The 128,556-nt window shown below is 42.0% G+C and overlaps 8 protein-coding genes across 14 annotated transcripts; 2 read left to right on the plus strand and 6 right to left on the minus strand.

The window, feature by feature from the left end:
- Positions 1-952: 952 nt before the first annotated feature.
- Positions 953-6,376, minus strand: LOC128754666 (BUB3-interacting and GLEBS motif-containing protein ZNF207-like). Of its 3 annotated transcripts, XM_053857465.1 has the most exons (12): positions 6,219-6,376; positions 5,765-5,891; positions 5,553-5,691; positions 5,107-5,286; positions 4,937-5,012; positions 4,787-4,848; positions 4,518-4,654; positions 4,247-4,315; positions 2,940-3,179; positions 2,246-2,402; positions 1,506-1,682; positions 953-1,256 (listed from the first exon to the last, which is right to left on the minus strand). In XM_053857465.1, exons 1-11 carry the CDS (start codon positions 6,257-6,259, stop codon positions 1,531-1,533), a joined length of 1,380 nt encoding a protein of 459 aa, XP_053713440.1. In that variant the 5' UTR covers positions 6,260-6,376; the 3' UTR covers positions 953-1,256; positions 1,506-1,530. The 3 variants fall into 3 exon arrangements, with proteins under 3 accessions (XP_053713440.1, XP_053713439.1, XP_053713441.1); XM_053857464.1 differs by having other exon boundaries at positions 953-1,682; XM_053857466.1 differs by lacking the exon at positions 4,247-4,315 and having other exon boundaries at positions 953-1,682.
- A 536-nt stretch (positions 6,377-6,912) lies between these two features.
- LOC128754904 (rhomboid-related protein 3-like) lies at positions 6,913-43,694 on the minus strand. Of its 3 annotated transcripts, XM_053857873.1 has the most exons (9): positions 43,100-43,691; positions 41,633-41,656; positions 16,038-16,196; positions 13,404-13,628; positions 13,021-13,169; positions 11,957-12,069; positions 9,491-9,591; positions 9,282-9,342; positions 6,913-8,139 (listed from the first exon to the last, which is right to left on the minus strand). In XM_053857873.1, the coding sequence occupies exons 1-9, from the start codon at positions 43,217-43,219 to the stop codon at positions 7,868-7,870; spliced, it is 1,224 nt and encodes a 407-aa protein (XP_053713848.1). In that variant the 5' UTR covers positions 43,220-43,691; the 3' UTR covers positions 6,913-7,867. The 3 variants fall into 3 exon arrangements, with proteins under 3 accessions (XP_053713848.1, XP_053713849.1, XP_053713850.1); XM_053857874.1 differs by lacking the exon at positions 41,633-41,656 and having other exon boundaries at positions 43,100-43,694; XM_053857875.1 differs by lacking the exons at positions 41,633-41,656; positions 43,100-43,691 and adding an exon at positions 17,473-17,613.
- Positions 43,695-47,394: 3,700 nt separating this feature from the next.
- LOC128754646 (mitochondrial Rho GTPase 1-A-like) lies at positions 47,395-55,749 on the minus strand. 2 transcript variants are annotated; one of them, XM_053857413.1, is made up of 20 exons: positions 55,442-55,749; positions 54,470-54,528; positions 54,190-54,271; positions 54,065-54,108; positions 53,936-53,989; positions 53,765-53,817; positions 53,360-53,468; positions 52,446-52,547; positions 52,225-52,323; positions 52,027-52,135; positions 51,839-51,959; positions 50,743-50,827; positions 50,378-50,523; positions 50,206-50,306; positions 49,895-50,025; positions 49,711-49,794; positions 49,137-49,259; positions 48,875-49,077; positions 48,234-48,356; positions 47,395-47,959 (listed from the first exon to the last, which is right to left on the minus strand). In XM_053857413.1, exons 1-20 carry the CDS (start codon positions 55,476-55,478, stop codon positions 47,842-47,844), a joined length of 1,983 nt encoding a protein of 660 aa, XP_053713388.1. In that variant the 5' UTR covers positions 55,479-55,749; the 3' UTR covers positions 47,395-47,841. The 2 variants fall into 2 exon arrangements, with proteins under 2 accessions (XP_053713388.1, XP_053713389.1); XM_053857414.1 differs by lacking the exon at positions 48,234-48,356.
- Positions 55,750-56,281: 532 nt separating this feature from the next.
- Positions 56,282-60,826, minus strand: LOC128754871 (arf-GAP with dual PH domain-containing protein 2-like). The gene is made up of 11 exons (XM_053857819.1): positions 60,739-60,826; positions 60,111-60,241; positions 59,719-59,810; positions 59,322-59,410; positions 59,134-59,247; positions 58,911-59,056; positions 57,704-57,787; positions 57,540-57,602; positions 57,370-57,447; positions 57,080-57,308; positions 56,282-56,857 (listed from the first exon to the last, which is right to left on the minus strand). The coding sequence occupies exons 1-11, from the start codon at positions 60,824-60,826 to the stop codon at positions 56,829-56,831; spliced, it is 1,143 nt and encodes a 380-aa protein (XP_053713794.1). The 3' UTR covers positions 56,282-56,828.
- An 849-nt stretch (positions 60,827-61,675) lies between these two features.
- On the plus strand, positions 61,676-62,742 carry LOC128754872 (transcription elongation factor, mitochondrial-like). Its single transcript, XM_053857820.1, has 2 exons — positions 61,676-61,807; positions 62,102-62,742. Exons 1-2 carry the CDS (start codon positions 61,765-61,767, stop codon positions 62,659-62,661), a joined length of 603 nt encoding a protein of 200 aa, XP_053713795.1. The 5' UTR covers positions 61,676-61,764; the 3' UTR covers positions 62,662-62,742.
- Positions 62,743-63,420: 678 nt separating this feature from the next.
- On the minus strand, positions 63,421-70,776 carry LOC128753567 (ATPase family AAA domain-containing protein 5-like). The gene is made up of 14 exons (XM_053855349.1): positions 70,140-70,776; positions 69,795-70,073; positions 69,639-69,735; positions 69,336-69,409; positions 69,107-69,255; positions 67,981-68,146; positions 67,623-67,876; positions 67,458-67,551; positions 67,318-67,382; positions 66,620-66,758; positions 65,297-65,418; positions 64,631-65,223; positions 64,413-64,574; positions 63,421-63,562 (listed from the first exon to the last, which is right to left on the minus strand). Exons 1-14 carry the CDS (start codon positions 70,441-70,443, stop codon positions 63,421-63,423), a joined length of 2,640 nt encoding a protein of 879 aa, XP_053711324.1. The 5' UTR covers positions 70,444-70,776.
- A 468-nt stretch (positions 70,777-71,244) lies between these two features.
- LOC128754503 (polycomb protein suz12-B-like) lies at positions 71,245-79,810 on the minus strand. Its single transcript, XM_053857169.1, has 17 exons — positions 79,551-79,810; positions 79,177-79,321; positions 78,345-78,391; positions 78,191-78,255; positions 78,032-78,100; positions 77,584-77,633; positions 77,420-77,505; positions 77,106-77,337; positions 76,744-76,849; positions 76,554-76,659; positions 76,297-76,474; positions 76,108-76,196; positions 75,873-76,016; positions 75,589-75,746; positions 75,309-75,507; positions 75,116-75,195; positions 71,245-72,790 (listed from the first exon to the last, which is right to left on the minus strand). Exons 1-17 carry the CDS (start codon positions 79,563-79,565, stop codon positions 72,478-72,480), a joined length of 2,082 nt encoding a protein of 693 aa, XP_053713144.1. The 5' UTR covers positions 79,566-79,810; the 3' UTR covers positions 71,245-72,477.
- Positions 78,082-91,203, plus strand: LOC128754504 (U3 small nucleolar RNA-associated protein 6 homolog). 2 transcript variants are annotated; one of them, XM_053857170.1, is made up of 20 exons: positions 78,082-78,304; positions 81,010-81,163; positions 81,557-81,641; positions 81,709-81,750; positions 81,829-81,921; positions 82,820-82,867; positions 82,953-83,016; positions 83,091-83,209; positions 83,327-83,404; positions 83,473-83,554; positions 83,628-83,709; positions 85,224-85,402; positions 86,082-86,161; positions 86,257-86,334; positions 87,580-87,759; positions 88,407-88,487; positions 89,179-89,288; positions 89,386-89,452; positions 90,358-90,430; positions 90,570-91,203. In XM_053857170.1, exons 2-20 carry the CDS (start codon positions 81,072-81,074, stop codon positions 90,722-90,724), a joined length of 1,788 nt encoding a protein of 595 aa, XP_053713145.1. In that variant the 5' UTR covers positions 78,082-78,304; positions 81,010-81,071; the 3' UTR covers positions 90,725-91,203. The 2 variants fall into 2 exon arrangements, with proteins under 2 accessions (XP_053713145.1, XP_053713146.1); XM_053857171.1 differs by having other exon boundaries at positions 78,099-78,229.
- The last annotated feature ends 37,353 nt before the right edge of the window (positions 91,204-128,556 follow it).

The following is a 128,556-nucleotide window of genomic DNA, read 5'->3' on the forward strand; positions in this document are numbered from 1 at the left end:
CAAAAAAACATTTTGCGTTGTTTTTTCAATAGGTTAGGTCTGCAGCACCGAGACCCTGCCTCAGGGCCCAAGCTTGCCATCTCACTGGGTCTTGAACCCATGTTCTCCCACACACAGATGATCATAGCCATCAGAACTCTGACCATCAATTTCTTTTGTTTGTATGCCTTTATTGAACCACAAAACATCCCACACCACAGCTTGAAGTGAAGGATGGGCCCCATGAAATGACATGCTCAAGCCAGAGTGGCGATATAGCATCTCTCCATCACTTTGGTCAGCTGTCTCCTCCCGTTTCCTCACACAGGAAAACAGACAGCAACCATCTAAAAGGAACCACCTGTCAGACTGGACCTATTCTTCAGCGTTGTATGGATGTTGGCAATGAAAAGCTAAAGTAAGTAGGTGCAGAGAGCGAAGGCAACATGCTCTTCTGGAGAGACAAACCTCATGAGGCAGGAACTCTGAGGTTCAGGGTCATCAATTTTAACAAACAACTCAACAGTGGTTGATGAATATGTTCATCATGAGTGTAGCTGAATGACTACATTGCTACACAAGTGGAGAGGCGGATGTCAACAGTCATGGACCTAAGCTTCCCGCTGCCCCTGATGATACTTGAACATGTCGCTGTGTAGTAGACCCGAGTTCGACGTCTGATCACTCAACAATTCCAGAGCACAGTATCTGGCCACCTGAGCTGTAAGCTCAGCTTTAGCTTGGGAACTAGAACAGCAAGAGCAGCAGATGTTGCTTGCCACCAATGTTAAGGTCATGAAGTGCAGGCTAAAATCAGATGCTGCACTCCAAGATTACAATGTTCTGTAAATAAAGGCACAAACCACTTCTATTCAAGACAGTGGGTGAGACGTGATGAATGAGATGCCAGGAAATGCAAAGTGGGTACAAACCTTCATCACTCACCTTCAAACACCCCAGGAAAAACCAGCAGTGGATTTCAAGATGGATTTTATTACAACAGATTCATAAAACATTACAAAGGATGCACACAGTAACCTGTCTGAGTGGAAATCTTCAAACAAACTTGATAGAAGCGTAAACTGAGTGACTTGTAGCAAATGCAGCACGACTAAGCTGGAATCATCTCAGAGACCCTCACCAACCAAGGTTGGGGACGCAAGTCCAACAGCACCTAAACATGCTGTGAGGGGCTCAATCGAGCAGAGAAAGGATCAAAAGTTTACAAGATGAACTTGCCTTTGTAAGGGGTTGGAACGTTCATGTAACTCCAGGAGCTTCAAAAGAAACATAATTTCAACACATTTACAGAAACCTGAGTGGAACCTATGGGGGGAAAAAAATTACATCCGCACACGTAAGCAAGAAAAACAGCTTCAAGAACTTGTGTGGTGTTGTCCAAAAATGTCCATGTGTTTTAATGAATATTTACTCTCCATCGCCACTGGTCTTAGCTCTGGTCTGCCATTAGCTAGCAGCTAGCATTCAATTAGCACAAGGATGAGAGAAAGGTGTTAACCTCAAACCTAATATGATGGCTGCGATGCTGGCTCAGTAGCGTCCGGCAGGAGACATAACAGGCGGCCTCATGCCCATAGGGGGTCCTCCCTGGAATGGAGGGACCATAGGAGGACCCTGTCCAAAAGGAGGCATCCCTCCCGGCATGTAGCCAGGCATGCCTTGTGGAGGAGCACCGAACTGGCCTGCAGAGGGAACGCAATTCAGAAGTCAGTGGAAAAACTACAACGCCATGATATTGGTTTAGCAGACGCGCTGCGCCACTGAGTGTGGGTCGATCGCAACAGTGATCAATAAACCAGGAGACTCCACAATAGCAGCAGTTTCACTGTCTGGGTTCCACCTGCCACAGGGCTTTGAGAATGGGAGAGAGCACCCGAGTTGGTCAAACTTTATTGATGCAGGGGAAACAGTGGAGTGGTTCAGACAAAGCTCAAGTAGATCTTGAGAGAGAAGCATTGCTACTTTCAGATATTACTGCGACTGTCTTCCTTCAGATTTTATTTTGAGGATGTATGAGATGCTGTGAGGAGCACGGATCCTTGTGTCTCCTTATGACAGATGTACAGAAGACATTGGGTTAATATCTCCAAGGTCAACCACTGTAATGTGAGGGAAATACTTTTTGGGAGACAATGGTCAAGACGGGCCCTTGACAGCACAGCAGGAAACACGTCACGTTACAATACATTCGTTTTTTTAATCTAAACGTCCCGAGTTCAAATCCTACATGAACGTAGTGTCTTACCATGCATCTGATGCCTCATGCCTGGCTGCTGTGTGGGCAAGCCTGGCTGTGGAGCCATCATTGTGCCCACAGCCGCCACAGGGGGGGCAGCTACGTGGGCCTGGCCCAGTCTGGGGACCAGACGTTGGTACCGAGGGAGTTGTGCTCGCATTTCTTCCTGTTGACAAGGACACAACAGTTCTTGGTAAGATGTGGAGATCACCACACGACAAGTCAATTGCATTTCACCACGATTACTTAGAGAACAGAACAAGTTTGTTCGGCAACAGAGAATTAGATTTCAACCCTTTGGGCGCCAAAGTCACAAAACTGACAGGTAGCGCCGCTGCTTTTATACTAGTCCAGCGGCAAATACGGAGCCAGGCGTGGCTACCATTTTACACATGTAACGTCTGAGTACTTTGGACAGCAGGTCTATATTGCAGTTTGATAAACATCTGTAAAAGTTATGCAATACAATGGCTGCTGCCAGGTGACACAATAAACCGATTACATGAGTGAGTTCACTCAAACCAGTTTCAAGCTACAGCCGTTTGAAATGGCAATAAAGTTAAAGATTTCATTGAAAACACTCTGGCACCCAAAGGGTAAAGCAGGCCTGAAGTTGAATATATAACCATAAAAACTGCAGATTAGTACTCCTCAGTCATTACTTACTGTGAAAATGGCAAAATAAAAAGGCAGAGCAACTTACCAGTGAGATATCCTCATCAGGGTGGATCAACTTACTAGTTGCACTCGTGGTGGTGAGGGTGGCAGGTTTACTGGTCACTGTGGCCGGGGGCTTAGCCACAGTACTGCTAGAGGGGTTAGAAGAAGCGGAAGAAGAGACAGAGGGCTGGGTGTACGCAGGGAATGTCGCTTTGGGTGCATCAGAGGCAGCAGGGGTGGTGAAGGAGTTTGTAGCTGCAGCTCCGGCGGTGCTCTGCTGGGCCTATACAAACACAAATCCAGAACACAGTTACAAAGTGCGATGGCTAAAGTATGAAGAAATAACCTGATAGAAACATAGTTTAACACACCCTATTCGCACTGGATTACATCTATGCTTAGCATCGTGTTGGCATGCAAATATTCCTGTGCGAAACTGCTGACGGGACACAATGACCACCTGCTGGATATGGTGGGAGTCCCGCCTTGGATGGAAAAAGATGATTTGTCCAGGTATTGGGTCTTATAGAGAATGAAAATCGGTAATGTGCAAATTTGGCTGCAAATTGCACTTATTTCTGCCAAAACAGACAAGCGGTAAAGTAATGATAAAGCTATGTGAATGGAGACCTTTGCTTTTCAGTAATCTCCCGCCAGTTTCTCTGTAAATACTTGAAGATCATGATAGTTGTACTAGAAGTTTCATCGCTTTCTGCAGTGCTGAAAATAAAATACCAGCGAGACGTGAATCAGCATGTGTCCAGGGACAGAGGTAAGACACAACCTTTGCCGTGGTCACTGTTCTGTTTACCTTACACAGGTATGTCTGGGGATTAACGTGAATCTACTTTGCTGTCAAATTGCCTAAAAACTGACCAGTGCAAATAGGGATCAATTTACCAAACACTTAACGCCACTTGGAAAAGTAAATTGAGGGTACAGCACAACGGCAAACTGGAATAACATGGTAGAAAAGAACCATTGAGCTTTACACCGCCACAGAAAAGAGTCAGTTGAGCATTGTTTATGCAAACGTGGTGCAAGAAGCCATCTAAAAAGCATGATTTGAGTTAGAAAATCATGAAAGGAAATAAAACATGCCTCTTTTAAAATATTTTAAGAGGATTGCCTATGACATCAATCATCTTCGCCTACTTCATTATATTCTTCTTACCATCATGCATAGAAAAATGTTTGCAGAAAGCCAATATGGTACACGAAGATGGTTGCCTCTTGCTAGCACACGTAAATTAACAATTGCAAGGACACGCAGTCGCTAACAGAGACAAAATGAGTTGAATTCTGAGCAACATGCAGCTGCCACAGTCAACGCCCAGCCTGTATGCATACTTGTGATGTGTTAAGAAAGTCAGCAGGTGGGGAGGAAACCTCTGCTGTGTTTTTACCACCAGCGCCCATCTGCAGCATGGTCAGAGGAAATGTAAGAATATTAAAACTGAGAACCTTGAGAAAAGGAAGCATGTTAATTTACAAATTCCGGTTCTAACCGTTTTAGGACACAACATTAGATAGCAAAAGCTTACATGTAAAACTGGGGCTGCAACAGTTTTTGGGACAAAAAAAGTATGATAATGCATATTCAACTCCTTATGTCACATACCTGTACTGCACTTGGGAACAGAGGTTTTGTGACTGCAGGCTGAGCTGCAGGTGCTGCTGGCCGGGGTATCGCTGCTGCAGCAGTAACTGGTGCCATATGGGGCATCCCTGGCCGCGGGGCCATGTGAGGCGGCATACCTGTGTTTAGAACAGTCAGCTCAAATAGAAGTCCAAAACATCTCACCACATTTAACCTAAATCAAGAACTTGACAAAATAAAACATGATCATTTAGGAAAAAAAATAAAAGAATCTAAAAAGCACCACTCACCCGGAGGTATGCCGGGCATTCCAGGCATCATGGGAGGCATCATGCCACCCATTGGCATCATTCTAGAAAGAGGAGCGTTGCAATTACATTTTGTAAATAGTAGTTTGCCTTTTAAGGTTACACCAGATAGATCACTGCACCAAAACCTACCCTGGTGGCATCCCATGCATGCCAGGTGGCATGCCATGCATCATGGGAGGAACTCCTGGCATCATTGGAGGCATACCTGTAGCAATAAATCAGCTTAGTAATGAACTATGAACATCAATACGTGACTGTGAATAAAGCTAAAAACTTTTAAAACAGGTCACACTGAATACCTTGATAGCCAACGTGAGGCATTCCGGGTGTGCCAGCCACAGGAGGCATTCCAGGTTGAGTCATTGGAGCAGCATATCCGGTCTGCGGGGGCACTCCAGGCGTCTGCTGAGCTGACGGCCCCGCTTCGTCATCGTCGTCGTCTTCATCAGAGTCATCTTGATTCTTTTTCTTTTGACTCTCTGGAATGCAAAATGTAAATTACTGGTTGCCAACTCCATTTATTTTGTATATTAACTATATTAATATCTATTCAGCTGTCTCAGGAAGATTTCCAAATCATCCTTATCACCAAAGATTATGACCTTTAAACCAATTACCACCGTTCAATAACATACAGAGGAGTGAATAAGACTCATGTTGACGCATGCCAGTGAGTTTGAATAACATTTCTTTAGCAACATTTAAAAGTTAAATGTTAAGGGAGACACCATCAATGCACACCAACCTTGTGACTTTTGTTCTATTGTACGCCTCCTTTCTTGCATGTCTTTTTCAGGGATCCCCTCCATGCCATAGATCTCTAACTCGATGTCTGTTCTCCCAGGGATTGCATTTGGAACACTGTCAATAGTCTCTTTATGCACCTGAAAACAGTAGTACAATGATGAAGCGTAATGCTGCAAACAGAAACCCAGGCTGTGCAAACTTCCAATTTACCTGCATGCAGTGAATAGCTAGGCCTGGACCAGTGTACAGCTTTTTGTGGCAAATGTGACATTTAAAATGTTTTGCTTTCTGGTGCTGAATGAGGATCTTCTCGTCGTCGAAATCTCGATTACAGTACCTGCACAGAGACGTTAAGGAACGTGGGGAAAACGAAGTTCCGCGCTAGAATAGCATCGTGTTCTGGAGGCTCGGATAGCTCGGACCACAACTCTTTAAAGTCAAAACAGCAACAGAATAACTCTATAAAGAGACCATGAACCCTGAAACCCGAACACGCATATTACTAGCAACGAGGGGTGGAAACACAATCGACAAACGACTCGGTTTACGCGAGTTTTAACGCAGCATGAGTCAACTGCTAAGCTAACGGTAGCCGCTAAGCCAAGCACGGGCCTACTGGTTATTGTTCGTGAGCTCTCGAAGTTCAATGGACCGAAAAGGATACCAACACCAGGGTTTCAGCTGCTTCTTCTTCTTTCGACCCATGTTTACCTAATAAAAGTGAAAAAGCAAGTCCCAGATGTCTAGATTCTTATTATCTGTATGACAACAGCATGCTTCAGAGCCGCCGAAAATGGCGCTTTGTCTGAGACAGTAGCGGAACCGAACTGAACGGGAAGTGCAACAAGCTACGTCATCACGTAGCCCAACGCGTACCGGGCTTGAAATACAATTGAATCATATTCTATTTTGTATTATTATACCCTTTTGGATTATTTAAACTGTTATAAAATTATTATTATAACATTCAAGGAAACCGTGTAGTAAAATGTGTAAATAATATCTACATAAAAATGTGCCAATGTGTTCTCATGAAATGAAACAGTATGTACGTTTTTGCGCTGTTTTTCTTTCTCATTGTATCTCACCGTACTCAATCTTTGCATCCTAATTGTTTCCCATTTACATTACTGCAGCTGTTTAACCATAATATTTCAACCACTCTCACCCAGTGCTGCGCTCGCCGTGTTGGTCTATTGAATGTCCACTGGATGGAGACAGCACACCAAAAATATCTCTCTCCACGTCGACGTTAGTTCATTACAAAGCACTTCAAAACTGCATCCGACTTTCCTCAAACACACAGAGGGCCCAACACAGCAACACAACACAAGCCGCTTCTGTATAAAAATGTTTAATCCTCTCCAATATGTACATATCAAATCTACAAAATATCCACAAGGTTAAAATATTTGCAGTCATCAACTCCAAAGCACAGCAGAACATCCTTTTTAAATATGATACAGACAAGCGATATCATTACAAAGCAGACTGAACCACACAAAACACATAAAATAACATCAACTTCAAAAAAAAGAAAAATATTTTAAATACTTTGTTAGGGTTGTGCGGCGCAGTTATCAGCGTAACAGTACACTCTAGTCACTGGTGTTACTTTCTACCCAAGTTTAACCACTAATTTTGTTTTTTGTTTTTCTATTTTGTTAAGCATGACCTGTGTGCTGCTTCATTTTTGTAATTCAAAAACATATACTGCACGTTATAATCCTTATGTGCTCCATTTCTCTTCCTAGAACTAGCAGGCAGCACCAGGACACCTGTCAACACTGATTCCCTGGTGCTTAAAGCAATGTTTTGGCAACATGAATGAAAGCTTTGGAGCCTAAATGGCACTTGTGCTAGTTCTTCAATCACTGCTACACTCTGCACAACAAAGATGGGGTTCAATAGTCAATACTTTGCGCCAACAATGACCCTCTTTTGTTGTAAATACTTGATGCAGGGTAAGTCACTGACTCCCAGGCAATGCTACTCAAATGAAACACCAACTTATAGTTCATGAAAACAAATGTTAACTAAGCTTTTCCTGCTCTCACTCCAAACTAGAGGTAAGTGTGAACATACTTTCATCTGGATCAAGTCTCCATTTAATAGGCACCGTTGGGTTTGAGAAGGAGGCAGAAGCTAAGGGCTTTACTTGCTGCTCTTAGGTGAAGTCCGAGGCTTGTTGTCTGCTGCCATCAATAAATACGTCATTTCATGATGAAAAAAAGAACTGGTGCGGAGATGTCTTGAGCGAGATGATGCACCATGGAAAGAGGCGGTCAAAGGTTGGCGATAATATCCGGCACATCACGGTGGTGGAGGCAGTCGCACGTCCAGCAGACTATAAGCAAAGACGTTCCAGAAGACAGCGCAGAGCACAAACAGTGTATAGACGCAGAAAAAGATCCAGAACAAGGACTGCTCCTGAAGTCGCTGCTCATAATTCTGCAGCACCACCACACCCAGAGTCAGGCCGACCATCACCCCGCCCAGGTGGGCCACAAAGCTGGGGTTGGGACACGGGGGAAAGGCTGGTGGGTAGAAGCGGAGCCACACCGCTCGACCAAACTCCACGCTCACTGTTGGAGGGAGGGGAGAAGACACATAATACGGATCAGAATTAAGGACATGACCCATTAGGAAAGCATAATCTCCATTATATTTCATTCAAAAAAGTGAAGGACAAGGACTGCTATTTTTAAAGGTGGTGACTCGAGCAGATAAAAGCCTTTTATTTATATTTCCCGCTTCTATTTTTACAAATCTTCTTCTCAATGTCTCACCTCCGTTGATCAACAGAGCAAATATACTGTATTGCCTCCAAAACATGATTGAAAAAAAAAAAACACTCACCGATTACTGTCACATTCTTTAAGAAAACCCAACTAGAAAAAAAGTATCTGTAACAGTCGATCACCATAATTAATTTATAACAAATAATAAATTATTTTCTTAGAACTGAAAATGTGTACCAGTTAGATCATTTTCCCCTTAAGGCTTTATTTAAATAGAATGTCATTTGTTTATTGGTGATCATTTTAATGGTAAGAATTTATATTGTGAATATTTAAATTAATTTTAACGAATACACAATTTTATTACGTTATGCAATCTTGCTCCACTCTCTAACACCAGTTTTTTTAAAACTCTCATTCATTTTAAACATTACAATTCTTGCAAGTAAAGTCACTTCAGTCAGTTTGACTTGAGCTGCCTCCTCATGTGATTAAGGTCTTTAATTTTTGAGTGCCCTTTTTTCAGTGGCTCATTTATTTTACTGTCAATATATGCACATTCCTTGAATGTATGCAGTGTAATTAGAGAGTGACTGTTTTTACTTCTTAAATTTATTTTTGCTTTTATTTCCACCTACTGTCTGATTCAGTTCACTTAAATTTAACTTTTTATGATATTGCTATTTCCAATGCTAGAATGACATAATTACATCAAGTAAATAAATACACAGTGAAAGTCACAGCGTGGGTGCAAAATAAGATTAAGTCAGATTACTCCTGGCGCAACTCATATGACCCAGAACAAACACCAAGCAAGTATTTTCAGCCATGGTCCTGAAATGTATCTGCAGTTGGGTAAACAATAGAGGACCCCTTAACTTACTCAACATTTGGTTATACAACATGTGTTCAAGGAGAACATTCAAAGACCCTCACCCAAACAAAAGCATTTCACTTCCATTAAAGTCTGAATGAACTTTACTTACTGCAAACCAGAGCCATGGCCATCCGGAATAACTTAAACTGGCACTTCATCCCCGACCAGTTCTGTAGGAAAAAGGGGAGGAAATGATGGATGAGTACACAAGTAGTGAGAATGTTTTATTATGATTGTTGTTGTTGTTTTTAATGATTAAAAGGCAGCTTTGATGGTGTGACAGTGCTCTGTTATGAAGTGGTAATGCATGAGACATACCATAACTACGTTGGCCAAGTGTGCTGAGACAAGTGCGTACACTCCACCGGAGGAACCAACCACAGGCGCCGTCATATCAGTCACAGACACAGCCAAGGATCCTGTATTGATCAGAGAGGTCGTATCAAGTGTGTTATCTTTGCACAGATTTCTCTGTCCTCAGGTAGCCTCCATCTAATGTAAAACAAAAAAAATCTTGATTTTACTGAAAGGTTACCAATATATTCGACATCTAGATCCAGAGTTTTTCTTATTATCCTCATCTAATGTTGTCAGTTCAGTGCTGCTAAGGAACAATCCACAGAGCTGAGGACAGGTGGGTGTGGTGGTGGAGTAAGGACTACAGACTGTTGCTCATGGCCGTGTGCCTTCAGTGAGTGTATTCTCATCAATTTCCTGCCGTCCCTATAAGGACCACGCGCACGTCCTGCTCTTCAAGTGTCACTGTGTGTTTTCAAATATAACATATTGTTCCTCCAACATTTCTTTATAGTGTCCAACCATTTTTGGTTAAAATGTTGCATTAAAGATGAAGCTTTAGTTTGGACATTCATACATCTATCAATGAAGGGAACCATTCCAACAGAATATCCCAAGCATGTGAAAGAAAATACAATATTTCTTACAATAATTAAACCCTCTCTAAAATATTTCACCAGAAGCAATCTCACTCAACAGATTGAAGGACACTCAACGTTGCTCTCAGTGTTGTGTTTACTGTCTTGCAGCACTTGGAGGAGACCTAATGGCTGTTGCAAGAAGCCCCCATTGACGTTTCCTTTTCTTGTATTGCAAATGATTCCGTTTCTGAACATCTTCTGACCTCACTTCCTGCAAACAGCCTGAGCAGGCGTTACAAACTTCATCCCTGGTATATGCTTTATTAGACGGACCTGAAACGGCAACTACACACAAAGAAAAACTGCTTTATTTACACAGTTGGAACTCACTGTTTGCTGTGAACAATGGAGGATATATCCGTATTTAAGTCACATTTTTGTTCTTTTTGTGGACCAGCTGGCTGACAACGGGCCTTTCAAACACTTCCAAAATCCCATGAATTTGGGAACATGGGCGTTACATCACTCCAACCAACAAAAGCAAACTAAAATAACTCCAGCATTAGACTAATTTTAGATGTTTAAGCTTGCGTGACGACGGTCGGCTGCCATCGATGCAGAGCCAAATTTGCGGCAGCCAGCCTTATGTCTCCCACCAGCTGGACAACCCCACCAGAAGGAGCCCTTTTATCAACCACACCAGTGACACAGGCGCCTGTGAAATAAAGAAAATCTATACTGATATGCTGTGCAATATTAAGTCCAGCAGTTCAGAACACACGGAAGAATGAAATCAGGACCTCCACCATGGTTCAGGAGCTGCGGATGCCACTTGCTTTCTTTATTATTGAATTGACATAACCAGATTATGTCACTCTGCTGCCACAGTGGTGGTCTGTGTGGATGATTTAATAGCAAATGTGTTTCAGATTTTCTGCTGCCAACAAAAGCCTGTTGTTTTTTTTTCATCAGCGTCCTGGAACATCTATAACATTCGTCCGACTGAGACTCGGGGTCCACTTGCGGTTCCACCATCCCTTTTGTTGCACTCGTCCAGTCCATTATCACAAGTCAGCTGACAGAATACTACAGTGGGCTTTTGGCCTGAGAGGTCATTGACCTTTCATTGGCTCATTGCTTGACCTCTGCACTTTGTGTTGACCCATGTCTGGTCCAGCTGAGTTCATCTCTGCTCATGGTGTCTGTTATCTTTTGTTCTCTCACACTTGCCTGTAAGTGTGTGCATGGACAACCCCGACAGAGGCCTGGTTTCACAACGGATGTTGATGTTTTCTTATCAGAAACACTGGCCAGCAATTAAAAGCCGTTCTGAGCATTATGACAACAACAAAAAAGTCATTCTTATTAGCGAAACACCCAGGTGCAGCCAGACAGCAGCCCTGTAATTTGAGGTAGATCAGAAGGGAAATGATTCAAGTAAGATTTCGGTCACAGCCTTTATTATCCCGGCTGATTCACTTCCAACCAAATGTTAGCCACATGCTCCCATCCAATTTCTCTGAGGAATAATAACATTTGTGAATACATCACGCTCCCGTTCCCTGCTTTCACTCCATCACGTCCCTCAATTTTGTCCCTCTCAGTCCTGCTCTCATGTCGCGTGAGTGTGTCTCTGTCATTGAAGCACAATTTCAGATGATGCCCTCTGCCCTGGTCCATTGTGCAGAAGAAAGGGGGGGCTGCTTTGACGGGGTACGGCACGACCCCCACTCGTGCATCTAATGTCTAGTCACAGTATAGAGACCAGACCATCTGTCCGGAAAACACAGCCACTCGCAGACACACGTGATTTAGTCCTGTGACAGGAACCTGATAGGATGTTGGATGTTAAAACCAAACTAACCGCATGTTCTTGTGTGTTAGCAATGACTCTGTGTGTGCTCACCTGCCAGCACGCCACACACATAGATAAGTCCGATCCTCAGGGCGCCGTGGACCATCTCTAGAGGGACCCCCACCAGCAGCTGCATGGCCATGTTCAGACTGAGATGTTCGATTCTGACAAAGACATTCACTGGTTTCAAACTTAAAAATTACAGTCCTTGCTATGATAACTAACATTTACACACCTGTTCTCCACGCTCTTACACATTGTAATTTTTTTACATGTCCGCTCTAATATGACCCCCTTGAGTCATTGAACTGTAGTCTCCATCAAGTTTTATTTTTTCTTTTCTTAGTCAAACATTTTCAACCACTCTGCGATTGACACCTATGACCGAGACCATGGGTGAGCAAAGTGTGGCTGGGGGCCACATGCCGCCCTTTGCCTGTTACTTATGTGGCCCGCAAAACTACAAAAGACATGTTAGATTTTTCATCACTCATTTCTTTTGAAATTCTAATTAAAAACGCATTGAAAACTTTTCTCTCCCCTTTAAATTGGATTCCCCCAATTGGTGACGATCATTTTTCACAATATTTTTGTCCCTTTTCTTTTTTTCATTTCATGAAAAAGCGCCTATGTCATATTTTTCAGCCTAAATTAAAACATTTACTTCTTAAAAACCTCTTACAATATTTATAATTTATGCTGAGAATCTTTTAACAAATTGTATGTCAAATACAAATAAAATAAATTAATAAATAAATACAATAATAAAAATGGTACATATACATGTACTATGTATATATACATATATATAGTATAGTGCATATATATATATATATATATATATATATATATATATATATATATATATATATATATATATATATATATATATATATATATATGTACTGTGCAAAATCTTTGTTACATTCTCACACTCGTCTCTCTGGCCCTTCAAGGAAATGAATTTCCCCTCTCTCTTCCTAAACATCTCCAGTTGTAACAGCCCCATACGAAGGCGATAAAGTGAAAAAGAAAAAGAAAATTTGGCTAAAAACTATTTAATTTAATGATTGAGACGAATAGATCTAAGGCAAACATGAGCAGACTATACTCACCCCGTGTGCATGAAGATGTAGGTGAAATATCTCCAAGCTTGTGCTCGTAGCTGCGGGTGGTACGGAAGTGGACTTTTCAGGAACGAAGGACTGGATACTTGGAGAACCAGGCGCTCCAACTTAAAGCCATAATACATGAACACAGCCACCTGTGGCAGCAGGAGAACGTCATTGTTTAGGAAGAGGATTTCATTGAAATACTTTCTATGTGATGGCAGAATCCGCAACTCTGCCAACCTGAATAAAATGTTATGAGAAGAAAAAAAAAAAAAGCCTAACCTTTTCAAGTTAAGTTTTCAAATAATCCATAAATTTCAGGGTTCTACTTTTAAATATTCTTTTCTCACTACTACAATAATGCCCTCTAGTTCTCTTTGCTGTACCTCCACGATGGTGATGATGAAGATGAGCCAGGGGGGTGGGCAGTAGTTGTAGCTGTCGAAGTACCACTTGCGGTCCACCTCGCGGGGGAGCGTTTCATAGGCCACGTGCCGGACCAGGCGCTGAGATAGTCCTAAACCGACCTCATCATTGAGACTGCAGCCTTTCAGCTGCCTGCTCCCCTGCAGAATGGCTCTCCGAAAACTGTTGGAGCGTTTGTTACTCATCTGGGGAGGGAAGGTTGACAGTATCAGCAGATCAACAGAGGTATGGATTGCTGATTATACACCGTATTCCAGGGTAGTGTAAGGAGGTAATGGTTTAAAGGGACTCAGTGTTGGGCCCTCATGCCAAGGACAAGGCCACACATACGCAGCTCCTCGCTCCACTTCCCCCTGTGGTCCCAAATGCCTCCATCATCACCTAGCAACCTGTGGCCAGCATGCTATCATTAGAGCTGTGAAAGGAAATAGCTTTTTTTTTCTGCAAAAAAAGAGTTGCCCGAGAGGGAGTTTCATTTTGTTGCTGTATCAATTGGACGTCTTTGTATCAAAGGTCATCTCATTAGATGAGAATTCTTCATATACAGTATATTTTATATACTATTCTGAATTATTGCAGGTTTTGATAGCTTACTCAGCAAGTTATAGCGGTTTTTACACTTGTGACAATTGGCCTCTGGTTACCAGGGACACCCTCACAGGTCACCCATTCAATTTCTGGCTGGGGAATTCAACTGCAAAATAAAATTGAATGCAGTTTCATCTGTCTCATTCAGTCTTGATCGCATATAGCAAATACATATCCAAAAAGGTGAGAGCACAGGCCAATATTTGATTCAGACATGAAACATTTTCTCTAGCTGTAACCTGAGTAGAGACAGTGAGGGAGGTGTGGACATATAAACTAACGTAAAAAGCTTCGATATCAGTATCAGAATCAGAATCAAATTTATTGCCATGGTCAGTGGGGATCCCACCAACTAGGAAAGTGCTTTGCAATAAAGTGCTGTCATAAAATAAAATAAAAAATATCACGGCAGAGAGGACACACATGCCTCTGTTGAAAATCAAATTCCAAAAACACATTAATATCAGAATAAGCTCAAATCATCAGGGCAGGATTAAAAAATTGGAGCACAGCTGCACATATTTGATCCCACATGAACATATGGGATAATAGAGGCTGAATGCTAATGGATGCTACTCTGAATTTCCTGTTGGAGCCGATGAGAAGGGTCTATATTTAAATAGTGTGCAACTCTAGCCCGGGAGAAAATGAGACAGTATTATGGGTAAATAGTCGCAGAGGCTTGCAGAGAGCTCTGATGCGTTCACTGTCGATGTGTTGTGGAGACGATTAGAGACAATCGTGGTGATGGAGTGGGTGCAGTTCAAAGTAATGGGGTTGTAAATTAACTCACCACAATTGTGTTTTACATGGCTTTGTGAGAACAGTGATACAAATGATCCAACCCATCAGTCAACCCTGTTTTGTTAGGCTTATCTGAGGCTGAGTCTCCAGGAACCTCCAGTTTTTCCAGCTGCTCTGGTCTCAAAATGGACTAAAGTCAATCCATTCAGAATGAAGAATTTGTGATCAGCCCTTGTTATTTTATTTTATTTTATTTATTTTATTCTGATTGTGAAAATGGAACAGGTGGGACATGCTCAGATCAGATCACCAGGAAGGTATTCAGGCAGTCTGTCCCAAGCTCACCTTTACTGACTTCCCTCTACACAGAGGAGCTGCAGTTCTATGCTGAATCTCTGACGGATGACTTAGCTACGGGCTGCAGCCAGACCCGACTGCAATCTCTCTTCCAGATACTTGTGCTCATAACTACAGTGAGTTGAGGAATGGTTCAGCACCATTTGCTCCCTTTGTTAATTCACTAAAAAATAGACAGACGTTGAAGAACAACCACAGCATAAGTGAATAGGCTTCCGGTCATAATGGTTTAAACCATCCCATCCATCCTGGAGTTTAAGGTTTTGATTTCCACATTTCGATGTTCAAAATTCTCTTCATCCGATGGTCACTGTCTCAACAACATGTAAAGGATAGTGGACATAGATGACACAGAAAATAGAGAACACTGCATCTGCTGGTGATGCTGGAGTGAGACCTTGGACAGCAGTCGACAGGAAAGTAGGACAAGGTGGCGGGTCAGTCCATCACAATGTCATAGGGTGTGTGTGATCCTGGCAGCACTGGCAAGTCTTAAAAGGAACTTTTTACCGTGTGAGATAAAATGGTATTTTTATTTAATTAGATATTTATTTTGCATATTTGCAGAAGCAGTTGTGCTCCATAATTTTATTTGGAAATTAAATTAATTACATTGAAATGATTTTTTTTATTTAAAAAAAACTTTTTTTTGTTCTGCAATGAGAATATCATTGCTACAAATGATGGCTCTCAATCTCCTGTTTAACATTTGATCTCATCATTATATATTATTTAAAATAATAGTTTAAATATTTGAATATCTCCAGCTAAAACCGGTTCCACTCAAGAAAGTTTGTGGCGCTTCATGATCTGCATTTGTCAACACTTGAAACTACAAAACAAGTAAAAAGTATTAAAAATATATAAAGACATGACATAGCAGTGGGTGTGATCAAAAAGCTCACCAGGTTCACAAAGTCCTGGTAACAGATCTTTCCATCAGCATTACCATCAGCCAGGGCCAACAGAACCTCTAGTTTGTGAGGGTCAATCTCAGATCCGTGGGTCGCCAACAGGTCCCTGAAGCGCTCAGTACTGATGAAGCCTGAGTTGTCAAGGTCATACTGCAGTTGAAAACACACAGACATCAGGATTAAAACCAGTGTTTGGGGGGAAAACACGAGAAAGACAGATCGTAATTGAGCAGTTTCCTGAGAAGTTGATTCCCTTTTCTTAACAGGGAAGGGACACATTATGACCTACATCATTGTTTCCTGCTCCTTATAAGACAAGTCCAGCAGAAACCTTCACAATACGAAAAGGACTTTCAAAACTCTCTTTATTACAAAACAAGAGAGGCAGAAAGTGACTCTTTGACTTCCCAAGCTTCCCGTTTGCACATATTCATAAATGATCTTTTACCTGACCCCAGTCTGCTGAGTTTGAAGTGTTATATTTTCATCGATGTGTTGCTGATTGTGACAGCAGTTTTTCTTTATTAATTCACATTTAGTACTACTTTTTGCTTTTCATTTCAGCATCAGCAAAAATTTGAGATTACGTTTTGCCTCATGTGAATTTAACCACAGTTCCATCATCCTTTTCCTCCATCTTTCAGTGTCACAAGTCATGGAAAAAGCGGGAAGAGGCTCTTATGTGTATTGGTTTGTGATGGAGGAAAACCAAGACATTCATGACTCAAGCCCAGTTAGCTGACTCAATGAAGCCCAAACACGCTGCCTTCTAGCACAGCTCTTTTTCCCGCCAGGATAGAGAAATTCAGCACTGGTCAGCTCATGCAAATCACTCATAAATCGACCTACAAGTGTTGTGTCACTGTTCAAGCATTAAAGTTAAGGGCTAAAATTTAGCAACAGAGATTCCTCACACAGTTTCTTCTTCATGATTTACGACCGTCTTGTTAAGAAGGCCGAAATATTGTGATGACAAATACTTTTATTTTGTTGGACTTGAATCCCAGAAGTATTCAATTTACAATAGAAACCTCTGAGCCACCAAAACAAAAAATAACAGGAGGATATTTCACACCACAAGCTTTGATCTTGCTGTCTCTGGAGTTCTCCGTGACTGACCTCCCTTCCTCACAAAGTAACAGATAAAACACTCTCTGTGATGATTCATATTACGAACAAGCACTTGAGTTGTTAATGTCACATACAATCATTTCAGGTAAACATTTACACACTGACACACTTAGCGTCTAATGCAGTTGGCAACCTTTGACCTCCAAGTCCTTGTTATGATAAGAAGAGATGATAGTGTGTTGACAGAATCAGCCTTGGCAACAGGGACCCGACAACAACCAGCATCACCAACAACTACGTTCACAACATACCACAACATGAGCATGAACACATACTGAAGCAAAAATAAACCGACCTTAGCTTGGATTAAATCAGCCAGTTTCTGTCGAGGACATTTTCTCATGATGAAGTTTGGACAGCTGACTTAGTAGCCGACAACGATGTAATATTCCTGTGTGTGTGTGTGTGGGCGCAGCGTCCCTATTGTCATATCGTGTCCTACTGTGTCCCTGACTGTGCAGGGTTATTTCCAACCAGGGCGAGAGGATTACAGTCCATTCCTAGACCCTCCCTACACCCCCCTATTTTCCCTCTCACACACAAACCCCGAGACAGCCCCCCTCTCATTCTGCCCCAAACAAAAACACTCTCACCCAGCATTCATGGCTCCATTGCACTTTCCCTCATCGCCCCTCCTGAATCAAAACACTTGACGTGTACATGTTGTCTTCTCGCCCTGCGACCCAGGTGGATGTAAAGTAGCCTCCTCTAAACTTTCATTTGTTTCAACAGAGACTTCACCGTTGAGTGAACACGGGGTGAAGTCGACAGACGGGCGGAAAGGGGGGCACACACCCTTAACAGTGAGTCATCTTACTGCTCACTGCAGCTCATCCGTGGTCACTCTCTCGATAGCAAAGGGTTTCGGCCCTCAACCTTGGGGAGACATTGTTTTTACTTTAATTGTTTATTTGGTTGAGATATAAGACAAGAAAATATTCTGTTTCCTAATGGAGAAAAACCAAGTAAACTATGTTGCTATTTTGACTGTGGTGGCAGCCGAGTCCTGAGTCAGAGAGAGCATTGCTTCCAAACAATTCATGGCTAGTTCTATATAAAGAGTGTTGAAATAATCGCCTTAATTGTGTTTAAAAAACGTTTTCACCTTTCATTCATGTATTTCTCAGCTATGCTGGCGAGGCGTATTCTAGAAGCAGAGAAGAGAGTTTATGTAAATCCCTGGATTAAAATGAGCATACACACATGCTCAAAACAAATCCTCAGAAAGTCGTAATTCCACAAAAATAATCAGAACCAATGAGCTTGCGCTGCTTCTCTGACAGAGCAGGGGTGAAGAGGAGGGAGGGGGGCACAGATCGGACACAACTTCTTGTCTTCAGCCTAATTTTCATAAAGATGAATATTTAAAGGGACTGTCGACGGGGAGGTCGGTAAAGGTCAGCAGGTTTGCGGCTCATTGAAACAGGAATTGAGGAATAATTTGGACTGTGGCCACGAGCCTGAACAAAACAGCTTCTTTATATTTCCCTGCAGGGAACAGTGCTATACATTAAATAAGCATAACTGCTTTGTTGTTGCACAGCGACAGGACAAAAATACTTATTTATCTCAAATTATTACGGTCGTGCAGTCGCAGCTGTTGCTCGAGGGCTGTTGCACAGGCTTCTGCTTTGCTCTCTATTATGTCCTGAATTCAATTTTCATATGCTTTATTTTGAAAACCTCCCACTAACAGATCATGGTTTCTTCAGTCTGTTCAGTGAGAAAACGATTATCGAGGAATAGACGGATCAAATCGGCGTCTTGACAGTGGAGCAGACCGGTGGTTTGTGTGTACGCAAATGCAAACAAGATTACTTGCACCAGACAGAGACATTTGACTGCGAGTGTCTGGTTTGCTGTGTTCCAGACTGAGAAACCACCTCAGTAATCATCAGTTTACCGAACCACACTAAGGAACTCTGTTGCGACCAGAAAATGTCATGGCACAGTGTGGTGTTTTAAGTGTATAAACGCAAGTGTAAACCATCTCAGATGCTTCTGCATCACACGGAGGCAGTGACAAAACATTAAATCCTGGTGATGTCAAGATCAAATGCATAAATAAAATGTGATAATTTATGCTTATTTATGATAAATAAAGACAGAAGCTGCAGTGGAATTTAAATGTCAATCATTTTGCCAACACGGAGGCTGAGGCTCGTGTCAAAATATTGCATGTGACAGCGCTGTGTGTGACGAAGTGTGTGCGTAACCTTAGAAACGGGGGTGTTATCAAGCGCATTAATCATTATGTATGTGCATCAAAACAGACCGTTTTAGCTGTTGAATGACAGCCTAAATATGATGGACTTAACTTTAGTCTCCATCCACCAGTTGGCTTTGCTTTTCTACCCACGCTCAAGTCGTGGGGGCAGCAGGGAAGCCAAAGAGGGCCTGACTCCAGTCTCTTCCCAGGACAGTATATAACCTCTCACATTGGACCTGGGCCGCACCTGTGGAAGGGTCCTGAATACAAATCTAAGAATACAATATAAGTGGAAAGCTGTTTCAGCTCTTTCTCCAACCAGGGGATACCGATACAGAGTCATAGCTTCTTCATCTGGGATGCCTCTCATCCCAAACCTGGAAAGCACATAGCAGACTTTTCCAACTGAGAGCCATGAACCAACGGTGTTATTAAATAGCATGTAACAGCAGATGCTAAGCAACAAACTGTTAGCTTGGGGACTATTTTACTGTAATGCTGAAGGATATATAGGTTCCTCAGAGGGAACCAGGGAATTCCCCTCACTATAAAGCAGTTTCCTAGAAAGCCATCTTCCCAAGTCGCCCAGCTAATCACAGTCGGCTCATGAAGATTCACAGACCGTCGTCCCCTCACACTCAAATGTTCTGCGCTGACCTTCTGACGCCTGCAAACGTTTCAGACCTTGACACCAGCGGGGTGTGACTCTCCATCCGCTGTGTTTCTATTTCAGTCTCCGACATTCATCACAATATCTGGCCCCGCTGAGAGTGAACATTATCAGGTCTGCTGGACACTCTTTGATTCTGGGGCTTATCTTCTGGGCCTGCTGGCGTTGCTCAGACATGGCCTCATTTAGGGAGACTAGTTCAAGCTGAGAGGCGACAGGCTGTCACAGGAGAGGGAATCGTCAACCTAATGGAGATGTAGCTGGTGTGTATGTGGAACTCTGGTCCATACTTTGATGAGCAAGAAAACAGGATTTCTTCATTTTAGTAAGTACTGTCAGAGCAAAATGATATGTTTCTGTTGTTATTTGTGAGAACCACTTTAAACTTCAAACCGCTGTGGCACAAGTGGCAATGATCTGAACTTGAAGTAACCGGAAGAGTGAGAATGATCTTTTGCTCAAATATGAGACTCAAGAATTTCTTCAGATATCTGTTTTTCATTTCTGCCATGCACATCTGCTGAAAACGGTGGAAAGCAATGTAGCACATATGCCAGGCACAGTGCATGTACACATAGCTGGTGCGCTAACATTAGCATTGGATCACAACAAATCGGTTGCACGATGAGACGCTGGTCTATACTGACAAAGTGGTTCAGCTTTTATTACAAGTCAACACTGAACTACAAGAGGCCACAAGTACGTTTTCCTTGTGGTTTTAGCAGCTCTGTGGTCACCTGCTTTGTGATCCATCCACACCAAAGGGAGAAATCACCATGAATTTCAATTACAGAAGTTCTTCTCTCATGTCCAAAACACATGTTTGCGATCGTTCGCTGCCCACAATAATGACAGAGTGGCTGAAGATTTTGCGTGAATATTAACAATAAGCTGAGCAGTTCTTCCCAAATGGACATTACCCTGTAGTACTCTGGTACACAGCCCCTTAGATTGCACATCCGAAAATGTGACACCCTCGACCTGCAGCTGTAGTATATTCATACAGACATAACAACAGTTACTGTGTTGAACTGTGCTATTAATATAGACTATAACATTTTTTTAAATTGACATTTAAGATGAGTTTGTCAGGTGGGGGATTTTAAGTACTTGTGGCTCAACTCTCCAGGGCAATGGAGAGTGTGAGGAAGAGGTGAAGAAGCGGATGCAGGCAGGATGGAATCATTGGAGAAAAGTGTCCGGTGTGATGTGTGACAAAAGGGTGTTGGCAAGGATGAAAGGGAAAGTGTACAAAAGGGTGGTGAGGCCAGCAATGTTGTATGGTTTGGAAACAGTGGCACTGGGGAAAAGACAGGAGGCAGAGCTGGAGGTAGCAGAGATGAAGATGCTGAGCTTCTCTCTGGGAGTGAGCAGGATGGGTAGGATCAGGAAGCAGTAGATCAGAGGGACAAGCACATGTGGTCAGGTGTTTAGGAGACAAAGTCAGAGAGGCTAGATGGAGATGGTTTGGACATGTACAGAGGAGAGAGAGCCAGTACATTGGTAGGAAGATGTTGAGGTTGGAACTGCCAGGCAGAAGGTAGAGAGGAAGGCCAAAGAGGAGGTTTATGGAGGTGGTGAAGGAGGACATGAGGTTTGTAGGTTTGAGAGAAGAGGAAGCAGAGGACAGAGTGAGATGGAGGACGCTGGGATAGGCTCCTGCACTTCCCGCAACCCTGGGGAGGACTAAGCTCTGGTTAACGGAAGATTGATGGACAGATGGATGAATGGATGGACGGACGAATGGATGGATGGACGGATGGAAGGATGGATGGATGGATGGATGGATGGATGGTTTGATTGATGGATGGAAAATAATAACACCCTCCCACAAGCCACGCATTTCCACCCACATTGCAGCAGTAGATGGCAGTAGCGTCCTGGAACGTGCTCACAGAATACCTGGGCCAATACTGTCAACAAAATTCCAACAGTTCCAATGAAAAAGACATGAATGAAGGCATGAAAACAGAATTAGAAATTAAATCACATTTAAGGGCAGTGTTTGGACATGCAGGAGTCTAGTCACAAGACAGCCTGACACAAGTCTCATCGCCTCTGTCACGACTAACAGTGAGCTCACAGATGCAGGGTCACCACGGCACTGGCACAAACCGGGCAGTACTCAGTAGCCTGTGGGTTTATTCTTTGTCCTCTGACACAGAGATCTCTGTGTCGTCCAGACAAATGAGGCACTGTTTTGAAGAGATGAATTAGATGCAAGAATTCTGTCAAAAATGCAACAGGGTTTGATCACATTTCTGAGGCCACGTTATTGTGACCAACTCTGAACTTCAGTAGGACTCCGAAGACCTGCTTATATAACCCATCCAGTCTCAGAGAGAATCTATAAAAGCAGACCAGCATCCTCCAGCAGGTCTGCGATCGTGTCATGTGAGTCGCAGGAGCAGGTAGGTGCGATCAGACCATCGATTACCCGACGTCACCCCTTCGCCGGGGAACAATCGTTCAAGCAAAGGTCGGCCGGCTGGCTCGCCATGCACGTCACGCTCCACGCACACACCAAGGAAGTGGACAGAGACATGACTAATACTGCAGCCGGACTTCGTAAGAGCAAACCAAAATGTCAGAGGAGTGGCTCCCACTATTAAAGTCACACTCGCAGGCAAGCTTCCAGGCAGACTGGGCAATAAGAAACCCGCAGGCCATTTGATGGCTCCAAAGGCGACCAAAGTTAAAACAGACAGTGTTTTATTTGACGCGGCAATTTGTATTTTTCCAAAATGAGTTTAATGTTACATGTATAATATGATGATATTACATCACTTTTGCACCTCCATTTACATCCCAGCTCTCACTGAGTGGATAGTTTTTCGCTCCCATGATTTCCTTAAGGTGCATTCACCCAATGATGTACAAGGTTTGAACGAGACGTCTGATGTTTTTATTAGAACCCAAACGGCAGACAGCTGGAAAAAATGAAGCAGCTGGCACAGAGGCTTTTCAAACAAAGCAATTAGGCGACAACATGAGGCAGCATACATCAACAAGCTGACGGAGAGCATCACTGGTCCCAGCGCAACACTCCATTCAAACTCCACTTTCATTCACCAGTCGCTTTTCTCACCCACTCGGCTTCCTCGCCCTCATTACTCACGTTTGAATGTGAGCAGTGTTTTTCTGGTCAACGGCTGAGGAGCCAAGTGCGGCACAGACGCGCCACTTGAACTTGTTATCGCCCTGCTATGTTGCGAACGAGAGCCAGCTGGTGAACAGACTGGATCCACTTTCAGGTGGCAGAGCCACAAGACAAACCGGGGTCGCCGTGAAAACAAGATTCCATTTTGGTATCCAAGAGGTTAAGTCATCAACACAGGAAATGCATCCCGAACACAGTAATGTCCGTTTGACAACAGTACACAAAGTAATGTGGTATAAAGTCAGCATGTAAGTCTGTTTTTCACATGTGTCCAGCATCAAGCAATAACAAATGCCATTCAGAAAACTGAAACTGAGCATGTTGGACTGCTGCTTTAACCACATTTAAAAACAATATATGAGGTTACACTTAAGATTAGGGAACATATGTTATCATGAATGAACAGCTTATTAATTTGTGTATTCGCAGCATATTGACTGTTGCCTGACTGTGTCATGTCCACTGTTTTGTCTTTGTCTGTTCTGTGTTGTTTCATGCTTTTATTTTGGTTACTCCCGATTGTTCCTGTGTCTCCTCTTCCTTCTTCCCCTCCAGCTTTTTGAGCAGCACAGCTGGTGTGCATTTGATGATCAAGCCTCCCTTGACACCAGCTTGTGCCGCCAGATGGTTGCTTCGCGTTCCTTCAAGGGCTGAACGATCAAATGCATTTGCGATTGTACCGCAATATGATAAAACGTGATTTTCTAACCGTAAGGCTGCGATTTGACTGGTCACGTGACTTTCATGTTGGTGGCGCAGCGCAACGGTGAGCTTTAGCCATTGAGCTGTAAATTACGGCTTTAGCCTATGAAGGTAAAATGGGTGCAAAAGTGGCACATACCCGTAACACAAGACTCGTATCCACGCGTAACTGCACATTTGCATCCGTAAACCCCGTCGCACGTGCGTGTAAAAAGAAGATTTACATTCATACAAACACGAAAAGTAATTTCGCCTCCATTTTCTAAGTGCACAGATACAAGTGGATAAACACGAGCTCTTGAAACGGCAATTGTGACACATTGCTAAGTTTTGCACCTCAACCACCGCCAAAACGGTTGCATAAGCTCCACGTACTCGTAGAACACGATCCATATGCGCGTGCAGTCTTTTGCACTTCTTCTCGCACCTGTAAATAAAACTGATGCGCACTCGTAGAAGTGGCGGCAATACGTGCCTGTTACTCCATGCGCGTTCCCGGTAGTCACGTGACGTCTATTGTCCAATTGGCTTTTTTTATTACTAATTATGGGCTGTTTATGTTCAGACAGTGCTTAAAAAGTGCAATCTACGTTTACATGAAGAGCTGGACGTGTTAGAGTGGTAAAGCCACATATTGGTTTGCATTATTGTTGTAATATGCACTTTAGTTTGTGTGACTTATCAGTTTAGTAAGTCTACAGTTGAAACTGAAGTAGACAAATAAACCATCTTTCATTTTAATTCATGCTTCATTTGCCTTTATCTTTACATAAGAATAGCCTATAAGGAAGAACAATTATATATACTGAATGATATATGGTTTATTATAATACAGATTGATTTATGAGTTGTGTTTGCTGTAAAAAACATGAGAAGAGGACCTTGAAAAATTATCGCACATTTAATCGCAATCGCAGTATTGAGAGAAAAATTCGATTATTTTCCAAAATCGTTCAGCCCTAGTTCCTTCACGGTAAACTCTTCCAAGACTTACATTCTCTTGTTTCATTCCCAAGAATTTTCTTAATCCTGTGCGTGCTTGTATCCCATTTCAGCTGCTTTCATAGTTCCTCGTTCTTCCTCACTCCGTTCCTGTTTTGCTTTTCTCCTCTACTCTACCCGCGTGTGAGCGTTTTGCATGTCTCCCTTTTCATTTCCCATCGACGTAGTTATATCCTTGTGTGTGTGTTTTCCACCACTGAGCGCTTTTCGTTTGTTGGGCCTCATGAGCTTATCTCCGAGTGCGTTTGTGTTCTCCTCTGTATTTAGGCTTGATTCTAATCTGCCTTCTTTCTGGTTCAGATTCTTCCCCAGCCCTTACGTGTAGTTCCCGATCCGTGTTCTGGTTGTGGCGCCTTTTGTTCTCCTTACGTGTCTGTATATTGTCTCGTCTTTATTCATTACATTCGTAAATTACTCTTGTCTCCGTGCCTTCTGTCGACCAGCAAAGCTTGCACTTGGGTCCAACCTTGAGTAGCCATAACAGACTGTAGTTTACCTAGGAATTGTTCCCAAAACTTCACTCTACACAACACCACAATTGATGATTATTAACAATAAATAAGCCTTATATTGACAACCTTAGTCCTTTCTTCAAGCACAAAATGATTTTAAGGCATTAATACATTTCTAATACTGTGAGGACAGATTTATAGAACTTTATATTAATAATTATAATACAATTTTCATGAAATATATTAGACATTCCCTTGTATATTTTCTACCAGTGTTGGAGGTGTTAATCTAAGAAAACTGAGATTTGTTGATCAAACCTTGAAGTGCGACTGGAGAGAAAATGTAGCCCTTCTTTGGCCACTTGGTTCTATTGCTGCCTTAACCAGGTTCCTAGAGAAGGCTATGCAAAGGCATGACATTCTGGCAACTGCTGGAGGACATGGGTGACTCGCTGGAGGCTAGTTAAGTACAATGTGACATCACAAAGCCTCTTGCTCACAAGATTTCTGATCGAGTTGCAACTCTATATAGTACCGCATCATGTCTTATCTGCATCATGGAGAGGAAGAAATCTATATCTGAGACACATGCATGACTCAAAAAAGCCGGGTCACAAGGACAGGTCTTGTTTAAACTCACATAATACTTGTTAAGGATGAAATATCTGGTTGAGAAATGGAAAGTATCGACACTAGGACTCCCAGCGTGGGCACCTCCTAACCTCGGCGAGTTCATCTGGGTGTGGAGCCACCGGATGATCTCGGATCTGACACCCACTCACGGATACACATGTGCACATGATCGTGACCATCTAAAATTAGCATGGGCAATCACTGTTTCCTTGCCGACTGGACGGTAACCTGGCAACGTTTGTCGGTGTGCGAGCGTCCTCACACACACACACACACACACACAAGATCTGTAGATTTGTTTCTGAGTGTCAGCTATTATTTTAAATCCCTTGACATCAGATCTGCTTGCAGAGCTGAACATGAGCATATAGACTCTCTCTCTCACACACACACATATTGGTATCTCTATTTCTGTGAGGACATCTCATTGCCATAATGCTTTCCCCAGCCTCTCACCCTTCCAAAAACACATGGCTCACCTTAAACCAGGACCTGAACCAAACTTACACCCAATTATAATGACCCAGTTATTTTGACGTTATCACCCTCAAAACCCTATGTGGACCGGCCAAAATGTCCTCACAAGATCAGTGTCTTCTCAAAGATTGGTCCACACAAGAAAATTAATACATACACAAACATCATCTTTGTGGGAACCGCTCATTGCCATAATGCTTTCCCCAGCCGCTCACCCTAAACCTAACCATCCAAAACAAATGGCCAAACTTAACCAGTCCACCAACAACCAAATCTAAACCTTGTTATTGTGACCTTGTTTTTATAAAGTTTTCATCCTTAAGTTAATGCATAACCTTGTGGGGACTGGTTAAAGGGACCCCGTAAATGCATAAGGTCCCCACAACAACCAAATCTAAACCTTGTTGTAGTGACCTTGTTCTTATAAAGTTTTCATCCTTAAGTTAATGCATAACCTTGTGGGGACTGGTTAAAGGGACCCCGTAAATGCATAAGGTCCCCACAACAACCAAATCTAAACCTTGTTATAGTGACCTTGTTCTTATAAAGTTTTCATCCTTAAGTTAATGCATAACCTTGTGGGGACTGGTTAAAGGGACCCCGTAAATGCATAAGGTCCCCACAACATCCAAATCTAAACCTTGTTATAATGACCTTGTTCTTATAAAGTTTTCATCCTTAAGTTAATGCATAACCTTGTGGGGACTGGTTAAAGGGACCCCGTAAATGCATAAGGTCCCCACAACAACCAAATCTAAACCTTGTTATAGTGACCTTGTTCTTATAAAGTTTTCATCCTTAAGTTAATGCATAACCTTGTGGGGACTGGTTAAAGGGACCCCGTAAATGCATAAGGTCCCCACAACAACCAAATCTAAACCTTGTTATAGTGACCTTGTTCTTATAAAGTTTTCATCCTTAAGTTAATGCATAACCTTGTGGGGACTGGTTAAAGGGACCCCGTAAATGCATAAGGTCCCCACAATGGGGGATTTTCCCGCAAATTGGAACGCACTAGGATAGATGCGTAAACACACACACACACACAAGTCCACAATGTTTTGTACACTCAGAAACATTGAGACTTTTTTGCCAGTACATTAGGCATGAAAGAGTTGTTCTAATGTTGGCGCATTATTTTCTCGATGTCAAAGGATATGATACATTCTGAAAAGTTTGCATCCATGTTTGAGTTTTTCCAGTCAATAGGTGTGATATTAGGGCTGGGCAATAAATCATTTAATAATCGAAGTTTGATATGGGCGATATTCAATGACTGTACCCGCTCTCTCACACTGCTGTAGTCACTTCCTCTTGTCTCTTGATAGAGAACACACAGTGAGAAAAGTAAACATCATTGTGTCTGCTTGCATGTATGGATGGGGTGAAAGAAGTATTATCCACCGTTTATAGTCGAGCCAACGTAGTCCTCTGCCAGCAAGGTTTTCAGCGTCAGAGCATCACAGGAGCAGATGCTCTTGGGAACACTTCAGTTTTGCTCTTCATGCCCTGTTTTATTTACTTTGTTCCATAACAAAGGGAGAATATGATCTTTTCAAGTGAAGAAGTTTGCACTTTAGCTCATATTCCAAAATAAGTTACTTCGTCTTCGTAGTTTTACCACAAAATCAAAATGAATTTTTGATGACTTGACTGAAATGACTTTTCAGTGGGAAAAAAAATGGAATTTCATTTTTAGTCAAAATCATGCGCACTTACTCACCAGCTAAATTCTATATTTAACACAATTTATCACAAATTTAGGACTATTTCTACTTAGGGAATTCTGCAAAATGGTTTAATGAATCACATATCAGACGATTCATTTTCCAAGACAAGAAAATATTTTATGTTTCACTGCAAATGAAATATTCATTGCAGCAAAAGTGCTAACTGCAGTACACATTTGCCCCTTTAAAAGACATTTCCAGAGCCAGTACTAGTTGTGACTGCAGTAGTCATTCGCACACTTCGGTTTACTTAAAAAGTTAGTGTTAATAATTTTGATAAACTGGTGTGGAACATAAGTTACATTTTAATTTACATAATTCAATACACACAATATAAAACCATATTTTATTTTTAAAAATCTAAAAATAAATCAATCAAAAACCTCACTTTAGCTATTAGCTTTGTAAGTGAGTAAAACACTTCAGTGTTTTGTTTTTTTAAATTTTTTTATTAACCCCCAGACTGTAAAATTGCACCAGATGAGAAATTACAGATTGAAGACTTCAGAAATTGAGGAAAAACCCAGTGGTCAATGGGAGTGAGGGGGTGAGACAGATGATGCAGCGTCTCCTGGGTGTCTCAAGGAAAGCGTGGTGATCTCAGCAGACAGCACAGCGGGCTTCAGCATCTCCAGCATATGTTCAAACAAACAAGTTACCCCCTGTTGGTAGGTGTGAAAGCGCCCAGAGACAACACTCCAACATACCAAACAGTACTTCAATCCAATTGACAAGAACGCGCTCCAGGAAAACTGCAAGTGCTGCTTTAATTGTTAATCTGACACTGCAACCTGAAGTCAGGCGCAAACATACAGACCAAGATCTGATGGAGTCACAGACAGGGCACGCTCAGGTCAGCGATGACAGACAGAGATCGATGATCTTTGACCCCCGAACCTCCCATTTACAGCGAGGTGAGAACCCCTCATTACGGTCGGACCACACCCCAAAACTAAAGCTCCTTCAGAGGCGCTCCTCAAAGAAGATAAAGGGGCGACAAAAAGAAGGACATTAGTTCAAGCGCCTGTCCTCTGGCTGTCAGTGTGCCCCATTCAGTCAGTGCTTCAGCTTCAGACCTGACCCCGGGTCAACCCCCACCAACCCCACCATCTAAACCACGCCACATTGATGGCAGCAGCTCCATTCACTGCAGAGATTTATGATCATTAATAGCAGGCAAATGGACCCGAGGCAGCCCCTCCTGTCTCACTTCCTGCAAATCTCAACAGATGAAAATAGGGTAAATGGAGATTGGGACAGACCAGAGAGAAAGAGCGGTGAAGGGGGGTGGGCTGTCACAAACATTTTCAAGGTTGCCATCTGCCTGTCAGCGGTCGGCAGGAACCCCTCCATTAGAAGAGTGTTTCAGAAATGGATAGCACAAACATTCTCTCACGCTGCAACTTCACTTCCTGTGATCAACCTTAAACACAAGGGTACAAGGGTCTGCTGATCGTCGGCGGCGGTAACAATCCTCCTTCAGTTCCCGTTACCTCATAATCCTGTTGCAGTAATCCTTGGAGGTCAGCGAACAAGAAAACAATAACCACCTCCTCAAGATGTTTCAGTGTTAAAGAAATGGTGAGGGAAACCACCTTGTAAACTTCACTGGTTATAATGAATAAATGTGTCAGGTATGATCTGGTCGCAACATATTGAGAGATTCATTCATTCACGGGTTATTTATGATATGTTCTGTTTTATAATGTTTGCCATGGAAATGAGAAGATCATAAAACAACTGATGCATGTGCTGGTGGAACTTGTCTGGGTTTGGGCCATGCCAAGCATGGAGTACCATAATGGCAGTCACATGAGCGCAAAGTTTCTGTTTACTGTTTTTGTTGTGGATGTCAAATGGTGTCAGCGGTGAAGGGTTCAGAACTTGTCATACAGACATTTGTTCAATTTAAATTCAAGTTGAGATGTGTTTTTGTCCTGGGTGACCTGAGTCTGTCAAAAAAGAGGACGCTGCCAGGAATGTGTATCCCATGTCAAACTTTTAAATGTCGCTTCTGTCTTTGTGAGAAAACATTGAAACGTTTTTTATGAGTTGTTATTTAAATTTGTCTTTCAGCTCTGAACTAAATCAGATGATCCATGTGGTGTTCCCAGCAAAAAGGTAGTAACTGAAGAGAAACTGTGTCAATGCTTCTCTCAAGCCAGTGTCTCAATCTCAAGGCCAGACCCGAGACCACATTGTCAAGGTCTTGGTCTGGAATCGACTGCATTTAAGCTGGTTTCGACCATGATGGACTGCGGTATATTTGACAGGAACAGAGTGGCAATTTATGTTTCAAAGTCCAGGGTTTTTTCACCAGGATTTTCTGAATCTGAGGCGGAACTCCACTTCATGAGAACTAAATCTCTCTCCTATCAGCAGCGGTCCGTCTCTTCATACAGCACTTTAGACATTATGATGTTTCATTCAGGATTTTTCCGTTAAAAACATGCCAAAAACCATCATGTTCACGTCCGCCTTCATGATGCGTTATGTGTTATCAGTGTGGATCAATCCTGCGGGTTTTCTCGTCATAAACGGAGCACGTACACATCAAGCAGTTTGCTATTGTCTGGACAAGACACGCGTGTAAATAACTTTCATGAATGTCACTACATTCTTTTCCTGACTTGGATAACTGGAACACGCCGTTGGTCAACACCACTTCAAGCACTTCACTGGTCAGCACTTAGACACACCAGCTGTGGGCTGCTGGCAAACCGAGACATAGAATCTGCCATGAAACATGACATGCAGAAAACATCCACAAACAGAAAAAAAAAATCAACATCAGGTGATGAATCATTTTGTAATAAAACATTCTCTCTCTCCCCACGGTGCCAGACTTGGCAGCGGTGCCGTGAAAGACGAAACGGTGTGGACAGGAGAGGGACAGAGATCTGGGTGAAAGCTAAGACCTGCTCACCTTGGGCATCTGCTGAGTCAGCTGATATCGGCCTACCAAGTTACCATGACAAAAATAATTATGGGCAGTCTCTGCAAAAACACCGTGAAGAAGGATGATAAAGAAGGCCGACATATACAAGCTTGTTTCCATGGAAAGTGCCACGAATTGTCATCAACACGCAGCACTGTTTGCCGTGCCTCCGCAAATTCTCCAAGGAGCGGGGCAGAAAAAAAAGGAGGGAGTCTTTCACGGATAGATGAGAACATTCCGAGACTAGGTGAAGTGAAAAAGCGATCCCGAAGACGTATTTGGACCTTGAGAATGCAGCACACAAACAGCCCTGATTATAGTTGTCGGCTCTCATTCCTGGCTGCTTTCAAAATGCCATCTGTCTCAATAAAGAGGAAAATTCTTCTAAATAAAGAACAGCTCGAATAAAGGATGTGAACAGAACATTTGATAATGGGCCGCGCACACACATTCCTGTGTCACTGACTGTACTGCAGCCTGGCAGGTGGACTGCTGACACGGATACAATAGCCTTGTGTTTGCTGTGTCCAAGTGTGTGTGTCGTCAGCATGAACAGAAAACTTCTTCTGTACTCTCACCATCACGCAGCGGTCAGGGCCAGTGCGCCACTGTCAACAGCTCAGTAACTGGAAACCGGAGGGAAGGTAGTCTCAGTCAGAGGAGTGAGCTCACAGCTGCTGAGAACTGAGAGACTAGACGCTGGAGAACGTTAAACACAGCTTTTGTAAGGCGGAGCTCTTAAACGTGGCTGAAAAACAAACAGGCTGCTGGAATAAAAGGTGTCGCCATGACGATGAGCAGAAATTGTCAGACAAAATCTTAACTAAAGCCAACAAAACCTCTTAAACAAGACTGTCAAGGACACGCCCACTGACCTGTGAGTCCACGTCCAGTTGGTCTAGCCTCTCACTTGGAGAGAAACCATTAGGTTGCTCATCCACTGTCATGATGTCTTGTGTGGTAAATACTATATTGTTTTATCAAATGTTAATGTATAAGACAATGATGGCAAAAATAGATTTGGATTTTCCCAGTCTCTGTTACTGGCAACTAAACACACTGCAGAGGAAACCTTTACTGCCAACAGCAGAGGTGGCCTGGCTTGTTTCATAAAGCGTCATATTGGGGGGGATATACAACAGAGCCAGTGGATATATCTGAAATGTAAGCTAGCAATTTAGTTCCATTCCATTTCACGTCATCAAAAAGTGTCACAGTGTTTTGGAACTGGTGTCGCTGGGTAGTCGCTCTACTTTGTGGCAAGGTCGTTCGACTGACAGGAGTTTGTCAAACAGAGCTGATCTTTGGGAAGTTTAACAATCTTTTGTTGACATAATGTAATGATATTTTTTGACAGAAGCTAATGGTTGTGTGAAACTTGATTTGAGTCACAAATATTCAGTAAAAAATATCCATTGGAAACTTTGCAAGACACTGAATGCTGGGGAAAAAAGTCAGCGCAAGAAAGCTTGACGGAAGAAAACCTAAGAATAAATGATGAAAAGAAAGACAAGAAATAAGCAACATGTCCTTGAAGTGATTCATAAGAGAGTGCATCCTCGATCAACGTCATCCTCTCTGGGAGACAAAAGTCAAGGCGCTAACATTGGAAAAGGTCTGAGGTTTTATTGAAGCCTCAACAATGAGAGAAGCAATAATGAGATGCTTCACAAGCCAAGGCTGAGCGCTCACATGAGGGGAATGAAAGTAGTGAATCCACAGACGAGTCGCATGATGGATGCATCCAGGTTCCAAGCCTCAGTCTCAGGATGCTAACTTCATTCATACACAGAAACCAGAATGACATTCTTACAAGGCCACCTGCAAATTGAATTAACAAGGGAAGGTGGATTTCTATGGCAACAGCTGGTGAACTACAGCAGGAAACTCTGGCCTCAGACAATTCAATCTGGTTTGGTCAGAAGGTGGACATCCATCAGGAAATGCCACTTTTTAAATTCTTGCCCTTAAGACCCAGAACAATGACACATCAATCCATTTGTCAGCTTGGACACCTGATACCGTGGACCATAAAAAGAACCTGTGGGATGGAACATGCGGATAATAAGAATAGGTGACGCTTATACTACCATAAATAAACTACTTGTTCACATGTGTATTAACAACATATTAGCCTGTAATTCATCACAATGCAGTATTGATTTGCGTGTTGTTACGCCTGACCATATTTGGCCCTGGAATGGTCACAGAAAGTTCACTCTAAACAACACTATAACTACTGATAATTTAAAGTTAATAAGATAGCATTTAGGTATATAATAGTTAATATACAATGCCCAATCTAAAGTGCGGCCAAACAGATTTGACTTTATGCGCACTTGACGTGTATGAAATAAAGGATCCATAAAAAAAAGTGATAATTAAAATTTAAATAATACAAATAAAAGCATTTATTTAACTGAAAAGTAAATGTGTTAAAACAATAACTATTGTGTCAAGGATTTATGACGATTTATCATGCAGTTATTAGTGCAGAGTTCATTTTCCATTCACACAGGGTCTGCTATATTAAGTGTACACACTGAATGAACGTAAGCACAAACACTTTACATGCATTTGTGTATAATAAAAATGACAGATGAAGAGAAAGGAGAATGGGTAGAAGAGTAAGGTGATGGCACCAGTGAAAGGTTGCCATCACAAGTTCCCACTGTCATCTTTATGAAAGGTAGAAAGAAGACAGGTGTAAAGTAAAGTGTTGGACATCAAAAGTTTGGAGAAAAGCATACCAGGTTGAAAACAACGCTTCAGCTCAGAGACCATATACAAGTGGAGAAGAGGAAAGTCATTGACACCAGTAAAAAGAGAGTCTGATGCCAGTCAAGGATGAACTGGCACATTTTCTTTCAGCCTATCACAGATAAACAGCAGCTATTTTTACCGCTGCATAAAAGCAGGGACTGTTTTCGCACTCTGCCAACTGGAACTGAGCCTTTCTGTAAGGAAATCTATTTAGGCCCGAGGCGAGGCTCGGCGAGGAGCGGAGATGAGCTCTGATTAAATATTTGGAAGGAAATATTAGAGGTGTTTTATCAACATATCACCCAGGTGATTTCTCATTACCGCTGGGAACAGTTCAGGTACTCCATCAAAGCACGCTGGTTAGTTAGTAGAGGGGGAGAGAGGGCTGACTTCTGAAGCCTTTCAGCCTTGTGTGAAACTTCACATTCATATAAAGGTACTGTTTACACTGCAACTCTTGGTTCTTTTTCCGAGGAGCTTGTGCATTATATCTGTGCGTGTGTGGAATTGATGACTTTAAATTCTCCTTGTGTGTGTGTGTGTTTAAGCATATCTGTTCTAGAGAGGTCCAGTTTTGGAGAAAACACCCTATTGTGGGACCCTTAGGTGTATGTTGTGGTCCTTTTGCCAGACCCCACAAGCCTCAATTTGAGGATGAAGACATCAAAATGACTGGGGTCTACGTTTGGTTTAGAGCTCTGGTTAAGGTAAGCCATTTGTTTTGAATGGTTAGGTTTATAAGAGTGGTACTCACAGAGATAGAGATAATACGTGCTGCAGAAAGGCAACTCCAGCTTCCAACTCTAGTGTGAGCTTCTTAAACCATATTTGCCTGCCCGCTCAACAGGACCATGATGCTGAACAGCTACTGCTGCGCTAGATCCAACAGCAGAACCAGAACTATCCTCTACAGACTTGTCACCTTAGCACACAGATTGGCTTGATCATATTGCTCAACATCACACAATCAATAATTCCAGGGCCATTCGTGGCTCCTAGCCAAATTCATATATTATATAAATTGAGAGGATCATTTGGTGTGTACATTATACAAAAAGGCAGATGCGCTTGTCAGAGTGATGACATGCAAAAATTGTGGAAGTAATGCTTTTTTCCTTTACAACTGACAATAAATAAAATAAAATAATAATAATAATAATAAAACAGATAAAAATACAATTGCAAAAAATATATATATCAACCCCAAAACAACCCCTGCCGGTCTATCCATCATGAAAGTTAACACCTGTACCCTTTCCTCACTCAGTAATATCTAAAGGGTCTTAAACAGTTCCATAAAGGCGTCTCATATTTCACGGAAGGTTTTCTGGGATTTAGTTTCAGAATATCGGATTTTCTCCATTTTGAGGCAAGACATGATGTCTCTGAGCCATTGGGTGTGTGTAGGTAGCGGACTTTGTGTTATCTTTATAGGAAAAATTTATGAGAGGGAAGCAAAAATTTCAGTCCAGAAAGTGTTCAACAATGGACACGTCCAAAACATATGTCCTAAGGTGCCTTCCATGGTCCTGCATTTATTACAGAGTGGACTAGTTTCCGGATGTATAGGTTAAACCTTGACTTTGGACATGTGGGCTCGGTGCACAACTTTAAACTGAATTAAACTGTGGTCTGCACAAAACAATGTTTTATTTACCAATTTTAAAACGGAGTTCCGAATGTTTTCATTTAAGGAAATGTCTAGATCCTCTTCCGAGCTTCCATTCGTAGTTCAGAAAGGCCAGCATATACAGGGGTTGAACAAAATAATGGCAACACCTGAAAGCTTTTTTTGCTTTATTTTATTGTGAAATGATTCCTTTTTTAGTTGGGTTCATTGACAGAATCTCATCCAATAGTTTCCTTTCTTTCACTGTGTGAGACAGGTTAACTGCACATTTGTTTTCCTTCTTGAAGCACAGACGTGCTCTTGTCATTCCTTCAACAAAGTTCACTCTTAAAATACTTTTAATTGTACTTACTTGAGAGCCAACACTCGTTCATTATTCTAGATCTCAGACAAACGTGTGGCTCTCACTCTGCGAAAGACAATTATGCCGCTGAAGCTCTGGTGCTCTCTGCTCTGTAAATGAGGGGAGAACTGACAGGGCGTAGAGAGCGCAGCCTCACAGGCATCAGTAAATACAGCTGAGGGGTCCCACATGGTTTATCCCTCAAGCACAAGTTACCTGCGTGGTGGAGCGTTGACTTTTAAGTGTTTTTCAGAGAAAGTGAGACGGTGTGATCCTGTGAGCTGTGGAGAATAATGAGGTACGAAGCCACTGACAGACGACTGTGAACGACTTCTGTTGAATTATTGCAGAACCAACAAGGAACACACTCAGCGCTGTGACAGATGAAGTCATAGTTTCTTTCATGATTTCTGATCCATCTGACGCAAGGCTGCGGAAGAAGATTCCTAAACGGGCCACATGCATATGTTAGAAAGTTTTTATGATTTATTTTTTTTATTTTCTGTGCAAAGATGGAATGACGGAAGGCATTGTGTTACAACATTCAGAAATATGAATGCAAAATACAGAGTCAAGAAGGTATAAAGGTATAAATCTAAGCCCAAATTGATGATAACATCTGCACAAATAGACGTTGTCTGGCAGAAGACAATTTATTTTTTAATTGTTATTCTTATTCAAATTAAATTAAGAAATATGATGGAATAGTAGTGGACTATGCCACTACTGTTTTAGGCAAACACTATACTCAGAAATAACTAATATGAAAAGATAAGATGAAATAACGTTTAATAAACACTTAAATATGACAAAAATAGTAGAGTATAAGATTAATGTTCAGCTTGAACATTGATTAAGGATTTTCACAAAACTCTTAATGGCTTTTACTTATAATACTGGACTTATCCAGCAACCAAAGTGCTTTTCACAAAGTCACCCATTCACACACACAAGGAAGCGACACAGCGTCTTAACCATCACAAGCAAACAACCAAGGACGCAGCGAGGCAGGGGCAAAACACAATAAGCAAAAAATACAATCATAAACAAAATACAAAATAGTGAAACATTTACACCGGCACTGTCAAAGTTATTTGGGTTTCAGCTTCTGGGCTTCCAATGTACTCAATGAGTACTCTTTCGAACAGATACAAAAGGTGTGAAGGCTGAATAACAACAGGCAAAGGGCCACAGAAATGTACTTTCTCCCTGGTTGTGCGTCCGGGAATGCTACCGCCACCTACTGGGCCTCATCTGGATTTAACTTTCAGTTAAATGCAGAGATTGTTGATGTATTTTCTGTATGTATTTTAATGATAAATCTGGGCTGACAACTCCGATACTGGCGGAAATATGGAAAAGTGGACGACCAGGAACTCTCACGTATTGGGGAGAGCTTCTGCTATAAAACAATGAGTGGTGAACAATCACCAGGAAAGTATGCGCTGTGTTCAAAATAACCATGTGAAAGTGTTTAATCGCTAAGCTGGTAGCGCGCCCGCGGCGAACGAGAACAGCCTCGGAACACACACGCGGATCAAAGATCCAGTCAGACCTGTAAGTTATCAACTCGTCTCACCATCTTAGTCACACCAGCGACAAACGCAATCTTCACATTCATCAGAGCAAACGCTTCCTCATCGCACTTGTAAATCTCAATGACTGGGGACTTTCACTTTAAAGCTTAACAAGCTCCGGGACATTCCCGGCTTCTTAAATAAAGACTGTGCAGAGCCGTGGCCCTTTATATCCAAACCTATAGAGCGGCAGCCACTGTGGCGAGACAGAGGAGCCCATTTGACTTTTTTAATGGTGAGCAAGAGCAGAGGAAAACTGTTGAAGTGAGAGGTCGGAGGAATTCTTGTAAAACTCTTCTGAAAGACCTCCTCCTGGTTTAGAAATCCAGTACAATGGCTATTGAAAAACAAAAAAGGTCTAACATGGAGCGATGGGATGGAGGGATGCTACATGTGCTAGGCGACAAACGTCTGAAGGAATTAGCATCTAAAGTTGCAGTGATGCGGACGGAGAGCGGCATAAACAAAGCAGCAGTTCTGTTTGTTATATGAAAGGAAGAGGGAAGTCAGAGCTGGGAGCGACGTCACTACAGAGTTGAAGTTATTCGAGTCATAAAACAAGAGAGCAACGTCCATGAAAGCTCCGTTATGAGCGACTTCTTTACATGCACGTGAAGGACAAGCCGCCGGATGAAGAGGAAACACAAATTTGCAGACTGTGTTTGCTCCTTTCAGTGTGTTTCCCTTATTCAATATGTCCTGTGGTAGGATGTGGTGGTGGGATGGCTTGGGGTAGCCATCTTGGATTGCATACTCGGGGTGGGGAGGATGAGAATTCTCTGTCTCCATCAAAATAATTGTGTCTGTTTGTCTGTCTGTTCATAATTACTTGAAAAGTTATGGACGGATTTGAATGAAGTTTTCAGGAAATATGTGAAATGGGAGAAGTAACAAATGATTCAATTTTGTGATCCGGTTCACCGTCTGGATCTGGAATTTTTTTTCGTGATTACTGCCCTGTAGTCCAGAAGCCACGTCCTGACACACTGTTCTGAAGGTGGAGGGTTTGATTCCTGAATAAGCCAATAAATGATCCCAAATAGCAACACATAGATTCATGAGAGATTTTTTTGAAGGATGCTTCGTCATAAGGACATTGTGTTGGAGGTGGAGTGGACTGAAGCCGCTCAGCGGTGGCCTGCGCTCTCTGAGTGCTTTTCTAGCTCGCTCTGTTCTGTTCAATTTGTACAGTGCTGGTTGTTGTGTCGTAACCTGCAGTATGATGACTTGCAGACTCAAATAAAAGCAGCGGTAAAGTTTGTTTTCAAACTTTTTTCTGTCATTGAAAATAGTTCGCACTTATTTAGCTCCACTGCGTTCATTCATTCTTTGGGTGGCTTTCATTGTAGTTATGGTTGGGCAACCAATCAGAGCTTTCCGTGCTTAAGAGCGACTCATTCAGGAAGTAGAAATAATTACACCTGGATTTGATCAACTTTAGTTTAAGTCTATCTTAATAAAGCTATGTCAAATTGAGCATCAGAGTTTTCAAAAATGAAGATCGCACCTGAATGTTTCAGATGCTAATTTGCATGCTAACAGATTTTTAGTTTTGGTTTCAGTTTGTGTTCAGTTTCTTGTTTGCTCGAGAGCATAAAGGAAAAGCAAAATAATGTTCTCATCATCAGCAACAGCAGAATATTTTTTATTCATCTCAGACAAAACCCTCTCTGGTGAGAAGAGATAAGCAAAGTCAACAATAGACATTTTCAAAGTTTGAAATCAACACACTCTGTGTTATAGGGAAGAATATCTGAAAGTGAAAAGAATCGAGATGTCATCGACGAACATCAATCACCGCCTGTGCACCAATTCGGCAACAATATTGATTGATCTCATGAATGCATTACAGCCATCATTTAAAAGTCAAATTGAGGAATCAGAGCGTGTGTGTACTCGGTTCAATAAAGCTGTCCAAATATAACAGTTTTTAATAGAGATTTTGGTTGTTCCTCCTGCAGCAGTTTGAAGTCCTGATGTCGAGAATTTGTGATCCACTTTGACCTTATCTCAACAGGTTTTGTCTCCAGAGATTGCCTCACCACAGGTCATACCCTTGACAACTGATGCGTCTAAAGCAGAACTCGGAATAGTTTTACCAAGAAATGTGGGCTGAAATAAAATCTGAATTTTTACTGCACAGTCACTTCAAATTACCGGGACCACAACATACAATAAAGGGATCCAGAAAGGTGACCCAAGGTAATAACACTAGAACGAGCTCTCCCACTTGAGATACCATTTAATACCACTGACTTCACCCCGAGGTAAAACCAATCCAATCTGAATTTCCAGTCAGAAAGAAGGAATTCATGAATGAGTGAGGAGACATTTGTGCCACACGCAGATGGAAGACAAGCGCCTGACCATGAAATATGCTTCATCACTACAAAAAAAACACTGCCTTTCATGGCGCCCCCAAATGACCTCGGGTTTACTCAAGAACTACTGAGCAAGACAAAAGCCTGCGACTCAACCTTTAATATTGCAAATACCCTGCTACACTGCCACACACAATTCCCTGCAGAGTAAGGGAAAAGGGGGCCCCGGGGCAAGCAGGTGCTGGGGTAGACACACAGGGCGGTAACTGTGTGCATCACAGCCTGTGTGTGTGTGTGTGTGTGTGTGTGTGTGTGTGCAGGGGGCCCCGTTTGCCTTCTGTCAGCCCGACCTGCTGCTTGCATCAGCTGGCCCACACTTCCCCTCTCCAGGGGCTTCTGGTCTGCATCTCTGCTGCGTGTGGTGCCTGGATGTACAAAACTGGTGGAGCTGAAGGGTCGATGGCTCCCAGATTAGGTGTCAGCCTTAATAGCACTGTCATCATATCGACGACAGAGCGTGAGCGAACACACCCACTGCTCAGACCCTGCTGGAAGCTGAGGTGTGTGTCGCCTCCTTTTTGTTTCCACTGTCAGCAGTAGAGCTCGGCAGAGAGCAAATCACGTTTGCTCAATAAGTCTAGATTCGGTCACTAATCATCTGTTTTCATATGAAGCGGCAGGAGCCTTCTCCAGGATATGTCTCCAGCGTGAGCCCTTCGCTCGCTCTGATCGGGTTCCTGTCACTTTAAAATGAGTTAGCGCACCCGAACCTCACTGCAATATCATGTGCCAGTCACAGAGGAGAGTGAGTGACAGGGAGCATCCCTTGTTTCTTCTATTTTCTGACCTGGATTGATGCTCATTTTTCCTTTCTACTGTACCTTCGCCTCCACCTCACACTCCAGAGGAATTTGCAAGGTGATCCTGTCATCCTTCTATTGCACCTGTTGATCTAACCTGTCGATGTGCTTCACTCTATTGAAGGAGCTAAAGATGAAGCAGGTTCATGTAGCAGGGGTAGCAGTTAAAGTAAAGAGGCCCAGGCTTCACCTCAATCCTGATGTCACCTGAGATATAAATGAGACACACCATCTTTTCCTAACCTGGGTCTGCACCAGGGCCTCCTCCTTTATGGACCCTCACAATGGGGAAGCTTCCGGGAAGCATCTAGATCATACGGAGAAAGCTCTTTTTCCTTTCTTTGGGTTTGTGATTGAAAGGTTAGAGTAGGAACTCCGATTGAGCAGTTAACAGAGGAGTCCTAAGGAGTGGGTCTCATCTGTTCAGACTGAGAAGCCTTGGCGTACAGGTGCTGTTCCTTACCCCAGAGAACAAAAGAAGCACTTCCCACTCCCCAGTTTCTAGTTATGTTACTGACAAACAAAACAAAAAAAAACTATAAATATTCTCAGTCAAAGTTCCCATCTGAAGCCAACACCACCATCATCTGAGATATCTGCACATCACCAAACCCTCTTCACCATCACTAGAACAAGAGACAAGCTGGTGAAAAAGGAGGCCCATAGAAGAGTCTGTGTCCCACACGTGCCCAGCTGTGTGGACAGACGCAGGACCCCATACTCCCGGACAACCTCCCACAGGATCCAGAGATCAATGATGTCAGATGTCCCTGCAGCGTCCATGCATTTTTATTGAGCGGTTGTTTCTTCACACAAATGCCATCATGTTTGGGGGATTCTTAAGAACCAATACATATTTTTCTAACTGAGAAGGTGATGAAAATATTCAATATATAAAATCACATCTGACACAAACTGAAGCACAAACAGGAGCAAAGCCGGCGCCACTTTGTTACAAAAGCATCATGGCTGCTGCGGGGCTACGTACCTTGTCAAACAGAGACTTCCATTGCTGAGGCAAGAAAAGAGAGAAAAGAGAGGGAGAAAGTGAGCAGGACCAGACATTGAATGACTTCAGAATCAGCCGCCTCGCTGTTTGCAGAAAACAAGAATTCATCTCACAGGGCCTCTGCCTTTTTATGGGAGGCTGCCTTCAGCGCAGTTTTGCAATCACTCGCCATTATCAGTTGGTCGTGGCTAACAAGCTGTGATGGCAGATAATGGCGTGGAGATGACTGCGGTGGCTTCAATGGAGCCTGTGTTTATAGTGCATCTCTGGAGTCATCGCTCTGTCTCTTACATCATCTCTGAGGGCTTTAAAGGAGCAGCAGGTGGATTTGGAGCACCGCTCCTGATGAAAGTCAGATGCTAATGGCTACATGAAAAAATGTTTTTGGTGAGGAAACAAGTGTGTTCAACAGAGTCTTGGTCACAACCAGGTGGATGTTCGAACTTGACCTTCACTGTCTGAACTCTGCCCAGAAAGACGGCGAATAAACATTGAAAGTGATCAGTTTTGAATCAACATAAGTTTTTCTAGGGTTGAAATAGTAACATCTTTTCAACGTTGGCTCCATGCCGACTTTTTACCCTCAACCATAATAACCAAAATCCAATGTTGAATCAATGTCTTCCTCCAACAAAAGTGACGCTTCCTGGTACTTTGTATTTTGGCCTGTACTTCAGTACTTTTGAAGACACGTTTCCATTTCCAACCAATATTTTTTCATATAGCACAGCATAAATCAATGATGAAACCATAACAAAATGTTTGTGTCCGGAGATGAATTTTCCATGCTCAGTGTCGGCTCATCAGTTTACCATTGTTCTTACTAACAAGGGCAGGTAGGGCAGTTGAATTTCCTCAGAGGCCACATGATTTGCAGTGACTGTTGTCAGGTGCAGTCATGCCAAAAGACAGGACTGTGACTTGAATTTAACTTGATTTTTGTTACTTTAATAATACTAAATGGCATGAAATTTTATGCATAAAATGTGATATGTGATCACTTTTTAAAACTTTTTATTGTCAATATGAATTAGAATTGAATATATTGATGATAAAGCAATGGAAATATGTGTAAATATAAGATATAAATTCACTATTTTACTGTCGTTTCAATGTGGACAATTTTCTCTGGTAGTCTGACCTCATGTGGGCCCCAATTCAGAACTAAGGCAATATTGCTCAACAGATGTCTCTGGCAATTTGTTTTCCAAATTCGTGGTGAATCAAATCTGGTCGTAACACTGAAAGTCTGCGCAAACGAGCCACTGATATGACTCACTTGTTGTCACACTTGGGTCCTCAAACCGGACCTTGGCGATCACTCTGAAATGATGTAAATGTGATGGGCCCTTCAAATTTTGGTTCCTTGTCGTCACCATGACTTTAAATTAAATCTTGCTAAAGTGCCAAGAGTGTGTGACAAGTACATGCTTGGGTTCCACTTACATCTTCTGGGGCCACCGGCAGGACTTCAGTACTTTCCAAAACCTCGATTTCTTCACCTTCCGCATTGGCTGCGACCGCCGGGGAGGAGTTGACCATCACCTCCCGGGCTCCGGCCGTCATCGTCGGGTCACTGTTTCTCACAGCCGCGCAGAGCAGCGGGCTTCTCCGGAGAGTCTCCGCATGCTCTCACGGTTCCATGCCGCTCAGAAAGAGGCGCAGAGCCAGAGCGTCATGCGCTCGTCCTCGGTGAAATATCACGGATGCACATCCACAGATGGAAAAGTTGATTCACAGGCAGCTCGGGGCTGCAGCACTCCGCCGCTTCATGCGCCACATTGCCGGTCCGCGAGAGAAAAAAGAAGCGTCGGTCCAAGTTAGAGAAGCTCCGTTCCGATCACCTGAGAGAAGCGATGACATCATCACACGCTGACACGGACGGCACGGGAATGATGACACGCGCCGGAGAGACCGCGGTGCGTCATGGCAGTTGGCACCGTCTCTTCTGCTGCGCAAACTGCCGTCTGCGTTCGGTGAGAATGAGGAGGTGAGTGAGGAGAGAGGGGAGGAGGCGACTGGTCTCCCGCCTCTGAGGGGACGGATGGTTCAGTCCCACGAGACGACGGGACTGTGATCGAGCGTGTCCTTCCAGAGGCGCGCGCGGAGAGGTCGGGGCGGGGACAGGATTGGGAGGAAGTACACGTCTGCGGTTGTAACTGCCTCACGCAAAGACGTGAACAAGTGAAAGACAAAATGTTTTAGCACGTAATGCAGGCAGGTCAAAAGCCTGGCTGGCGGACCATCGGTGGCCCTTAATGAGAGTCTGCACGGCCCACTCACTATTACGCTTATGTGTCTCCTGTCAGGTCGCAATAAGGGTGCCAGATCCCTTGGTTTATTTGAACAAAAAGGCTGGCGCGTCTCAGATTTTTCTTAAAGACATCAGCGCATCCTCCAGCACCAGCCAAGGACTCACATTTGTCCAGCATCTCATGAGTGGGAGCTGCTTGAAGCTTTAAAAACCAGAAACCTGATTCAATGTATATCTCGGCCCTTGCACCTTGTAAGTGGGCGCCAGTGGTCCCTTTGGCCGAAAGTGAGGTCCACCTGAGTCGTAAAAGTGGCGGCAATCATAAATTGTTGAATTGCACGCCCTCTAACTTTAAAGGCTTAGATATTAGGGAGTGCCTCCTCTCGTAAATTCCAGGTTCCTGAAGGGGTATTAAATGGCCCCCTCCAGGTCTGTTGATGGGACAACAATTCAGCAGAACACCCACCTATTACCAGGCCAGACTTCAAATGAGCCGGGCGGCTGCTTGCTGCGCCAGAGAAATGATATGCACTGTGTAGGTTGAGAAACATCGCCTTAATTCTAAGTGATGCATCACCATGGAAACAACATGACCAGGCGATTTAAAGAAGACCGTGGACTCCACAACATGGAAGAGTTTAAGCACAAATAGAAAATCAAGAGTATAGACTGGAAATATTTTTATCTCGGGGATCATTTCGAAGGTCATTGGGGTCAGCTGAATGTGGAAGATGCATTCCATAAAAAGTTTATTTAGAAGTAAGTTTCCACATGAGCGTAAATGCGAGGAACAGAAAATGAAACTAAACCTAAAATATAAATAGCAAAACCATCTGGATCAATGAAGCTGGGAGTTAAAGTGAAACAGATTTTTGAAAATAGTCTTGAGGTGATCATCTACATTCAAAAGAGGAGAAATATCCCAAAAAATCTGGATTATTAAGACTAAGTGTCGTCCTTATTTATCTTAAGTTTTATCTACGGAAGAAAAGGAGTAAGAAGGTGGTGCTTTTTCTATTGAACTGTACAAGTGTGGGTTTCACAATCTAAAACAATGTTTGTTGAAGAAACCAAAGCAGTGGATATTTAATGCAGCTGGCAATAAAATAAAGACGGTATCTAAATGGAAAATCAGTATCTCATCACCGGATTTATCAGAATACAATGTTCTTAATGTGATTTGTTTTCAATTAAGCTGTTCTTTTGGAACTGCAGTGAGTTTGCTGCTAAATTTCTGATGTTTTCCATCTTGGATTTTTTTAAAATAAATGCACAGGTGGTTCATAACCATGTGAGACAAGATACAGAAAACACAATACAAATATATCATATGAAATTATGTGAAACAAGGTCCAGCAGAAGACACTGCATGACAAACGTCATTATGAATGAAAATGTTGGCAATAGAAATGGAAAGGCAATAATACTATGACACAGAAGTTGAATTTGACAATGGATAACATGATAAACTTACGAATTCAGTTTGTATTTATGGGTGAAAACTAAATTTAAATACAACGAACTTCCCAAAGGTATAGTATACATGGAAAAAGGTGGCTAATCCAGTGATTCTTAACCATCGGGCCAGGGCCCATGGTTGGGCCGTAAGCGCCCCCTAGAGGGCCGCTAAAAGTTTTTTTGTTTTACACTTTTGGGCCGTGAGGAACTCGAGACGCTCGGTTTTAATACATTAGCCACATTTGGTGGCAGTAGTGTGTCACTGAAGTGACTTTACAACTACAAATCTGTGATAGTTGACGACTATGGGGAAGTTCTTCAAAACAAAAAATGATAAAGAAAGTGATGTCGGTCCCATAACAGTTAAAACTGTTCATGAAAGCACCTTTTGAAGCAGTTTTGAAAATTAATTACAACATGTTATGTTGATACTTTCATTTACAATTTACTTATATATACTTTCGAGTTCAAATAGAATATATTATTTTTATTTTATAATATTTAGTCATGGTTCCATTATATTTATTTTATTCAGTTTTTCCAACAACAGTTTGCATCAAGTGTATTTTTTTATTTTTTTCTTCAGTAAATTTGATGAATGTGACATGCACCTGGTTCTGCTGCTGGTTGGACTTTTCTATGACAAATATCTTTGCGATGATCACATGGTTTCATGTCATTTCACAAGGTTTGGTTTGTTTATTTGTGAGTAGATTAAATATAGTTATTGATCACAAATTAAACCGAGAGTAATGTTTGGGGAACGGTGGGCCCTGAGCTAATCTACTCTATATGACCAAAAGCATTTGCTCACCCATCCAAATGATCAGTATCAGGAGTCCTTGGCCTGACCAAAGGTGTATCAAACCCAGCACCTGGGCTGCAGACATTTGTGAAAGAATGAGCCGCACTCAGGAGCTCACTGAATTCCAGCGTGGAACGGTCATAGGATGCCACCTGCGCAACAAGTCCAGTCGTGGAATTTCCTTCCTCCTGAATATTCCACAGTCAACTGTCAGCTTTATTATGAGAACAGGGAAGAGTTTGGGAACAACGGCAACTCAGCCACAAAGTGACAGACCATGTAAACTGACGGAAAGGGGTTCTGCACAGTCAGTTGCTCCAAACTTCATGCGGCCTTCAGATTAGCCCAAGTAAAGAATGCAGATGATGGAATGGGGTTCCATGGCCCTGCAGCTGCATCCGAGCCATACATCACCACGTGCAACGCAAAGCGTTGGAGGCAGTGGTATAAAACACGACTGTGCCCCAGTGCACAAAGCAAGGTCCATGAAGACATGAATGACACAGTCTGGTGTGGATGAACTTGACTGGCCTGAGACTGAGAACCAGACCTTCTCCACCAACATCAGTGTGTGACCTCACCAATGGTCTTTTGGACGAATGGCCAAGTCCTATAAACACACTCCTCTCACTTGTTGCTGTAATAGCTGCAAAAGGTGGAGCGACATCATATTGAACCCTATGGTTAGGAATGGGAAGGCACTGAAGTTCATACGTGAGTCACGGCAGGTGAGCAAATGCTTTTGGAAATATAGTGTACCTTGATATTGTTAAGTATGACACTGCATTTCCTCTGAGAACTAAGAGATGACAGCCAGAGCAACAAGTCCATTAGCTCTCTGAAGAAGTGTTGGCATCTGACTCAAGTGGGGCACTTTGTTTCGTGCCTCAGTAGGTTTGAAGGCCATGTCAACACCTACAAGGATGACCTCCAGTTGACACAACCGCAAACCCCGCCCAACAATATGGAAAATAAGGTGGAAATTATCTCTCTTAAAGACGAATTCTGTCGCGTGTTGGTGAGTCAGGGTAACGATCTTATGGCGCCTATGAGTGGGAGGTGTGAGAAAGCAAACGGAATCCAGGATGTTCAGACGCTCGACATATGAAAAGGAAAGGTTGACTTCGCTACTGCGTTATTCTGCCCCCTGGTGGTTGAACCTTTTTAGTCGCTGTGTGCTGATCTCTTGACATGTAAAAACACTTTCAGAGCAGAAGTTAGAGTTGTTGGATTTATTGTAAACTTCAGCGAAGGCAAACGTTTTTGAACACAGACAGAATCTTGTCACATGATATGCTTTGCACTTCTAAAGGAGTGTGGAACGTAAAAGCTTCAGCTTATTCATGACAGCGATGCTAAACTGATATTCGATAACAAACACGGAAATTACGGCGACAATCCCACAAGTTTTGGTTCAACCGCTTCCCTCTACATGAGTGATATAGCGAATTCTATTGCCTCTCCTCACACGCCACTCCCTCACCACATATGCTCTTTAGAAATATATTAACTCTTTAAACACCTTCAAAAGATAAAGAATATTTTGGGTACAAAATAAATATTTTTTCTTGTCATTCCAATAAACACATTATTGGTGAATGAAAACGGAGTAAAATGGTCACATAAAAACAGTGGATGGCAGCTTTTGTCCAAGCTTCTTTGAGCCAGGAATCACCGGGATTTAAGCAGAACTCTGTACATAGCGAAGCCCAACACGGCAAACATTGTGGCTCCAACACTCGCTCTCAGCCAGAAGGTTGAGCTTTTCAGGTCAGCGTGGCTCATGTGCCTGGGGAGGAGGAAACTGGTCAAAGAAAGTCTGTGACGTGGTAGAAATCACTGCAAACAAACGTGCTGCTGGAGGGATGAAGGACAAACAAATGAGAGACAGAACAGGTTTATCAACTGAAGGGGGAAGCGGTGATGATCCAGAGGTCAAAGCTATGAGGAGAAAAGAAACTGAAAATAAGCAACAAGAAAATGGGAACTGAACAATGAGGAAAAGAATGACGTGAAATAAAGATTGGCGAGGATGAGAGGAAACATTAGAGAAGATTGTGAACCTTCGCAGTACGACGGCGTAGAGTTTGGCTCTGACCGTCTGCAGCAGCTCAGAGTTGAGGAAGTTCTGACACAAGCAGAAGGAGCAGCGGTTACAAGTGCACATGCAGCGCAGTCGAGCGTGGCTGTGGAGAGACGCGGCGGGGAGACACACACACACACACCGACACTGGTTAGACACAGCTCACCAAAACACTTCAACACACCAAGCCGTGACGGAGGGAGGACCATCACAAAGGTGGCCGCCAGAGTTCACATTATTTTTCTAACTTTTCAGCCCTGCGGGTTGCTGAAAAAAGCAATTTTAGATCAGTTCAGTGCGAGTTCTGCAGGTCAAACATAGAAAGTCAAAATGACTGAGAGATGAAGAGAGGCAACTGGTCCAAACACACGCCACAAAAAGGCGCCACTCCTCACACTGAGGACTTACTTGAGGCTGAAGCACAGCACCTGTTACACTGCCAGGGGCATCGATAAAAGATTCAGTGACTCACTCCCTCCAGGACACATTCATATAGTCATATTGCTAGTGACTCCTCTGTTAGTGTGCAACGCTGCGTCATAAAAACACACTTCCACGACCATTTTGCAACATATTTTACCCAGCTGCATCAAACATTAAACCCCATGAGTGAGCACTTACGGGTACATGGCCATGGTGGTGAGTTTGGTGTAGATGTCTCGGCAGGGAGCCGCTGCCGTGTTACAGGTGAAGGACTGTGGCGGCGGCATCTTGTGCCTCCTGCAGAACTCCAGCGGACTGCAGCTGTACAGCTGTCTGACCTCCGGCAGGTCCGACTTGGCCGCGATCATCATGCATGGAATCTTGCTGTCCATGAAGTATTGCTGAGACGGGAACCATCCGGCGTCAGATGAATATATGCAAGGAAACGTCTGGGCTGTACCTTAAAGACTTTGGCGCAGTAGTCGAAGGAGTACGGGTTACTGACGTCATACACCAGGCAGACGATGTCACTCGTCAGTTCACTGTCTGACAGGTAGTCGAAGTCAGGAAACACTTCATGGAGCTGAAAAACATGGGGAATGCAACTTCACGATCTGTCCAGCAGGGGGCGTGACTAGTTCATGAAACCTACAATCCACTTGAGTGATTCAGTTCACATAATAATATGGCACTGAATACAGAAGATTTACATCTAAAAAAAATTAAAATACAAAAAAAAAAAAAAATCGGCAAACTCAAGACACATAATCCTGTTTTCAGAGCACAAAACTGGTGTCTATCGCTTTGCATTCCTTGTGGAGAAAACAGTAAGTCCATTTTGTTCCAGCAACCTTTTAGTTTCACCCAAACATTTTAATAGCAAAATTGGTATTGTTGATGTTGTGGCTCAAGTGCCCGGAAGAGAAGAGAGGGACGGGACATAACATAGTGGTACATGCTATTGGCCACATAGTGGTGCATGAACTAAATAGATATCGACTGTGAAAGTATAATGCTAAAAAGCAGATACTTACAAGAAGATATTTCTCTTGACCATAAACATAGGTTGTGCTGATTGCGTAGTAAGACTTATGTTCTTCTTTGATGGTTTTCTGATGCTGAGGGAAGAGAGAAGGTCAATAAAAGAGGAGAGTCTCTTTACGATTTGCTGCTTTTCACTTTCAGGAATGAACATTTGTTCTAGTGACGTTTGTTTACATTGATGTTTCGACCCAGGAAGGCCTGCAGGAAGCCACTCTTGCCGCTGCCCACGTCACCAAAGACATTACAGCGGAAGACGCTGCGCTTGGTCTGCTTCTTCTGCAGGTCAATCTTCTTATCTCGTGTCACTGCAGGGGGAAAAACAACGCGGTGAGGATTAGATTAGACTCCTGCCAGACACAACGCAACTCAGCGGTCAGGCAACACCTATTACCTAATGGCAATGGAAAGCAAAGAGCTCTGAGTCACAACCGTGAACGGCGTATCTATAAATAGAGATCAAAACACGTGACAGATTTATGAATCACCTGTGATTCCCGACGCTTGAGACTCCTGTTCGGCAATGATTGAGTAACCAAGGTAACCAAAATACTCCAGACACCGCTGCACATCCAGGTAGGTTGTTAACCTGAATCAGAGTCACGATGGTGATGTGTGACGTCCAAGAGTCAGCTGTGATTTTAGAGAGTGTAAACTCACGTCCACTGAGAAAGATACCCCTGGTACGTGATCCAGCCCTGCTCATTTGTGCAAACTGTGTTGTTGACATCAGGGCCCCAAGGCATGTAGGGAAAGACATCAAACAGGTCGCTCAGCTCCTCAGGCGACAAGGCACAGTCGCGGTCCTGGGAAGACACACAACAAATGAGGAAACCAGCCCATCACATCACACTGTCAGTCCAAGCCAGCCAAGGGTTAACTGCGGCCTCAGCGGGCGGTCAGCGCTGGCTCAGGTGGAGCGCTCAGCTTTTGTCCTATTCAGGAATCGTGAGCAGCTTCCAATAAGCAGCCCAAAGAAGGCCAGAGGTGAGAGTAAATACAGAGCCTGACAGACAGGATTGTACCTTGTCATGTTTGTCAAAAACGCTCTGGAGGAAGAGATAGGCGTTGTGGTTGAGCTCTGTGGTGCAGTCTGGAGGAACTTTCAACCTGGACAAATAGGGAAACACGTTATTTCTGACTGCTAAACCCTGCACTTACTTTATACAGCAGGAAAGCTGGTCAAACAGCTTTGCTTGACACGCTGAACGTGATCCATAAACCTGACAAATTTGAAAATTCAAACCATGTATTTGATGCCATGATGGAGCGTCAGATGGACATATGTTATATACAGCACCGTCAGTCCTGAAGACTCGATTCGTGCCATTTTATTATGGTGAAGAAAGCGCTGAGCCAAAAGACAAAGTCCCTAATCTCACCCATGGTCATGAATCTTGGACACGCTGTCGCGAGTTGAGTTGCTCAGTTGACCTCGACTAGAATGATGGATGGACATTCATTACCTCAACCAATGATGTTGTGTTTTCGACTGTGGATTTTTCTGTCCGTCATCCACATAACTTGAAAAGTTATGGATGGATTTTGATGGCATTTTCAGGATATGTGCCAAATGGAACAAGGAACAAATGATTCAGATTATGGAGCATTTTATAACCGTTAATTCAGGTGTTCAGTACATAAGATAAAGTTTTTTAAGGTCCATACTCCCTGTTGGTCTAAGGAACCATTTGGGAATTAAGTTTTAGTTCGCAAAATGATTCTTTCTTGGTGGAGACTTGCGCTCTGTAGAGTGCTTTTCTAGTTTTGACTGACTTTACCAGCTCAGTTTCCATGTGCACAAGCTTGGGATGCAACACGTTGCTTCTATGCAGAGATGCTTCCTTTTCACTCTAGTCTCCAGTGAAGACAGGAATGTGAAGTACTCAAATATAAGCAGAACTTCAAAAACAGACTCCCAGTTTTGTCTGGCATGAGAGTGGAAGTCTAAGCTCTGTACTTGAACTAAAGAGAAGTACTAAAGAAAAGGATCTTGATTTACGTCAACACTGTTCTTGTAAACAGCAGTCCATCGTGTGCATTTTGACCTGATGCGGTCATGAAATCCTTGAAACTCAGACAGCAGTAATGAGTGTCGTGGACATGGAGACAGTGGCTTACGGAGGGAAAAGGTAATCCTGGTTCAGCTCCAGGTCATCGTCGTATCCGAAGCGCCGCAGCACAGTCCATGTGGTCTCATGGCGTCCACGCTGGATGAAGAGTGTGTGAAGGAACAGAAAGCCTGAGAAGGAAAGTCAACTTCAATGTGATGGAGAGCGACAGAGACCTGATAATACACGATCTACTACCTTTCAAAGTGAGGCCGTTGTCAGACACGCCGTTACTTAAATTCCTGCGTACCACATTTTTGACATCTTCTAAGGCTTGATGTTCGAGGGGAGTGTTGAAACATGTTCGCTGCAATGCATCAACGCAAGACTAGAAACCTATTTTTACACCAATCCCAGCTTTAAATGTTGTTGTTTTTTTTCAAATTACTAACAAACCTGGAAGAAGTTGAGCTCATTATCATTGAGAACACCGTCGTTGTCGAGGTCGGACACTTTGAATATTCGTGTCAGCGCTTTTACACAGAGAGACTTCATCTGGAAATAGAGAACATGTGAACATATTGAAGGCAGTTTAAAATTGAATAGACTTCTCTTCTTCTAAAACGATAATATATTCATGCAACACTGAATGATAACAGCTTGTTCCATGTGCTTACATCTTTTTTCTCTGGACAGTAGAGTGGACCAGTCGGATGCAGAACGGCCTTTTGTGCATAGTAGAAAAGTTCTGAGATGTTTTTCAGGTTTTTGGCTGAGCACTGAGAGAAAACAATACATGGTTATAAATCAGAATCAGATTTATTGCCACGGTCAGTGGGGATCCCAGCAACTAGGAAAGTGCTTTGGAAACCGTGCAGTCAAAAAAACATAATAAGAGCAATAATAAAATAAATGAAGACATTTCTTATTCATTCAGAAAAGGACAGACACAAGCAAGAAGTTCAAATAACCGTGTTCAGAGCTTCAGACACCCAAGGAAAACAAGCTGTTGGTTTAACCCCTGACAGTATAAACAGTGACACTAATGCTATCACAGAGCTCTGGGGAGTAAAGCTGCCCCTGTTATCCAGCCATGTACATGTAGGTGTGCACCACAGTGACAGAAGCCATACAAGCCACCAACACACTGACTGTCTGTTCAATAACATGATGGTAGTTACACTCTACAGAGAATCAGAGAAGAATGAAACACCAGAACTGAAGAATAAGCGGCAATAATAAACTAAAAGTGGTCAGTACCTTTAATCCGAGGAAGAAGAAAACATTTGGGTCAAAGGTCATGCTTTTAATAAAGCACAGCCACAAAGACAAGCTCCCCAAACTTTTAATATACAACACAAAAAATGTTCAGAGTAAAAATATTCTTTGCATTAAACGTCAAATAAATAATGGAATAACACTGATATATATATATATATATGAGGCCAAGAAATGCTTAAAAATTGGAGAACTCTACACAGAAATAATCATTCAAAATTCAATTTACCTGAAGACCAAAACTGTATTTTCTTATAACAAATTTCTAATGACTCGATGCTCATAGTGGTGTTCCACAGACGGCCGCTCTCACCTCAACGCAAGTCTCGATCTCACTGAACTGGTTCATGATGGGAAGAATGGTCTCCATGCTGCTGTGCTCCACCAGGTCAGATTTGTTTCCCACCAGGATCAGAGGAACCCTGATGGTGGAGAACAGCAGGGAGGAAATGCACAGTAGGCTGTTAGTTATTCATGTACACAAGGTGTCAAGTAGTTAGAGCTCATGTCGAAGAGAGCAAAAGATGAACAAAAAGAAAACGCACAAGCCCCACATTAGCTCTAAATTATTGACTAACTAAAACCAACACGATACGCAAAGCTCATGATAATGATTATTAACAACAGTAATTCATCTTCAAGAGCACAGGTATTATTAAAAATTCCAATGAAAGAGTATCTAATTATTGCATGTATTAGCCATGAATCCATGACACACCTGCTGTCCTTGTCTGTGTTTTCGATAATCAGGGGGATCCAGTGGCTGGTTACCTTCACAGATAAAGGGGTGGGATGAAATGCTATATGACTCAGAAATAAATAATTCCTTCAACAATGTGTTCAAAAGCTTCCGACACATAACCAACCAAAAATACTTTTCATAACTAACCTTTTCTATGGACTTTTTATTGTTGACAGAGTACACGATGCAGATCACGTTTGCCTTCAAAAAAGACAATCACTGTGAATCTTTGACTTGTGGTGTTACAGAACAACAAAACAAAACAAGACAACTGACCTTTGAGATCTCCTGAAACAACTGCTCGTCCGTTTGTTCAGCCTCTGTAGGATGGAGGGAAGAGTCTTACAGAGACTTTGCTTCAAGTGAAGTAAGTTCTTTCTTGTTTAATATTAGCATTTTACCTGAATAATCCACAATATGAGTGGGAACTCTCTCCGGAGTGACGTCTGCAGGTATAGTGATCTCTTCTGCACGGTAGGGAACCTGGGAGAGTGGCATTAATAAACAAACAAATGTCAAGAAGCAGCTTTGTTTCACATCATTATCATTCATTTGGGTATGAGTGAGTGAAACCTTTCTGCATTATATAGAAACGCATCATAGAATACAGATGAACAGTGCACCAACAAACAACAATAAATGACTCTGATATACAAGATCAAACTTGGAAACTGTCCGTACCACATCTGGGAACTCCTCGCTGACCAGTGACATGATGAGAGACGTCTTGCCCACCTTGGCTGCCAGACACACAACACACTTGTTTACTATCACAAATCCAGTCATGGTCAGCAGTCAAAACTCAAGACACACCGGTCAGATTGGTGAACTTATTATAGTATTAGTAGTCGTCGTAGCGGAGACATTACAGTACCCAACAAGTCTTTTTGCTTGTAGCAGGAGACTTTATCAAGACAATATCAACAACACCTTGTAAAAATAAGGGACCAGAAACAATCACTGAACACAATCCACATGCACACCCCACGAGATCTTAGCTTAAAAATAGTCATAGATAGCAAATAACAATAAAGCTGGATAATATTTCTGTCACAGCGTTTTGAATCATTGTACATCCACACATGAGCACCTCATGTATATACACATTTATTCTTTTTGCTGACCGACTTCAGCGAAAAGAATAAATCATGTTATTAGTAAATACAAATAGCATGACTTTGTACTTCTGTTTTCTTATTCTTATTTAACTGAGACTTTGAGTTCCTTGCAGAAAGCGTACAGACGAAGACATTTTCTAACACTCAACAATGTGCTGTCGAACTGTTTAGAGAGAGGCATTTACCCACATTTATAGTGTTGTGTTTATAGTTTTGTGTTAGTGTTACTTGGCTGTTTTTAATGATGGCATGTGGATCGTCTCCCGCAAACAGAGGTCAGTGTAACTAAAATGCCTACATCCGTGTACTGTCTTCATTGAGTCAACGCAGTGGCGAAATGAGGTAGAAGACACGCTACAATAACGAGTATCTAACGCAGCGTTAACATGGATGACAGGAGGCGACACGAGCGGTCGCGTCTCACAGCCGACGGTGTCATCATGGGACCGCCGCCTGGATGCCATCACACGCTCCTGCTAGCTTCACTTCCAGTGAACCAGCTGGTGTCAACAGTGAAAGCAGGAGCTCAACTTACGCTCCCCGACTAACAGTATCCTCACGTCCTTGCGCATCTTGTCCGGCGACGAGGTCCGACACGGTCCACATCGAGGCTCCTCCGCGCCTGGATCGGACGGCCAGACAGCTCCGCTAGCCTGGCTCCGTCGGTCCGCCCACAGCACCGAGCGCCCAAATTGCAAAGGTGTGAGACAATGATAGACAGTTAAATATATATCCACGTAAAACGGGTTAGGGTGATGGACGCAGCTCCGTTCGCTGCTGTCACCATAGAAACTCTGCTGTCAGCACCGTTAGCATAATGAGCTAGCAGGCGTGACCTCGGCCACGCCCCTTCTGCTCAGCTGACTAAAGGCACGCAAAGATCGTCTAAACGACAGATGAACAACTTCGAGAACGTTGGGGCATCGATATCGTACTGTAAGTAAAATATATATACTCAATGTATGTGTCAGTTAGGTTTATTACTAAAGTTTAAGAAATGGGTAGTGAAAAGACTACACAAACGAGCGCTGTGTGTTGTAATATTAAACTGAAAAAAAAAAATCAATTTCGTTCGACGTGAACGCTCTCTCCATTGTTCAACCAAACGTTCTTCTCTGTGTAAAGAGTAAAATAATTGTTTGCTTTTTTCTGGCGTTTTCTGTCACTCCATTTTTTTTTTTTTTTTTTTTTTTTGTTTTGTTTTGTTTTGTTTAATTCTCTGATCGTTATTAAAATGGTCCTTTGTGTAAATACATTTATTGATATTCATGTTGATGTCAATAAAACAATGTACAGAAAACATAACTTACTGAATAATTACATTTCATAAAACACTTTCATAAAACTATGAGTAATAAGTCACCATTGACCACAAATCAATATGCTCTGGCGTGGTATAAAAAAAAGATGCAAAATTTAATTAATAAAGATGACAAGAAGAGCCAAAACATGCAGACACAGATGAGAAGCTAAAATGCCACATTGCGCAAAACACACATACACACACATCTCGTGTTTTAAAGTTTTGTGGGGGCATTTCATTGACTTCCACGCTTTCCCCAGCCTCTCACCCTAAACACACGAGGGAACTAGAGTCCTCCAACTAGAGCTTTTTCGGATACATGCGTCTCATGTTCTGAACATGTGAAAAATCTTGGGATCTCATGGGTTTTAAACTTCAATGTTAATAACGGTAATAATTTGTCATGTTAAAAATAAAGATGAGATTTACACTCAAAATCCTCATGGTTGCGTTTACTTCATGCTACATGACTGATATTTTCAAAAGGCAAGTTTCAGTCTTGTTCCATTTGAAGATGTGGTCAGTGAAAAGAAGAGTTTGGACGCATCTGAGGTAGAGAGACAGTTCAGCTCTGTCAAATGTCCCTTGTCTTAGATCCAAAGCGGCATGATCAGTTGGGTCATTTCCCTCGGCTGAGGTTGGCTTCATCTGTCAACAGAAAAAGACAAAGCTGATGGAACATGGAGCATGGAACTTGAAAAGATGCTGTGTCTGACAGAAGAATGACTTTGTGTTCTTAGATCATTCTTCAAATTCCTCAAATGTAGAAGTAGCAATACATAAAGTACATGGTGATCTTGACTGTCCCAGTGGAGCTGTTACAGGCCAGGTGGATAGAAGATAGAAAGGTGAGTTGAATGCTTGTCTTACTGGCATAGTCCTCCGGCGTCATGGGCTGAGCAATGACCCTTGTGAAGGCCTCCAGCCACTCCTTCTGCTCCGGCTCCTCCTCACACATGAACACATACTGCCTCTCTGGAGTCTGCAGAGAGATGCCGAACCCCCAGTGCCCTCCTCTGGAGCCCCTACTGCTGAGCTCGGACACAGAATAGCCGTAGTTCTCCGTCCCAATAAAGACAGCGTTCAGCTCTGTAGCATCCTAAAACATGGCACAGTGAGTCGCTTCGCCACGCAAGCACTGACAAAGTCGTTTTGTTTACCAGTTGACATTTGTAGTAGAGAAGTTTCCTGCTCACTGAGCACAGAGTGAACCACCGCTTCTTGAAGGGCTCCCGCTGCTATAACCAGAGGAAGAACAGGGGGGGGAGAACATTGTTTGGTGGCTCAGCCAGTTGGTGAAGCCATGTTGTTGAGTTTGTGCCGGACTCACCGTGGGCCCAGTTTTCTCCATGTATCCCTCCATTAGGTGAAGTCTGGTGATCCGAGGTAATAGCTACAATAGAAACACAGTGATGTGAATTCTGGAAACTCTCGTGATGCTTTCATGTAGATAGACTTGGGGAATTGGGGAAACACCACCGAAATGTGTCTTACATCAGCGACTCGGAGAGTTGGATGTTTTCTCTGGAGATAATCCAAACGAGCGGCTCTGATGGCGTTGAACCAGGACACGATTAGCTGTTCGCACAAAGGAACGGGGATTAATAGGTCCACGGTCTTTGTGGTCCAAAAAAAGGTTTACAGCTTTGCCATTTTGACTGTAATAAACAATCATCCTGCAATGGGCAAAATGTCAAATTCATTCAACATTACAAGGAGCAACGTGTCTGACACCAGCACTGGGGTTCTATCTTTGGAAAGTGTGGCACACTGCAGGGTGGGGAGGAGACCCTGAGTTGAAGCGTGCCATCCATGCATGCATCCTTCTATTGGGAGAAAAGAGCTGAGCCATAGGGCAAAGTCTTCAGTACGTCCCGACTGAAGGAATATTGCAGATATAAGCAGCCACTATGGATTAAAAGAGCCTTCAAGTGTTCGGAGGAGAAGGTTCTTATTTTTTGTTCTTGATCTAGATCTTTTTTTAGTTGATTTTCTTTCATTTATTGTTATTGAATTCCAAAAATTCAAAAACGTTTTTCAGCGTCTTTCAATTTGTCTGTCCGTTTTCCTTCCCCATTGTTAGTAATAGTTATATTAAATATGAAGTATTACTCCTAAAAATATTCCAACTAAACAATATTTCTTGTCCTGCAAAATCAACAATATGAATGAAAAAAAAAGAAATCCTAAAAAGAGGTGGTCTGGTCTTATGATTTAAATTGACCATCTCTATATAAAAATCAAACAACACGTTTTATGTATATAACGTCACAACATTACACTTTTTTTCTCCAGGTTTTGAGAGGCTATAGTCCCAAAAGTGAAGTTCAATTTGAGGGGCCACATTGCATATGGTCTTTAGTCACATAATCTAGCTTCCATGGTCATGTGACCGACATGGTGGGAGCCTATTGGCCCATAGGTGCTATCAAAACGGCCATTCAGTGGACAGATGATGCAGCAACTCACTGTGAGCCTGGTAACAAAGCCTTATTCTCAGAGTTACAACAAATAGAAAAATGCAAACTATGAACATGAACTTGATGCAGTGTCTTTCACCTCAATTCAAAAGTAATTTTATTTTAGCTGGAGATCCTGAACGTGGAAAGGTTTGAAACCACTATACTGAGTGGTGTGTGTGGGAAAAACTAGAGTTGCTTTGCTTAGTATGTACATTACTGAACCATCATGGTTCACTCACCTGTCCATTCTCATGGTAGACAAACAGGTTGCGTGTCTGTTGCCCGTGCAAGTAGGAGATCTGCAGGCCGTGAGCGTGTCCGATCTTCTCCGGCTGGAAAACTGCGTTCAGGTCCTTCATGCTGATCACAGCCTTCGGACTCTTGGACCAAAGCAGAAAATGATTTAACCGGCTGAACAAACCTGGTGTCAAGAGTTAGAAGTAAAATTAAAAAATCAGCTCACATCTTCTTTGACGAAGTATCTGAGGGTGAGGTCTTTCCGCAAGAGAACAAATGACCTCTTCAAGAAGCGTTTGTTGTCTCGCCCTTTCTTCCACAGAACCGACTGAAACACATCTGGACAGACGCAGAAACCTTTGGTGTCATTTGTCTAGAAGCTAGCTGACTTTTGTTTTCAGTCGAACACACACCTGAGTTGTACACCTGCACAGAGCTGTTGTTTTCTCCAGTGAACTCTCGCCTCTCGTATTTCGCACAGATCCATTGCTGCTTTAAAACGCTGCAGTGAGAGTTTGGAATTGATCAGTGTATATTGTTGTTAAAAAGTTAAGACTTTGAGGACCGAGGCCAAGTTGAGACCGAACTGAGTGGAGAATAAAAGACTAGTTTGTTCCAATGATGGTATTTCAGTTCTTTATTTCAGGTAAAATTAATGCTTTTGCAGTGTTAAACAAATGTCTGTGTCTATACAGCTAGTAAACTTAGGATTCTGTATTGAGTTGGTCTTGGACTCGACTCAGTCTCTATAATCTCTGGTGAGGTGGTCCCAAATATATCGACTCAATGAAAGCGGAGACATCTACTCACACGCAGTCCCTGTGCTGCGGCCGGTAGAAGAAGGCAGGCACACACTTTTCATAAATGGCTTTTGCTGCATGGTTTCCAGCTTTCTGCATAGCCTGCAACACAAAGTCACTCTGACATCAACACACACTTTCACATCTTAAACATATTCATTTGCAGGGGATCTTTCAAAACAGCATTTTGTCATCATACAGTATAAACAGAAGCACACGTGAGATTTTTGTTTGTTTGTTTTGCCCTTTCTCCTTCCTTCTTTTCTGACCAGTTATAGATGTACTAGATAGATTCATCATCCAAAAAAGGAAATGCGGTGTTTGAGCTTCAAGCAGAACATCCAGAGCAAAGCGAAGGTGGCAGTGTGTATGTCGAGATGTATGGACTGAACTGAGCTTTACCTCGACCAGAGAGTCTTCCCACAGGTCCAGATGGATGGATTTGACTTTGCTGACATTTGGTATGTTGCGGTGCATCCCTGAGCAGTTCAAGCAGAGGAACACACCCAGTGTGTAGGAGGCCCAGTCTGGACCTGCAACCAAAACAATAACAGTCATTTATTTTTTCCCCTAAACATACATGAAGATACATTTACTTTGTTAGAGAGGAACTTGAAGCTGAGTTGAGTCAAGTTATGCAAGGGAAAACAAAGTAAAATATGAATGTGAGAGGGGGAAAATGATGGATCAGAACTCAAATCAAGATGTTTAATTCAACAGTTAGCTTTACACAATCATCGTTTCTAGACGACAATGACATGAAAGAAGATTGGAGAGGAAACATGAGATCATACCGTAGCTAGCTGACCTCACTTCCCTCCATTTATCTGAATTATAAAACGTGACTTGGTTATAAGATGTGTTTCCAACTGCAGCTGTCTTAATAGCCAAGATTTAACTACACTTTTAAAAAAATGTTTGCGTTTGTTGGTACTGGAGATGTGTTTGACTGTCACCAAATAATCCATAATAGGTGTATTTCATTGTCTGGTTTTGGAAGAAGCGTAACAATGAGAGCAAGTTGACTCACCAGGAGCTCCACAGTCAGCACACAGATTGTTGTGTGGCAGTCTCACCAACTTCATCAGGATTTGACAATTTCTTTCCAGGCTGGCCATGACTTACAAGTCCCCTGCGTCTCCAGCCAGGTGGATTCATACGCCGCCGATGTAGAGTCCAGCAGGTGAATGAATCAGAGGCATTCTCCTCCCTGTCCTGTCTGTTGCTGTATTTCCTCTTACCAGCAAGGCATCACGAAGTTTATTGTTCTGCACACAAACGCTCCAGTCCAGAAATAACAGCGAAAGGAAGTGAGGGAGAAGTAGACTATAAATGAGTTCAGCATAGTGATATCAGGTTACTTTTACTATTAAAACCAGCCTTTGACATTTGAAAGTAGTCTTTCTAGACATCTCTCCAAAAATATAGGTTTATCTGGGAGGAGCTTTCAAAACAGCATTTTGTCATCATACAGTATAAACAGAAGCACACGTGAGATTTTTGTTTGTTTGTTTTGCCCTTTTTTCTTCCTTCTTTACTGACCAATTATAGATGTACTAGATAGATTCACTTTGTGGAGCCAACATTTATGAATTAATAGCTCACTTGAATGAGCTCACTTGAATTGACAAGTGAGAGAAACATGTTTTGGAACAGTAGAGAAGAGAGACATTATCTGCCTTTAAAGGAAATCTACTAAGGCTGTCTGTTTTTACATCGTAAAACGATGTTTTAAATGTGTAAATAAAGTGCAAAGGGGCACAAGCCTGTCGTTCTAAAAAAAAATGTATTCCTCCGATCGTCTAAAACCTAAAAAAGGAATAAGCGTATTTATGAGCGGTGAAATGAAATTCTGATCAAACCCTCAATGTGGTTGTCTTGGCAACAAACCGACCACGGGGTGGCAGTGTTACTTGGCAAGGCGGAACCAATGTGTGCCGTGTGCTTGTGCTACATCGGACAGTTGATGAGGGAGCACAGTAGCACAAGGAAGGACAAGTTTGTTTGTATAATGATTTCTTTGAATTACATCCACTGATTGAATATATAAAAAACAATGTGGGTCGCCAGGCGGCTGATGTCAATGGTACCATTAAGCGGTAAGTAGTCAATGTGCTCTTCAGGCCCGTTTTGAGTCGTTATTATTTAACTTTTTCACATACAGTCAAACGGTGTCCTGCAGTATGTTCATATTTCCACGAAAACAGAAGAGAAGAGAAACCGACATTTGTATAAAAAAACAGCTGTTTTATCTAGATTTAATTTATTGGTAATAAACCAATGAATCACTTTAAGTATTTAATGTCCATCATGATCGATGACAGGCTTGTTTATAATTCAGTTTGAAGTATTTGAAAATGAATAATGCTATATTTCTTCTCACTCTTGCACAGGTCGATTTGCAGGAAAGACTGGCTGGTTTAGGCGTCGGAGACATGCCTCCCTTCCTGATCCAGAACTTCGATATCTCCAGTGCACCTTTTGCTGGAGGAGTCGCGTGCCAGTGGCTGGCTTTGAGACACTGAATGATTCCATCGCGCCGTCCTCAGCTGAGCCCTGCAAAGCCGACAACAGCTCTCCTCTGGATGCTTACTACACTCCAGAACAACGGGACACCATCCTGAAGCTGCTCAACAACGCCACAACTTCAGAGATGGAGTGTGTCAAGCTTCTCAGAGGACGCAAGTCTGCCAACATTGTTGAGTACAGGACGCAGCATGGACCCTTTAAGACTTTAGAGAGCGTTGTCAACGTGCCGCTGCTGAAGCACAAAAGCGCAGTCACTGTCTTTAACTCAATACTAAACCCTGTGAAGAAACCCAAGAAAGTCAAAATACAATTGGCCAAGTTTATTCGGCCGGAGGTGGACAGGTCCTGGCTGGAGGTGAGTCCTGCTACCCTGCTTAGTCAGTGGTCTAAATCTAAACTGAGAGCTCTCTGCTTTGTGTTTTGACTATATTGAGGTGATGGTATTTCTCACCTGCCAGGTACATTGACCTCACCACAGCATATGTCGTAATATAGTCCCTCTAAACAGACCTTGAATTGTAATTGGAACTCTTGACAAGATCAGCAGAACAGACTTCTATAAAAACTCTTGCATAGATAGCTTCAACTCACTGTTCAACTCCAGGATTTGCGCCTCAGTTTCTTGAGTTACTGCCCATAAGAGGTTCTTCTCTGACCCACGTTCTGCTTTTGCTTCCTCAGGACGCCAACTCCATTGTGTCCATCATTTGTGGGACTCACAAAATTGCATGGGCGCATGTGGACCGCGGCATGATGGTGCTCGACTGGCAAGAACTTGAGTGTCCCAATTTCTTAAGAGGGACCTACATGGCGTCACTGTACCTGCAAGATGTAAGCCTGTGTGAGTGTCACACACCTCAATGCTTGACCGACGTGTGCTGATTTTGTCTGCAGGTGTCAGCGGTGGTGTCCCTCCTCCCTCCAGCCGACTTCTACATAATAGAGAAATCCGCCATCTCGTCCCAAAACACATCTCTGTTCCCAATCCTGGCTCACCTGAGAGCAGTGGAGGCCATTCTGTTTGCCCTGCTAGAAACCAAGGTTCCCCTGCCAGAGTCCAACATTCCTCCTCGGTGAGATGAAAACAGTCAACATTGAATTTTGGCAGTATATTGTGGCAACGATTCTGAGACTCATCTGGATTCTTCAGAGTTCTAAACATGATGCGAATTGCTGTGGGCCGTCACTTTGGGCTGATGGTTGGAGATTCGAGGACCAGCGGAGCGCAGGCGGTGAGGCAACTGATGACGGAGTCCGTGACGCAGAAGTTTCCCCGGATCAACTTCCCATCCGATCTTCTGCTGAGGCACAGGCACTCCTTCCAGCTGGGCAGCAGACAAGGAGGAGAGGAGCTCTGCGACGCTCTTCTCCAGGCTGTTGCTTTTTATGAACTGCTAAGCGAATCTTCTAGCTAGAGGTGACGGAAGGATTTGGACCTTTTGTTTCTGGTGGTGGTTAAATATTCAGGTTTCCTGTGGGCAAGTTTCAAGGATTACCTGGGGAAAATGATGAGTTTGATACAAAAATATTTATTTTCTTATCCATGTTAACTAAAAATAAACGCAGGGAAAGACTTCGGTTTACAGAGTTTGGATGTCAAACATCACCGATCATAAAGGTGCTGTTCGCAGGATGAATTTTTGAAGAAATCCTCTGCCAAGGTTGGAATGATAGACTTTGGGAGGCCAAGGCTCCTGAGGTAGTTCAGGCAACTGGTAAGATACGACAAACAACATCAAATATATAAACTACTGTACAACAAACTCCAGTTTGCACCTTGGAATTAAATAAAATGTCAGCCAGTTCAAATCATTCCGTCATCGTTTTGTCACCTTGAGTCGACCTCCTGCATGAAATGTCCTTGGTGAGTAAAGATGCCTCCACTACTGACCTCTTTCAAAACCATCATGGGTAACACAAAACAAGTGCTTGTTCTTAATGTAATCGGGCTGTCCCCCAATAATGAAAATGGAAATCTGAGACATATTTGTCAGTTTCAGTCGAAGGCGTGTCCTTACTTTACCAAACCTATATAATACAGACACACAATAGCAACAATTCATGTGTTCATTTCAGCAATGAGTTGCATACATCAGTGTATATCCTTAATCTTAGGTTGCAGTATTTCCCACAGGTGCGATCATAAGGAATTCCATGTGCACAGATCCTCCTCACCTTTCTTGCTGATCTGGTGTTTGAGATCTCCTGAGGCGACACATAAAACGAAGATATGGCACACAGTCGACGCAGGCAGCCGACCTGCTGCTGCTCCCCAACAGGCCGAAGCTGTCACCGCTCAGTAGTGTCCTGCTCATCTTGTATCGTCTTTGGCTCTCACTGTGGGCAGAGGAAAACTCACATGTTGAAGAGAAACAATAACTTCAGTCACCTACCTCACTGAACACAGAGGCTGAAGACAGAAGCTCAAGCTCTTCCTTTTCCGCCACTGTCTGTCTGCTTGTTCTGGCCAGTGCCTTCTGGCTTCCTTCCACACTCGATCCCAGCAGCCACGAAAGCCCAAACCCTCAACAGCAGCTTTAATTTCAAGGGTTGTCCTCTGGTGATGCTTTCTGACCAGCTCTCCATCAAGCTCATCCAACATGCCGTCTTTTATCTCGCAGCCAGTCCAAACAAACTCCTCTGACCGGCATGAAATTGGAACTGCTGGTACAGTGGCGTCAAGTTCTGACATCAGCTCAAACAAATCAGTAAATGCAGACAAGCAATCGACGGATGCTTTGTCAGACCTCCTAAGAGAGCCTAAGCCCAGACATTCTGAGGTAGTTCTTGACCGGGATGATGGTCCAGGTCTTCTCCGGCTCAGTCTCTGCTTCACCTTCACAGCAGAGGCCTCCCTGCCCAGCAGCTTTAAATAGTTCTTTGAGGGGAAGAGAACGTCCAGGTTGGAGTACAGCAGAGGAACCTCTCGTCTCCAGCTCTCAGAGAGGAGCGTCAGGATCTCCTTCATGTCTGACTCACTCCAGCGCTGATCATTCAAAAGCACACGTCAAAATCAAACTCAGCAAAGAAGGAAGAGCATCCTGAACAAGATCACTTACTTCAAGTATTTCCAACAGGTGGTCTTTGGTGACAGGAGCCAGACCCACCATGCTGGCTGTACAAGAGGCTCGCTGTGGGAGGATTTGGGAGTCCAAACTGGGCAGTTCATTGCTATTCAAGCCTGGAGATGTTAAAAGAATATGCTGATCACACAAGACTTGAGTCAGCAGTTCTGTGCTCTGGCAATTACAGATAACTTTCATACGTCACAAAACAGTATTCACTCTCCAGCTGTTTCTTCTTCTCTTCTTCTTCCTTTCGGCTTCTCACTTCAGGGGCCGCCTCCATCTCACTCTGTCCTCTGCTTCCTCTTCTCTCAAACCTACAAACCTCATGTCCTCCACCTCCATAAACCTCCTCTTTGGCCTCCCTCTCCACCTTCTGCCTGGCAGTTCCAACCTCAACATCTTCCTACCAATGTACTGGCTCTCTCTCCTCTGTACATGTCCAAATCATCTCCATCTAGCCTCTCTGACTTTGTCTCCTAAACACCTGACATGTGCTGTCCCTCTGATCTACTGCTTCCTGATCCTATCCATCCTGCTCACTTCAGAGAGAAGCTCAGCATCTTCATCTCTGCTACCTCCAGCTCTGCCTCCTGTCTTTTCCTCAGTGCCACTGTTTCCAACACTGCTGGCCTGACCACTGTTTTGGACACTTTCCCTTTCATCCTCGCCAACACCCTTTTGTCACACATCACACCTGACAGCTGTTTCCTGGCGGCCAAAGCCCCTTTGTCACAATATTTGGTGAGTATTACTTTCATAGTTATTCAACTCATATTTTTTCATTTTTTTGGAGAAGCATTTGAGTGTGTTCCTCAGGGCATCCTTTAGGGGGCGCACCAAGAGAACATGGGACTGAACCGGTAAGCCACGATCATTTGGTTCAACTACATGAATCAATAGTCCGGTCTGGTAAAATGAGTTTGACCGCCAGTCAGACTCACCCTGTAAAAGTGGCCGAGACAAAGATTACATCCTTTAAATCTGAACCAAGTTTCTTGAGGAAGACAGGAAAGTGCTGTCAGGTTGGAGGTCCAAGTGGATGAGTTCAAGTCTAATGAGGTCTGAGGGAAGACACATGACAAAGAGAAATGTATCGTTGCAGAATCTCCAGTCACGGGGACTGTATTTGACTGCGAATATAAGACTTATGAAGTGACTGAAAGAACAAGACTCCTCATGGTGTTTGAACTCTCTCTCTCTCTCTCTCTCTCTCTCTCTCTCTCTGCAAGCTTTGCTTTCGCAGGACAAACTCAAAGTAACTACTGCTGCTCCCTTCTCTGTTTGCACCACGCTTCACCTCAAACTTTTTGTTACCTTTGGCCCACAGTTGCAACTGAAGAAGGCAGCGCCGGATGTCTCCACGGGTCAGTGTCACAAGGCTCATGGCATCGTCCAACTCCAGCCTCACTCTCTCAGCTAAACACACCAGCTGCAGGTAGCTACAGATGTGGGCCTGAAAAATGTCACAGAGGTTTCAATACCAAATATTTGTGGGGCTGTGGGTTGTGACACCAGCACATTACTGGGCACAAATATGTATGTATCAAAACAAAAAACGGTGACTGAAATAAAGAAGAAAGACATAAAAATCTCATGAAATGGGCCTAGAGAAAGACCCGTGGAAGATAATTTGATGTTAGCGGTATGAAAAACACAAGCTTGTCCTTTGATCAACAGGACTTCATGAAGGTGACAGTTATGCAGTTGATGCAGTCATGTCAATGGTAACCAGAACCTAGAAAGGCGCCAAATTAACTCAAGGTGAAGTCCAAGGTCAAGGTACGACAGTGTCAGCTAGCATCATCCACAGTGTTTTGAGTCAAAGGGGACTAAGGGGAAGAAACCTATTCTGTTGATCTACCACTGGAGCCATGATGTCTGAGGTTCAGAGTTTCAGCTTCAGTCATCACTCAGGGCTTTTCTTTCATCCACAGAGCAGTACGAACAACTTTGTCCACATGTGAAGACAAACCTAAGCAAACACTCCGGATCATGTTTGTGCAGTGACTTACAGCTGATGGGGACTTGAAAAGTATTTCTTCCACGTGGCAACAGAATCTCTCCTTGAATTTAGGATCTGTAACAGGAGAAAATGTTTTCAGACCAAACACCACCATTTCAATGACTGACAAGTCAAAATGTGTGTGTTCACCATCACTGATGAGGACAACCGGCCTTTTTGCCGTCGACATGAAAGTCTTGATTGCTGCATAGAAGCCAACATCATCTTCAAATACGACATCGACCTATGAGATGACGACAACCTTGTCATGTGAGTCATTGTTGAGGGAAACAAAGCAGCGCCACAAAGTCTCACCTCTTCAAACAGAATCAGGGAAGTGGCCTTTATTTTCTTCTCCTTTCGGTCAGTTTCCGCTTCTGTGTCGCCAACATGGTCATTCATGACAACTTGTCCAAAGCACAACTGATCAGCTTTGGCCTTTGCTTTAAAGTAGTCGGTCAGTGTGGCTTTAGGAGCAAGGGAGGCGTCTCTGCGACTGGAACGGGAAAACGACGGAGGTGGGCGGCGTTTTGCACTGCGGATCATATTTTGGGTGGATGCAGGTTTTCCTGTGCGATACAAATTAGTACACACAGACAGAGTAAAGTTGATGTCACCGTCATCCACAGTATAACAACTCCTCATCTTGGGGGAGCAAAAAAAGAGGTCACACCTGGACGATCATCGCTCCTTAGGAGGCAGTTTTTGTAGCTGCTGAAGTAAGAAGGTTTCAGGTGGTCTCTGTCCGACGTTTCCACAAGGTGCGACTGCGTTGCTTCTTTCAGTTGCGCCAAAACATGACGGCCGTTGCGCTGAGATGAGCTGTTAACCTCAAACACCTGTGTGTGTGCAGGGGGGCATCTTTATTTTATTTTCAATGCTTCATTGAATTTCAGTGGCATGCAAAAGATGAAGTTTATTTCAATCTCTCATTCATGCCATAGGAGCCACGAGGGCAGAGAGATGAACAGTGGATTCTTACAGTTATAACTGGTCTTTTTTGGGAGGCTTTTTTTTATCTTTGACTTCTAGTCCTCACAACACAGAAATGAAAGTGTGACGTGTAGATCATCCACAGCATTTTACCACCAGCTGTTCCAACTAAACAAGAGCGACTCCACACATCATAACTGAATTACTCTCCAACATATGGCTTTTTTAGCCATTACGATCAATACATAGGCCTTTTGTTGTTGTTTTTGTGGTGCTGTAATGCTTTTGGAAATAGCTCTGCAACAATATGTCACACTGAAGAGGCTCACTCTGACACTAGCTCCGTCTGTTTAAAACAGAGCACGTGATGGGGCCACCATGCAGCTCCATGACTCCAGTCAAAGTACATTTAAATGTACACAACTCTGAACACAAAATAGATAATATTGGTACTTCTTTTAAGGTAGAATGCGTTTTATTGAAAAGGCGGTTAACATTAACATTAACATTGAAATTGTCAGTTTTGATAAGACTTTAAATTGGGGAACACATATGAACAATTAATAAACGAATTATTTGTTTATTTACGGACAGTTGGTGGCTAATACGCTGCGACTAAACAGATGAATAAGTACTTTATTTAGAGTAATAAATGTTGTCCAATTTAAAGTGTGACTTTCTTCAGTCTCGGAAATGGTGGAGACATTTTCCCCTCAAGATTTAGTGCAAACTATTTTGAAAACATTCCATTGTACTGCACCAGAAAGGCAAGACATTTATGACTTCCAGTCCAGAACACTTCATCTATGTATGTATGCATCTATGTAGTGTGAAACTTTAACATCACGAGACAAAATGAAACACACCTTGAAGCCAAGCTCAAAGGCACAGGCGTACACTGATGCAGTCTTGCCAACACCCGAAGGCCCTGAGATTAACACCAAGTTATGAGGCGGCTTCTCTCTGAGCTCTTCATCGCCAGCTGCACCCTGGAAGTCCCCACTGTCCCAAGTATCTGCAGAGATGAAAAAAACAAAATGACAAACAAAAACACCATACGCACAAACATCACAACATGGATTGTCTTTGACGTACCGCTATGGTTTTTCTTCCTCTCTCTTTCCCCCGTTTCATCACGGTCAGCTCTTTGCTTCCATTTTTGAAACCAACTATTAAGCAGAAACCGCACAATAAAAACATTGCGCTTTAATATATACACTTCAATAAAGCAACATAGAACATCTCACACAGCATGTGACACCACACAATAAAGAAATCAATAAAATATTTTCACACTTCACTATATACAATGGCAAGCAGAACTCTTGCCATTATACCAACTGGGTAACTGTTTATATTGAGGCAACTAGATCATTCATAACAATGATATATAGTTACCTATATAGTTTGCTGACAGCTGCATCATTGCCAATCACTTCACTGCTGCAGCGAGGGCTGTACTTCTCCGTCCATGGAACATCCTCAGAGCTGCTTTCTGAAAAAGACCCATAGCAACGTAATGCCTTCCAGGAAATAATTCAAAGTGATATTGACCTGTTTCTGGTTCTTGGCTGGTCCTGAATGAGCAACTGCTTGATTCAGTGCGAGTAGTTCTTATCGAGTCGTCCTCCTGAACATCCACAAGGCTTCGAAGCTGCTTCAACCTGCGAGTGCGACTCAGTCTGCTGGTTCTGGTCTTCACTGGACTGACAGCATCCAGGTTCAATAACCTGGGAACATGACTGTTTTCTTTGCTAGTGTCATTGCACTTGAAACGTTTGGGGACCCTCTGAGTACTGTTTCCACCCTGCTTCCTCTTTTCCATGTTCTCTCCTATTAGAAAAAGAAGGTTAAGACAATTCCTCATACTAGCAGATCAAGCTTTTCAGCCAAACTTACCTTCTGGCTCAGCCTTTTTCAGCAGGTTATCAAACACTTTGCTGACAGGAAATGTTGGGTTAGATGTCTGGATGTCTTTGAGGCAGGCTCGCAGGGACAACTCTCCACAGTCAGGAGGCCCACTACTCTGCTCACAACCTCCTCTGCTCTCCTGATCAGCCGCAGCATTTCCCTGACTTGGGCTGTTCGTGAGTTGGTGAAGCTTAATAGCATCGTTTCTCTCAAACTGTCGAGTTCTACAGCGGAATGTCGGTGCTATTTTGACATGTCTAGCTGTTCCTGACTCAGCCATCAAACACATCATTCTGGGAAGACGCTTCACGGCATTTCATGGCTGGATGCTGATCAAATAAGCAGCATTGACACCAGTACCATGTACCGCATAGAAGCCTTTAGTTTGTATTGTACACCAAACTACTACTCGTCGAAAAAAGGTTGCACACGCAGGATTTCAAATTTGGCGGCGGACAGTTACGGAACTATCATGTTGATAAAGATAACAGAATGTGTGGCCAATTTGAATTGGTTATATCGACAAGTTAAATTAAATGCGCTGAAGAACGTATAAATACATAAATAATAATGTATTTTTACCACTCTCCAATTGCCAAATGCGATTCCTCATTTCTTCTACTGGTTTAACTTCACGGTTTATCAGTGCAAATGACAGGGTGTCGCCTCCTGTCGACTGGGAGGAGCAAAAACTGCAACCTGGGAAACTTCAAATATGATACACATATTATAATCCCAGCATATTGACACTACCAGTTACATTGGTATTGAACATATCCCTGTATGCTCAATAACAATTTTGGAGTTTAGAAATGATAAATTATAGCTTTTATTTTGAGTATTTTTGAAGAACAAGACTAAACCTAGCATCCTACTTCTCTGCTTTCTACTTGTGTCTTATTATTGTCCTAATGTGGATACCATAGCTATCCTCACAGAACCAAAGTGCACTGTTCTGACCTTCTGACCTGTCAGACCTCCGGCCCTCACGACCCTCCAGCTCTTGTTACGTGATGGTTCGCTACAAAACAGTAGGTGCTGAAGTGCATGTAAGTAAATTGTACTATCAAATCCATTAAAGTCAAATGTTTTATTCTTTTTTTTTTAAATATAAAACCCCATAGCCAGAGAGTACAGTTGACGATAATCAGGGTGTTTGAACAGAAGTTGTCATCCTTTGACACAATGCAAAAAAAGAAACCCTCACAGACTTTGACAGAAAAACAGTTGATTTGGTTGTCCATCATGGAAGTCAGTCGCGATGATCAATGTCGTCACTACAAAACGGAGTAGAAGGAATAGAGGAAAAGGTCAGTACAAAGAGGAAGAAGCCTGGTGTAGAGAACCCCTTTGGCATCGGCCAGAGCCTGTGGTCCAGTTGGATGTCAGCCAACCAATCTATTGCAATAAAGACCAAGTAACCTGTTGACTTTGATTCAGATGATACAGCTAAACATTTGGTGCTATTGAAGTATAAAACCTGGGCAGTCAAAACACTACCATGAGTTCCTCTCAACGTCAAATGAAAAAAATCAACAGAAAACATTACATGTCCAATGACAGGTACATGACACGCGAGGTGATGACTTGCTGGTAACTTGAGAGTCTTAGAAAGAGTATTACAAAAGTTCATTCCTTGAGCTATTTATCGGTAGAGACAAAAGGCTGAGGGCTGCGGAAGTTTGAGTGTGAAATCATCTCTTCACTTCATGGAAACAAAGCAGGAATCACGTGATTGAAGAGGACCAAAGAGCGCCACGTCGTGGTGGTGGTGGTTTTCCAAACGTCCCATTTTCTGTACACTTAAATTAACTGTCAGTCACCAGTGAGATAATCATGATTCCAGACATTGATGGAGGAGCTGCATTTGAATTTTGAGGCAGCATAAGTTTAAAAAAAAAACGGATTTATAAAAAAAGCCATCTAACAAGTGCTAACATATCCAGCTAAAAAGGAGGATTCAACAAGGTTATTGTCCATGTGTACACTTAAAACAACACACGTACAGTTTTAACTGCAGCCTTGACAATAGTTGTCGACCGGAAAGTGATACTAAGGCAGCCGATTCAAGTCATACTCAAGTGAAATCCCTCTGTCACACAAGCGGATATCTGAGCGGCTCCGACACTCCACTTGCACCATCCAGTTCTTAGTTTCCGTGTTTGAGTGAGAGTAGGTGGCAGGCTTTTATATTTGGTTCAATACCAGTTTCAGAAAACTGTTTACCTTGTATGCTGGTCGGACGACCAAGTCTTCACCTATCTAAGCACCAGAAGTGTTTATTAAAAGAGGGGTAAAAATGTACAAATGGGGGTTCCGTCCATCATCATTCCGACAGCCCGCTTTTTGTCCTCTTGCCGGTCTTTCCTCCGGTACAGGTGAGAGCGGTGCCGTTGCAGGTCCCGGTCGCTGCACCGGCGGCTTCCGGCTGCTCCTCTTTTGGCTCCGGGAGCTCGTCTCGGATCTGTCTCAGCTGCACCATGGCGCGGTCGATGGTGGCCGTGCTCACCAGGTTGAAGTCGTGCATGCTTACTAGATGCAGCAAGAAGTTGCGGCAGAGGTTTCTGTGTATGATGTGAGGGCCACACTTCTCCACGAACAGCATGATGGCCTGGTTCATCTGGTTGTCGGCTATAAAGCTGCGGACACAACAAAACAAAGTCAGGGATGCAACGCATTGTGGGACAAATAAAGGATAACTATCGACGAGTCGGCAAACACAGCAGAATCCCTGTGCTAATTTACAATACAAGGGCCAAGATATGGTCAGATATTCCAGCTATTACTGTAACGCCCAAGACTTGGACACCAACATCCAGTTCAAGTTTCATACATGACTATGTGACCCCTGTTTGGAAGGACAAATGTGTGGTAATGAGTATGGGTCTGGGTCTATGATATGAAGATAGAATTATTCGGCTTATTTTTAAAAAGCAACACCAGATTCAAGTCATTGTCATTTTTAAAAATCCATGTTTCAGAAGCAGGTGAATAAGAATTGCTGAAGTGCTTTCTGTCACAGCTTCTGAGCTCCAGCGCTGCTCACTTCCTGTTTTCACACCTCTTCTAAGAACCCACATTTTCACTCTGGTTTTTAAAGCATGTGCATGTTGGGTGTTCGACATGCACGCTAGCTGTTATTTCCACTGTGTTGCTTCTAAAATAAGTTGGATAGGACAGGTGTAATTATTGGTCATTACATTCATAGTTGGAAATCGATCCATTTACAGTAGGGATGCACTGAAAACTTTTGGGATTTTTGTATTTCTGAAACAACACAACACAACACGACAACCCTAGCAAAACCACAGTCAGTGAGCTGCATCTGTAAAGCCTTCCTCTACGTTACATGCTGGAAATCCTTTGTGCACTGAAGGGGAGCTCCAGCAGTCACAACAGCTGGTTTTAATAGCGGACATTATGTCTCTTTATGTCCCCTTCACCCTGCTCCTCTGCGTCTGCAGCAGACGCTGTTCTCTTAACTGCAGCGGAGCACAGCGTGAAAACGACATGTACGCTCATTTCTGATCAGCGCACATTAGTAATTGTCAATCCCAGTAGCAAATGTTAAAAAACAAATGACTTAAATGTACTTGTGTGACAGAAGACTGTTGATCATTTAATGGGAGGGTTAAGGTTTGACAACCATATGTTTTGTTTGGAATTTCATTTAACTTTTTATAGCATACTGGTGAAATCCAAAACATATTTTTCAATAACCATTTAAGCTATTTATTTATTACGATTTTAATTATTAATATATTATTCTACTTTATGTGATTTTTGTGACATAAGCACACACTCATAACACTCATAAATGCAGTGGTTCTAGTAAATTAGATTTTCAGTTTTGGCCAAGACCGTTCATGTCGGTCCATCTAAACCATCTGAAAATTTTACGGCTCTAGAAAATGCACTTCCATTGAATTTTCTGGGAATGCTGCGTTATATCGCTTAATGCTCCCTTCACTGCCAAATATGTTTTTTACATGAACAACCAGATAGAAATCAACTTCCAAACAACAATGCATCATAGAGTGCATTAAAAACAGCCAAACACCACCTTTAACCCAAAATTAACTTGAACAAGTTACCGAAGTTGTAAAACAAGCAGGTTTCTGTGATCTCTTCCTGCAGATTTCATAGTTCACCTGACACATAGGCTTTATGAAATAAGTTGATCAAAAACATCAGGTGATTTTGATGTAGTCAGCTGCGATTCACATTTCAAGTCATTTTCATGAGATCCTTTTGAGAAGAAGTGAATCCTTTAATTATAAAACTTTTCTTGAGAGCTCTTTCTGCAATCTCTGGGGTTTTATGTACAATGTTGTCTGACACAAGGAGTGCTTGGTTTATTCTCCGCCAAACTGAAAGGTTTAGTGCCAGCGATTGTTCTTGTGCACTTATCCACTTCCAAACTATCGTTGGTTTTCAGAACATCTGCATGAACGTCTGCTCCTGTGAGGTTCTGACGCTGAAAACCGTGTTGATGAACAAAGGACCGCGTAGGCACTACATGGTGCTAATACTGTCCTCCCTGACTGCACATAAACGGAATGGCAGGCAGACGCTTTGCCATGGTTGAAGTTTTGAAAAAGGAGAGGCTCAATCTGTGTAGCAAGCTCGCTACACCTACAAGAATTACCTCCCTAAATCTACACTTGATCTGGTGCATAAACATAAGTACTTTGCTGTTATAACTAGTTGTCAGAAACAGTGTTTTAACCATGGACTAAAGTTCAGAAAACTTTTTCATTAAGTACAAACTGGGATGCTTTTTACCATACATCAGCGTGAGTTTGTTAGTCCTCTAATGTGGCTTGACCAACTAGTGTGCAAACTTCTGCACCACATTATTATTATTTACAAACTGAGGGGGTTGACTGTGCATCTCCAGTGTATGGGGAATCTTAACATTGGTACACAGAGTAATACTAAGGAAATAAATGGCCCACACGTACCCATATTTCATGACATGAAGGTTCCACAGCTTCATCACCTCCTTCTCACCCTCGTTCACATCAGTGAACTCATCCAGTTGCTGTGGAAATAAAGAGATTGGAAATATTGCTACACATACCTTTTAAGAGTTTCAATGCGTTTTACTGGCCTCAACCTCAACCATCTTATTCACAAAAACAAAGGGCATCTCACCGTGGCCGTCTTCTCTCTGAGCCACTCGGGATCTTTCTCGTCCTCGCTGTCCACATCCATCTCCTGAGGCCGCAGAGGCATGCAGCTGTCACTGTGGAAGTAGAGGCGGTTGTGGCCACTGACGTAGGTCCTTTGCTGCTCCAACTCTCCATCCTCAGACTCCAGGAACTCTGACAGGCTCGGCTTAGTCCTCTTAGGTCTGGGATCAAACAAAAGCACTCAATAAAGCACCTCATTTCTATATGTGACAGGCTAAACTAAAGTTGATTTCCTTTATTACCTGCAGACCAGTATGTGAGTGACCGCGGTTCTTTTCACCGGACCGTTGCGGCTGAAAGCAAAGCCAGGCTGACTGTGGATGTCCTGAGGATTGCCGACGTAAGAGCCATCATAGCACTCATTGATGGACACGTCGATTCTTGCTCCCTTGGGGTGAGGCTGTGGATTGTTTAAAAAAAATGCACCAGTGAGCACTTCAAGACCAATTCTAATTCACATAGTTTCACCGTAACACCACCCACGCCCCAAAACCGTCTCTCCAGTGAACAGACATGAGCTGCCTACCACATAGTTAAAGATGAAGCGAGAGTGGGACAGTTTGAGGTGCTTCAGCAGACTGTACAACTTGCTGCAGTTGAGGGTGCACCACGGACAGTGGAGATCATCTCTCGCTTCCGTTTGCTGCCGTGTGTTGTTGTTGTAGAGGAACTGTGGGACAATGAGATGACATCACTTAAGCTATAGCCAAAAAAACAGGCTAAATATAGTCAAGCAAAAGCAACCTGCGGCAGAAACACACCTGATAAAAGATGCGTAGCTTCTGCCGCGGCTCAAATGAAACCAGCTCCTTCCTAGCTTGGACGTCATTGCTGACCGACTCCTTTACAGCTGCAGGAGGACCAAAATGACGACATTACATTTCAGGCTCTGCAACAACACGCTGGCTCTCAGCCAAGACGAGTGCAGAACTGGCGGGAGGTGCACGTACACATAAGGGCTGCTCGGTGGTGGCTGGTCCTGGTTTCCATGGGACTTGAGCTGTCCGAGTTCCTCGTCGCCAGAGGCTTGGCCACAGTAGCCGTGGACTTGCCGCTGGCGTCGGTCGTCCATCTCAGCGTGAATTGCAAAGTGGGTCCCTGAGAAAATGTCTCAAACGGAGGTAACCTCTGTGGCAAACAGAAACAGCAGGGAGGTAAGACACAAACCGCTGATGTCAATGCTTTTTAACATGTGACCGAACGCTACCTTGCCATCTAAGATTGTTTCCCATGTGGCTCTCTTCTTGCTCACGGGACAATCTTCCAGCCCCTGCATGGACACCTCATACTCCCCATCCAGGAGCTGTAATCTCCTGGGAGGACCATCATACAGTATTTTACATTTGTGGCACGACAAGAGTGGTTTGAGCAAGAGTAGCAGTAGAAAAAAAACATACCTATTCTTGTCGAAAACAGTCATCTGTGCAACATAAGTCTCAGTATTCTCTCCATCTTCCTTGTGTGAGGAGTTTCTCTTCCTTCTGGTGGGAGTGTCGGTTACATCTGCACACAGGAGCAGGAGGAATGTCAGGTTTGCTTGGCGGGATTCATTACTTCAACATGTCTGGCATGGACTCGTCAGTGTCCAAGTTTAAGGACACTTCTCATTTCTCAAGATGCAGCATTAAAAGTGAAAACCAAAATAGGTGGAAATCAAAGAGCATGTTTTAAAAAAGGTGACTTGTCGGGCTAGAACAGAGCACACGTTTAGAGCCCACTTTTAACTGTGTATTGGAGAAAAGATGAAAGACAGTAATACCAATATTCTCGTTGGCTTCTCCGTTGAGCAGAGTGTTGGTTTCCCTCCTCCCAGTACAAGACACCCTGAACAGGAGCGAATACGACTTCACCATGTGACTGTTGCTGGGCTCAAACTCGTTGCCGGAGACCAGCAGGGAAGGAAAGGAACCGGGCTTGGCTTGGTTACTGTCCGGGTTCAAAGGCACCTGCTTTTTACCTGTAGGCACTTGTTTAACTGGGCAGCTGACATCCTAAAACAAACATTTACCCATTCAAGAAACATTAATGAAAATGCATCAAAGACAGCAGCGATTTGGTTTACTGATAACGTACCTTGCGTTTTTTATGGCAAACTTTGACAAGAAGCACCTCTAAAGACACAGAATGTTGCTCATTTTCTGAATTTTGGGATGGCTTTTCTGTAAGGGAACAAACATTTTATTACCATGCAAATAAACAATTCAGAAGCAAGTCACATAGACACAAATGTAGCTTACCATCCTTATGAAAGAACCCAGTGAATGTTAACTGTAGATGAGAAGACAAACTGAAAAGAAAAAAAAAGTGAATTGACATCCAGATACCTAAGCACCTACACATACCCTACATGCCAAGGGTCAGAACAATTCTCAACACTTGAATTTACTCAAATGAGATTAGTTGGATTTCAAGCAAAGACCCTGTACTTGTCTTGACAATATCTTTAGGCAGTTTGATACATTCATTTGAAGCTAAAGTTTTGGATTTTACAGGCAATATGGAGAAGAGGACAGATAACAGCATTGATAAACCAGAACATGATGTGGTGGAGGAACTACATAAACTGTCAAAGACGTTTATGATTCCATTTGAATAGAAACAAAGAAGTGTGCATACATGATAGACATGATAAATAAATAAAATTCTAAATAAAAAAAATTGACAGTGCTTGTTTTGTAGTGTTACCTTGGTGAATCCTGCTCCCCTTTCATCTTTTCTATCGTCTGCAACATATTATCCACTTTAAATTTTTTCCTAAAAAGAGAAGACGTAACATGTTCAATTCCACAGTTACCATGGAGCACACTCCACGTGCGCCATTTCAATGAGTAACCAACAGCTTACCTTTTGGCATTTGTTCGACCATTTCTGTGTGACATAAAGGTGAGAGTTCTGTGCAAAAATATGGGCTGCAAGGGAAAAGAAGGAATTTGAAAATGACGTTTCTACTAAGCCACAGTGAGTGTTTTCTGAATGGTATAATGGGTATGTTACTCACTGCAATCAAATTTCTTGTGCGTAGAAATCTATATATCTGAGTTGGTTCTGCAAATAGGAAAAAAAAATGGTGGTGAGTAAAACAGAGAAAACCGACGTTATGACAGTTGAAAGTCATTACTGTTTCTTGACCTTTTTTTACATGACATATTTGAATTGGTAAATGTTTTTCGTAACATTAACGTAACATATGACCAATAGAAACAAACAAAAGCAATCTTTGGTTCATGTGTCTTTTCATTTGACATGTTTATCATTTTAGGTGTCAACAGTTGGACATTGTTAAACAATAATAAAGGAATTTAACGTTTCACTCAAATATATGCTTTCAATGGCCAAAGACGCTGCGTTATTTAAACCACCAATTATTACATTTTACGTGCCCCAGAGTTACACATATTAAATTTGGTGACAGCATACTGTACATTCTCCACTTACACCAATTAAATGTATTTACCTACATGTCATGGTTTTAAACTGCAGGCACTTGTTGACATCTTTTTCGCCAGTATTAAGTATTTGACTATTTGATTGACAGCAAGTATAACTTCCTCTTATGAATCGTAAAACTCGGTTACACAGAAAAATAGCACGTGAGGGCCCTTCCTCAAATATGAAAGTATATTTAAAGAAACGAAATTTCCCAGAGGTATGAAAGAAACATCAGAAAACTGGTTCGACTTCGACGCCCGTCAACAATAACCAGAAAATGAATACACAAATAACACAAAAACAAGTATATTAGGTCACAGGACACTTGGTGAATCGGTTGAATGCGTGCTGCGTTGAACTGTTACTGTGGAACTGCTGAAGGTAAAAGGCTGAAACCTTACTTTCGAAGGCCTGCAGGAAGAGCTCATGGTCGGCCTGGATCTGCTCCATCTTCGGCTTCTTTACAGAGTTCATAACCGCCGATGATGCGGGGTACACGGCGCCGTTAACTTTGCAACTGGCCCCACTCATAATATGACCTGAGTTCTAGACATTACAGTCGAAATGATCATCGAAATTCGGAGATTGGCAGAGCAAAATCGAGCTTAGCCGAGAATTAGCGGTTTAGCAGGCTAACACGGCTAAATGCACAAAGCTATGGCGTTAGCCAAGACCAACGCTTGCCGCTCCACTCGCCCACACTAGCGGAACTGCTTTGTGGGCGAGAACTACGGGAAACAAGACGTTGATCTCACCACAAATAAGAAGAACCTACCCTGGCTGATGGCATTAATTTCTGACCCCGGTGCCTTCAGCGAAAGCCCGGCAGACTCAACAGCAGAGAGCTAGCAGTGCTAGCATAGTTTCCTGGAAGACAAATACCTGCGCGAAACAAGTTGCGCGCATCTAAATATGAGTTAAAGAATTTAAAACAGTGGACGAACGGCGAAGTCTGAGTTCATCTACGTCTAATATAGCGGTAATTTATTGTTGGGCTGGTTCGCTACAGTTTGTACTGAACAACAGAGGACTGCTCAGTTGTCGACCAATGAAAGAGGAGCTGTGGAAATGCAGGGCCCCGATTGGTTCCTGGGACTCGGTGACGACACTCAACCCGCTCTTGCTTTCTCCGATTTTGCGGGAAATCGAGTTTATCAAAATGCACATCTCGGGGATGATTGTGGAAACCTGCTGTGCGCTCGAAACTGAAACACGATCCAGAGAACTGCAATTCACAAATAACGGAACTTCCACCACATTTTTAAAAATCATTATTATTTTTATTTTTTTTGTTATTATCATTATTTTTTGTTACCAAACTACAGACATCGGACAGGGAGCGAGAGCAGCAACTCAGATCGTTCGTTCCACGTTCTACACCGCAATGCTCACTTTATTTTGAATCATCAATTCGCAAGTGGTTCCTGTTATTATTATTATTATTATTATTATTATTATTATTATTATTATTATTATTATTATTATTATTATTATTATTAGCCAATCTAACTGATTTGAGTAAGATTGAGTTGAAATAATGTTAAAAGACAACTGCGTTTAATCAGGAGATTAGATTCATGAAATGTAATGAATTTCCTAACCAATGCTTACCCTATACATACTTCTAATCAAACGTATTCAACTTACTTTATTTCAGGACTTTCTTCTTTCTCTTTTCGATTTTTTGTTCTTCTGCTTTTTCCCTCTGTTTTCTTCATTAAAAAAAATATTAATGTACTTAAATGACAAGTATGATTTATTTTAATTTATTTCCTGTGAATTTACAGCCAAATATTCTCCAAATATTTAATATTTCTCATGAACCAAAATGTTATATGTCAAACGATCACCGTGTGGTGTCCGAAAATTATAGAAATGGACACACATGGTGTCTATAAATAACGGTATACCACAATACATTCTACAAGATTAGAAGGGAAGATTATTATTATTATTATTATTATTATTATTATTATTATTATTATTATTATATAACTGTATATATTAAACATACAGTTGAATACCCATGGTTAATCAAAAACATTAGTACATAAAACTGCATTAACTTTCCTGCGGTGTTAAAGCAGAGACGTGCTTGCATGTCTATGAATGGTTTTTAACATGCGGTCGCTTGTTGTGTTTCAACTCGGAACGATTTTCAAGCGGAACCGGAATTGCGTCACTTAACAACTTCCCCACGTGTGGAAGTACACATTTTGTCGGTCTCATTGCAGGTGATTTGAGTTGGGATTTAGAAGGTGAAATACAAGGAGTTTAACCGTTAAACGTCCTCACGATGGCTGAGCTTGTTCAGCAGCGGATTGAAGACCGACTTCCAGGCTTGGAGCAGCTGGAGAGAGTGGGGCTGTTCACCCAGAAAGAGATCAAGTCAGTTCACTGTTGTTACACGCTATTAAGCTACTAACATCTGTTTTGAATCCTTTCATAAACAGTGTTCTGCGTTCCAATACATTTAAAATGCGTGCAATTCTTCAGGTTTTGAGACGGCTACAATATTAGTGGCTTGAAAGAAGCTATCGCCGTCAACTTTTTTTGACCTGTCATCCATCCATGCAAATATTGCTTTCTACAGAACTATATGGCTGAACCAGCTTTCTTTCTCATTCTCATTGTAGCTTAAAGCTCTCGACCAATTGTGATAACATGACAAATGAAAATTGAGCCGTTTTCATTCAGATCATCATGTATTACTCAGCAACTCTGCCAACCTATTGAAAGTCCACAAGCAACAGCAGAAATGTCTGCTCTTTTCCATTTCAGATGCATCATCAAAAGAGCTACAGCTCTGGAGTACAAGGTGCAAAGGCTAGTGGCAAGCAAAGAGGCCTTCCTTGCGTTCATACAGGTAGAATGTTGCAGACGTCCTCCACCATCCACCAAACACATTAAGACAAATGTTTCCTCACTTACAGTATGAAGTCAACGTTTTGGAGCTGATAAAAAAGAGGAGAGTGGTATGTAAACATCAACTGGCACCATTGAGACGAAGACTTTTCTCAGTGAAACTGAAACAGCTTTCACTTTTTTTGCAGCACATTCACTACTCATCCAAAAGGGAGGAGATCGAGTTCCCAATCATTCAGAGAATAAACAGTGTCTTCAGACGAGCGACAAGCAAGTGGAAGGTGAAGTGAGCCAGTGGTGCTGACTGACCATGCATTATCTAACACACTGCATTCTCAGTGTAGTATTTTTTTATTTTGCAATTATATTCGCACCACAGTCATTAAGTTATGAATATTTGAAACCTATGCAGTTGTGTGTTTAGAACAGCTAATGTTTTCACTCAGATATCATCATATTGACTGATCAAATCATTTCTGTGAATGGTGCCTTCATTGTTACCCTCTAAATTGTTTAATAGCCTCATAACCAGGAGGTGGATCTTCTTCTTCCTCTTCCTCCTCCTCTTCCTTCTCCTCCTCTGGCTTCTCCCTTCAGGAGTGACCACAGCGGATCATCCTCCTCCATCTCACCCTGTCCTCTGCTTCCTCTTCTTCTCTCAAACCTACAAACCTCATGTCCTCCTTCACCACCTCCATCAATCTCCTCTTTGGCCTCCCTCTCCACCTTCTGCCAGGCAGTTCCAACCTCAACATCTTCCTACCAATGTACTGGCTCTCTCTCCTCTGTACATGTCCAAACCATCTCCATCTAGCCTCTCTGACTTTGTCTCCTAAACACCTGACCACATGTGCTGTCCCTCTGATCTACTGCTTCCTGATCCTATCCATCCTGCTCACTCCCAGAGAGAAGCTCAGCATCTTCTTCTCTGCTACCTCCAGCTCTGCCTTCTGTCTTTTCCTCAGTGCCACTGTTTCTAAACCATACAACATTGCTGGCCTCACCACCCTTTTGGACACTTTCCCTTCCATCCTGGCCGACACCTTTTTGCCACACATCACACCGGACACTTTTCTCCAATGATTCCTACATGGAACATTTCTTCACCGCATCATCTTAACTGAGCGGCTGGACAAAACAATTTTTTTTAAAATTAAATATCATTCTTTCTCTTGGTAGGATGATATTCCACTGTGGCTTTCGCATGTTGCTTTCTGTAAAAAATGGGTGAGTTCACATCTCATTTGTTTTCATCTTAAAAAAAAAGTTACCAATGACTTTCTTATGTTTCATATTGTCTTCTTCGTTTCAGGGGACAAAAAGTCAAATCAGCAAAGTGTTTTCTTCCGTGCTGGCGATCCACCCCGACAAGCCAGGTAAAGCAGAGTTCTGCCTCTTCCTCACGCCTGCTGCTGTTTTCTGTTGTTGTGAAAATGATCTCTCTCTGTAGCGCTGTGGATCATGGCTGCCAAGAGCGAGCTGGAGGATAAGAACTCATCTGAAAGCGCTCGCCAGTTGTTTCTGAGAGCACTGCGCTTCCACCCAAACAACAAGAAAATCTACCAGGAGGTAACTGAACCGACACATGGAGGGAACCTCGAACAACCTGAGCTTGTTTATGAGTATTTATTGCTGCTGCCTTGTGTGGCTCAATGACAGGATGCATCTTTCCTCTTTGTGTTTCAGTACTTCCGCATGGAACTCTTGCACTGTGAGAAACTAAGGAAGCAGAAAATGGACCTGGAGAAGGCTGAGATAGACTTGGTAGGCGTCTGATACAACCGGTAAATATCCTCAGAATATGTTGGTAACATTGCTTGTGGTCCCCACAGGGAGAATATGAGTTTTCTCCAGAGATCCTCAGCGGTAAACTTGCGGAGATTGTGTACAAAAACGCTACTCAGAAAATCAACGGTAGGATTTGACATGAGAGAAGAAGCTTTAAATGTATTCTAATGTCTTTTTTTACTCTCGTCTTGTTGCATAGATGCCGAGCTGGTCATCTCTCTGCTGAAAGTGGCTGCTTGTTTCGACTTCGCCAAAGAGCTCCACGACAACATCTTGCAAAAGTAACACTTGTCTTTACAAGTTCATCAGCCGTGTAGAGAGGGGTTCGCTGTTATTTTAGGCATTTACTTATTACAGACAAGAACAAATCAATGCCAATAACACTGATAAACGGTGTGTAAAGGTTCATTCTGAGGGAGAATTTTTCCGTGCATCAATTTCAAGTGAACCTTGCTGTACCAGCGTTTTTCAACCAGGTGCCATGGCACACTAAGCCACGAGAGACTGTCAGTTGTGCCGTGGGAAATTGATCCAATTTCACCTCATTTGTTCGGAGATAGAGGTGGGAGATATGATGACATTAAGTCATGACTATTAGAAGGTGTTGACGTTCTTATAGAACGTGAGGAGGTCACATGGATTCGCTGACATTCTCTCTACACACTCTACTGTAGAGCTCCAGTGTGTTGATGCAAAGCAGCGCTGCTGTGGTGCGCGGCGCTCCTCTTCCCGACACCAAAAGACTGTCTGCACCGCAGCGCTAACGTGACGTTTCACTTCAAAACATTATTGATATCATGGACTGTCAAAGTTTGCTTTGTGGTTTAAAAGTTGGCGAGAAACTAAATGCTCAACAAAATAAAGTCGCTCCAAAATGTGACGAGAGAAAGAATAATTGTTTTTATGACGCAAGTTCAGGCAAAGAATGCTAAGGATTTGTCTGAAAACTCAAAACTACAATAAAACCATGCAAAAGAGAAGTGATAATATCCGAATTGTTGTTTAAAATAAGTAAATAAATAAAGAAATCATGATATATTTGCCATATTGCCCACTCCTTTCTGGAGGCATTTGAAACAAATGCATTTTCTGCTATTTGTTTCTGCAAATAGTATCGCAAAATAACAACCAAGTGTCAGTAGCTACAGTTTTTCACAAAGGAATAAGGATTTTCAATAGGACTTTCTATAGGATTCTGGGCTCTTTGGCAGCGAAGAGTTGAGTTGACCACCCTGAAGTTTATGCTTTTGTGTACAGATCCAACATCCAATCATTTTGTATTGCATCTCATTCCTAATAATTATTAAGTACCACATTTGTAGAACTACAATGCACCTCAAAGTCTCACCAGAGAAAAATGCTTCATGAAGTAGAAAAAACAAGATAATATAAGACACACTGGACTATAAGTCTCATTTTCTATGGGGAATTACTTTTCCAAAATCCATTTCATTGAGCGGTAACAGCACACAGGTCCTCCTACAATGTCATTTGTATGCAGTGACAGTGGATAGGGCCATAGTCAGGAAGTGGGTGCTTGAGTAAAAACACTAGCGTTGAATCTTGAGAAGTAAACGGCTCATATGCAATCGCTCTGACCCGGTCCATCCCTTCAGCTGTCCGGACTACACGCACACTTAAGTTCTGTCATCTTGTAATTGTGAGGTTTCTCTCCGCGTTTTACATTTAAAAGACACCAAAAAACACCTGTTATCAAGAAGCTTAGTCATGTGAGATAAATATATTCCGTCACACAATAAAGAATTCTTTACCAATTTTCTTCATATTTTCACAGTCTACAGTCGAACTTTGCGGAGCACAGTGCCACCTGGGATTTCCTGGCCAGGAGGGAGCTGGAGGTTGCTGCAGTCGGAGAGGAGCTTCCGAGCGAGAAAGGCCGAGCCTCAGATCTGGACAGACGGGAGCGACGCTGCTGCCAGGTCTATGAGGAAGGAGTCAAGGCCCTCAGCACCGGTAAGACTGCAAGCTGGGCCTCATGAGAAATAAATGCATGTAGTCTATATTGGCACATTAGTTAATTCTATTCTATATCCAAATTTAAAGCATATTTTCTCACAATTATTCATGATGTTTGTAACTTTGTCTGTTTTTATTGTTTTAATTTCAATGTGAAATAAAATGATAAACATAAATAAATGATAATAAATTAAAGATAAAGAAAACTCCCCAAGAATTTAGGATTTACTGAGTGCTGAAGGAATAAATAAACAAAGTGCAGTAGCACGCGAGCATCTCAATAGAAGCACATGCTAGCATGACCATTTGGCATGTGAGTATGAATCTGGCGAAATAATGTGTAGCAACAGTACTGGAGCTGGGTTTGGAACTCTAGTCTGCTGTATTTATTTACTGCCAGCCACTGCACATTGTATTTTCAGGCTAGCAAGACGTTAGCTTCCACCACACACCTTCTACAAACAAGGGCCGGGTCACACTGATATGATGGACAGGTGTGAGTCAGCTGCTGCTGCGTTTGTTTATTGTGTTGTTTGTTTGTTTATTGTGTAACAATTTGGTCGCAAAAACTCAAGCACAATGGCCAATGATGAGTAGTTTAATCATGGCAGCTAATGTGGTGATCACAGTAAAGTTTTGGTGAGTTTCAGTGTCATTCCGTGGGCTTTTCTTCCAGAGCCCATGTGGTCCTGCTATGTTGCATTCTGTGTGGAGAGACAGAAAAAGAAGACCAAGATCTCAGAGCTTAAGGAGATGGTAAACTACGAGCCTCGGAATCTTGCTTTCATGGCATTTGTCTTCCTGCTGCAATGTTGCTGGAGGTTGACTTGGATTGATCTTGTGTGTTTCAGAGGAAGGCCAGGCTGCTGGACGTGCTGCAGCGAGCTCACGACACTTCCATGCTGAAGGAGGACTATTACAAGACCTGGGTACGAGCAGGAGCTTTCTTCTTGATGTGTGTGTTACATATTAAAGTCTTCCATTTCAAAAGTTTTCTACGGCATTAGAGAGGTGAACATATACTGACTTGTGAAAGAACCATGGGCATCCATTTTCAGGAATTTCATTTAAAAAGAATGTAATTTAATTTATAATATTACATATAATATATAAATAAAATGCGTTTTGAGAGATGACGCACAACTCAGTTTTATTTTTATTAACAAACTGGTTTGTTTTAGAGTCTTTAAACACTTCAGTGATTGATATTTTGGATCTGTTGACGCCAAAACAGAGTCACAGGCACGGCGTATCGGCCATTTTTGTAGTCCTGTCAAAGTAACTTGCCGCTGGCCATTTTGTAAACTCGCCTGTGTTTTATGTCAATTGAGATTAAAGGTCCTGCATTGTGCTCATCTGAGGAGTTTAAATTTTATATAGACGTCCATTTATTTTATTTTTTAAAAATCGGGTCTCTCAGAAATGCATGTACAGATATAGTTCATCGACCAAAGACCCAAAACGACAACCCAAATGGCAGTAAAAGTGAGTGTTTCATCACATGGGATTCTTATGATCCACTCTATTTGTGTTTGAAACAAAATCCCTCACATCATTCTAAACTGTTTGGTCCCTGAAACACCTCTTCATTTCAGAGGATCCACCGAATATTCGGTAACAGAATATATTCAGCCAAATATTGCAAACAAAAGGCCACACTCGGCCTTGGTTGGAGTGAGTTAAAAGTAAGACCGAACATTGGCAAGTGACACGATCAAACTACGTGAACGATTCATTTTGCTTTGCCATCTAATAGACTCCGATTTGAAGAACAACAATGTGCCAACCCTCTCCGCCACTTCAGCTGTGACAGAACCTTCTCCACGGGTCACAGTCTGCTGATGACCAAGCAGGATCAATAGTTTAAGATGATATGGACGGTTTGCCACGTGTCACGTTTGCTCTAAATTTGAGCATATCCTTGTTGCCCGCGGTGTGAAGCATCAAGCGCCCAAAGTGCATCTTCAGCCCACACTGTGATATAGTCTCCATGCAGTGCTCAACTTTGAAAATGTAACTTTTTAACAACCGCCTTTGATGTTCAGTATTCGACCAAGCTTTTGGTTTTGTTCAGCTTTGGCCACACATTTCAATGCATCCAAGGTCCAAACTGATATCCCTGTGCTACAAAAATTCTCATTTCCTCATCAACATGACGTTCCATGTGCAAACAGCTGCAGCTCCTCTTTTCATCTGGAGACACCGAGGCCGCAGCCAGCGTTGCCATAGCAGCCACGCAGCGCTACAGCTGCTCCGTGCCTGTGTGGAGTCTGAGTCTGCAGATTCTGATACAGCTGGGGAGCAAAGACGTGAGCCCACTGTTCCAGGAGTCGTTCAAACACGTCGACGCGAAGGTACACACAACACACTCGCACACATTTTCATGTCAGACCCTCTTCCAAACACTTGTCCTTGGAGGATTGTACTCAGGCTCCGGCAACCATCCCAAAAGTAGGTCATCTCTTTGGCCCAATTAGCCTCAATTTTATCTCATTAAATCTCTGTAGTTTTCTCTTTACTTTGAGAAGAGCTGAGATGTAACAAAGGGCTGACCTCCATCGCCATTATTTTAATATGCGCCCTCTTATCTTGGCAAATGGCTGTTTTGTGTTTCGGCCTCTTCTGAAGGCAGCCAGACAACCTTTTAGTTGGGTGTTTTTCTTCAATGTTAATGCAATTCCTGGCAGAATAATCACAATTATATACTTTTAGAAAATCAAATGATCCAAAATGTAGACACAACAAATGTGAAATTGTTAAAGTAGCTTGTTTAGAATCATCACTGGGCATTAAGAAGAACTCTTATCAAACGCTACATTGTTCAAACTCATGTTAAGTGAGGTCCAGAGAAGCACGTCTGAGTGCCTGACTTCATCTCTGCTTATCCGCTCAAAAGCCCTCATTATTTTGTTTTTTTAAATTGTTAAAACTCCTCAAAGAAAGTCAAAATTGCTGGGGCTTCTGAGAGTAACAAGTCAGAGCTTTGTTCACCTCGACACAGGAGAGTCTTCCGATATGGCAGCTGTACGTCCAGTGGAGCACGACCACCCAGCAGGCCCAGGAAACGGAAGCCATCTTTAAGGTGAGCACACTCCCTGGGCTGAACTGTGACTGAATCTGTCGAGACTGTGCTATTGTCCATGGGTTTGTCTCGGCAAAAGTTTGTTTTACACAGAAGAATCTACCGACTTTGTTGCGCACTGTGAACCAGGCATCATAGTCAGCACCAGTTGTGTTCTCCAGAGAGGCCTGTACAGCCAGGTGTGGTTCACAGTTGCAGCACGTGTTGGGATTTCAGCCACAACTCTCTTTCATGCAGGCGCTACTATCAACTTATATAACTTAGACGATCCACGAGGAGAACAGAAATCTTTGTTCATTACAAGCCCTACAACTTCTCATAAGCCAAGTCTGCAATAATAATTGTATTTATTTATTTTGAATGTTGCTTAAAAAGGGCACATACAGAGAATACAATTGAAAGTGAAGGTATCTTTTAGCGTTCCATAGTATTGAATGTGAATGTTACTTTAAATAAATGTACACCAAGATTTTTCTTAAACTGTTCTTTGGTTAATGTCCACACAGGGCGTAGTGAGTCGTGTTTAATAACCGTGACTGCATGTCAGGCGAGTCAGGGACACTGTTGTTTCGTCTAACTTTTTCATCTGTGAATGAGCTGGATAAAAGAGAGCGTGCATTGGCTCAGAGGCAGCGGTGGCAAGAAGGTTAGCAGGCTTGAAAACACAGACACTTCTCCTGTCTGTCCCCAGCGAGGTCTGATGTCTGCAGTGCCCACTGTTGCCATGGAGATGAAAGAGAGCTACCTGGATTGGTCCTACTCCACCGGAGGCTACAAGAAGGCGAGGAAGGTCTTCACCAGGTAAACGTTGACCTCAGATGAATGGGAAGCGTGCGAGGGGAAGTCGGTCGGTAAAAGATGCTGAGTTTGAAGATATTGTAAGACCTTCTCCGATCAGCTTGCAGGAGTGTCGTCCTCTGTCCAAGAGATTCTTCACCACAATGATTCAGATTGAGAAACAACAGGTACGTTTCAAAGGCAGCTTTTCTTTCTCACTTAAGATGCAAGTAATGTTTGGCAAAAAGCTGTGGATTAAATAAATGATGTACAGATACAAGTCTTTCAAAACTGTTGTCTTAGTGTTTACAGCTTTTAAACTAAATTACAAACATGTTTGCATGTGCGTCTGTGTCAAGTGTGTTTACACCAGTTCGTCATGTGGTCCACCATCCACTTCACTCCACAAGGAACCATTTCCAGCCCACAACATCGACTTTCATTCATCCTTAGCCATTATGTGTATTACTACGGCTCAAACACTGTAAACCTTCTTTTTTTGTCGAGTTCATGTCCAGCATATGGCAGTGCCATCTGTGAACAACGGGACGGGCCGCTGTTGGGAAAAAAGAAAAAAAAAAAATTAACTTTCAAAATTTTGTGATAAATAACGACAGACAGTAGTATTTTATGTACTGTATATTGTATGTCTTAAAAAGAGCTGATGTGACGTTTAAAAACCATGTGTTTGCAGTCAGAAATAACAAACTATCTATTTTCTGGTCGACATAGCGGCGAGCCACTAATAATATGTCAGATGTCAGAGGCCCCTGGGTCGGACTTCGTACGTGTTAAGCAACTTGGATGGCAAAACAAATTGACATATCAGTTATGACCCATAAGGTCTCTTTGTGTATGTTCACATTTGGAAATATTTTATTCTTATTTTATTTTAAAAGGCAGAACGGATAGATACAGTGAACAACAAACTGAAATTCATAAATATAATTAGCATCATCCTCACAAACCATTTCCACCCTGTTGGTCCATGTTTTTGTACTTGACTAACAACAGGGAGTATTTTTCCTATAGTTGGTGACGTTTATACGCGAGATAGAAGTACAGTCCCAACCTCCAGTGTCTTGTGTTTCAGGAGAAGCCAAAGATAAGCAAACTGCGAGACTACTACGAGAGAGCCCTGCAGGAGTTCGGCTCCTCGGATGAAGGTGAAATGCCAGTTCATCCAGATAGAGGTGTTGAAGTCAAATGTATTTCTATTGAAGTATCCAGGATGTTCCTCAGAAAGCAAAGTAGTGTCCCACGTCAGGCTACAAAGAGTGACTGAAACACTGGCTGTCCCTTCAGAACTGTGGCTGGAGTACATCAAGGAGGAGCAGGGAGAGCTGGGGCAGCCGGAGAACTGCGGCAAGATTCACTGGAGAGCCATGAAGTTCCTGGAGGGGGAGAGTGTGGAGAACTTCACCAGCAAATACACTCTCCTACAGACTGGACATTACTAGTTCCAGCCATGAGGCGACCTCAGAGTTCTTCAATGTTGAAGCTCTTTTGATAGCAAATGTGCGTGGCTGAGTTGTTGATCAAATGTTTGGATTTGAAAGTGAGCCATTGATGCAATTCTTTCATTAAAACTGGCTCTTGTTCGTTCATGTTTTTCATGTTTGCATCTTTAAAGCAGCAAGGGACCGTTCTGAAGTCAGAACCGAACAAGAGCCCAACCTGTTTCTGTTGACCTTCAGTTTATTTAAGTTAATTCAAGACACATGAATACTCAAATGCACATAGAAAAGGGCAGGTACACACATCCGGCCAGAACATTATGACCCCTCTCGCAGTCAAGTTTCTCCACCAGCAGCCACTAAAGTATCAGTTGTAACAACATAATGACAAAACTACATCTTTCATGTTCGACAAACATCAACATCACACACTCAAGAAACACAAAGTAGAATTGATCATAACTCTTGCACTGCTGCTCTAAAGAGGCACACACTTTCTAGTCCTTCACTTCAGCATGAGTTACTGACACATTCAAGCACACTTGAACTTCATCGTGTCCACAATGATTCTATCTCTCTTGGACAGATTATTTGTGGGTTAACACTGAGCAGTAGCCACTCGCCAGGTTCGCAAAACCTCTGCAGTTTACATACAGCTACATACTGTTTTTAAAACACTTCAAAATATACAGTACACAAGTCGGAAACACACGTTAAAAATGTATTGGAGCAACAGACCAAAACATGAACAAAGAAGTTTAGCTCTGTGAGCAAGTGAAATACTTGAAGTTTGTCTGGGTCTCGACTGACTTTTGGGAGACCAACTAGTCATAATGTTCCGGCCGTGTGTGTGTGCGTTCACACCTGTTAAGGACACTTCTAGTTGTGTAACAATTACAGTGCAGATATCAAGTCAAAGCAGAAGACAGAGTTATGAAGCAGGACACGTTTCACCAACCTTTCCCCACAGGTTAGTGCAAAGAGCATCAGAGTCAAAAGTGTTAAGGCAGAAGTTGCAGCACAGTACAGTGACACTTCTCACACATGAGGTATTTTTAATGCAGCTTGAGGTTCAATAAAATAAGGTGGAGCTGTATTGGTACATAAATGTCATAATTATTCTATAAAACCTGATGACTCGGGTCATGAAATATTCAGTACTACTTAAATCAAACAAGAGAAATCAGAGTGAAAACACCCTTCAAACATTTAAAATGAAATTATTATCATCATTATTAGTGAGCAAGACGTCATGTAAATGCCATTTAAAACAGGAATGACACTCATAAAGGCAGTGTCGATGGAGGAAGTAGCATGTGCTGAGTTCCCTTATGTTGAATGTATCTTAGCAGCAACGGTGAGAGACACTCCTCAGTCTGGCTGGCAGTTGGAAACTATTTGATCCGGTCTGGTGCCGCGCCCTCAGATCTTCCTGAAGAGGATGTAGGTGAAGAGAACCAGGATACCTGCGGTCAGTAGCCCAATCACGCACTGGTGGACAGTGATGACGTGCTCCAGAGCGTGGATGCGCTCCTCCATGGCGCTGGTGTGGAAGTAGTCATAGATGGAGGCGCCGATACTCCACACCGCCCACACAGCGTCCACCACCGCTTTCATGGTCGGAGAGACCATTGTGAGGGCCGCCTGCAGCCCAGCGTTGGCCGCATCCACCTCCTACTGGTCCCTCTGGAACCAGAAAAAACACAGCACCGCGGCGTGAAAGCAGCTTTTATTACCTGTTAATATTGGTGGGATTCATAGCAAATTATGAGGAAAAGCACTGATGGAGTTTCAGGGGGTGAAGTGCAGCGGTGGGTGGGAGGGAACAGCACATGTCTGTGGACGCTGAACTGCAGATGATGAGAGGCACTTCAGCACTAGTGGACATCAACCATCGCTACTTGAAACAGAAGTTTCAACTCCAATATTTTACCATCAGGCCCATAAAATATTAAAGCTCCAAATATGAGGCTCAGATTAGAATATGAATATAAACAAAAAAATATACAGCAATAGAAATGTTTGAATGAAAATAAATCAGTTTCATATACTGAAACTACAGTGAATTACGTGCTCCATGAAATTGTTCTCATTAATATATATATTGTAGGTAAATAACAACGTGGTTTTCTAAACTCTACGATGCTTCCGTCTATATTGACGGTGACGTAATCGCCGTCGGAGTGCCTTCACGTGATTTGTCAATCGTCGTGTGAATAAGCCACAACAGCTGAGCGACTCAAAGAGCGCCGTTTATCGTCCGCAGACGAATTTAGAGACACTCAAACTCACCGAAAACAATTGGAAGATGTTGTGACGGCGGCGATGGAGACGGACATTCGTCTCGGTAGTCGGGAAGAGTCTCGATAAAGTCGAAATGTTTCTTCTGTCAGACGTCAGCGGAGCAGCAGCAGCGTCAAGTGCCGCTTCACGAAATGTGCATCCGGTGGAACCTTCAAACATAATGCCTGCCTCTGAAAGCGTCAGAGTTTTCAAACTTGTATGCGACGATGACATGTAAATATAAAACAGGACTAAAGAAACAGTGCAGCAAGTTAAAAATAAAATAAGGTTTTAAATAAATCGACAGAAATCCCGTTTCCGGTTCACTATTGCGAGGCAGGTGCTGTTCATAGTTGACGCAGAGTCAGTAAAATTGAGCAAGAGCGAAACACAACAAACCTCACGCCAAAATATCTATTTGGTCACATTCAATTTTAGTAAAACAGTTCTCTGCTGTACGTGGTGTTGTGAGGTATTCAATTTAACGAAATAGTTTGTATCAAATAATATTGGAAATAAGGAAAAAACAACTTTTTCCATTTATGTCAATGTTAATTTGTATCACCCTATTTTGAACTTTTTATTTATGTATTTTCAGTTTATGTTTTTTAAGCGTATTGTATTTACATTGCTATACTAAATCGCCGTTCTAGTTAAAATGAGATTTTTAAAATTTCCTTTTCTAAGCAATTTCGTGTGGAAGCTTTGGTCCTGTGACACATGTGACTGACTTGCGGAAGAAGACCTTGTGGGCGTGGCCAGACCACTTGTGGGCGGTCTTGTTTCTGCCGCTGAGCACGCTGTTGAGTCCAATGCCCCCTATTCGCCAGCAGGGGTCGTCGCGCACCAACACGTCCCCAGTGAGGGAGGGAACAGCAGAGGTGTGCGATGGACCTGAGATGTGGATCTCGTGAAAAGAGGGGAAACACCTTGAGGAGAGCTGCAGACGCGCCACAGATGCCGAGAGCCTCCGACAGAGTGGATAACGGAACCGGACGTGTCCGAGGGAGCCAGAACTGCGGGCCGCTCACTCTCACATCGCGCATGTTTAAGTTCTCTCCGGCTTGATTGGGAATACGGGGCCACGTCGCTGCTTCCCCCCCGGACGGAACCCTGTCATTGGACCGCTGAAAATAACCAGGTTACTACTTATCCATTTTGGGGAGGGACGGACAGGAGGGTGCCGCTCCTTATATCAGCTCCTGGGGAATCTCCTGCTCCATGATCCGAGCTGCGGCAGCGACTGGATGTTGGGCAACAGTCTGGACCGGGGGTCTCTGTCGGAAGGGAGGGGAGGGGGAGGAGAGAGAGAGAGAGAGACACTGTTGCGTCTTCTTTCTTCTTCAGCGGAGGAGATAAAGATGGACCACCGTGGCTGCGCGGCTCATTCCCTAAGCCTCTTTAGGCCCCCTCCACCGCTGGAAAGGATAACCCGGCTCTTTGGGGGAATGTGACGGAGAAGTGGCGAGCAGACGCGTCACCTGACCGCCACATGGATGCGGCCACCTGACAGGTAGCAACCACAGGTCGGACGCGAGGATGTGTCTGGGAGTGGAAGTGATCTATGGACCGTTCTGCTTGTGGGGATTTCAGTGTTCCAACTCGAGTTTGTGGCCGGAGTTTTCAACCATAAGCGGTAGATTAAATGACAGAAGAGGTACAATAGTGCAAGCGTTCGACCTGAGTTTCTGTTTGAAAGTTCACAGTAACAAACTTCCTGCTGGTTTGTACTGAACTAGATCGGTGACTTGTATATTTCCTGATACCTAGTTGTTTTTCTGTCTAAAAACAAAACAAAACATGGATGTATATTAAATAGCTCCTCTTCATAGACGTTAGTTTTTAATCGACTCCTTTACACGCCTGGGACATTTTTAAAAATGGTTCAAGACTCTTCATGTGTGACTCATATTTGACTGAGCTGAACATGTTTCAGTATGACCAAAGTTTCATAGTCGAATGGATAGATGTAAAAGTTAAAATAGTCAAAACGTTTTAATTATAAGCCAATACATGCACTTTAACGTTTCATTTTTGAAAGAGAAAAACTGATATATCAACCTAAAACTTTAACGTTTATTCTAAAATAAAAAAAAGGTACTTAATAAATATCTCAAAATTATAGATTTTATAAATAGTACTTTAATGTTTTTAATTTGAATATATGACTTCTCCATTTAAATTAAAGGTTAATAGAAGTGGCCAGTATATTAGTTACATTGCATAGGAATTCCATAGATAGCAATCTGCCTATTATTATAATATATTAGTTTAAAAATTAAATAAATAAAAATGAATTAAATATTCGAGTCATTTATATTTTGGATTTTTAAAATATATAATATAGTGTTAATACTGAAAAGCCTTGAATAACTAATGTGCCAATGGAACATTTACTATTGTTTTAGGAACAATAATGTTGAAATGGATTTCAAAGTTAATAAATTAGACTTGAGTGACTGAAATGAGTAGTGAGTTCATTCATATCCCAAATATTGATAGATTGAACACTAATGTACTGCTGTTGAAAAGAATAATGTCACAATGATTTTAGTCCTAAAACGACGCACTTTTGACATTTGAATATTATATTCCAAATTAAAACCCGCAATGACTGTAGCAGATGCTCTGGCTCAGTCAAAACAACTTCATAATGCTGCTTTGATCTTGGCACAAAACAAGCCCAGGTGTGTTTACAAGAAGAAAACCGTTGACAAAAGCGTCAAATAAAAAGTCTGAATCCGTGTTAAACTGCTACAGGATGAGCGCAGGATATCATTTCCTCCACTGTAATGATCATGTCACAGTCAGCTGCAGCAGCAAACCTTGGTTTCAGGCTGGTGACACGACAGAGCTGTGTTTCATGGAAAGTTTTGGTGACTCCTCTAGTTTGCTTCAATCAATGATGAAGAGGAGGGTGATAGAGTGTGTCAGGTCCTGGGTCTTTGCGGGCAAGGTGAGTCCTCAATCATTTCAACTGGCCTACAAAGTCCCAGTGTCTGGCTCACATGACCAGCCGATGGAAAATCCACAGTCACAGCACTTAGTTTTGAAGTGAACCGTTCACGTGTGTGGAGGCAGCCCCCCTAAAAGTCATTCTTTAAAAGAAGTCACAAAACAAAAAAGAGAGTTTTCATTTCAAATAGTGTATGCAGTGGGCTTTGGCTGTTGCAGTGCATTATGGGACTGCTTTTTGCCGGTGAGTCACTGACAGCTGACACCATGAAGTGTCCAGGGCCTTTGTTGTCTTTTTTTATAAGGTATAAAATGTATCAAATGATATGGCGGATGCATACATTCAAAACTTAAATAGTAAAACGGATACTTAAGTTGCAGTTTTGTTTGGTGAAGAACGACTGTGATTAACTTGCTCAATAGTGAGAGAACGATTAAAAGTGTCTTGATATTCTTGCAAAAGTTTTTAACTTTAAAACCTCATTTTCTGACAAATTCAATCCCAGCCTTGTTACAGAATCTATTCGCAACGTTTCTGAGCTGGAGATTCTTGGAAGAGCCCAGTTTTCACTGAATTTTTGTTCGGTTACCTCTGAATAAGCTTTATCATTGGAGATGACAATCTAGGCCAATTCTGATAAACTCCGGGAGAGTCTGTGCTGTTCATTCAACGCCTCGGAAAATAGACCAGCGACTGAAAAAGAAAAGTTCCAGTTCTCATATTCAGTATATTCAAATTCTGTAATAACACATTACGTGATCAGAGTACACAATAGAACTGGACAAACCTTGATTGTAAGTTTCAAGAGTACTAAACTAAAGAGTATTACCTGGAAACTTATATTCAAAATTATATTCATTGCATTATAGTTTTTGATCACTGGGTGAAAAATAGGTTGATAAAAACATATATATACAGACACAACATGTGTAATAACTTGAAATATAAAAATCTCATAATCCTCATAACCTTATCCCTTTTGTGGGCGACCACATTCAAGCCATATTCATCTGTACAGTTGTTCAGCTCCAGACGTGATGAAGAATCATGCCTGAAAATAAGACACCCAAGACGTTCAATATTCCAGGCAGAAACGGCGAGTTGTTCAGGGACGTGCGTCTATAATTGTCCTGACCCCGGCGTGCCGCAGATACCCCGCTGATGAATTTAACATCTAGATGCTGGATGCTCTCTGCGTTTAAGAGGCGCAGGCTGGCGACTTCACGCTGCAGATGACACACAGGTTAGACATTTGCTGAAGCGTGGCATTTCAAAAAACACCTCTGTGATTATTAAAAGTTGCCTTAGCCGTTCCTGTGAATGACACCCAGCACGTACACAGAGGACATGTTTTAAAGCCAAAGGTTTTCACCAGACGCAGTAAATCACATGGGCCAAACTCCAGGCCCGAGGGCCGAAGTAGCTCCGTTGTATTATTTATTGAGGCCGCTGAGCTGTCAACTTGCCATGAGACAGCCACCAGCCAAAACATCACAATGTCACCCAATATGTCTTAGATCACCGTGAAATATGAGCGATATTATTAGATATTTATTAGTTTTATCCAGACTTATAGTGGAGAAGTGAGATATTTATTGACACAATATATTTAAATCAATCGCACTAAAGCCGAGTTAACTCACGATTAATGGCAAAATAATCGCACATTTTGCATCTGATCTCGATGTTATCAACACCAGCGTGGCCAATATTACTTCCCTCATGCAAAGGTTTGTTTACTACAACAACCCAATATAACCTCGGAGGCACTGAAGAGGCTCAACAACATGCTAAAAGCTTAACATTACAAGCATTAGTGTGTTTCCTCTAGTTACATTTAGATACAAAATCTATGATTAATTTGACATTTGTCTTGAGTGAACTCAAAATTATAGATTAGATTAAAATATTAGATTAAAAATATTATTTAGTAACAGCCCCAATTTATATATATATATATATATTAAATATATTCAATGTTTAAACATATTTTTAAAATATGTGTATATATTTTATTATTAATCAACAAGGGGGGGACATGATAAAAAAAAATTGGATTTTTTTTAAAATTCATTGATCATGATTAATCACACTATAATATTTTGACACCGGAATGATGTATTTATGATGGATTTAATTTGAATGTGTGCACATAAGCATAAACCGAGTGCTCCAGTGATGAGTCAGCCCTTTGCTGCATAAAGTGAACAGGTCTCGTTCAGTCTCCTTCGTCGTGGATGTTGTGGTATTGTATAAAGAGGTGCTCTGAAAAAGGTTTTTCTGTGTTATTTTGACCTTTTTTTTTTCTGTTATTGATCAATCAAAATTGATCTCTTGATGTCTCAGCTGCAATATCAATACAATCCATACTAATTCAGTAAATGTCACTCTTCAAGACAAACAAAGACAGGCTGAAATTCATGACTTAAATCACAATGTGGAAAGTGTAATATTCAAAGGGAAGCGTTTCTCCAGCCGTTGCGACTGGCTTTAGTGTGAGAGCAGGCGGTGCTGCCACCTGAGTGGTGTCGGCTGAGACACCAGCAGCAGCAGCAGCGGCAGCAGACACCATATAAGCTGCAGGAGAGCACGAGGCTGAAGGCTGAGTGAGGGAGGACAGGAGATGGAGCCTGGTTTGGATAAGCGTGATCTGATTAAAGATGGTCATATTTAACAAGGCCGCTGCCTGCCAGGCACCGCTCACTTGTTTTAAAGCTCAATAGAACTCATCTGGCCAGGCGTCCGTGTTGGCTTATTCCCGCTGTCTCGCCTTCACCCTCCGTTTGTTAGCAAGGTTGGAGGCTTAAAATAGACTTCTTCCCCAGGTCCAGTCCCGGGTCAGCGGGTCCACACAGCACCGGGATTGTCTGTAACTGTCAGCGAGCATCATATAGAATATCTGCCTGGGGTCGCTGTTTATATTTTCTGTGGAAGTCAAGTTCTAATAAACATGCAGAGCAAGCCTTCTTGCAATCCTCCGATGAACCCAGTCAACCCTCGGCAGCACGTCACTGCAAAACCCAGTAAAAGTCGAGCCATAATAAACAAAAGAAATAGAATATTGTGAAACACATGAGGCAATTTCGATTCAAAAGATCAAACATTGTTGCCTTTCTCCTGCCGTGAGTGAACGAGTTTGCAGCGAATCACGTCGCAGCAGAATGTTGTAGTTTGATCTCAAAAGTTTGGAATGAGACACAGGAAGATTAAATTAGCGTGGAAGGGAGGGATGAGGGGAGAAAAGGCAGCAAGAAAAGTGAGGGACTTTTAGGGGCAGCTGTGTTTTATTAACCCAGTCATAATGCCCCTAAAAATCCTTATTGCTCTTGCAATGGTCAACAAATCTCCTGTGAGGGCTCGTGGAGGATCTCTTGGCAGCGCGTACTGGTTTACATCATCCTGTCACACTGCAGTATCTGTTTCGCAGGTCGCTCATGGAATTTTATGACGGGTCACGTGGGAGTCGCTGCAAACAAATGGGAGGTGTCACCAAAACATGTTTGCTGCTTTGGATTTTTTTTTAAATTTATTAGAGTTAATATGTTTCATGCTGAAGAGTTTATATATATATATATATATATATATATATATATATATATATATATATATATATATATATATATATATATATATTAATGTCTGCGTTGATATACGGCAATTTGAAACTTCAAATCAGAAGCTCAGGCTGAACAAGAATGTAAAACTAGCACTGCCAGAGTCAATTCTTTGCACATCAGACATGCAATGAATTTGTAGCTAGTTGTGTGTTCACTCGTAATTTTCACGTTCATTTATCAAAGTATAACACAACCCTCAGTTCGGCACAACACTGCAAATATAGTTGTCTGTTTCTAGCAGTATTAAAAATGTCTTGGATTCCATGTCACCTGTCACATTTTTTTGTCGAGTCATTCATGCTGTGTATTGAATAACATCATGTAAAATAATTCAAGATGGATGACTCATTTCTAAGATGAAGCTAAAATTGTTTAGCAATGCACATTCCCATCATTCCCGTGTGAATTCCTAGCTGTCACTAAGGAAGCCAAGGAGGCGTGCAGACTCGCTGTGTGGATGTGGTAGCTGTTCTCAGAGTCTCTCCCAGATGACTGAGCTTTTCTAGACTTGACGGTGTGTGAGAAATTCTCATTATTTTGACACGACATCTATATCTGATCCTGTCATCACGTGTTCGGAGCATCATGCTGCAGCATATCGATCAATAACACAGGATCATTCAATTTTATCACGTTTCAAATGGACTGACACTGAGAACTGTGGCGCACAGCGGTTCCAGTTAGCGTTCCAGCACGCAGTGTAATTTCTAATGCTACGATTATATGAAGATGTCATCACTTTCCTAAAATGCTTCGACTGCACCAGTACAGACAGGCTGAGAGGCGGGACCATTCCGATTGACACCTACAGGATTCAGTGGAATGAGCAGACAGGAATCAATTTAGAAAGTATTAAGACGCATGCAGTGGAGTCTGGTGGAAATGCAGGCCGACAGATGGAAGAGTGAAGACAGGTAAACAGAAAGGCTGGCGGAGATGAAGAGAGACAGCAGACTGCAGCTGGAAGCGACCAGGCATGGACGTGAAGAGAAGGAGGGATGATGATCTGGATGGGCGATTATTGGTCTGAGATGGTGTGGAGGTGTGGATGATCAGTTCCAGACACACGATGTTTGTGGCGGCGCGTGTGCCAGCGCCTTCTGCCTCCTGTAAATGCTTCTACGGGAACCGAACCAACACCACTATTACTATTGATTCGAAGGAGGTTTGGGTTTTTTCAGCGCAATCCTTCAAATAGATAGATAGATAGAGGGAGGGGAAGAAAAAATTCAAGATATTTAAATGATGGTTTCAGTCAATAGAAAGAAATCTATGTTATCATTGATACGATTTGTGTTTTATCCCTTGATGTCTGTATATATATATATATATATATATATATATATATATATATATATATATATATATATATATATATATATATATATATATATATATATATATATATATTAATGGCAGTTTAATCGCATAAGAATATTCAATTTGAATGAATTTGGTGTATGACTGAATCAAATGATGGACCCATACATACATTTAAACAACAAAATATTGTTTATTTTTCATCAGTTTGACAATAGCACAATAAATCACAATGGTGTCTATATTCAGCTTTTTATATCACCTTATTTAAACTAAAGCTCTTTTAATGTCTAGAAAATATTTGTATAAGAATTTCAATGTTATAAGAATTTCACGTACATTCAGAGTAGTGGAAACCCTGGCCATTGTGTGCAAACAAAAGCAAACAGATGCTTTTGTTTGCTTTTGTTCAGGGATTCCCCCATGTTTGTTGTTGTTGTTATCATCCTAGCTGCCACGTGTCTTGTGCATCAGTGGGATCAGTGGACCAGGAACTCCTGCACTTACAAAGGTTCCCTGTTGCCTGGAGAGCAGACTGCTACATATATATATATATATGTATTTGTATTTTATAATACAAATATACAAATATATGCAAATATTTTCAAGACATTAAAAGAGCTTTAGTTTAAATAAGGTGATATAAAAACTTGAACATAGACGACACCATCGTGAGTTATTGTGCTGTTGTCAAACTGATGCAGAATAAACAATATTTGGTTGTTTAAATGTATGTATGGGTCCATCATTTGATTCAGTAATATACCAAATTCATTCAAATTGAAAAATGTGGCTTCTTGTGGCAAATATTCTTATACGTTTAAACTGCGATTAATTGAGATTAATTAATCACCAATTCTCTCATGAACTAGATTCATTTAATCAATTATATATATATATGATAGAAATATGAAAAGTGTTCAATTAAACAGCCTTTGTTTTGATGCCACAGAGGAAGTATAATACTGTGCTTTGAATCGCACATGTCATTGTTCCCTTGACCGTCCAAGAGAAACTAAGGAAGCAGAACATCTCGCTTGGTCTATCAAACTACAAACAGCTGCTTTTAAGCATATGGACTTGCAGAGTTGGAGGATCTGCTTTTCCCCCTCCGGACCAAATAAGAACATGTGTTTGAAGTGAAATCGCTATGAATATAAAGCGTATGAAGTAAGACACATGAGAACGTGTCAGAACTTTAACATGACTGGACAAATCTGTTCCCAAGTTACAGGTGGGGTTGCCGTAGGGCTGCTGGGATTGATCTGGAACCAAATGTAGAGTGACTCATCAAAAACAAAAAAAAAACATATCCCTGTGTGGGACAGCTGCAGCCAAAGAGAGGAAAGATTGAGGAATCCTCACCACACGGAGGAAGAGACGAGCGAGGGGGGGGAGCAAAAGTCTAGATGATGACTCAGGGTTATGGAGCACATGGTGATTAGTCATAAGAGCATGTGGAGTCTCATGGAGTATCACAGGACTGACAGCGTGCTTCCCCTGGGGCTTCACCCGCCGCTGTCCCCTGTTCAGTTGGTGGTCAGCAGGGCAGATGTAGGGCCTAAAAAAGATCAGGGTCTGAAGGCTAATGGCTTCCACAGAACTCTTCTGAAGTTGGGAAACCTTTTTTTTAAATAATAACCGCTGTCAAAATCAGATTTTAAAGCAAGGCATCAGTGGATGGAAGCAGCTTCTGACCACCTGCTAAGCTGATGTAGCGAGCACACTGTATTTGTTGTGGTGCCTTTAAGTTTTGAGTTTTTCTGATTTGAAATGAGGTGGATTTTTCCTTTGAAACGAAAGACTTGAGTAACATCGCCCCGAACGGTTTTCAAACAGCAGCTCGGTCCCGGTTCCTGCTTGATATAGTTGGGTTTTAAATTACTGCAAGTCAGAGCAAGTTGCAGCGCTCTTCCTCCGTATTAGGAAATAGTGTCAACCACTTCATCAAAGGGACAGAGCTGCATCCAGAAATGACTTTAGAAGTTGGATCTGCAGGCCTCGACTCATATGAGTTGACATCCCCCTCCTTTACAGCAGTTGGCTTCATCGAAAAAAAAAGAAGCATTTATTGTTCTCCAGCTTGATGAATAGATGACAGACATCATGAGCGTCACAGTTCTTGAAATTTGGCATGAGCAGTGTGTGAATTGGTTGGGGTCATGTGCACCTGTTGCCAAATGTTAACTTGAACAGGTTTTACTGCAGATCGAGCAAAGACAGTTTTCTTCACTTGCAGGACTGAGCAGGTGAAATTGGGCCACACCCTTCAGGCAGATCTGTGTTTAAGTGAGGCTTCCGTCACCGTCGGGTGTGTGCACTGACACACTGAGCACAAACACTGGAGTCCTCAGAGCTTCCCTACCTGCCCTGCTCTAACCTGCTACGCAGTAGGACTGGCCTCGAACTGAGCCTCTGGTTTCCTGACAGATGTTTTTATTCAATATTTTTAAACCAGTGCACCATACCAGGCCATCAGTCCGATGAAGGAGCTCAGGTTGTGTGGCAGAAGTCATGAATCCCTAATTCACCCTCAGAGTGCTTTGCTCCAGCTATTAAGTTATTCGACAATTTAGGGGGGGAGTGAGTAAGTCATGACAAGGGTGGCGGAGCGCTCACTGAGCTGCAGACTAAACAAGCATGGAGAGCTACATCTTGTCACTTCTAACTGAGAGAGGGTCAAGTGGACTTCAGTTTGCTTCTCCACTCCGAAAGACCCCTCTGCATCCCTGCAGCGGAAGTTTCACTCGCTGAAAGCTTCAGGATATTTGTTGTATATTAAATGAATAATTTCATCATATAGTGCTCAATAAACATGGCAATTCAGCGTATGCTCTTTTCCTGAGGTTACTGAACCGCTATATTTTCTGATGTATGGCTATTTTTCCTCAGCATTATTATTATTAGTAGTAGTCATTGTAGTCGCAGTAGTAGTAGTATAAGTACTATGCCTATCTCCAAAAGCTAAATATCGTCATTTAAGGCATCACTCATGGTGCAGTTGCCGAATTTCATGACAGTTTCCTGTTTTATAGCAAATAGTTTCAGAGTTATGATGTTGAAGAGCAGTTTGCACGAACATGGAAGCCGCATCCTTTACAAACCTATGATATTTTGCCCTTACAATTACAAGTTAAAAAAATATTTTGTCATTCTTTTCTATTATTATTGGGGGGTTTTTTTCTGTTGAATGATGATTTTCATTAATGCCCTCCATATTACTGATTTCCTCCTTTACTTTAGCAGTTTTCTCATGTTTTCTTTTTTTTTTTTTTTGTTGACTCGTGTTTTGTAGTTCCTCCGACAATTGTGGCTATATTTTTTCAGAATCCTAACTTTAAATCCTTCAATTGTAATATACTCCTAATTCTCTTTCTCCCACAAAACTCAAAAACATCATTATTGTAGATTCCTCTGCATTATCCACCAGAGTTTCCCCTTATGGACTTACTTCCTAACAAAAGGCCATTTGAGGGGCTTTTTCTACGTGACACACTGCCCACGGCGGCAGAATATGCCGCAGAAGGCGGGGCTTGTGCTTCCATTGAAAGACAAATGCATCAACATGTAACATGGAAGGCTTCTCCAAGGCAAAAATCCTCTTTACACTCGGCAATATATTACGCCATGGGAGGGATTCCAGACCATACATTTTCAATGCTCTGCAACATGGAGTTGCCAGTGACTTAGATGTGAATCAACTGTATGTACCCTAAGAGAATCTCCAGTAAAATACAGATCCTTAAACGTTTGGTGTCCACGAATATGAAGATTCAAGTAGATGCTTTTCAACCAAGCTGTTCTTGATATTGACTGAATCGTTGCTTTCTTCTTCACTTTTAAACCATCACTGGTAGTTTCAACCACTTCAAAACCACCAGTTCTAAGCTAATGCTGTGCCATTGTTGGAAAACTGATGCGTCACAGGAACAGCATGACCCTTCCAAAGTGGCTGTTCCTAAACAAGTGTGTGTTTCTGTGATCATACTTTGTGGGTCGATGATGGAATTACATATCTGTGCAGCACATGGAGAGTGAACGTTCGTCAACACGTACGAGAAATGTATCACTATGTGCTTCATAGAGAAGCATCTTTCAAAGATTAAGAATACTTCTTGGACATATGCTGCATATTCTGAGGACAAAGTAGAGAAAATCTCTTTCACATGTGAGTCCAAAACACAACTTGGCATGGCAAAAGGGCTGATTTTGGGCAGTGTGGTGAGAAGTATTAAAGGGGAGCCGAATGATAGAAATGTGTTTTTCGATGATGTCTGTGCACATGCTCTTCCCTCATGAAGCATATTGTTCCAGGAATTTAAAGCAGTTTTGAATTCCCCGACCAGATGTCAAGGGCTGTTGCTTTTACACTTTTGAAAAATGTAAAGGCAAATGAATGTGCTGATTTTCGAAACATGCACGATACGTGTTTTGATTGTTAAGTGTTAAAGTTGCCTTAAAGTCTCAAGACTCAAGGTAGTGATGGTGTGACATTTCTGTCAGCTGTTTGTCAAACAGTAACCGGCTTTTGGAAACACAGGATGCCTTTAGACAACATCAGCTGAGTAGCAGCAAACAAAGAGCTCTTCTTCTGCCCTGATGGTTATTTACTCCCTTTATGACGGTCCACTCAAAGACTCCTTATTTATGGGTGTGAGCATGAGCTCGGCTCTTTATTCGTGTAGCTCTACCTGAGGCTGATTCATATTCACACAATGAATCATGACTTCATATTTTTCATGACATTCACTGTACATTTTGATCTGCTGCTAGTTCTTACCGCCTTGAATTAAGATTCAAATAAGTTGTTACTGCATGTCATTACTACAATGTTCGCGTTGTTCCACAAACCTAATAGAAGTATGGAAATAATTATTATGGCTAATAAATATATACACAAAAAGTCTCAATGAGGATGAGCCACATCAATAGTTCAAATCTGGAAAAAGAACAATGCAAATAAAATGTAAAACGTTTCCTTTATTAGTCCCTTGAAGGGGCATTCCAGATTCACAGCAGCAAAAAACAACAATAGAAAAGAGATAGAATAGCAAAAACACACTTAAAAAAAAAGGCCAAAAAGTTTCAACATTATGAAGATTATATATATTTGTAGCTGGATAGGCACACACCTCTGCCAAGCCATTCCTTTTCATCCATGCAGTGAATTTCATATTATTGCCTTATGTGTATTTTGTCTATACAATTTGTGTTAAATATATTCTAAGTACAATGTCAGACAGCAGGTGGCAGTAGCGTTTAAGAACTCCTGCTGACGCACACTGTCATCAGCAGCATGGATGAATGTGAAAACCTTCTAACTGTGTGGAGGAAAGCTGGTTTACTGTAGCTCCCTGATTTGTTTTTAACCAGAGACCGTCACGTGACCAGAAGTAATAGAAATGAATGGGGTAACAGAGCGTTAGAGAACCTTATTCACCACCAAATGGAAAATCATTGTGGCCCGTACAGAGCACCGCCACCACCTTATTTCTCATGACTTAATAAAAATACTACCCACAATCAATAAATTATCAAGAACAATTCAATAGAACAACTCACATGGTTCAAGAATTGCACTGGCTCATGTCAAAAAAGTAGTGTCTCGATGGGGATTCAGAGCACAGTGTTCTACTTGGCCATACAGATACAAATATCTTTGCAGTATTCCCGAAGTGTCAAAAATAATGATCTTGAAGCCATGGTAGAAGCCACGCAAGAGTCACCTTGAAATACTGCAGGGCCACATGTGGCCCCCGGGCCAGACATGGCTCTGTTCTCACAATGAATTGAAATTACATTGTGCAGGGAAAAGTAAACTCGGATTTAATTGCATAACTTTTGATGCTTACTTACATACTTTTTGAATGCTTCATCATGGCATTGTGTGCGACAGTATATATGCATATAACTTTTTCCTGGACAAACTGAAGTGTACCTACTGAAGCTAAGTAAATCCTCTGCACCATGGGCACAGAAATCTGTTGTTTGTCTTGACAGTTAATGTAAAAATACAGTATTAACGATTTGGGAAAATGTAAACAAAAGGCAAAAAACTGTTTATCTGAGCTGCATGAGGTTTTTTGAAATGTGGGCGTAAGACAGGTGAGGGACAGAGACAGACAGACTGGACGAAGAATGTTGGAGGATGAAGTAAGCACGTGAAACTAGTAGCGAAGGACAACCAATGAGGTTCATGGATGTGGTGAATGAGGACATGACAAGGATTGTGAGGATATAAATAATGAGAATACACAAAGTACATATAACATAGTACTATAACAAGGGAAGACGTTGTACGTGGCTGAGATACCCTTTTAAATGTGCTCTATAACTGAGTGTTTAGCAGCATTAAAGATTTCCGTCTGATGTTGCCACCCCCTGATCTGTGCTTCAAAGCAGTATCTGCCAGCGTAGTTGGATCTGAGGTCCTAACCAGCTCCTACTTAACCTTTTACTAGATTAGCAGCACATTCATGATTGAATTCAAAGTAGAACAGATGTGAAGTGTGTCACGAAGACATGTCAAATGAGACCTCGCAGAGAGGTCACATGACCTCAACAAACTCTGAATCAATTGGTTGAAAAGAGGAGCAGACAAAACTGGAATGTGGGTGAAGTAATCGAAAACTGACTTGAAAACTTGCACTGGCACCTTGCTGAACGGCTTCCCCATTATTCTGTATTTACAGTAGAGCGACAGTAGTTGTTAGCCTAGAAAGATGTGTTTCAAATCGCGTTACACTCTTCAGGTTACTCCAATAAACTGTCAGCTCTGCCCTTTTGCTTCACTCCAACCCCCTCTCCCTGTTCTCCACAGTCCCCTGTTAAAGACTGTGTCCCACCTGACCTCTTCCCATAACAACCAGACAAAATATCTACTGGCCACCTGCCTTGTCTTTGGAGGCCCAATTCACCTGGAATCACCTGTTCTAGACCCTATTCCCTACTTTGGCTGCCAGAAACCTTTGCCTTGTGTTGGACTGTTGACCACTGAGCTTGTGAGCTTGTGTCTTTGAATCTCTCTGCTTGGTTTGCCTATTGGGGTGGACCGGCTGTTACTAACTGGCTAGAGTTTGACTAAAGAACTTTCTCCTTGTACGGGGATGGGTAGCAGTTGGGTACGCAAGTACCCTATGACTAACCGACAGGGGGCGTGGAGGACAGCAAAAGGGGAGGGGAGATAAGCTAATGGACAGACCTGACATAAACTTTTGTACCGCCACGTTGAGAAAATTCAAGACGCCATGTTGGAAGTCATGTTGTCAGATAAAGATGGGCCCATCAGCTGTTCCTGTTTTTCTAACACATTCTTGTTTTCTGCTGAAGAGATTACTGAGAGTTGGATCGGTGTGTTTGTTAGGCCAAAACTGCGATGGCTGTTTCTACTTATTGCAGTGGAGAAATTCAAGTGGAATTAACACATGACTTCCAATGGCTGGTATCAGGTGCTTTTTGTTGTTGGTTGGGATGCAGTTAAAAAAAAGTTGGAATAGCTTTGCGGGGCTTTAAATGTGGTTGAATCAAGCGTGGGGAGAACCCTCATCTCCCTCATCGGGTGTGCAAACCCTCAACCTGAAAAAGAGCTGAGCCAAAAGACATAGCTACCCGTTGGCCTACCCTCGACAAAAGGGGTGATAAGTTTGATTGTCAGTCTGATGTTGCTTGTTTCAGTTGACACTCACTGGTTAAACTGCGAGTGCCTGATCGACTGGAACCAAAACTTTGCCCACCCTTGTCCTGTGAGGACCGGTGTGCCCACTCCTGCTCTCTAATAGTTTTACGGTGAACAAGACTGAAGTGAAAAAAAAGATATCTTGATCACTAAAACAAACAAACAAACAAAAACAACTGTTGTGTCTGCATCCAGGAAAGACTGTTGAGGCATGAAGAATCTAGTCAGAGGGGCGTCTTTGCTCAAACTGCTGCCCATGTGATCCACTTTCCTGTCCAAGTCTTGTCTTTCATCTCAGTAGTGTGGCATTGCCTGCTCAATATCCTGCCCACTACCGTTGTTTTTGTGTTATGTTATTATTAATTCATTTAAAAACCATGTCTTCCATCTTAAATTAGAAGTCCACAGCACCGCAAACAAGCCATTGATCACAAACCACCCAGAAGGGTGACCAAAGTCCCGGCTCTCATAAAGACCTGCCATGGGAAGCGCGGTGCTGAAATCCTTAATGTCTTCCAAGTCCAGGCCTTGAAGTGAAAGATGACGCCTGATACAAGTTCCACTCACTGTTACACACATGAATACAAGTCCAGGGGTGAGATGGTTCTAAAAAAGAGAGCAGGCTCGCAAAAGCGGTTCAGCAAGCTACGAGGATAAACAACTTTGCAGGGTGAGGGTTGATGAAGAGTGAAAATTGAAGCAGCCTCTCATGTTCCTCTGCAGAGAAGCTGCTCTGATAACATGATAAAGAAAAGTAGGGAAGGGTCACTGTGATTTACAGTAGCGCAGCAGCTGTGGAGCCGAGCTGAGAGCGCCGCGTTTTTCCTCCGTGCTTCTTTCACGCCAAATTAAACCTGGTGACAGTGAACAGCCCAATCTGGGGTCCACAGCTTCTCAGTCAGACTGGAGTTTTCGACAGCAGAGTGAGCCGTTAAAAGAAAAGGTTGGAGAATGAGCGTCAGTCAACTGTGCAGGAATTTTTGCTGACCTAACACTGAAGTACATTATTAATCAAATCTGGGTATGTGTGGAGGAAAATACCGTCCTGCTCTGTTCATATCTCTTATCTGTGTCGTCCAGTGCGAGTGTGTGTGTGTGTGTGTGTGTGCGTGTGTACATATATGGGTCTGAGGCCAGAACCCAGTTTAATTATTGACAGCCAAGAATCTATAGCTGGTTTTGTTCTCCAACACATTTGTCATTGCAAAAACTAGAGGTGTGTGCATCTGTGTGTACCTGGTTTATCCTGACTTGTGGGGACCAGTTTTTGACAAAACACCTCCTTACGGGGAGCTTTTGTGGGGACCATTTGGCCAGACACCACAAATCCATGCAAAGAAAATAACTGGGTCATGATAATGTGTTCTGGATGGTGAAGTTTAGGGTGAGAGGCCGGGGAAAGCATCATGTCAATGAGAGGTCCTCTTAAAGATTGAGATACAAGGGTTGTGTGTGTGTGTGTGTGTGTGTGTGTGTATGCGTGTACTTTGTTTATCCTACTTTCTGGAGAACAATTCTTGACTATCCTTGTGAGGACCCTATGACATTCTGGGGACATTCAGATGGTCCCCACAAGGTTAAGCTTCAATTTGAGGATGAAGACTTCGAAATAACTGTGTTATTATAAATGTGTTTAAGTTTGGTTCAGAGTCCTGGTTAAGGTGAGCCATTTGTTCTGAATAGTTAGGTTTAGAGTGAGAGGCTGGGGAAAGGGTTATGGCAATGAGAAACCTCACAATGTCCCAAAGCGAGAAAAACAAACGTGTGTGTGCCTGTGTGTGTCTCTGTAGGTGTGTTAGTGTGTGTTTATGTAGAATATAATGTGAACATCACTGAATCATTTAAGAAATGGAGATGTCTTTTATTGAGATTTAGGTTACCTTTATTTTCAGGACATAATAAACTTATTATTTGAGGGATGTAATATTTTTACATTGATTAATTGTTTGTCTCATGCATTAAAGTGATTCTACAGAGGTCCATGATGAAGAAAAGTTTAATAATATATATTTTCAGGTTACTATTAAGTCAGTATTTTTAAAGGTAGATCATAGAGGAGTCTGCTTTCGACGCGGTAGGAAGTTTTTATTTGTTATTTCTCATCTTTGACTTGTTTATTATGACTTTATTACATGTTTTGTTGATAATAATAATATAATAATACCATTGTCACAGTTATTATTGTCATTATTATTGTTATATTATTATTATTATCACCATCATCTGTGAAAATGTTTTTATTCTATGTATTTATGTATTAAGTATTTTAAGTGTTATGTATTTCATCTTTGCTCTCCATTTCTCATATGTGAGCTTAATAAAGTTTTTAATATCATATTTTCTGGCGGCAGTTGATGATGACACTTATACTCCGCTGTTATTTCCCTTCACAACACCAGTCAAACTGAAAGCCCGGGTGCCAAATCGGGCCAGCTGAGTCATTACATGTGGCCCGCAACAGCTTTAAATAGGTATCGCTGGCACAATATTAAATGCAAACCTAGATCACTTCTGATGCATGTTGATGTTATGAGCCATGAAGATGATGGTGTTCAACGTTTGGCTGGCCTGATTTTCAGGGTGGGAAAGCACAAACAAGAAAGTAGATGCAGAGAGAAGAGAATGTGTTCTTCATTGGGGAAAAACCAGAGTGTCAGAGTAGGCGTATGATTTAAAAGTTCATGAAATATTTTTAAAAATCTGCTCCAAAGAAAGGACAATCATGTCAAGTTGTTCCATGTGCAATATGTCTGAGAAAAACAAGATTTTAAATGGTGTAGACATGTTGAGAAATGCATATTTTTTGTCTTTCTTTACTGATGCTACACTAAGAGAAAAACAAAGGAAACAAGAGGAAGTTAGTTCTTACATAACAATAAATTGGAATTTTATTGACCAAATAACAGTGTCATTAGGATTGTGTATTGGCAGGTATCTTGTGGTACGATGTGTACCCCGATACAAGTGTGGTGATAGGATACATTGCAATGCATTACTGTACTGCTGAATACTGTCAATTCAGCAGTGTATTGTAATAAGAACTATGATCTTAAGGGGGGAAATCAGATAATGCAGTTCAACAATATCTGCATGAAAAGAAGGTTATTGTCATCGAGTCAGTTCAGTTTAACTTCCAGTAAAATTTTGCAGGCCAACAGAGGAATTAATCTCTCCCTTAATAAAAATAAAAAAACTCCAGTGTACAAAAACAAAAGGCAAGTATTTAACACATCACAAATGCAGCAGTGTCTATGTATATGTACATATCTTCAAATATCAAGACAATATCACACAAAAAAGTATCGCAATATTTCAGCCGAAATGTTTATATATATCGTGCGATCGAGTATTGCAATATTTGAGTGTATTTTCTTACACCCCTAAGGGCGATTATCATTATTATTAAGAAGGTAAAGTAACAATACATTATGGTCAAACTGTAAAACATAATAAAAGCAGGATTGTCCCAAGTGTCACGATGACCTCAAGAAGTTCAGAGAAAAGGCCGCATGTGGAACCTGCGCTGCACTCTGCTCTGGCCTGCTTTTAAGCGTTGAAGATTCCACAAGAACATGTAACTCTCCAACAAAAAGTCTCAAACCGCGTGTGTTTCAGGCTGCGACCTCTGCCCCGCGTCTGTGAGCAGGAAGGCAGGATGTTTTTGATGAAGCAGGGAGCTTAATTTAGGCAGAGGCATTCTCAGTATCTGTCACCTAAACCCCAATGATCTTAACACACACAACATGAGTGAGTCTCACTCTTCCCCACTGGCAGGGTTCTGACTGTCCAGGCAATTCAAGTCCTACAAACCCATGCGATGTTTAAACCATTCTTTGAAAGAAAAAGAAAAAAAAAAAAAACGATTCCATATTAGATGATCAACACTATCAACACTTACAATTCCCGTTCACTGGGCCAAATTCTTTCTCTGCTACAGCAAGACTTGGCCTGACGCTTGTTTGGCCATGAAACCAACCAGGAGAGGACGTCGCCAGCAAACCAGAAAAGGCAAAAGCAAGAAAAGCCAAAAACTCGTGCCAAAGACTCAAGCTTGCACTTTTTTCCCTGCTCCACCACACGCTCTATAAATAACTTCACTTATCTTTCTCCTCATTCCTGCAGACGAGGTGATTTCTAATAAGCCGGGGATATCTATATTACCATGACATAGAGGGCCGCCAGCGCCAACGCCAGCTGCTCGACCACCACATGGCGAAAGGAGCCATGAGGTTCTTAAAAAACTATGTCATGGAATCTGATGACCCTGAGCTTGTCGTGGACTGGCTTCATGTTGAACGGCCTTGCTCGGACATGTCAGGTGACTGGAGCCCAGAGAGCTCAAGCGTGCGTCCAACACCAACGGGGCCACACAGCAGCTCTGTCAGATCAGGTTGTCAGAGAGCAGATTTACGACTTAGGTCAGTGTCCAAGTCATAATTCCACAGTTCCCTCACTTGCACAATTCTTTCTAGAGAAAACAAAACAAAAAAATCTCTCAGCACGACACGCCTTTGTCCAAATCACAGCGCAACCACAACTTTATATCGTCCCCATCTAAAGATTAAGTTAATGAGGATAATTCTCCCACTGTGTTGGTCACCATGGCAACTGTAAAGCAAATGATATTAATTAAAGGAATGAAAAGTCAAGCTGCAGCCAAATGAGCTTTCGAGTTCTGCACTATACAATGCCATTAAAGGCTCTTTTGTTATGAAGGGGATAATTTAGTATTGAAACAAACTGGCCTCTGAAAGGACTCATCGCTGTTGTCGCTTTAAATCAACGCGCTACTCCTGCATGTCGGAGCTCCGTTTACGACCCACTCGCTCTCACACAACAAGAGCTACGACTGCTAAAAAAAAAGAACACGTTCAGTGTTTATGATTTGAAATCGGGGCGAGTGGGGGGTGAGGTCAGTGTGACACTATGAAACTTGAGCGTGAAGAAATGTTTGGTGCCATTTATTTTATATCACTAGAGCATTATTTAAAGGGCTGGATCTTTAACTCCATATTGAATCACTTTCAAAAGGTAGTGCTCATAATTATGTGTGTCCCTTCATCAAAATCATACACTTAAATTTTCAGTACAAATGTTAACTACTATTGTATGAAATATTTTTAAGTAGGCATTTTGATCATTTTTTGTATTTACTTTTAATGTAGCTACTCATTGGTTTCGAACCATCATAAATACAGTAGATATGTATTTTTAAAACGCAGCACACTCGTTTTTATTTTTATATTTTCAATAATCTAATACTTGAAATATATTTTCATTGTTTAATTGTATTGTTTCCTGCCAATATTTTTGCAACTATGTTTTTTTATTTCCCCAAAGACAGAATAATAAGATTAAAAAAAAACACCTTCAATAATAATAATAAAAAAAAAACATAACTAGTAAGGTGAGCTTTTAAGTAAAAAGTAATGCTCCACCCCTGCATCTGATATCAAGGTGAGCACAGCAAATATTCCAAGGTATTTCCTCTGAACTGATTCAGCCTCTTATATTGAACTGATCTAAACCAGGAGTGGCCAACCAGTCAGAGGCTAAGAGCCACATTGTTTCACTGTGTTGAAAAGAGCCACATCCTACAAATATGTCAGGTTGTAAGGCTCATCTGGTCACGTGACTTAGCGGCACCATAGCGGGTAAAGCACATCCCTGTGTGTCGCAAGGTTGTTGGTTTGTGTCTGGTGTATTGTGTGTGGTGCTGGTGGTGGTCTCTTGTGTTTAAAATTCATACATTTCACCGTGATCCTCCTCGAAATATCAAGCACCGTCAATAGAAACGTGTGCTCCATTTATTTTACTTACATATTTTTTACATGGCTCATGCCACCAATAACGTGGCCCCGGTCTGTGTGTGCGAGCGACACTGCAGACTGGAGTGTCTCATCTTCACTCCACTGAATTCAAGACACTACACAATCAACACGATCAACAATGGCTTGGAGCATGTGCGCGAGGTTTATTGTTTATGTTTCAAAGTTAAACGCAAGTCAACGTGAACAATATTTTGACAATTCGACGGAATAGCTCTTACTCCTTCGTCGTATTTCCTGTATAAACATTCATCTCAAGAGCGACTTCACCAAAATCGCAGCCAGATTGGCGGCTCATTGGTGAAGAGCCGCATGAATCTGGGGAAAGAGCCGCGGGTTGGCCAGGCCTGGTCTACATTAAGACAATTTCTCCCATTGTTAGAGTATGAAAGTATTTTCAATTGCTGTTCTGATGCATGAAGCCACCTAGAGAGCATGAGCATAAAACACTGAGTCATCCGCGTTTCTCTGAGTGAGTCAGAGTGCAGTTCTTCAGTGTGTATTTACACGAGTCTGTTCCGTCTCCTGTGTGATTGTTCATGTCTGGTGTGAATGACTTTGTGTGTGTGTCACAAGTGAGCTTGATTGTTTATGTTGGCAAGTGCTTTGTTGCCGTTGCTGCAGGAGAAAAGATTTGTGTGTTTGTGTTTAAATGGATGAAATAAATATAGCAGAACATTGTTGAAGTTTTTTTTTTTACCGCTGCGTAGCGGAACTTTGCTCCTCAAATGAAAACCGGTAACCTGCCATTTAGTACAGAGCTGAACTATACAAATGCACACATGCATTTCCTGTGTATTTTCTTGCTTATTTCCTGATTAACTACAACTTTTTGAGTTTCATTCTTACTTGTAAAGTGCTTGATGTCACATTGTTTCCTTAAAATCAAGACTTAGTGAGAAAACTATTGGAAATACATTGGTTGGAGTTGGACAAATAAACCAATTGGTATACAACAGAGGATTTGGGTGGAAAATAAAAGAATAAGTGACGTATAATTTCATTCTGACAAACTCGCTACAGTCAGCAGGATTTATCCCAATGTGTATCAGAACCAACAACCCGACATGACGACAGGCTTCTCTGTGACTTCAAATGAGGACGATCCCAGAATCCCAGCGTAGGCAAGTGCAGTGGAGATTCTTTAGAAACCTGCCAGATCCAGAGTTCCCACAGCCAGAGGCCTGGCTCACATTGGGAGTGAGTTATGACACATGAACACAACACACATGCGCATCACACGTGCACTTAGCTCAGGGAGGCACGCAGGCACAGACACGGAAGTGTGAATGAATCAAAGAGTGCAGACAGTATGGACCGAGGCCTAACAAGTCAGTGTAAATGTACTGTAAATGTGCGGAGGAACACACATGCACGCTCACTCTTCCAGTGACGGGCAGTTGCAACATGTGGTCGACAAGTCCACGCAAAGATCCTTGTAACCCAACTGTGTGATTTGAGTTAAGCTGCAGTGGCCACTACACGCCAAGGAACACATGCAGTATGAGTGTGTGGGGGTGAAATGTTATAGCGAAATAAGACTTTCCAGTGCGGCAGGGTCAAGTTAAGGTCAAGTTTATCCACCGATATATCATCACCAGTAAAGGCAGTTACATTATTATGTGGCACATTGTTACCTAGTGAGATTTTGAGAGCAGCATTGCACCCAAGCGCTTCCTACTCACTGCACCTTAACCTTCTTTCTTCTGAAATTAGACATTAAATTGCCTTTATTCTTTCCACAGAGGGGACAGTTTGGTAGTCCAAACATATCAGTCAATGAGATGTGGCCACTTCGGTTCACTGGTATTGAATAATTGTGAGCCATGACAGAGGTATGTACAGCCAAACAAAGATGAGAAAAAACAAAAACGGAGGTACTTTCTGAAGGTTCTTTTTGTTGTTTGGCTCTACTGATCTGAGACTGAAGGTGCATGTTATTTTGCAGGTTTATAACCTCAATCTCCATCTGTACAGCATCAACGCAGGAAAGCAGCTCATATTTACTGGATGATAGAAATAGAAAGAAATATTGAAATATGAATAAAATATTGACAGTAAATCCATAACATTGATACTGTAACTGCTGTAGGTGTCTGGATGCTATTGAAGAAATATTGGAAATATGTGATTATATTATGAATAAGTCCTTCAGAATTTGAAGTATTATATAAACTAATTTTTGTACTGTGTTCTTTGGTCAATTTTCACCAATATTATCGGCCATTTCACTGGACTTTGATCGACTGTTGATGGCCACTGCATTAGTTTTAGCACACTTGGAGCAAAGTATGTGCCTGTAGACTAAAACCAAACAAGTACACTTAAATTTCCGCGACAAGAAGGAGCACCAGGATAAATCCCAGCACAAAATGTATCACAAATATCTCTGTTGTCTTGTCATGAAACAAGAAGCACATGACTCAAATTGGGCGTGGAGCATGACCTCTCTTCGCACAAAAGCCTCCCACAGAGGAGACTAATGGGGGAGACCGTGCTTCCCCTCCGCCACGTCTGCTGGCAGTCATGAGGTCGTCATCCAGTTCCCCACAATTGTCATATGCTTTGAAATAGCATTTAAGATGTGAAAGAAATGAGCTGTTACAGCAAATAAGCGTGGCTGAAGGGATTGCAGTGCACAGATCATCCACCGCGTCGATGACAATTGTCTGCTTGTATGTGGCAGTAACCCACTGGACACCTAAACCTAAATATAAACACCCCGCCTGAGGCAGGATGTGAAACTTTCTAGCTGCTCTAACATTAGCGTGAGCGAGAAAAAAAAGTTTCTTTCTAATGCGATTGATCTGGTATTGACACCAATGGGCACTGTGTTCTATAGAAGCTGTAATCAGAAAGAATTGCTCATTTTTAAAGTTAATATTTTACTGCTTCAAGATACGTGAATATTGTTTAAACAACGTTGAAGTTATAAAATGAAAATATATTACTTAGACAGAGGGATAGGTGAAATAGAAAACATTTATTACGTCATGACGTCATGTCCTTGCCACTAGTAAATAAATGTTTTAAGAAAATTCACTCGTGGTTCCAGGCATGGTGAGTGGAAATATAAAGAGGAGTGTTGTCTGAGTGTAGAGGCTGGTGTGCATCACAAGGTACCACCACAGAAGGGTGCTGCCATCAGGCATCTTCACACTCCGCCACGTGTCACTTTGAAACAGCAGCTCGGTCCACAAGAGGAAGCCAAATGAAATGGGCCGATTGTTGTGCTGTTCAGCACCGACGGCGGCGTGTAAATCAATGTGAAGGGCAACGGATCACAAGCCTGCATGTGACTGAGGGTCTTTTTTTTTGTATTTCATTGCACTGATTTTATTTTTTCCAAACCACTGTCTGACTTAACGGGTGTCTTATAAAAGCTGTCTATGAAGTTACTCATTTTAAATGCAATAAAGAATTCCAAAAATACATCAACCATGTGTGAGCTTAATCGAGTTGAAATGATCACTTAATAATTTTGGTATTTATTCATCTTAACTATGTCCTCACATTTGAGTTTCATGAGGTTAATTGTATGTTAACACATTTAAAATTATGCAATTGTTTGATACTTTAAGTATTCTTAAATGATACATGAAGTAGAAAAGATAAAGATAGTGGGGTCGTAAAGGTCAAGGTCACAATTGAGCATAGCAGACTGGTGTTTGGACATGAGGAGAGGCGACGCAGTGGACATGCTCCGTCAAAGAATGTTGGAGATGGACGTAGCAGGTAAAAGAAGGAGAGGTAAGAAGGAGTAAGCTGACTTGCTCTGAGTAGAAATACTGAAAGAATTAGACAGATAAGAAGTAAAACTAATGAGGTCAAACTACAGTACATTGTTTGGATAGTCGCAATCTTCAAATCAATAACTGGAAATTATAAAAAAAAAGCAGGCAAAGAGAAGTTTAAAGGGTTCATTTTCCTAATATTTTGATAAAGTCCGGCTCCTTTTATAAAGATATTCACCGAAAACTTCATCAACTGAGGCGCGTGAGAGTCTGAGCTAATTTATCATCATACATTTTTAATGGCTTAACTGATTAGTTTAGGAGAAATAATGAAGTATTTGAAATCCCCACAACAAGCTAATGCTGTAAAAATGTCAGCTGCTGGCTGCTTAACTGAGAAGGGTCCTCATTTCTGTTCAGCATGTGCTTGACAAAGGGACACAAGCTCACCGAGACACGGACCAGCCTCTTCTCCACAGAGCCCACACGGGGGACTTCAGTCCGGGCTGGTCACATGGTGCCATTTTGGAGTAGAACAACAATATTTTCCTTTGAAAGGGGAAATTGAAAACAATTTAATCCAGCGGTCATCGGCGTGAGTCACAGTCAAAGAATTTATGTCAAGTTTTGATCCTGATTGAGTTTGGCAAACCACAGAATGACTCTCCTTTCAAAAATGATCATCTGGTTCGAACCAAAGCTAAAGTTTCAAGACATCGTGATGTCCGCTTCATCATTTCCAAAGACAGGCAGAGTGATGTAAGAAGCAGCTCATCCAAAACGTTATGATCGACTCAGTTTTGTTTGGATCGATGAGCGGGGATCATGTAACATTACATTATGGACCCGGGATACTGAAATAGGGGTCCAACTCACAGTGCCACTCACTGAGATCGGTCAGGCAACGTGCTATAACGCATCACTCAAAAGACCAACAAAAATAGAAAACAGAATCAGGTTTCAAATCCGAGTTATTCCGGCTTATATAAGCTCATGGCTGTTGTGCTCCTTGGAGAAGGAATGAATTCCCAGACCATTCTTCTTTCACGATGTCCACTTTTCTTTTGAGGAATGTTGTTGCAGCTCCAGTGTGTACGTGTATGCTTCTTCCATATTATCATTTATTGAACATTACTGTCTTTTTTGACTGTTTAAATTTATATAAAATAAAAACTGGGAAAAAATGCATATTTATGACAAATTTGAACAAATTTCACTATTTTTTTAACCAACATTTTTAGCTAGTCTGGGTAGCACAGAAGAGCCTGGTGGTCAATGACAGTTGCAGCATGGTCTCAATTGCAACCTATGTAAATAAAACGTGAAATAACACCCCCAAACCGGCCTTCTCACCAAAATAAAATCATTTTCTAATCATAAAAATGGATCAAATCGTGCAGGAAACCAGCACTCCAACAATCTGTTCATCTTGCTCAATAAAATGAGAGTTTAGCTTCTCAGTTATCAATTTTCTTGTAAAACTATCCATAACTCTTCATCAGGGGACCTCTGGATTTCTGCATTCAAACCAATGGGGGTTCTATAGTGGATCTATGCATACACAGCAGTAAGCCTCACCCCACTTCTGACAGCTTTAGCCACAGAGAGTTGAGAAAATGTGACCTGATCTACCCTCCCTTCCCGTCCTTAGGTTGAAATGACCATCTCAAATTTGGTGTGCTGGTCTGTCACCAATGCAGGCTCACAACAGCCAGGCGAATGAAGTAAAGACATTACTGATCTCTAACCAAGAACATCAGCAGATATGGAAATATATTTGCCCACAATAAAAGGCTAGAGAGTCATAAATGAAGGATGAGTCTTCACTTCCTGCCCTTGCTGAAGTCTCACATATTTGAAATAAAGCGTGCTTGAGTCTCAGGAGACCCACAATATAATGACTGATGAATTATATTCAAATGTAACAACCTTTGCCATAAAATATGTATGTAAACCTCAAGAACGGCGAATCGACTTCACCGAGTGAGACACACCATTCTCAGGGCAGTGACGGTGTCTTCATAAATTCAGCGTCATGTGACACATTCATAAGGAAGCCCAGCCCTGACGCTGTATCACCAACTGAACCTCGCGGAGTTCTACAGGATCCGTCTGGGATTTGCAAACATGCGGACACGCCTGATAGCATTTCTGCCAGATGATGAACAGACGCACACACCTTCACAGATAAAAATTTGAACCCAGCTAACCCAAAGGAACTTCAGGCCGGCCTCTGCGAAACATAAAAACGTGGTCACGAGGCAAAAGTGTCAATGTGAATTGTGTTTCTATCTTCGGTAAATACTCACAGCTGCTAGTGTCCAGTGGAGCTTGTGAACAATGCTGGCAGCTTCACATCACATGCACGAGAGACGCATTATGGAGCAAAAGCAGGAGGAACTGGCCACATCCAAGCTGGAAGTATGTTAAACATTAAAATACTGGAAACCTTTCGGTGGATTTGAAGTCAGAGTACAGGCCAAAACTAAATATACTCTGTCTGAGGTGACAAAATGCAATGAAACAGAATCCAAAACACAGTGAGTTAGAGCTAGTAAAGACAGAAAACCTCATCTGCACATTTATGATTTTGGCTCTTACGTTTCACAATCGAGTGGCTGCAGAATTTTTAAGCTCAAAGTGAGAGCCGATAGTGTTTCAGAGGCAAACACAGAGAGCAACACCCTCTCTCTGCGGCATGCTTCATTGCTCAACCTGTTGATCAGGCTCTTTTCCAACAGGCCTTCATCACTCAGCGTCAGCCCTCTCTCTTCAAAGAAATGCAGCTCTGAGCGAAAACCATAAATTACAAACTGTGTCAGACATGTACAAACCATGTGCTCAAGCTATTGTAAAAAAAAAAAGCCAACTCAGCGTCACATGTGCAGCCACAAGTGACCCCTCTCTACTTGTCACCATCTCAACTGGGGAGCACTCGTATGTGATAACTTTTTCCGAAAGCCATTGAGAGGAGCTGACGGTTTTGCCATCCCTTTCCTAAAATAGCCAGCAGTTAGCACATATGGGTCAGATGGTTTTGAAGCATCCACAGCAAATGGTGCTGAAGAGGGAGCGCTGAGAGGCCACAAGTGCCCCGGGATCTCTTGAAGAACACCGTGGCGGCCGGCCCTCCAGCGGAGGTTTCTTTATCACCACACATTAAGCGGAAGTGTTGCCCTCTCCAGATAAGCATTTTGACAATCTTCATGATGATCTCACTTCGTGGTACCTTTTACAGTAATACAAACCAGTCAATTTAGAATTTTTGTAACTGACACAAGTATAACCAATATTAATCGTCATTATTATATCATCTCATGAACTGTCAAGGAATTGTGCATTTTTCTTTTCTTCAGTAATAAAATCTTACATGCTAATACAGTAGCTCTGCATAAAAAATATAGTCTAATATCTGCATTTTCAAATATATATTTTTTCATCAGATAAGTTTGCAAAATGGCCGCCTCACTTGAAATGCGCTGTTCAGTTCACATTGAATGACCAACAAGAACTACAGAAATGGACGAGCAGCCGAAGCGGTTAGTGGCACATGTAGGCTTATTTTCTCGGAATTGGTTCTTTCACAATCACATCTTACGGTGACATTTTATCCTGTGAACACTGTCGATAACTCTTAAAACATGGTAGACCATAACAGGTGCCTCTTTAATATTGCTTGAGGGGACATCTATAGAACATATAGTGTACTATATATAAACTTTGTTAGAAAAGAAAAACTTCTGTTTGACCATTTACTTTACTTACTTTTGATGAATTAAATACTGTATATGTACAGTATGATTGAATATGGATGAAAGAAACAGCACAGCACCAACCTAACATTTATGTCCTGGGTTTTTCTGGGGGGCAAAATTGGTTATCATTTTTCACATTTTCCACACAAGTGCTCGCATACTGTCGAAGGTCTGGACACAAATAACTTGCACAACAAACTGCCTTGACACATTATGTTAAAGACACCAATGCCATGTCCAAATTTCCTATTAACTGCTACTACAATTAAAAATGGTACACGAATATCCTCAATTGCAAGCTAGAGTTTCATGGATTCCTTGCTTTTTTACTAGACATAGGCATGACTGTGAGGCCCGTTTACAGCGCCTGTCTGGGCCTCACAGGCACAATGTCAAAGTAGAAATAAACCCATTGCTAAGTTATTCTGACCAATATTTTCACATGTAGTTTTATATATATATAAACAAAAAAAATGAATGCATACATTGTATTGATGGTAGATTTTCTTTTTCACATCTGAGTGAGAGAAGCTCTGTGCTGTCAGAAGTCTGTTGATGCTTACTAGCGCCTCCTCTTCGGGGCCAGGTTGAGTGTGAATTTCAAGCAAAAATCAGTAAGAGAACTGCACACGTGTATGTTGTTGGTGTTCACAAAACTGAAGCAATTTCCATACTGATGTTTGACTTTGACATATTTTTAAACTAATTAAACTTTCTTAATAAATAGACAATATTTTATGAATTAATGAATATATGAACTGTTTAAAAAAGTGTCTGGAGTTTATCTTTTTTATTTATAGTTTGGACAGATTTTTAATATCTTCATTTTATTATATATATTTGTGTTTTAAAAATAGAATCGTGGTGTAACAAAGAGCACATATTCATTTATTTTTTTCAAACACATTATTTGTTGCAACTCATTTTAACCTTTGCTCAGTACAATTTCAAATCATATTTTCAGCTCTTCATATTGTGTGTTTGTTCTATTATCTATTATATATATATATATATATATATATATATATATATATATATATATATATATATATAGTTAAGAGTTGAATTAAAGCTTTAGGGATGTACCACACATCACACCTCAGATGGCCTTTATCAGTCCCACAGAGTAGTGAACAAATTTAAACAAGAGAGTTCCAGAGTTGTGACATAAAAGCTCTTTTTTTTAATTTCTATATTTACAACAACAACAAAAAAAGAGTCTGGGGAAACGCATGGATAGGCGCTGCCCACAGTAGACTGTTTTCTTTTCACTAAAGAGAGGAACAAAATAATATCTTAACTGTGTTATGTGTTCAGGAGTGCGACTGTGAGTGGTTGTGGTCCAGGTCCCCTTGCAGGCCACCAGCTGGGATTTGCTCCTTGTTCACGTGGAGAACTAGTGAACCCTAATGCTCAACCAAAGTCAAAATGATATGGCCAAAAAAAAAAAGTACATCCAAGCGTGTCCAGACAGAATTAGTGACCGATTCAATCTCATCGCTGACAATCTCTTAGCATGTGACCACAAGACCATTGCCGATGGCTTGTCTCAGATAACATGGTTGCCTTCAAGTCAAGCATGTAAAATCAACTGAAACATTGGCTAGAACTTTGCATAGCGGAAGATAGATGAAGTCTTTCACAGTCGGTTGGCTTATTGATTCATCAGAGAAGCAGCTAGCAAACAGCCTCCTAATGACTTAACCACATAAACTCTGCGATTTCACCCTCCCTCCATCTTTCCCTTCAGGCACCAACTGTGGCAAGAATATGGTGAGTCACGTTGGAACAAAAACCTCTATTGAGAGCACACACAAACGCAAAAAACACACACAGGAAAACTCATGATCAACATTAGCCAGCCTGCCGTTCAATAAAAACTCTTTCAGCTACTTCCCTTCCACCTCAACCATTTCCCTGGGCAGAACAGCAAAGTGTCACAGAAACCAGAATAGGCCAGTTCAGTGGCATTCAAGTCTGCTGCTGCTGCTGCTGCTGCTCCCAAAACCGTCAGGGGCTAAACATCAGAAGAACTTCCCACCACATTACTCAGTCGGCCGTCCAGCCACATGAAAGTGTGTTTTCCGAAAAAAATGCAAAAGATAAAAAAAATTTGAATGAGCAAACTGAATTCAAAGTTTCTTCTCATCCCACATGACACATCTTCACTTGCCAAGTCACAATGTAAAAACCACTGTCTACAACTTCAAAGTTATTCTGTGTTTCTGAAGATAAAATGACTAATAGATTCCATCCCATTTTTGGGTTTAAACAAAGCAGATCTTCTCATAACTGATCAGACACCATAATTAAGCCGTCCCAAAGCGCCGCTGCATCGGATTGTTTTTTCAAAACAAAGTAGGAAATGCATTTAATTCACCGCTCTCATGTCACCTTGTAAGTGCTTGTTGCACCTGCACTCTATCCAAGCACAAGCTTGGAACGTTGGACGGCACTGAATCTGTTCCAGACTGCCCAGAATGCAGGAAACTGTAGTTATAAATAGTGACTATAAAAAACATACAATACACTGCTCTGCCATGAGTGGATTTAATGAAACATATTTTGGAGTTTCACCCACATTTCCTACATCCCATAACCAGCCCTGCGTCACCTCTTTCGGGCATAACTTGCTGCTCTGTCTGAAATTCTAAAATATGGCGAGTCCAATATTGCCACTTAGTCTTTTCGTCTTACCTCATCACCCTTGCTTTGCAGACACACCCCCAGCAGTGAAGGCGGGAAATCACACCTCGGCATTAAAAAAATAAAATAAAATGAAGCTCCCTTTTTTTCATCCACTCATTTTAATCCGATTAGCAACGTGTGTTCAAACCTCCACCATTATTCGTTTACTACTCAACTGTGACAGCGGAGTTATTCCAGCTATTTCTGTCAGCTCAATGAGTCGAAACAGCCAGACACATATTTACACTGGCAAAGTCTCAGAGTGTAAACAGTCTAATCTGGATCTGCCTTATAAAAGTTCTTCATATGCAAGCATGCCTGCACATTCACCAGGCACCCGCCGAGAGTTGCTCTGCTTCTTTTTCTAAATAAAATACTAAGGCCATTTTTTGGAACAATCTGTTGCTCAGAACAGGTAGTGCGCGACCATTGGGTTGATACGATGCGTTTCTGTGCAATTATTGATGACTAAACCACTATAGAGAGGGAAAGTTGTGGCAGCCTTTGAATGAAGTTTTGCCACGGGAGGACCTTATTTCGACTTTGTATCTGCCTGAGCAGGTGTAAGTTGATCCTCGGGGCCAGTGGATAGATATTTACATTGGCAACACACCTCCACTGACAGACACGCGGAACCATGTGGTACCAGAAAGTATTTGATAGCAAGCAGTTTCTCGCCAATGATGCGAGGCATATCGTATTTTTAGTTTCAGGGGTTAACAAATATGCTATGATACTTATTATGATACTGTCGTCCAGTGTTGGCACAATGCTCGTATAATAAATTGGGCAGTAAGAGAGTCGTGGTCATTCTCTCACCCTTGTGAGCTCAAGAACAGAAAAGACATTTATTTATCGCCATGGTCAGTGGGGATCCCACCAACTAGGAAAGTGTTTTGGAGTGGACATAAAATAAAATAAAATAAAATAAAATAAAACGCTAATGAATTGTTTAGAATACTGAAATAATATATTCTATATAACTGAACTTCATGTAATTTATCAGTTTTCTAAACAAATTGAAATCAATCACTCAGGATTTTTTTTCTGACTACTGTACTGTAGCCTGTATAGATATTTATTTTATCATAAGAATTTAAAAAGATTTTGAAGTGTGCATTTTTATCTTGATATAATGTAGTTGTTTATTACTATTTGTTTCACTCAATTTTCTACAGTCCTCAGACATATATTTTTTTTTAATATTTCACCATCTTCCAACATGACATTCCAGTCTCTAACATTGCATCGAGTGACAGAAAGTTCAAGACACACCCTCCCCCTGAATAATAGGCGGTTATGTTGTTAATATACTTATTGAGAACAAAACTTTAATTCACAACTTTTTTTAATCCATGAAATGGGTTTGAAGTATCTATGTGTGTTGACTTGGAGCAATGGAGTGACAGTGTTCCTTTTTAAAATCCGACTTTATCCCTAAAAAAACTCTTCAAACATCACCTGCGTCCGTTCTCACTCAGGTAAAACACACACCCACTGCTGTGTTCACTGACATCACTTAGCAGGGTGTGGTGAGATCAGAAACTTTGAGGTAGGCTGATTTAAAAAAGAGCACGGATGATTCAGTGTCATCACCCAGACTTAGCATCCGTTTCTCAACGCCCACTCTTTATCCGTCAACGTCCACCCTTCCTCAGACAGGGTGAGGAGGAGGAGGATCACAAACCTCACCAAAGCACACATCAGATCAGACCAAAAATGACTGAGTCACTCAAAGGGATTCCAGTGACACATTTTATCATCGCTCTTTTTTTTCCGCTGAAAATGAATACATTCTGTGGCTGAGGTCACCTTGAGAAAAGCTCACAGATTTTTAATGATTTCTGCAGTATTTTTGAACAGCACTGCCGCACCTACAGATGAATATATTTAAATGCAGCGTGAAAGAGGCTGGTGTCAACGAATGAGGAACTCCTACAGACACAGATATATTATCCTCAGCATGCAGTTTTTAGTTGAAGGCAGAGGTGGGAAAATCGATCACGTGGGGGCCAAAACAAACAAATAAACCAAATAAAAACTGTTTCCAACAGCATTAAAATATATTTCAATTGAAAAAAATGTGATTTAATTGTTTTTACTTTTAGAGCTTCAACTTATACATAATTTATTAATACATAACTTTAATTTTTAAAACTCTGACACCAATATGAAAAGAACGCAGCCCATAATTATGCCACATTACTGTATATGACATAAAGTATGTTTGCCATCAGCCGTCGATACCGATTTGTGTCACAAACTTTTTTAATACTGTAATAAAATATTTTATTTTTCAGAACTTCTTGTTGTGGGTTTTGAAGTTGAGGTGTGTTAATCATCGAATTACAATAATGATAAATGAAAGTGAAGTCATGGCATCGGTAACATCATCCTGTCATCCGAACATATGGATTTAATATTGTACTGAGTGAAACATGGTGAAACACACCTCTTATTTGAAGCACCATCGTCACCAAATGACCCTTTTACTCAAATAGCAAATGGGGATTTTTGGCACCAACCAAAGGTGAAAATGCAGTTACTTTAAATTACGTTCAGTGACAAAGCACATCTAGACACCAATAAAACCCTTGTCACTGGCTACATGAGTGAAACCATCTTGAGTCCAGTAAACAGAGCTGCATTCAGAAAATCTCCCTGCCTAGTTCTGTCTTATATTCTGACTTCTGAAACGGCTTTGGTCCTGTATTCATTCAGTGTTCTTTAAAAAGAATCCGCCGCGAATCTTACACAGTTTCCCTCAGACCTCGCGAGCGCAGCCGAGCACATTTCTCTGACTCATCAATAGTAGGAAGGAGAAGAGGAAGAGATGAAGTAGAAGAAACGGAGGGGATTTCAAAGTTCTGCGGCTCACTGGCAGGCAAAGGCCGTGCACATGAGAGCAACATGCTGACAACTATTGTTTCAGGGCTGCTGGCAAAGACCACCTTCCTGGAACTCGGCAAACAACACACAGGCGAGGTGTGCCAAAAATGTGCTCACCGAGGGGCCTGCCAAACCGGTAGAAAGCTGTTGTGTGAAAAGTTGGATAACTTTCGTAGAATCTGTTGTTTTCCTTTCCCTATTGAGGGCCTTGGAAGAACCAGTGCAAACCTCTCAAAGGTAATCTCCCAGCCTCTTTTGTCCCCCAAAAAATAGGTGGCTCCAAGAGTGCATTGTTATTCAGTGCTGTCCCTTAATTGCACAATCATGTTGATGAAATATACAACGCTGACAGGCTGAGTTGGCAAAGCACCAAAACATCTACGCAGCACATGATTGGAGCCATGATGTGAAAATCTGCGAGCTGCAGAGGGAATGACTTTAGGAGAAACCAGACAATGCTGTGCTGCATGATCGACGAGGGTTTCTGAGAAGTGGCAGAAGGCCACTCTACTTCCAGGAAATCACAACTCAATTTAGAAGAGTTTTCAACAAGCAGGAGAGTTTGTAGCCGAACATGGGAGAGACATCTTGTGTTCAGCAAAAGCCATCAGAGTCCACCACCAAGGGGCTCATCCAGCGGAAGGATGAAGCAGAGCAGATGTGTTGGTTTAAACTCACGGCTGTTTTATGCAGACTGACCAGCAGCTTTACATGTGCATATTTCATTATGCTTTACTGAATAATACCTTGTCAACCAAGCCATAGAGATTATGGTCTGGCCGGTGTTTGTCTGTTGGCAAAATAAATAGCAGAGGATTTCAAAGACAATTTGCTAATGTAGACGACCATTGTCACCTGGCTGGCACTGTTTAATTATTCATATTATCCCCATGAAAAAAAGCATTCTATTTCAGATTCTTCATTTACAAAAGCTACTGTACTGGTAATTCCTGTGTATCTTATGTCTTCTCGTTGCTAGGCACAAACCTACATATGAGCGGCTAAAAGCTACTTCCATGAGTAAATATATGGCCAAAAGTTGATATTCGCCCATGTGTCATGCTTTGTTTCTCATGCTTTTATTTTGTTA

The sequence above is a fragment of the Synchiropus splendidus genome, chromosome 2, assembly GCF_027744825.2.
Source record: "Synchiropus splendidus isolate RoL2022-P1 chromosome 2, RoL_Sspl_1.0, whole genome shotgun sequence".
In the NCBI taxonomy this organism is placed as follows: domain Eukaryota; kingdom Metazoa; phylum Chordata; class Actinopteri; order Syngnathiformes; family Callionymidae; genus Synchiropus; species Synchiropus splendidus.

Excerpts from the sequence above, each read along its gene's own strand:
- LOC128754503 (XM_053857169.1), bottom strand. Across the intron at positions 78,101-78,190 it reads GGTCGAACAAATGCCAAAAG|GAAAAAATTTAAAGTGGATA; the intron begins GTAAGCTGTTGG and ends TTCTCTTTTTAG. Across the intron at positions 77,634-78,031 it reads GGGGAGCAGGATTCACCAAG|TTTGTCTTCTCATCTACAGT; the intron begins GTAACACTACAA and ends TTTTCTTTTCAG.
- LOC128754904 (XM_053857873.1), bottom strand. The coding sequence starts at position 43,219 with ATGACGGCCGGAGCCCGGGAGGTGATGGTCAACTCCTCCCCGGCGGTC. Across the intron at positions 41,657-43,099 it reads TGCCGGTGGCCCCAGAAGAT|CAATGGAAGTCTCTGTTTGA; the intron begins GTAAGTGGAACC and ends TTCTTGCCTCAG. Across the intron at positions 16,197-41,632 it reads GGAAGTCTCTGTTTGACAAG|TATGACCTTGACAACTCAGG; the intron begins GTACGTAGCCCC and ends TTTCAACTGCAG.
- LOC128754646 (XM_053857413.1), bottom strand. The coding sequence starts at position 55,478 with ATGCGCAAGGACGTGAGGATACTGTTAGTCGGGGAGC. Across the intron at positions 53,818-53,935 it reads ATAAAAAGTCCATAGAAAAG|GTAACCAGCCACTGGATCCC; the intron begins GTTAGTTATGAA and ends TTATCTGTGAAG. Across the intron at positions 49,260-49,710 it reads GTCAAGAGAAATATCTTCTT|CTCCATGAAGTGTTTCCTGA; the intron begins GTAAGTATCTGC and ends CATGTTTTTCAG.
- LOC128754871 (XM_053857819.1), bottom strand. The coding sequence starts at position 60,826 with ATGGCCAGCCTGGAAAGAAATTGTCAAATCCTGATGAAGTTGGTGAGA. Across the intron at positions 59,411-59,718 it reads CCGCAGCACAGGGACTGCGT|CGTTTTAAAGCAGCAATGGA; the intron begins GTGAGTAGATGT and ends CTCTCACTGCAG. Across the intron at positions 57,603-57,703 it reads CAACTCTCCGAGTCGCTGAT|CTATTACCTCGGATCACCAG; the intron begins GTAAGACACATT and ends TTTCTATTGTAG.
- LOC128753567 (XM_053855349.1), bottom strand. The coding sequence starts at position 70,443 with ATGATGTGTTTGATGGCTGAGTCAGGAACAGCTAGACATGTCAAAATA. Across the intron at positions 68,147-69,106 it reads CCTTTGAGCTTGGCTTCAAG|GTGTTTGAGGTTAACAGCTC; the intron begins GTGTGTTTCATT and ends GCACACACACAG. Across the intron at positions 67,552-67,622 it reads CCCTGATTCTGTTTGAAGAG|GTCGATGTCGTATTTGAAGA; the intron begins GTGAGACTTTGT and ends GTCATCTCATAG.
- LOC128754666 (XM_053857465.1), bottom strand. The coding sequence starts at position 6,259 with ATGGGTCGAAAGAAGAAGAAGCAGCTGAAACCCTGGTGTTG. Across the intron at positions 4,849-4,936 it reads ATGCATGGGATGCCACCAGG|AATGATGCCAATGGGTGGCA; the intron begins GTAGGTTTTGGT and ends TCCTCTTTCTAG. Across the intron at positions 1,683-2,245 it reads CATGAGGCATCAGATGCATG|GCCAGTTCGGTGCTCCTCCA; the intron begins GTAAGACACTAC and ends TTCCCTCTGCAG.
- LOC128754504 (XM_053857170.1), top strand. The coding sequence starts at position 81,072 with ATGGCTGAGCTTGTTCAGCAGCGGATTGAAGACCGACTTCCAGGCTTG. Across the intron at positions 81,164-81,556 it reads TTCACCCAGAAAGAGATCAA|ATGCATCATCAAAAGAGCTA; the intron begins GTCAGTTCACTG and ends TTTCCATTTCAG. Across the intron at positions 85,403-86,081 it reads AGTCAAGGCCCTCAGCACCG|AGCCCATGTGGTCCTGCTAT; the intron begins GTAAGACTGCAA and ends CTTTTCTTCCAG.
- LOC128754872 (XM_053857820.1), top strand. The coding sequence starts at position 61,765 with ATGTGGGTCGCCAGGCGGCTGATGTCAATGGTACCATTAAGCG. Across the intron at positions 61,808-62,101 it reads GTCAATGGTACCATTAAGCG|GTCGATTTGCAGGAAAGACT; the intron begins GTAAGTAGTCAA and ends ACTCTTGCACAG.